Source organism: Dama dama, chromosome 6 (assembly GCF_033118175.1).
Source record: "Dama dama isolate Ldn47 chromosome 6, ASM3311817v1, whole genome shotgun sequence".
In the NCBI taxonomy this organism is placed as follows: domain Eukaryota; kingdom Metazoa; phylum Chordata; class Mammalia; order Artiodactyla; family Cervidae; genus Dama; species Dama dama.
This window is the reverse complement of record NC_083686.1, coordinates 46,768,947-46,913,125: the sequence shown is the minus strand read 5'-3', so window position 1 is coordinate 46,913,125 and position 144,179 is coordinate 46,768,947. Positions and strand designations below refer to the sequence as shown.

General features: G+C 44.5%; 2 protein-coding genes across 2 annotated transcripts; one reads left to right on the top strand and one right to left on the bottom strand.

The window, feature by feature from the left end:
• Positions 1-52,305: 52,305 nt before the first annotated feature.
• On the bottom strand, positions 52,306-120,958 carry USP46 (ubiquitin specific peptidase 46). The gene is made up of 9 exons (XM_061145977.1): positions 120,781-120,958; positions 94,731-94,811; positions 92,088-92,301; positions 90,324-90,553; positions 77,047-77,123; positions 62,411-62,494; positions 60,072-60,269; positions 56,636-56,714; positions 52,306-55,729 (listed from the first exon to the last, which is right to left on the bottom strand). The coding sequence occupies exons 1-9, from the start codon at positions 120,814-120,816 to the stop codon at positions 55,628-55,630; spliced, it is 1,101 nt and encodes a 366-aa protein (XP_061001960.1). The 5' UTR covers positions 120,817-120,958; the 3' UTR covers positions 52,306-55,627.
• Positions 120,959-142,904: 21,946 nt separating this feature from the next.
• LOC133058722 (unconventional myosin-XV-like) lies at positions 142,905-143,745 on the top strand. The gene is made up of 3 exons (XM_061145588.1): positions 142,905-142,909; positions 143,026-143,348; positions 143,605-143,745. The coding sequence occupies exons 1-3, from the start codon at positions 142,905-142,907 to the stop codon at positions 143,673-143,675; spliced, it is 399 nt and encodes a 132-aa protein (XP_061001571.1). The 3' UTR covers positions 143,676-143,745.
• The last annotated feature ends 434 nt before the right edge of the window (positions 143,746-144,179 follow it).

Sequence of the window (144,179 nt, the reverse complement as noted above, 5' to 3'; positions counted from 1 at the left end):
TCCTCTGTCTGCGGGGGTTCTCCAGGCAAGAACACTGGAGTGGGTTGCCATTTCCTTCTCCAGGGGATCTTCCTGACCCAAGGATTGAACCTGCATCTCCTGCTTTGGTAGGTGGATTCTTCACCACTGAGTCTCCAGGGAAGCTCCATCCCTATTATTTGGATTGTATCTAAAACAAAATTTATTAAATTATCCATTGCAAAAAAAATAAATTAAAATACAACAAAGTCAATAAAGATGAATGTATCCAAAATTATCAAACAAAAATTGATATTCTGAAGATAGTTGAGGATAATAAATCTATGAAATGCTATTCCCAACAGTCCTTAGTTCTTAGCTTCCCCCATCCTCAATTTTAAAAAGAAAAACCTACTGATGCAAGCAACAATGTAAATGAATCTCACAGTCAGGCAGAATAGAAGAAAGCAGACACGAAAGAGAAATAGAGTTCCACTCCATTGATAAGAGGTCCATGAAGAGGCAAAGCTATGAATTGTGGTAAAAATCTACCAGTGGTAAACTCCAGTAGAGGGCCAGGTATGCACATGCAAGAGCATGCGGGAACTTTCAGGGGTGCTGCAGAGTTTACATCTGGATCCGAATTGTAGTTACATGAGTGTATATTAAAAATAAAAAGAACCAAGCTTTACACTTAGGGTTGGACGTTTTGTGCACTTTGATGTTCACTTAAGTTTTGTAGCTCAGGGCTTCCCTGGCGGTCAGTGATTAAGATTCTGCACCACGACTGCAGGGGCACGGGTTCCATCCTCGGTCAGGGAACTAAGACCCCACATACTGTACAGCACAGCCAAAAACAAATGTGCCTCAACAGGAAAGAAAATACATAAATTCTAAGTGAAAGAGCAAACGGCGGAAGCAATGATCCTTCTCATTGTTTGTCCTTTCTAGACTATACTTGAAGCCATGATGAAATAAGGGACTAGAAAGCACTGATGCTGTAATAAATTGTGAATAGTTTTAAAAATAATGATGGCATTGATATTCATATGACAAGAAATCCATATATCCTCTTATAGGGGAATGGAAAATGCTGTTCCATTTTCCGTGTTCTGGGGTCTTAATTGTCCTCAAAATCTACTGTTGAGCTTTAACAAACAGACAGCACACTCTCTACCCTTAAAGCATTCTGGAAATCTGTTTGTTCAGGAAAAGTGAAGCAGGGAAACAGCTTTTATCTAATCTGCAAAAGACACACTGCTTTCTATAAAGGACAGAATGAAACTGTTAATGCTATATAGTTACCCTGTGTGCAAGGGTGCCTCTGGAGGGCAATATAGCCACAATCCAAGTACTTCCCACACTTGGCCTCCTGTTTGTTAGGAAAACAGGAAACACCGCTGACATCAAGAAGATAAATCATGGATGGAACGCTGCTCCAGACAGAAGGACAAATAGAAGCAGCCCCCAGTTCCAGCCTGAAGAAGAGAAGAGTGTATTGTATACATTGGGACAAAGTCAGGAGGTGTGAGGTGGTATCTGAAAGCAACATGCAGAAAAGTAGAAATAAACTTGAGCAGATGGAAACTCTTGTGTCTGAAGGACAGCTTGCCTTCATCATTATTCCCTCATGCTGACCTCCCAGAAAATTAGATTTGCATCTGGGAGTAAATGTTCTTAGCCATAATTATTTCTTAATACTATTTAAATACTAATAAGAAAATAATAAGACTTTAAAGAGGAAAAAAAATTGCATGGCAGGACGAAACAGAAAGAACTTTCCAAACATTTCCTGAAGGCCTGGTTCTATGATGAATGGGTTACATGGCCTTGTGTGTGTCCCCCAACTTTTCTGTGCCTCGAGTGTTTGCTGCCCTAAAATTTAGATCAGTCTCTGAAAAAGAAACAATTCACAGTTTGTAAATTCAGTACAAAAGACATTTGACTTTGGATAAATTCATGAAGTTTCTGACTCAGGATGTACCTTTTTTTTTTTTTTTTCTTTCAAATAAAATTGACTTTTCTCCTGTATAGCTCCGCTGAAGATAGTACCACTAACTGCACTTCATGATTCAAGTAGGCCAGGAAGACACTGATACAATCTGCTAGGTTGAGCAAGTTAAAAGTACTCTTTTCATCATAAAACTTTCTGTGTTTTAGCTGGGAACTGGCAGGAAGGCATAAGGTAAAGTGTTTTGGCCACAGATGACCCTGAAGTGGTGCTGGGTGTCAAGGGCCAAAGATCATCAGCTTCAACAAAGCCCATCAGTACGCAGGGGAAGGGCAGATTTGATTCCATTTTCCCTTCTCATGGGCTTCCCTGGTGGTTCAGTAGTGAAGTATCTGTCTGCCAATGCAGGAGACCTGGGTTCAAGCCCTGGGTCAGGAAGATACCCTGGAGGAAGAAGTGGCAACTTCCCGTATTCTTGCCTGTGAAATCTCACGGACAAAGGAGCTCGGTGGGCTATCATCCATGGAGTTGCAAAAGAGTCGGACACAACTTAGCAACTGAACAACAACTATCTTCTAATACTCCTGTAATCTGACACTCCAGTCTTATCTTTTAACCTTTTCCTGCTTCTGGAATTTGTATTTAAAAATCTCAACTGCAGTCACAAAATAGCACTTTAAAAAATATGCTTCCCCCAAACAAGATCCATGGACAGCCAGCATCATTGAGTGGGGCAGTGAGGGATGTGGTCCTTGTGCACACACAGATTCCTGGGCCCAACCCCAGAGCTTCTGATCAGGATCTGTGGATAGGAGGTCGGCAATGTGTGTTTCTAACAAACATCCCTAGTGATTGTAAAACAGTGAATTTGGGAACTGTTTACACAGCTTCACAGCCTGAAGAAAACTGAGGTTTCACTGTTAACATTTTAACAACAGCTAAAAAGAGATAAAGGGTGGAGGGTTAGAAGTTTAAATCATCATAGTTTTGGTGCTATAATATAAGGTATCATTTTTAAAGTGCTTTTTTGTGTGCACAAGGCTCCCCCGGGGTCTTGTTAAAAGGCAGATTCTGACTCAGTGGCTCTAAGGTGGGTCGTGGTCTCTGCGGTTCCCAAGGCTCCCGGGTGATGGCGCTGTTGCTGATTCTTGGACCCTATTTTGAGCAGGAGGGTTATAGAATTTGGAGATCTGCTCTAGAGCTCTGCATCTGTCTCGTAGCTAAGGGATCAGGTCTCTGGCATTCTGTTAACCAATGCATCCTCTTGTCAACTTGTCTGCATCTAGAATGTTATGGTAACTGAGGAACAGCCATTCCAGGTGCTGACAGAACTCCAGAAGCAGTGATTGGGATTTGGGAGTTAATCAGCATTGGCTTCATGTCCCACTTTCACCACCTAGTTCTCGGGTATGAAATTGGGCAGAAAATTTCATAACCTGTGCCTCAGTTTCTTTGTCTGAAAAGAGGGCACACTCCTGATGCTTAACCCTCTGAGTTGTTGGGAGAATCAGATGAGATGAAAAGTAAAAACAGTCTGAGCTATGATGTGCAGCATCAGTATGGATCATCGAGAGCACAGTCTCCAAAGTTCAGGGTTCCAGTTGTGCGACTTTGAATGAGCCCCATAATCTCTCAGGGCTTCAGCTTCTTCACCTATACCATAAACGTGTCACAAGATGTTTTTAAGAGAATTAAGTCAGATACTGTGTAATGTAAGGCATATATCTGTTAGATGCCACTTAAGATCATTGATACATTTCACATGATTTACATATTAATATTATTGTTACATTTTTATTTCACTTGTTTAGTCGCTAAGTCATGTTCAACTCTTTGTGACCCCATGGATTGTAGCCCACCAGCCTCCTTATGGGATTTCCCAGGCAAGAATACTGGAGTGGGTTGCCGTTTCCTCCTCCAGACAATCTTCCTGACCCAGGGATCAAACCCATGTCTCCTGTGTCTCCCGCATTAGCAGGCAGATTCTTTAGCACTGAGCCACCAGGGAAGCCCTTTATTTTATTACTACAAGTATTTTAGTGCATTCTAATTTTTTAAAAAAGAAAATGTGCACTATATTCATTAATCATATTAATAAATCCTTGCTCTTATTGTGACAACCTTCCCTGAGTTTACCCAATGTCTCAACTTGAATAAAACATGAATCTCCTGAAAAAGGCCATTAAGAGAAATTGATGATGGGAATTTGGGCAGAGAGGGTGTTGAACTTAAAGAAGGCCTTATGGGTGGGGCTCTAATCCTATATGATTGGTGTCCTTATAAGAAGAGGGAGGGACACCAGGGGTGTGTACGCAGAGGGACAGCCATGTGAGAGCGTATAGAGAAGACTGCCATCTACAAGCCACGGAAAGAGGCCTCAGAAGTGACCGATCCTGTTGACAGCTTAATCTTGGACTCCCAGACCCCAGAACTGCAAGAAAATAAAATGTTCTGTCTAAGCTGCCCAGTCTGTGGGATTTTGTTATTACAGCCCTAGCAAATGAACACAAGGAAAAGGAAACCCTGCGACAGAAGAAGCTTTTGTCATGAACAAACACACCTCAAAAATATGCTGCTGTTTTTAAGCAGTGCCTCCTACTCTACATAGCTATTGCTATGTTTGGTAAAAGCATTTAATGCACAGCTAACGGTGTCGTTTTCATTCTTTCACACGAGTCTGAGCAGCTCCGTGAAGTGGAGGGAGGAATCCTTGCGGAGCCTCTGGATGAGTTTGGATTCATACTCTGGTCTTCCTTCCTGCAGCAGGTTTGAGGCTGAGCACCCAGACTCAGGTGTCCCTACATAATCTGGCAGGCCTGGGCAACTGGGCACTTTGATGTGTGTACCATGGGCAGAATAGTGGCCCCTCAAAGATGTTCATATCCTAATCTCTGTGAATATGGTAAAAGGGATCGTGCTGCGTGATTAAATTAAGTGCTCAGTTGCTCGGTCATGTCTGACTCTGCGACCTCATGGACTATAGACTGCCAGGCTCCTCTGTCCAGGGAGATTCTCCAGGCAAGAATAATGAAGTGGGTTGCCATGCCCTCCTACAGGGGAATCTTCCCAACCCAGGGATCAAACCCAGGTCTCCTGCATTGCAGGCAGCTTCTTTACTGTCTGAGCCACCAGGAAAGCCCAAGAATACTGGAGTGGGTAGCCTATCCCTTCTCCAGGGTATCTTCCCAACCCAGGAATCAAACTAGGGTCTCTTGCATTGCAGGCAGATTCTTTATCAGCTGAGCTACCAGGGAAGCCCACACATTATGTATATGCTATGTATATTCTATGTTTCTGGTGGTTTAGTCAATAAGTCATGTCCAACTCTATGTATATACGAGCTAAACCTGTCTTACTTGAAGTTACATGGGTAAGTATACGCCTCTGTGTTCTTTGCTACCACAGAGTGGAGCGTATGTGTGCTTGTAGAGTGTGCATGCGCCTGTCTGCCAGTGTGTGTCAGGAAGGTGACGAGAGAAGCAAAAAGACCCAGAAGGCAGAAAGCAGTGATGATTTGGGGAGAACAAGGAGATAATGGGGTGGGAGAGCACGGCCACGGGACTAACAGGAATGGACAAGCTCATCATAGAGGCTTCTTGATATGTTTGGCACATGTGGCTTCCTGTGTTCCTCAGATTCCCTTTCTCTTAAATACACCACATAGAGAAGACGGTACAGTAACCTTTCTGTCTACATCACTGGTCCATCATTGGATTTACTCAGAAAGTCAGTTCATCTTCTAAAGAGCTGGTCTGTAGACCCTAAGGGTTAGGACTCCTGCTCAAAAGAGGTAGAAACCCAGTTTGGACCAACGTCTGGCTTCTCCTGGGCTGTCGGGCACCTTCCCACTGGCCTGCTGAGGGCTGGAACCATAAGGGACTGAGTCTGCATCCATATTCTGCCAGTTTCACCAGTCCAGACCCCAGAGACACTGGGTGAGTGCTATAACCAGAAGGGAGCCATCAGCTGTGTTTGCGTCAAATGTGAGAGCCTTGAAAAAGGTCTGGGGCAGACTCGGCAAGCACAACAGGAGAGTTGCTGGGTCTGTCTCTGAGCTGTTGGTCTGGCTCTCGGCGTGACCAGCACAGCCAGCAAGGCCCCGACACCCCCGTAGACTTGCGGCTCCTGTCTAGCCCAGTAGGAGGCAGCATCGCCCCTCCCATTGTTCAGCCTTGGCGTATCTGCAGGCTGTGATGCCAGGCTTCCGTCTCAGCCGGAACAGGATCGGAAAAATGATTTTATCTTCAGAAAACTGCATCACACCTCAAATGTCAAGACTCTCCAAGAGTAATCTAGATTTTCCTCCTCCTTTTAAGTCTCAAATTTCAAAGCAGAATCATAAAACAGAAGGAGACTTTGGGATTATATCACTTCCAACATTCTGGTTTAAAGATGAAGAAATAGAAAAATTTTAAGACCTAGGAATAAAATACATGACAAGAGGCAAAGAGAAATTCAAATATATATTTTAGTATTTGGTAGCAAGTTGCTAAGTCATCTGAACCAAACATAAAGCAATAAAGGAGAGATTAGATTATCTAAATGAGGTGTCTGTTATCAGTCTTTAAAAGGCAGGACTAAAGTTTTACTAGGAAGGGAAATCACACACACACACACAAAAAAAAACCACCCAAGTAACCTTGAAGAAGAAACACTGGTAAAATGATTTGGACAAGCACTGTGTGCTAGAAATGTAATTTGAGCCACAAAGATTAAGTCATAGACATAATTTTAAGGTGACTGCCAGAATATTTCTGAAAGATAAGAAAAGATGGGTGAAATTAATTTTAATAATACTTTAATATTTAATCCACATAGCCAATATATTATTTTACCATGTAATCAATAAAACATCATGAACGGGAGCTTTTGCATTCCTTTTCTGTACTAAGTCTTTGAAGGGCTGGTGCGATTTTGCACTCAGAGCACCTCTCGGTTCTGACATTTCAAATACTCAGCAGCCACGTGCTGGTGGTTCCTGCCTTGGACTGTGCAGAACTGAACACCAGGTTCATTCTGGGCCTCTCAAAGCGAAGAACTCATCACACAGACACTGTGCTCAACCAGAGCCCTTCTGAGAAATGTTTCACCCAAATATAATGGGTAAAACTCCTTTGATCAAAAGGAGCTTCCTGTAACAAAATAACCTACGTTTGCCTCCACCTCCCCTCCTCAGGTAAAGTCCAGAAGGACACATATCCATCGCCTCCCTGCTGTTCTTAAACAGTGAGCTAGGGTGGACATGGTCAGGTCAATGCCAATGGGGTTGGATAGAAGAGGCTGTCCTGCTCTCCCAGAGGTACCCCACCCTCCACGACCCAGGAGGGGTTCCTACGCTACCAGCAAGCCCGCCGAGAACAAACGTGGTGAAAACGCCAGGGCGACCCCCACAGAACTGTCCTTTCTACGTAGGGGCTGGGGGAGAGGCAGCTGTCATCAGAGTGTTATGAGGACAAGCAGAACACCTCGGGCAGATTGCTCATTCTAGACAACAGCAGCCAAATAAAACAGCTTTCAGGGCTTCCAGACACTTCCATGTACTCAGGAAAGGACAGCTGCTTCAGTCTCAACATCAAAACGGAGGACACTCCAGGCCAACCCGGACACCAGCAAGAAGTGGGTTAAGGGGCCTTCGAGGCGCACCTTCCCAGCAGGGACTGGGGTGCACACCAGTGTGTTTTGGGGGCAGTGAGTGGTTGGTCCTCTGCTCTCCTCAGCAGCCCTTGAGGTTTGTTGCTATTGTTAGCTGGGGCCAGGGTCTGTGCACACCCCTGAACACCACCCTCTCCCGCCCCGGGGGGCTGCCGCTTTTCTGCCCCTTGCAGTGACCTCGGAGGTTGAGGGTTTCTCATTCAACAGTGAGCGGAGCTGCACGCCGACCCTGACTGAGCTTCACCCTCACTGCACTGAAGTCAAATAAGCATCTGCTCTAAAAGGAGGCTGAGTCTTCCCTGTATTTTTGGAGTCCACCCATCCCTAGAAGCCTGTGATAAGGATCTTGGTCGTTCAGAGCCTCTGAGTCTTTTGTTCTAAAAATAATGATTGACAGCCACCGGCTACTAACTCCATTCTGCACTGGGTCACTGTAGGAACTCGTGACGCCCTTTCCGATCGTACTTTCAACCCCATCCTAAGTGCTTTACTTACTGCATCAGTTTCCTGGGGCTGCTGGAACAGCTGGGCAGATTCAGCAAAAGAGATTGGTTTTCTCACAGTTCTGGCAACTAGAAGTCCAGGACCAAGGTGTTGGCAAGCCTGCTTCCTCCTCGGGGTTTTGAGAAAGAGTCAGTTCCATGCCTACCCCAAGCTTCTGCAGGCTTGCTGGAGATCTTCGGTGCTCCTTAGCTTGTAATAGAAGCATTGTCCTGATTTCTGCCTTTATCCTCACATGCCATTCTCCCTGCATATATCTGTGTCTAACTTTCCTGTTTCCTAAGGACACCAGTTATCCTAGATTAGGGCCCACCCTAAGGACCTCATCTTGACTAATTACATCTGCAATGACCCTGTTTGCAAAGAAGGTCGCTCTCTGAGGTATTAGGGCTTAGGACTTCAGCATGTATTATCGGGGGCACAATCCAAGCTCTAACTCATACATTAGCTCATTTAGTCTTCTCCGGAGCCCTCTGAGACATGTTCTTTGATAGTTTCTCCCCATTTTGTAGAGGAGAGCACCGCTGCACAGAGAGAGGAAATGACTTGCTGAGATCACAGAGTCTGCTGAGCGACCTGAGATAAGAACTGTTATTACCGTCTTGAACTTACATTTGAGGAAACAAAAGTACGCAAGGGTCACAGAACGCACCCTGGATTGCAGCTGGTCATTGGGTAGAGCTGAAATGGAACACATTGCTACTTGGCTCCAGTGTCCAAACTGTTGACCCCTCAGCTCTCCAACTTCTCTAAAATGAAAGAAGTCTTCCCAGAATTTAGGAAAGGCTAGTTTATTACCATTTCACACTTTCAAAGCCTGCACAATGTTTTGGCACGGGTGGTTGTATCATATTAGTGCTTGGAAAGGCGTGGTGCAGATACTTTGTATCAGTGGAGCCAGGAGAGCATCAGGAACTGGTAAAGGGACCTAGAAGGTTTGCAAGTGCTTGATCTGAACCACCACAGGCTCTGCCATGGAACTGGGAGAGGATGAACCGGGCCATTCTGGGCTGCTTTGGTTAAAATAAAAGTGGGGCGGGAAGCGAAAGGATTCGGGCTGAGAAGAGCAGAAATCCCATGGATTTCCCCGTATTCTTTCTTCATCACTGGAGGAAAGTGAGTCCCACTTTACTCACTCATGAGAAAATGGGTGAGTCCAGCTTCAGAGCGAAGACTAGTCTCACATTGAGTCAGGTGCAGTGGTTTTGCTCTAAAAAATGTAAATGAAGAGGCACAGAAACTAGGATTTGAGAGTTGTCTCATTAAAGTCACAGTTGGGGTCCACGTGGCCCTCAGGACTTGCTGTTCAACCCCTGCTTGAATTCTGAGAGTAATTTGCTGAATTCCTCTCTCCCAACCAGGCTGTTCATTGTAATTGTTGCTGAATAGCATTTGAGTTGTTTTTTCAATACAGTTGGTATGAGTCTGGTATATGCACGATTCTAACAGATCATCTCCCAGTTTAAAGAAGTTTCCTTTATTTATTTTTTTAAAATGTGATCTCTTCTCTATATCTTTATTACCTATCTACACACATAAATACACCCACACCCCACCACTATACTTATTTCCAAAACGATTCAAAAGTAAATCATGACATTTTATTCCTAGAAACTTCAGCATGTATCTCTTGAGAACAAGAGCATTCTACAAAACCAAAATATCCTACCCAAGAAAAGTCATGTTGGCACAATGTTATAAACCAATATATAGTCTATATTCACAGTCTCTGAATGGCTCCAAGGATGTCCTTCAAAGATTTTTTTTTTTCTTTCCAGTTTGGAAACCCATCAAGATCACTTACTTCATTTGGTCCCACTTAATTTCCTTTGATCTATGACATTTCCCCATCAATCTCCCTATAATAGAAGTGACATTTTTGAAAAGTTCAGGCCAGCTGTCTTGAAGAATGTCTCACAGAGGATGTCCAGCCATAAAACTATGTTCAAAAGTTAATCTAATTTATTCTTTTATTCTGTGTAGTTAATTAAGAAGTTTCCTTTATTTGACTCTTATGAACTAGACATCACACTATGAATAACTATGTATAAAATTAATCAATCTTATTTACACTCTTAGTGTAAAAGCTCCATGAGGGCATTGATGTCATCTGTTTGATTTACTTCTGTATCCTGAGGACCTAGAAAAATGCCTATTAGTGAGTGGCATAAGTACTGATGACAATAATAATAATGAACAAATAGCCATGTATAAATATTTCCTTCCATTTTATACATGTGGAAACTTGCTAAATATACTGTTCTGCATGTTGCTTTTTTTTCTTTAAGCTTATTTATATATACTGCAGGTTGTCAACAGAGAGGCCGGAGGCAGAACTGAAAAGAATTCCAAGCAGAAAAAAGCAACTCTCCATCCATGCATTTGGGTACTTATCCCAGGAAGCAGCCATCACCCAGCATGAATCAAACCCGCTGGGCAGGGCATGCCTGGTATGTGTCAGAGCCCCTCTTTGTTCTGTTTTTAAGTAAGATGATCCACATGGTAACCATTGTGTCTCAGTGCTCAGCATGGAGAATCAGTTAAATTTTTAAATGTCTGTTTTGCCCTGTGGAATCCTTTTATCTTCCTACCAAGCTAAACATGAGTGACTTACACACTTGCTGTTGTTAAGTCACAAAGCCGTGTCCAATTCTTTGCCACCCCATGGACTGCAGCCAGGCTTCCCTGTCCTTCACAATCTCCCAAAGTTTGCCCAAGTTCATGTCCATTGAGTCGGTGATACCATCCAACCTCTGTTACCCTCTTCTCCTTTTGCCTTCAATCTTTCCCAGCATCAGGGTCTATTCCAATGAGTTGGCTCTTTGTATCAGGTGGCCAAAGTATTGGAGCTTCAACTTCAGTATCAGTTCTACCAATGAGTATTCAGTATTGATTTCCTTCAGGATTGACCGGTTTGATCTCCTTGCAGTCCAACAGACTCTCAAGAGTCTTCTCCAACACCACAATTTGAAAGCTTCAGTTCTTTGGCACTCAGCCATTCTTACGGTACAACTTTCACATCTATACATGACTACTGGAAAGACCATAGCTTTGACTATATGGACCTTTGTTGGCAAAGTGATGTCTCTGCTTTTTAATACGCTGTCTAGGTTTATCATAGCTTTCCTTCCAAGAAGAAAGTATCTTCTAATTTCATGGCTACAGTCACCGTCCACAGTGATTTTGAAGCCCTAGAAGAGGAAATGTCACTATTTCCACCTTTTCCCCCAAAATTTACCATGAAGTGATGGGACCAGATGCCATGATCATAGTTTTTTTAATGCTGAATTTTAAGCCAGCTTTTTCACTCTCCTCTTTCATCCTCATCAAGAGGTTATTTAGTTCTTCTTTGCTTTCTGCCATTAGAGTGATATCATCTGCATACCTGAGGTTATTGATATTTCTCCCAGCAATCTTGATTCCAGCTTGTGCTTCATCCAGCCTGCCATTTCAAATGATGTAGTCTGCATATAAGTTAAATAAACATGGTGACAATATACAGCCTTGACGTACTCCTTTCCCAATTTGGAACCAGTCCGTTGTTCCATGTCCAGTTCTAACTGTTGCTTCTTGACCCATGTACAGATTTCTCAGGAGACAGGTAAGATGGTCTGGTGTTCTCATCTCTTTGAAGAATTTTCCACAGTTTGTTGTGGTCCACACAGGCTTCCCTGGTGGCTCAGAGACTAAAGAATCTACCTGCAGTGCGGGAGACCCAGGTTCAATCCCTGGGTTGGGAAGATCCCCTAGAGAAGAAATGGCAACCCACCCCAGGTATTCTTGCCTGGAAAATCCCATGGATGGAGGAGCCGGTAGGTTATAGTCCATGGGGTCTCAAAGAGTCGGACACTACTGAGCGACTTCACTTCACTTCTACACACTCAAAGCTTCACACATTATAGGCACTCAAACGTGTAGGAGGTGAATTAAAGGTTAAGCTCAACTAAAAAATAATTTGTATTAATCTTTTAAGTTAAGGTGATTAAAACAACAGTGAGATACCAATACGCACCTACTAGAAAGGCCGGAACCCAGAGCGCTGACAGTACCAAGTGCTACCGAGGAGGTGGAGCTGCAGAAGGTCTCACGCACGGCCGGTGGGAAGGCAGCGCGTCGCAGCTGCTTCGGAAGACAGCTGGCCTTACAAAACTAGACATACTCTTATCAATCAGGTAATCGTGCTGTTGGTATTTATCCAAAAGAGCTGAAAACGTATGTCCATAAAAGCCTGCACGCAGCTGTTTATAGCAGCTTATTCATGATTGTCAAAACTTGAAAGTCATGAAGACGTCCTTCATTAGGTGAATGGATAAATAAACTGTGGTACATCCAGATAATGGAAATATTGACAGTAAAAGTGTCAGTTGCTCAGTCATGTCTGATTCTTTGCAACCCCATGGGCTGTAGCCCACCAGGCTCCTCTCTCCACGGAATTCTTCAGGCAAGAATACTGGAGTAGGTAGCCATTCCCTTCTCCAGGGGATCTTCCCAACCCAGGGATCAAACCCGGGGTCTCCTGCATTGCAGGCAGACTCTTTATCACCCGAGCCACAGAAATGAGCTATCAAGCCATGAAAAGGCATAGAGGAAACTTATATTCATATTTCTAAGTGAAAGAAGCCACTTTCTGAAATGGTTACATACTATAAGATTCCAACTATATGACATTCTGGAAAAGTCAAAACTATGGAGACAGTACAGTGGTTGCCAGGAGTTGTCCCCACAAGGGGTAAGTCGGGGATGAATAAGCAGAGCACAGAGGAATTCTAGAGCAGTAATAAAACACTTCCATATGATACAGTAATGATGTATATGTGTAATTATATATTTGTCAAAACCCTCAGAATGTATACCTATGGACTTTGGGTGATAATGATGTGTCTGCAGGTTTATCAGTTAAAATAAACATGCTGCTCTGTGGGGAATATAGATGATGGGAGGCTCTGCATTTGTGGGGAATTTATGTACCATCCTCTCACTTCTGCTATGAACTTGAAGTTGCTGTTAAAAAATAAAACTTTTTAAAAAAATCAACACATTAAATGGATCTTTAAATTAGGTAGCCTTTAGAATAATGATGGAGTTTAACACAATAGGCTACTTGTGAAGTCATATAGGTGAATTGTGCGCAGTGCCTACCCACCCATCAACTTCATGACCTCGGGCCACGTTTTTCTCCCTGCATTTAAGTATGTCCCACTTCTGTAAGAATCAGCTAATGCAGGAGCCCCATTCCCGAAGGGCAGTGTCAAAGCTTTCACTTATGACCAAGGACATCTTGGTTGCTTCCTATTGTAGTTTGGGTAACTATGGTATCATTAGAAAGAAAGGGAGATAGAGGCAGAAGTCTTGGAGTCTAGAAGTTGTAACAGCGTGAGATGAATGGGTCTTCAGAGATCAAAGGGGACCACTTAGCAGAGGTCCCCAACCTCTGGGATCTAATGCCTCATGATCTGAGGTGGATCTGATATAATAATAATAGAAATAAAGTGCACAATATATAAATGTATTAATCATGCACTTGAATCATCATGGTCTGTGGAAAAATTGTCTTCCACAAAACTGGTGTCTAGTGCCAAAACGTCGGGAACACTTCCTTATTGGATTTACTCTTATCATAGATTTTCTGCTGAGTATCAGCAGTATCAGTATCAGTCGGAACCTCTGACTTTCTACAGAGGTTCTATAGAAGCGTCATAGGCTTTCTGCAGAGCACTTACACTGCCCCCTGAAATGGTAATGCCTGTTAGTTTATTTATTATTCATCTCTTCCCCATGAATATGTGCTCCATGAGAGCAGGGCTTTCACCTTCCTCATTCACAACTGTATCTCCAGCACCTAAAATCACTTCTGGCCTGTGGTAGGTGCTCAGTGGTTATTCACTGAATACGTGCATAAACAAAGCAAAGTGAAGGTGACTTTCAGCCTCACACCATTCCTGGTGCTTAGGAGCCATTTGTTTTGGAAATCCTTAAGAAATACTTAAGCGAGCTCTTACCATACCAACCAGTCACTGGGAGAGGAACAGCCATTTGGGGTTCAGGGGAAAACTTTCTCTTAAAAGGTAAAGTTACAACCCAACATTAGTGGAGCTTGACTTCGTGTGTCTCTGTACTCTTTAGGCTTTCACTCTCAGTGTTCTTGAGGTCCTTCCATCCACTATCCCAATTCAAAGTCAAACCCATAGTTCAGGCTTTTATTATGGCAGCACCCCACATGTGAATTAGTTATCAACTACTGAGTAAAATAGTACCTCAGAGTTTAATTTGACTTAAACCAATTGTGGTATAATGGAAAATATATATTGGTCTTTATCCCTAGTTCCTGGCACATAGCTTCTAAGACGCTTGTAATTTCTGAAACAATAAGAATGGGTTTTTTTGCTTTGGTTTGGCTTTTTGGACACTTGTAGGATCTTAGTTCCCTGAATAGGGATTGAACTCAGGCTGCACAACAGCAGTGAAAGCGCCAAGTCTGGACCACCGAGGAACTCCCCAAGAGTGTCTTTTATATGCCATTGTGATGACTGGTGGCTGGAGACGCCTAGATGGCTTTAGGATGGGGGCTGATGGCCAAGAAAGTGATGGTTAGAGGGTTGGAAATTTCAGAGTCCCTTGTCCTCACGCCCCCAATCACTTCCTAGTCCCTTCCTGGGCCTTGGGAGAGGAGAGAAGGGCTGGAGGTTGAGTTTGATAACTAATACCCAATGATTTGATCAAGCATCCATATAATGTTATCTTAGTTAAAAACCCTAAACAACAAGAGTCAGAAAGCTTCCGAGTTGGTGAATATATCAAGGTGCTGGGAGGGCATGGAAATCCCACCCCCTTCTTCTAATCTTACTCTGCATATCTCTCCCATCTAGCTCAGATTTTCCAAACAAATGAATAAATGATTTAATCAACTCCAAGCCCTCTAAACTTAGTCCTTTTGGATCTAGTGTTTAGCATAAGAGCTCGTGCTTCTGGCAGCATGACACTTTCTATTGGCTCTCATGTTTTCACTGTGGAGGGGCCCAGACAAATGATCTGGTTTCATCGTGTCTCGAGTCTTAAAATGGGAATTGTAAAATCACCATGAAATTAAATAATTTTAGAACCATGAAGGATGTTCATTATTAAAATTCTCCTGCAGGGCTAGCCTCAGGCAAAATTGTGAAGCAAAGGAAACTTGGCTTTGCTACCTCAATTCTGCAAATCTCCTCAATCCTCTCCCCACCACCTAACATATGCAACATTCAGTTCCATAGACAGGCATGTTTTTTGCAGGGTTTGCTTCTACATACCTTGAGAAAATATCAGTTAAGATCATAATACTATATAACTGCACATTTCAGTAAATTCAGTTAGGCAAATTTTTCTTCTGGCTTTGAAACACATCACTAAATCTCTGTGAACATCTGATGAAGTTGTTGGCTTACAACTACGAGTTGAGGTATGTGGTAATCCTTAACACTAGCAAGGTTCAGTGTGGAGAGATAATCAATGTCTAGACCTCACTGTGTGCATGCATGCTAAACCACCTCGGCTGTGTCTGACTCTGCAATGCCATGGACTGTGGTCTAGCAGGCTCCTCTGTCCATGGGATTCTCCAGGCATGAACACTGGAGTGGGTTGCAACGCCCTCCTCCAGGGGATCTTTCCGACCCAGGGATTGAACCTGCATCTCTTACGTCTCCTGCATTGCTAGGTGAGTTCTTTACCACTGGGGAACCCCTAGATCTCACTAAAGTGCAGCGTGTTCCCACACCCCATTTCAGGCTCACCTGAAGAACACACGCAGTGACAGGAACAGTGGGCAGACTGTACTCATCTGTTCACCCAGCAGATCTCCCCTGAGCCAGGCGCTGATCTGGGTGCCAGGCTACTCTCACTTCTAGGCTTTACTCAAATGTGCTTTCAATGAAGCTTAGCCTGACTGTTATATTTTAAGTTGCAATTTGAATTTCCGATTTTTTGTATCCCTTACTCTGCTCTAGGCTTTCTTGTTATATAACATGTGCTACCTACTAACATACTTTAACATAACAAAATTTTTAAAATTTTATATTGAAGAATGTATGTGTGTTAGTTGCTCAGTCATGTCCAGCTCTTCGTGATCCCATGGACCATAACCCACCAGACTCTTCTGTCCATGGGATTTCCCAGGCCAGAATACTAGAATGGGTTGCCATTTCCTTCTCTGTTATATTGAGGTATAGTTGATTAATGGGCTTCCCTCATGGTTCAGCGGTAAAGAATCCACCTGCTAATGCAGAATACGCGGGTTTGATTCCCGAGTCAGGAAGATCCCCTGGAGAAGGAAATGGCAGCCCACTCCAGTACTCTTGCCTGGTAAGTCCCACGGACAGGGGAGCTGGTGGGCTACAGTCCACGGGGCCACGGAAGAGTCAGACACGACTTAGCAACTGAGCAACAGCTGATGAACAGTGTTCAGGGGCACAGTAAGTGACTCAGTTATACAAACGCATATATGTGTCCTTTTTCAACTTCTTTTCCCACTTAGGGTATAACAGAATATTGAGCAGAGTCTACCTATTTCAGGTGTGCGTGTCCATCCCAGTCTATCCCTCCCTCTCCTCCTTCCCCCCTTATAAGTTACATCTCGATTGAATTTTATTTGTATCTTTCTCCCCAGCCCTGACTCTCAGGGTTCCAGCTACAGAAGGCAGGAATCTTAATCTGTTTTTTTCACTGATACGGGACCTGGCCCATAGTAGGTACTGAATAGTTGGTGAGTGAACAGAACAAGGCCCCCAAGGATACAACAGTGAGTAAAACAGACACAATTCTCTGCCTTCTGCAAATTTACCCCCTGTCCCACTCCCTCCATCTGGGCACAGAGTTGCAATTCACTGGGTTGAGATGATGGATTTAACACAGGGTCCTGACATTTCCATTGTTTCATGCAGATGCCCCAGGCCATCTGTGGCTTCTCTCCAGAGCAGCCTAAGTGCCTTGGCTGCAAAACCTACATCTCCAGGTCATTCCAGAGTCTAACTTCACGTTTGTTCTTTTGAAAATAAAGTTGGCCCTTTAAATGTAAAATGTTCCAGATCCCCAGCCCTGCTTCCTGAACCCTCCACGTGGCAGTATTTCTGGGTTTAGCAAAGAAAACTTGCTTGTTCTTACTCTGATCATTCAAAACAGAGTTACAAAGGGCCTTCCCTGGTGGCACAGTGGATAGGAATCTGCGTGCCAATGCAGGGGACATGAGTTCAATCCCTGGTCCAGGAGGATTCCACATGCCTTGGAGCAACTAAGCCCGTGCGTGCAACTACTGCAGTTGTGTACCTAGAGGCTGTGTTCTGCCACCAGAGAAGCTACCACAACGAGAAGCCCATGCACCACAACTAGAGAGTGGCCCCCACTCTCCGCAACTAGAGAAAGACTGTAAGTGGCAACAGTGACCCAACACAGCCTCCAATACATACAGCGGTGTGTGCACGTCAAAAACACCAGGGTTACAAAGCTGTACATCTTGGTCAATAAAGGTAAGATTACCACTTGCTCCTCTCCAAACCAAGACAATGCTTGTTCCTCTCCCAAAAAGCACATTACAGGCAAGAGCATTCCAGTGATAGTTTAACAAAAAACAGGACATGCCAATAGAAAGACAGCTGGAATTAAAGAAGGGGGCCAGAAAGGCCAGATTAAAGATTCTCAGTGAGCTTGTCAACAACAGGAATGTTTAAAGTCAGGTTTTCATTAAAGTGCATGAAAATGATAACTGGCTTAAGTAACATCAACGACCTTTCAACAGAATCACGTTAGTATATGTGATAGAGATTAGACATGAGGAAGTATTTTTCCAAGTAGAAAGCAAAATGGAAACAAAAAAATTATGTATGGAAACAAATTAGGCAGAAAACCAGAGGGAAAAAGAGAGGATATGAATAGAAGGCAGCTAAGAGGGGCTGTCTCAGGAATTTGAAGGAGTGTTTTGGTGGGAGCAGAAAGGGACATAAAGAAACTTTTGTGGCTTTTGTTTATTTTGCTGAAGAAAGAGAGGCCAGTAGTATCTGGTTCTGCAAACCTGGGACAGAATTACGCCAAACCTGATCCTCTAGAGCTCAGTCCAATAAGGTTTCCCCAGTCACCTGTGTTATTTAGAATTAAACGAAAATTAATGGAAGTGAAATAAATTTAAAATGTAGTTTCCCAGTCACTCTAATCACATTTCAAGGGCTCAATGGCCACACGTGACATGACATATTATTGTTGCTGTCTAGTCACTAAGTCGTGTCTGACTTTTTTGCAACCCCATGGACTCCTCTGTCCTTGGGATTTCCCAGGCAAGAATACTGAATTGGGGTCTTATTTCCTTCTCCAGGGGATCTTCCTGACCCAGGGATTGAACCTGCATCTCCTGCATTGGCAGGCGGATTCTTTACCACTGAGTCAGCGGGGAAACTGACATAACATAGCACAGATATTAACCTTTTCCATCACTCCAGAAAGTTCTACAGAACAACACTGCTATAAAGCTTGACAGGGGAAAAGCAAATACAGGTCAACATCTATGTCGGCTTGATCATTATTCTCTTATCCCCCTAAAGAGAGGCAGACTCATAATGTGATAGCTGACAAGGACCTTGGCAACCTAGATCAAAATTCTTACTGCTCCTAATGCATTTTTTTCTCCTTTAACAAATGAGGCCCAGACAGGTTAGTTTAAACCCTTTATTGAACATATATTTATAAAGATTCCAGAGACACTAAAGTGAATAAAACACAGTCCAAAACTTCCAGATGCTCACACTTAAGTCAGGAGAATAGACGTGAAAGAAACTAATTATGTCAGGATGGTAAATATTATGGTAGAGGTATGTATTAGGCATTGGAACAGATAGGACTTTCTAAATATGGCATGGCAGTATTTTTAGTTCCACATGCCTTTCCAACCCCCTGCCACATCACACATCAAGAGTCAGAATCATCCCCTCCAACCTCGGTGGGCTCGTGACTGCTCTGCCAGATACAGTATGGCAGAAGTGATGCTATGTGACTTCCAAGGCTAGATCATATAAGGACTACAACTCTCTCCTGGTTCTCCCTTCCTCTCTCTCTCTCTCTCTCTCTCTATCCCCCTCTGTACACCTTTTGAGCCCCAAACCACCTTGGAAAAACTTCAGTCACCTTGAAGCTGCAATATGGGGAAACAACCGAGATACAGAAAGAGATGCCCAAGGAACCCCCGCTATTCCATCCTCCATATGATTGATCCCTCCCATCAACCACCAGCCAGGTGAATGAACCAGTCATCAGATGATCCCAGTCCTGCTGTCAAGACTTCCAACTGAGGTAGGGACAAGACACCCTGCCATGCCGTGTACAAATTCCACGGAATCTGGGGACATAATAAACAGTAATTTTCACCACTAAGTTTTGGAGTAGATTGTTACACAGAAACACCAAGTGAAACTCTGGGAGCATGAAATTCTTCACTCCATTTAGGGAAGTCAAATAAGGTTGTCCAGAGCAGCTGATATTTGAGCTCAGTTCTGAAGGAGGAATGCACAAGGAATTCTCTGGATGAACAATAAAGGGATATTCTTCCAGACACAGAATAAATTGTGCAAAATGCTGAAGCCAGAGAGCAAGGCCCAGGCTGCAGACGAGTAACAGGCAGACACAGCTGGAGTGTGGAAACGTGTGGTCGACGTAGGAGCTTCTTTGATTCATTCTCTTATTCATTCACCCACTGAATACACGTGGGCCCCTTGCTTTACTGTATCTGGCAGAGCAGTCATGAGCCCACCGAGGTTGGAGGGGATGATTCTGACTCTTGATGTGTGATGTGGCAGGGGGGGGAAGGCATGTGGAACTAAAAATATTGCCATGCCATATTTAGAAAGTCCTATCTGTTCCAATGCCTAATACATACCTCTACCATAATATATACCATCCTGACATAATTAGTTTCTTTCATGTCTATTCTCCTGACTTAAGTGTGAGCATCTGGAAGTTTTGGACTGTGTTTTATTCACTTTAGTGTCTTTGGAATCTTTATAAATATATGTTCAATAAAGGGTTTACCCAACTCATGTATCAGTGAGGATTGCTTTTGACTGCAAATCCCCACTCCAAGAAATTGGCTTAAATACTAAGGACCTGTTATTTATTTAATGAGAAAATCAGAGGTTGCCAAGGCAGGCAGGTAATATATATATATATCAGGTAATAAGGGGCAGAGCGTGGAAAGACAAGCAATGGTTGCAGGCAGCACGTTGGTTTATTCAGAAACACAATGAGAAACAAACAAGGGGGAAAGAAGGGGAAGCAGAGTGTAGTAATTTCCACATCACACCTTCACAACAGTCACCCCTGCCCACACGCACAAGTGCATAATTGTTCTTTAATTCAATAAGAATAATAGGATATATTAGAAAAATCTGGTGCAGCATAGGAGAAAGATTGGCTGGGATTAGGTCAGAAACAGGAAGAATAGACTTGTCCAAAAAAAAACCCACCTGAAATAGACCTTTCTCCAAAGAAGAAATACAGATGGCAAAGAGGCACGTGAAAAGATGTTCAGCATCACTCATTATTAGAGAAATGCAAATCAAAACTAAATGAGGTATCACCTCACACTGGTCAGACTGGACATCATTATAAGGCTACAGACAGCAAATGCTGGAGAGGGTGTGGAAAAAAGGGAATCCTCCTACACTGTTGGTACGAATGTACATTGGTACAGCCACTGTGGAAAATAGTAAGGAGGCTCCTTAAAAAACTAAAAATAGAGTTACCATGTGATCAGTGGTCCCAACCCTGAGTATATATTTGGGGGAAACCATCATTTGAAAAATTACATGCACCCCCAAATTCATAGCAACACTATTTACAATAGCCAAGACACGGAAGCCACCTAAGTAGACTTCAACAGATGAACGAAACAACAAAACTGTGGCATGTATACACAATGGAATGTTATTCAGCCGTAAAAATGAATGAACTGATGCCATTCGGAACAACAGGGATGGACCTAGAGATTGCCATAGTAAGTCAGATGGAGATTACCATGATAAATCAGACAGAGAAAGACAAATATATATCGCTTATATGTGGAACCTTAAAAAACATGATACAAATGAACTTATTTACAAAGCAGAAACAGACTCGCAAACATAGAAAACAAATTTAAGATTAGCAAAAGGAGAAGGTTGGGAGAGATAAATTAGGAGTTTAGGATTAAAATAGACACATTACTATATATGGAATAGATAGCCAACAAGGACCTACTGTAGGGCAGAGGGAAATATATTCAATATCTTGTATTAACTTATAAGGGAGAAGAATCTGAAAAAGAATGTATATGTGTGTGTGTGTATTTATGATGCATAACTGAATCACTTTCCTATATACCTGAAACTAATATGACATTTTAAATTAACTGTATTTTAATAAAGTTTTTTTAAAAAAAAAAAAACACAAAAAATTCACAATAGTTTTAAAACAAATTGGAAGTCAAGTCTGAAGAACCTACTTCATTATTATATAATCTACAGAAGCATGAAAATTGCTGTCTCTGGAGTTCCTTTCAATTTAAATGTTTTCTATAATCATAGAAATAGAAAGAGGCAGAAGTAAATTTCTTTAGATTCAAAGAACTTCCCAGTGCATTAAAAAGGAACAAAGGAACTTTGTAACAAAGAGTGGCAGAGCCAGAGAAGATGCCCACCCCTTCCCTACCAACAGTCACCTTCCCCCAACACAGGAGGCAAAATGCAAGTCATTTTTCACTGAACTGCCAAACCACATTTTCTCTCTTCCAACTCAGTCCTGGGCTTGATAGATAGTGTTCAAACAAGAAATGGCTCTGAGATATTCTAAAATAATAATTAAGCTGTGTGCATAATTGCTCTAGCCTAACCATCTCTAAGCATTTTTCTGAGGATAAGAAATAGACACGATTACCCCAAGGTTTCTGAATATTGGTGTTCAGAGGGCATATTGAGAGTGTAATTACACTGAAATGCTAGACTAAACACAAAAGTAAACTGGATCATTCTTCTACGAAAAGTTACCTTTCTGCAGAAAAACGAACCTAACTGCTAGGTCTTGCTTTGCTCCCAAATCAGTGTTCAACCAGGAGATTTGAAGACCCTGCAGGGATGGAAAAGAAACACATGTGAGTGTTGGTGTATGGATGGAAGGGAATGGGCACAACTCTTTGCTGAGGGCGGAGGAGGAAGTGGAGGTTTGTGTGTAAGAAGTCAAACTTCCCTTCTAGCTGCCCTTGGCCCTGAGCTGCCCCGGTCAGCGGTAGCTCTGGCTGACTGCAGCACAGTGATGTGGGACCCATGTAAGACAGACTAATAAGCACTGACCCCACCATCCAAGGTTCTTTGTGTCCTGAAGAAGCCACCAGAACCACATTTTGCCCCTCCTATGGGTCCTCAGTCAACCTCTGTGTTCAAGCCATGCCCATCAAAAGAAAGAGCCATCCAGTGGGGGCAGAGTCGTGGCACATGTGAGAAAGTGACCTGTTTGGTTGGGGAATAAGGGAGACGGGAGGTGGGAGTGACTGGGGAATGGTACCTCCTCTCGCCACCCCCACCTCCCATGACCTAACCTCCCACCGCTCTCACACACAGGAGCGGTGATGGTTCATTTTACGGGTCAGCTTGGCTAAGCCACCCTACTCAGATATCTGGTCAAACTTTGTTCCAGATGTGTCTATGAAGGTATTTTTAGATGAGGTTAACATTTAAACCAGTAGCGTTTGAGTAAACAGATTCCCTTCTATAATGTTGGTGGGCCTTGTCCAATCAGTCAAAGGCCTTAATAAAACAAAGATTGACCTCCCTTGAAGAAGAGGAAATTCTGCCGGCAGACCTGTGGATTCAAGCTGCAACTCTTTCCTGGGTCTCCAATTTGCCAACCCACCCTACAGATTTTGATTTTGCCAATCTTCACTACTGACTGCTGTGTGAACCAATTCCTTGCAATAGTCCCTTTTTCTCCCTCTCTCATCTGTCACGCTGGGGAAGCAAGCTGCCCCGTGTGACCAGCTACGGAGAATCCCGCGAAGCAAAGAACCGACGCCTGTGTGCTCAGGCGCTCCAGCCGGGATCTAGTGAGGTTCTGAGACTGGACAACAGCTGTGGGACTTAGATATAATAGGTATTCCGTAGCATGTCAACAGTGACCTGAGTGACCTTAGAAGCAGACCGTCTTGCAACCAAGCCTGCAGTAGCCCCGGCTTGAATGCAACCTCATGAGAGATCCTGAGGGACACCCAAATTTCTGACCCATAGGAACTGAAACACTGGATATTTGTTGTTGCTGATTTTTAGTAAACGAGTCTTTTTTAAGTCTTTATCTGGCCATGTTGGGTCTTTGCTGTGTCATTCAGGATCTCCGTTTGCATTGCACAGACTCTCGTGGCGACACAGGGGCTGCATAGCATGCGGGCTCAGTAGATGCTGTCTGCAGGCTTAGTTGCCCTGAGGCACGGGGGGGGTCTCAGCTTCCTGAGCAGGGATTGAACCTGCATCCCCCGCACTGTGAGGTGGATGCTTAACCACAGGACCACCAGGGAAGTCCCTCAAGAAGTGTTTCTTAAACTGCATTGAATTGAAATAGTTTGGGATATCCAAAAGTTTGTGGGAGTAGGTGGTGCTGGCTGATAGATGGTGGTAAAGCTGAGTGTCAGGAAGAGTGAAAGGGTGAGGGGATTGCTTCTATAATTAGCAAGGGTTTTCCTGGTGGCTCAGTGGTGAATAATCCACCTGCAATGCAGGAGCCACAAGAGACTCGGGTTCAATCCCTGGGTCAGGAAGATCCCCTGGAGGAGCACTTGGCAACCCACTCCAGTGTTCTTGCCTGAAGAATCACCTGGACAGAGGAGCCTGGCAGGTTACAGTCCTTGGGGTCGCAAAGAGTTGGACATGACTGAAGCAACTAAGCATGAAAAATTACTTAACCTACATGATTAGGCTACTCAGAATTTTTAAAAGATACCCAATAAATACAGTCTTATTTATTTCCTATTCCAGGTAAAACAGGAAGCATAGTTTCATTTACTTTTTTAGTATGTTAGTCAGTAAATTTTCATCAGAAAAGACCCTGATGCTGGGAAAGATTGAAGGCAGGAGGAGAAGGGGACGACAGAGGATACAATGGTTGGATGGCATCACCGACTCGATGGACATGAGTTTGAGCAAGCTCAGGAGTTGGTGATGGACAAGGAAGCCTGCAGTGCTGTAGTCCATGGAGTCACAAAGAGTCAGACATGACTGAGCAACTGAACTGAGTCAATAAATTTGCAGACTGTTAGAAGAACTCTCCCAGCACTCCCCCTTTTCTCTGCCACCACCTAGCCCGACTATGTTCTTGCCCTTTGGATTTTAATTTAGAACGATCCCCTCCAGCACGTTAATTTTACTGACATGCATCGTACTCTATATACTTCCTGTATGCCTGTCTGTTTCCCTGAGGGCAGTATACATAATTTACTCATCATTAAATGCCTAGATCTTGGCAGGATGCTGAGCGCATGATAGGCAATTGTTGAATTTAACTATTCTGGCCCAATCCTTTATAAAGCCCGAATATCATTTTATCATGTTTGCTTTACTTGGTGGGAACAAGGTACTTTTTGCCCCACAAGATAGCTTGTTCCTGGCTTAGAACGTTCTAGATTCAGAAAAATGAATCTTCTTCAAAATGGGCTCATGCCTGCCTTCCTGTAACTGCTTCCACCCATTGACCTCAGTTCCCCTGTCCTAAGCTGCATAGAAGCAGCCCAGTGCCTATTCCATCAATCACTCCTTGAGCCTGTGGAGCCACATTCTCCCTTCCCAGACTGGGCACATCACCTCCTCATTAGTCTTTCGATCAAGCATCTGGATACTCATCAATGCATGTGGAGTATGTGTTTTTTTACTGAATACTGTTTTTAGGAAACCAAACAGAAACCAAACTTTGGCCCAAAAAGAAGTAAGACATTTCTCAAAGCCAAGAATTTCTTTTCTTTATGTTACTTTTCTTTAAGTCCACTTTCCAGGGCGCAATAGACGTTCAAACTCAGTTACTTTCGCTATTCCTTTTCTTTTATTGTATAAATGTGAAAAGAGAAGCATGGCTCTCCAAAGTCTTCTCTAATATCACCCCCTCCTCATGCCCACACCCAGCCCTGCGGGAAGGAATGCACTGATCCTTTAGGTATTTCCACAGCCCTTTGTATAAACATATGTAAGGGTCTGATCACAGTGTGTTATAGTGAAGCTTCATGTATGTGTCTATTTCCCCACTAGACCAGCAGTCTCTTGAGGAGGGCAGGATTTTATTTGTTACTGTATTACAACACCTAGGCACATCATAGATATTCAATATGCTGCAAGTAAATACCATGGAGTATCCAAGCTAAAAATACCTTATTGGTACACAGGATTCTTTGTCTCATCCATTTTGAATAAAGAGATAAAGTTCTGCTTTGCTGACCATTTAGGGGCAACAAAAGATGACTGTATCTATATTGTACTGTTCAGATATTTGGAGGCTATCAGAAGGGAGTCCTTAACAGGCTTTTAGAAGAAAAGATATGTATTTTTTTTATGCTTCTATGTAGTAAATTTGCAGAGCACGGACTACACCCTGAATTGAATTTAATGGCATGACACTTCACGGAGGGCACTCTAACTTTCCCAAACACTATATGCCTGGAGACTGCAGGTGATGCCCTCGTCCCTTTAAGGCAACCTGCAAGTGAAACCAGCAATCCAAGCCAAAACCCGCCCTGGGAGTCAACCCTTACAATGAAATTTCTTTTGTTCTTAAAAATTAATTTCTATCATCATTTTAATCTTCTTTAAGGACCTAATGAATTTATAGGTTAGAAATCAATAGCCATGACGACTTTTCAAAGCTGTTACGAAATTGGAAACGTGTGTGTGGCATGGGTGACAGGTCGGGCAGTCTTCGGTTCAAACAGAACCAAAGGTTTCTGGAATTTCACTGAGATGCCCCCAAAGACAGACACTAAATCTACAAAAGTGGAGTCCAGACAAAGATTCCATGGCAACCACTGCTGGGAGATATGGATGTAGTAAGAGAGAAAAGAGTTGGGAGCAACTGATGAGTTTTATCTTATGACTATCACAAAGCTGGTAACTGTCCACTTCCCTTGTGCAGTTGACTTTGGAAGAGTGAGCCGGCCCACCCTTAGCAAGTGTGAGTTTACATTTTGTACACAGCCTCTTTGCTGAACAGTCTTATATCTCTATGCTATTTGTATCAGTCCTCATAAATTAGTTTGGGAACAATGTGAGAAATAGCAGAGACTTTGTGCACGGGGCTTGTCGCCTGGGGGGCTTCTCCGGTTGGACAGTAGGCTATAGATGCCTAATTCTTTACCTGCTCAGGCTAAACACCACTAATTCTTTTTTCTTGGCTGGTCTGGCTTTACCAGAGAGGCATCCTCTGATTTCCTGCCTGGGACAGAGAGGGACATAAGGCCTCTTTTCCAGTCTGCATTGCTTTCAGAGCCCAGTGGTGAAGGAGGACTAGGCAAGAGGGTGGCCACTGTTCAGCTGATGTCCTCTTGTGATTTCCCCCTTGCTGTCCCTTTAGTAAATATTGGTGATGGGGGAAGGACTGTAGACTGAGGGAAGCATGTGTTTTCAACCTACCATGATTCACTGCGATGGTCCTTCCAGCGACGTCAGGGTGGGGTGGACCCCCTATGATTGCATGAGCAGGAACATCAGGTGTGACCTGGAGAACATTCAGCTGAACTTTCTCTGTTGGGAACAGATCTGCTATTCTTCAGGTTTTCTACCTTTCCTCCTAGTATGTTCCTAGGGGATTTAAAGGTCCAACAATGAGAGTCCCAGAAAAGGTCCAGATACTATCTACCATGTAGGTTCTAAGCTACTCCCTATCACTAGGGACTCCACAGTCTTTGGAACCACTGTTAAAAGAGGCTCAGGTACACCCCAGGACCATCCTTGTCCACGTCCTCCAAGGGGATGCTCCAGACTAGATTTCAGGCCCGGGTCCTGCTGGGGATGCCTGGTCTCCTTCTATGTGATTATCAACTCTAGAGTCCTAATTTCCTCAAACAAACTCAAGTGTCCCCAAGCAAAGTCAAGCCCAGGAAACACTGGTAAGTTTGGGCAATATGGGGAGGTTGCCCATGTTGTACCAGGCACTGTTCTACGTACCAGGGATACCAAAGGGAAAAAACCCTTCCCTGGTGGAGCTTATATTCTCGTGGGGATGAAAGAGAGCTTACATTTAAAGGGATTAAGACCAATTTTAGAAAAAACTTACCCACTCATTCTAATTTGGTCAGAAAAATAAATACAAGTGGTGCATGTAGGCTTCTAAATCTTAGGAAACACAGGGTCTTTATGAGCTCAAACAGTGACGATGGTGGGCACAGCGGAGCAGAATGGCAGGTGGGCAGGTCAGCAGCGGGTCTGCAATGTTCCCCGAGCCCCTGCGTGGTCTGGACTGGATGTCCTCTCCCGTCCATTGCTGAGCTGGGGACCTAACATTCTAATTTTTCATGTCTGCACTTTATTGGATACAGAAACACAGGTAAAGTGCTGAACACAATGCTCAAAGGATAAATTCTGATATTACAGCCATTTTAGTGAACTATTCTGCTTTCCACCCCTTGTTCGAGGATGACTCTGTACCCATACGCTCCCAGACACACTCTGCTTATCTGAAACACTGTTCCTCTAAAGCATTTGGATTTATGCTCCAGATAAAATTTCTTATTTAACCCAGAGCAAAAGCATTTGGAAAGCTGAGGTCTACTTTGCCTATTTAGGATGTTAACTTCTTTTGCTGTTTTAATGCAGAAGAGGTTTAGGCAGGTCTGGTAATGGATATTTGCTGATTTGGGGTCATCCAGTATCCATTCACCCTACTTTCACCAACAGGCTCTGCTCTCATTTTCTTGGGAAACCCACGCTCCCTTATTCTTGTACCATGTAGATCAGAGGTACACCACCCCTCACCTTCCCCCAACCCCATGGCCCCCAAAGTACAGGATATGAAACATGTGAGCTCAGCTACACGATTCATGCAAACTCTCTCCAGCAGTGATTGGTCTTGGGTACCCACATATGTTCTAGTCAGAGCCAGGGAAATGCAATGAGATTGTCTATTAATTACTACTAGAATAGAAATCAGTGCTCTTACTTAACAAACTTGAACCTTGACATTGGAAAATCGAGGGCCGCAACCATCTTGAAGGAGGAAAGCACTGAGAATAAAGCTAAAATTGAGGAAATAGAACCAAAAGGGTGAGATAAAATAAGAGAGACAAAGGATATGAAAGGAGGAACTTCCCTAGTGGTACAGAGGTTAAGACTCTGCAATTCCAATGCAGGGGGTGTGGGTTCAACCCTTGGATGGGGAACTAAGATCCTGCATTCCATGCAACACAGCCAAAAAATAAAATAACAATAAGAATGTTTTAAGTTAAAAATAAAGAATATAAAATGAAAGTAGGAAGAGAGATTGGATCCTGTTGACATTCTGTGAGCCCTGGATCAAACTGAGCTGGAGGCTGGAGGTAGATGCATAGATTTTTCAATTATGTCAAGCAATCATCTATTTCTACTTAAATGAATTTGCATTACCTTTACAGTCGTGTGCAAAGGAAAAAGCCTAATTGATAGGCTGGTGCGGCTACCAACACAGAGCAAGAAGGAAAGGATACCTCACTGATGTGACCTGAAGGACACCAGGTCCAGGAGTAGCAGACGTAACAGGAGAGATTTTATTCATGGAAGACTCTCCTGATTATCCTTTGGAACCTGGGATTGCTGAGATCTTGGAAACAGGATACATTGTTTGAGTCAATTAACACTGAGCCTATATGGCTTTACATTTGGAAGTACATGTGAACTGATAGACTGCAACCAGGAAAATAACAAACAAATAGGGAGATTTCCTAAGTCTCTCAGATTCCAGAAAGGAAATGATTCTCACAGGGTTTTAACACATTCCCCCAAAAGATTCCCAGATCGAGGGAAAGAACCCACTTCTCACACTCTGAACCCCCAGAAGCTCTTTCTAATGTGAAGTACAAAGTCAGCCACTGTCTTAGCTCAGGGAACAAAAACAAAACAACATAGACCGGTGGTTTCAACAGTATGTATTTCTCACAGTTCTGAGGCTGGGAAGTCTGAGATCTGGGTGCCAGCCTGGAAAGATTCTGGTGAGAACCCTCTTCCTGACTTGCAGACGGCTGCCTACTTTCTGTATCCCCTCACGGCAGGGAGCGGGGGAGCTCAGTCTCTCCTTCTCCACTTATCAGGGCACTAATCCCACCATGGGGGCTGCACCCTCATGGTCTCATTCAAACCACATTACCTTCCAAAGGCTCCACCTCCTAATACTGTCACCCTGGAGGTTAGGGCTTCAACATGTTAATGGAGGGAGGGCCACAAATGTTCAGTCCATAACCATCATCAAGATGCTGTAGACACTCAGAGGACTCCTGGCTGGTGCAGCCATTTAAATGTCATGCTATTACAAATGCCTTCTGGCTTTTCAGAGGTTGCTGTGGCGATTTTGATAGTTGAGATTCCTGACTCTCAGTTTCCATCTGGTATCCCCAAACCAACGTGCCTCTCGTATGGTGAAGTGGGCTGGTTTCGTTTGCATGTTCTTTCCATTCCAAGTTGGGGCCTGTTTTCTAAAATGGATGCTGCCCCTAGCTGCTGATCATGGTGACCTTCTAAAAGGGCTTAGCCAAAAGAATAAGCCTTGTTCATAAGAAAGACCCTTGCTGAGAAAGCTTAACTTAAACCACATTCCACAAATCACAGCACCCCAGGAGAACTCTCCATTCTAAGAAGATGATTGCACTTTTTGTCTTTAAAGTAGAGCTCAAGCTCCTCTAAATTCTGTCAGGGATTCTCCATGGGATAATGAGATTTAAGACCAGGATGAATACCAGAGTATGTATCCCCAAAGTTTCAAAGAATTACTATTCTTCAAACCCTGTTTTTCATTTTGTTAGAAGATGAAGTTAAAGGGACAGCAAATTACTCATTGGCTTGTCTGTTAATTAAAACAATATGGAGCAAGAATTCCATCTTTGGTCAGCTTGAACAAAGCATTCTCTACCCAGTGGTATACCCTTAAATTGCAGAGTGTGATTTCCATCTGGTCCAAGCCCAAAAGTAAAATAAAACAGAAGTAAACTACACAGACATTCTCATCTTCTCTATTAGAATCCACTCGCTATTGCAATAAATAGCTTAGTAATTTAACATTAGTCCATTTTCTTTCTTGCTTATGCAAAGTTCAACTGGCTATAAGGCAAGCAGTCTAGTGGGGCCACCAACTTACAGCAGAGTCTTGGGACTCTCTGCTCCATGCACACCTCTACCCACCTCCCTCCACACCCCAGCAGTGGATTCCTGCAGTAAACCCCAACAGAGTACCACAGGAGGGTACCCAGGAATGAATCCCAGCAGTGGACCCCAGTAATGTACCCTAGCAGAGGACCCCAGCAACGTACCTCAGTAGTGGACCCCTGCGGTGAACCTCATCAGTGATGCCCAGCAGTGGACCGCAGCAGTGTTCCCCAGTAGTACCCGCAGGAAATCTCCCATCATATAGAATCTCCTACTCATCCTTGTTCCCAGGGAATGTTGCTGTGAACAAAGCCAGAAGCCTGCTGTGCACTGAGAGACCTAGTGACCTTGCTGAGACACCCCAGGGGGCTTCGCTCCTCCCACAAACCTGGACTGCCCACTGTCGCATAGCAGGCCCTGTCTCCCCAGGCCCAGCCCTGGGGAGACAGCGATGAATCAGGTGGAGCTTGTCTCTCCCTCCTCTCATGGAACTTGAAGACTGGTAAGGGAGGTAGTAAACAAGTAATCACCAAATAAAATAAAGTTTAGAGTCACGGTGGTAGTGGTTTAGTCGCCAAGTTGTGTCCAATTATTCTGCAAACCCATGGACTGTATGTAGCCCACCAGTCTCCTCTGTCAATGGGATTCTCCAGACAAGAATACTGGAGTGGGTTGCCATTTCCTTCTCCAGGGGATCGACCCAACCCAGAGATTGAAACTGCATCTCTTGCATTGCAGGTGAATTCGTTACCACTGAGCCAGCGGAGATGCCCAACAGAGTCATATGCAAGGTGAAGGACATGGACAAGAGCCTATAGGAGGGAGATGGCGCCTCACCTGGGCAGGTTTGCTGCAGAAGTGGCATTTGGTGTGCAGATGCTAAGACAAGAGGTCTAAGGAAGAGATGGGACTGCCTTATAAAACCCTCAAAGAGGAAGAAACTCAACATCTGCAAAGACCTGAGAGGCCTGTGTGACTAAGGCACAGCATGCTGGGAGGGCAGGACCCCAGTGAAGCCTGACAATTTCAGTGACTTGTCCCAAGGTCGGACGTCCAGGACATCTGGGGACCAGACTGGCTGAGCTGGATCATGCAGAACATTGTGGCTTTAAGTCATTCATTTCATGGACATTTACTGAGCACCTACTGTGTACCATGCTCTGTTTTAGGCATTGACATAGAGAAGAAAGCAGACTCTTCTCTCAAAGAGTCTGATCTTTGTCCAGAACACTGGAAGCCCTGTGCAAGGATTTTAGGCAGGAGATAACAAAACCTGACTTGTCTTATTGAGAGACTGGGCTACTTGCAGCACAGTGAAGGGCACAGAGGCCGTTCGGGAGGCAGCTTGGCGGTCAGGGTGAGAGTCAGTGGTGGCCGGGCCCAGAGAGCGACAGAGAACAAGGAAGAGCGCGCACATTAGAGAGACCTCTAGAAGGAAATGGTTACAACACTTGGTTACTCATGCAACGTCAGGATGAAGGTGACCACAGTTAACTTCAGGTCCCTGGAGAGAAGCGGTGCCTTCAGAATCACCTAAGAATGAAGAGTTAGTGTGCAATGCAGTGTAAATATTTGGATTCCTAAAACCAAGGACCCTGCCTGCTGTGGGACACCGTAGCTAACCAGAACTCGCCCTTTACTGTGTTTAATTTGGGATAATTAAAAGGTGCGTGTGAGGAGGGGCTGTTAATATTACTGGCAGAACTAGATTGTCTAGGTCCACCCTCTAATTTTTTCAGTTACTGAGAAAAAAAAAAAATTGCTCAGACGTCCTTGATCATCATGAGGGTATTATCACTTTCCTAGAGCTGCCACAGCCAATGACCACAAACACGGGGGCGTAAAGCAGCAGAGACATGTTTGCCAACAGTCACGGAAGCCAGAAGTACGAAAGGAAGCTGTTAGCAGGGTTGGTTGGTCCTTTCTGGAGGCTCTGGGAGGGAATCCTCCCCACCTGCCCCCTTTCAGTTTCCAGTCATTAGCGGCAATCCTTGACCTTCCCTGAGCTGCAGACAGACCACTTCAGCCTCAACCTCGGTCATCACTGGCTTTCCCCTTTATAAGGTCTCTTATTCCTTGGTGGCTCAGATGATAAAGAATCTGCTAGTAATGCGGGAGATCCAGGTTCAATCTCTGGGTGGGGAAGATCCCCTGGAGAAGGGAATGGCAACCCACTCCAGTGTTTTTGCCCGGAGAATCCCATGGACAGAGGAGCCTCATCCATGGGGTCACAAAGAGTCAGACATGACTAACACTTTCTCTTTCTTCTTTCATAAGGACCAGCCATTGGATTTAGGATCCATCCCACTTCCAGGATGATCCCATCTCATGATCCCTAACTTAAGTTTATCTGTTAAGATGCTATTTCCAAATAAGTTTCATCCAGAGTGTTAGGGCTTGAACACAAGTTTGGGGAGATACCCTTCAACCCATTATGAAACCATTCACCTCAAACTGGGACTTAAACCCATATGACTGGAACTTGAACCCAGCCTAAACCCAGACTGGGACTTGAACTCATGCAGACAGGACAGGAACCTGGCCAAAACTCACATTGTTTTTTTAACTGAGATCACACATCTGGTTTCAGAACTTAATGAAGCCCAGGTTCTGAATGTCTCATCACAGGAAGAATTCAGTGAGAGACAAAGTGATTGGTAAGAAATGGACTTATTTAGAGAGAAAGACGCTCCACAGACAAAATGTGGGCCTTTCAAAGATGGTGAGAGTGGCCTTGAAATATCGTATGGTTAGTTTTTATGGGCTGGGAATTTCATAGGCTAATGAGTGGGCTCTGTTTCAGGGAAGAGGGGAGGGCTTCTAGGAACTGGGCCACTGCCCAAAGACTTTGATCTTTGACGGCTGACCTCAGAACTGTCACAGGGCTGGGAGGTGTGTCACTTAGCTTTGTGGTTGTTGTTCAGTCGCTCAGTCATGTCCGACTCTTTGCGACCCCATGGACTGCAGCACGCCAGGCCTCCCTGTCCATCTCCAACTCCCAGAGTTTGCTCAAACTCCTGTACATTGTGTTGATGATGCCATCCAGCCATCCTCTGTCGCCCCCATCTCCTTCTGCTATCAATCTTTCCCAGCACTGGGGTGTTTTTCAATGAGTCAGCTCTTCGCATCAGGCGGCCAAAGTATTAGAGCTTCAGCCTTGTCATTTAGCTTGCTGGTATATTAAATGAGCATATACTGAGCCTCAAGGTCTCAAGTGGAAGTTGACTTTTCCACCATCTTGGACCAATTTGGTTCTAATCAGTTTATGTGGTGTCCTCGGGTTATGTCATTCCTTTAAAGTTTTCACCCTGCCCGTTCCTATATGCAAGACAGAAAAAGAGACACAGGTGTATAGAACAGTCGTTTCCCTCTTGTTTCAATTACAAGAAGATAACCTCATATATTAGGACATATGACTGCAGGAAATAGATTTGAAGAGAGACATTTCTGAGTTTCAAGGATGTGCATAGAAATGCACCAGCTTATCGCATCTCGGCCTTTTGGCTAAGATCAAGTGTAGAAATGCACCAGCTTTCTCTGTGTTGCTAAACATTAATTACCAGAGTCTTTTTTTTTTTTCCTTTCTGAAATGCCTTTACAGGAAAGAGGAGGCTTCCATAGTTCCATCTCACAGTTTATATATAAACAGACAGGACAAAGGATTTGTTTCATCGTGCATGGCCTTGGAGATTTATACAAATTCTTTCAAGCTAAGACTAATTGTGTAGTTTAAAGGTTGGTAATTAATGTGCCAAAGAGTCAGAAAATAACCAGAGATTAAAGAACAGCTGTGGATGAATTAATTGTATCCCCAATCACATGACTGAGAGCTGGAAATGTACCATGAGGAAAAGCAAACAAATGAATTGAAAATGTGAGCCATGTGCGTCAGACTTAAGCTGATCATTTCCAGTCTATTCCCCACCGCACAGAATAATAATAATAACAGCTTACAACGAACATTCACTTTATGCTTGCCAACTACTGCTCGAAGGACTCTACACAAAAGGTCTAACGTGATCCTCACAACAACGCTATGACAATTACTGCCCTTATTTTGCAGAACATTGAGGCAATAAGAAGCTAAGTACTTGCTCAAGGTCACAAAGCCAATAAGAAGTAGAGAGACCAGGATTTGAACTCAGGCAGACATCAAAGCACCTACTCCAAATCAGTACACAATTTTTAAAGTCTTTTTTCAAAGCTATGTAATAACCACTATTACATATATATTTATTTTTCTGCATAAGGCAAAAATGCTGGGTAACACATCCTGCCAGACCCTACCAAACTCCCAAACTTCTAACTATCCACCATCTTCCTACTTTCCAAATGGATAATTTGACTGTCCCAAATGTGTTTCTACAGAAAATGTTAAGTGTGAAACTGTTTCTTAGGGCAAGCAGCGTCTGTTTGCCTATCTAGCCGGTATATAAAGGACTCCACTGGGCAAGGTCACATGAAGGACACACTCCAAGATTAAAAACAAGAAAATGCAGATTGTAGATTTTATTTAAAAAAAGAAAAGATTAGATGTAACCTGTCAATTAATCTAATCTAAACATGCCACAGTATCCAAGAATGCATGCATATAATAATGCTGTTTTTAAAAACACAAGAATATGATAGCAGTTAAGTCAGCAGAACTATTACTTCTGGGGAAGGGGTGGTGGGGACAAGAATGAGGCATATGAAGGGGCTTCTGGATGACTCCTTGAGTTCTGTCTCACCCTGGGTGACGGCTTCAAGGAGTTCCATATGCTCACCATATCCTGCTAAACCATTCATTGGCTTTATGTGGTGTTCCCTGTGTTTTATTTTATCTTAAACAGATTTTTTTTTTTTAATTTAAGCATGTTATTTACAAATACGAAGGTGGCCAGGAGAGATGGCTAGAGCTAGTGAGGCTACTTCCTTTAGGGGTGATGAACACCTATATTTCATCGTAAATCTTTTAATGCTGAGTCTTTTTATTAAAAAATAAACCAATTTTGGGACTTCCCTTGTGGTCCAGTGGGACTCCAAGCTCCCAATGCAGGGGCCTGGGTTCAATCCCTGGTCAGGGAAGTAGATCCATAAGCCACAACTAAAAAAGCTAGTTTCCATGTGCCATAACTAAAAGATCCCACATGCCTAAAGAAATAAATATTTTTTAAAAATAAAAATAAATCAATTTTTAAAATAATATGAGGAAACAATGGAAACAGTGACAGACTTTATTTTGGGGGGCTCCAAAATCACTGCAGATGGTGACTGCAGCCATGAAATTAAAAGACACTTCCTCCTTGGAAGAAAAGCTATGACCAACCTAGACAGCATATTAAAAAGCAGAGACATTCCTTTGCCAACAAAGGTCCATCTAGTCAAAGCTATAGTTTTTCCAGTGGTCATGTATGGATGTGAGAGTCGGGCTATAAAGAAAGCTGAGCACCGAAGAATTGATGCTTTTGAACTGTGGTGTTGGAGAAGACTCTTGAGAGTCCCTTGGACTGCAAGGAGATCCAACCAGTCCGTCCTAAAGGAAATCGGTCCTGAAAATTCAATGGAAGGACTGATGCTGAAGCTGAAAGTCCAATACTTTGGCTACCTGATGCGAAGAACTGACTCACTGGAAAAGACCCTGATGCTGGGAAAGATCAAAGGTGGGAGGAGAAGGGGACGACAGAGGATGAGGTGGTTGGATAGCATCACTGACTTGATGGACATGAGTTTGAGTAAGCCCCAGGAGTTGGTGATGGACAGGGAAGCCTGGTGTGCTGCAGTCCATGGGGTTACAAAGAGTCAGACACGACTGAGCAACTGAGCTGAACTGAACAGAGCACTGGGCCCAGTGCCTAGCTCGAAGGAGGCACTCAGTAAGTGGTGGGAATTCTATTCCTTCTCCCCCACCAAACCATGGGATGGAGAAATATATCCATAGATCCCGAGCACATGTATCCTCTGGCACATGGTATGCACTCAGTAAATATCTACTTATTAAACAAATAAGTGAATATAGGAGTCTCTATATAATTCAGAATCTTTTCAACAGAAGATGCCCAGTAAATCTTTGCCAGTTCTAGCTCCAAGTCAGATAGAAAATGCTACATCATACTAAGGCCTTTGTAATTAGTGTGGGGGAGGTATTGAAGTATGCTTCAATTAAACCATTTCAGAGTACAGCCTTTCTGCCTCCAGAAATAGTTGAATAAAAAAAAATATTAAATTCTAAATGGCAAAGTAACAGGTAATGTAGCACACGGGAGAAGGGGCGTACTTCAGCGTGTGCCAAGGGCATTATGGAACATCCTGCTTTTTGAGTAATACAGTACTAAAGCAATGAAGCAAAGAAAGTGAAAGACAAGTAGCCTTAAAGAGGGAAAACTGTTTTGAACACAAATCACCTTACAGGGACTCCCTTTTCAAGGCGGTGGCAATTCCTCACTCTCTTTTCCTTGGGCAAGCTTCTGGAATGTTCGAAATGATCAACTGTGAGAAGAGTGAGGAAGAGATTTCCACGGTGAGGGTTTAATGGGCTCAAGGAACTAGAGGAAGCCCAGTGTGGCTGGAGAGATGATGAACCTACCCAAAATGAATCACCCACATTTATTTACTCATGAGAAAACCTCAGACGAACCCGGACAGAGGAGTGTTGTGTAAATGACAGGCCTGCACCCTTCAAAAGAGTCTAATGTTACAAAAGACAAAGTAAATATCTGCTGGGGACCAGATCCTGAAAGAAAAAAAGAATGCGATAAAGCACATTTTGGGGACAACTTGTGAATTTTGACTATGGACAGTAAATTAAATAATAGCATTGAATCAATGTCAAATTTCCCAATTTGGTCATTGCACTGTAGTTACTGTGTTAAGAGGATGCTCTTGTTCTTAGAGGATACAGGCTGGAATATTTAGAAGTGAAGGGCCATGATGTCTCCAGTGTACTCTCAAGTGGATCTGCAAAAATAATAATGCAAATAATAATAGTAATAATAATAAGACATACCTATTTAAAGAGAGAAAGCAGATATGGCAAAATATTGCGATCAGTAAATCCAGGGAAAGGGTACACAGGAGCTTATCACTCTATTCTGGCAACTTTTCTGTAGGTTTGCAGTTTTTCAAGGTAAAAAGGTAAAAGTAATTCCTCAGGCCGCTGTACCATGAATGGGCTTTCTGGGCGGCATCATTGGTAAAGAGCTCTCCTGCCAATGCAAGGGGTGCAAGTGACGTGCTTTCTATCCCTGGGTCGGGAAGGTCCCCTGGAGAAGGGAATGGCTGCCCGCTCCAGTATTCCTGCCTGGAGAATTCCATGAACAGGAGCCTGGCAAACTCCAGTCCATAGCGCTGCAAAGAGCTGGACACAGCTGAAGCAACCTAGCAGGCAGGCACCATGAATGGATTACGGGTGTGCGTGCTCAGTCATGTCTGACTCTTTGCAGCCCCATGGACTGTAGCCCGCCAGGCTTCTCTCTCCATGGAATTTTACAGGCAAGAATCCTGGAGTGGTTTGCCATTTCCTACTCCAGGGGAGTCTTCCCAACCCAGGAACAGAACCCGCATCTCTTGTGTCTCCTGCCCTGGCAGGTGAATGCTTTACCTCTGCGCCACCTGGGAAGCCCACGAGTGAATGGACTGGAGGAAGCAGCAAAGAAGGTTGGTCCAGACAAGGCATAAAGGTGGCCTGGACTAGGCTTTTAGCAATGGACATGAAGAGATGCCTATCTGATTGACATACGTCTCGTAGGTGAAGGAATGATATTTACCCGTGACTGTGACAAGCTATATGTCAGCTCCTTTCTAGCTGCCGTATTAGCAAAATATTACCTTTCAACATGTTATAATAATCACTAAAATCACCATATGCATAAATGTATATGTGCTATCATGAATGCAATTATTACAAACTACATATGAATAACTTGTTTCTACTTAGGTAACAAATGCTTATGGGTGAACTGTCACCACAGGCCAGAGTCTGTGATCCAGTAGGTGTGGGGTGAGACTCAGGAAATTATATGAAAAGCTTCTAGATGGTTCTGATGTAGTCAGGTTGGAGAACCATGGCTCCGGAAACCCAAATCCATTCTAGTCTGGGTTTGGATTCTAGCCTTTCACCCTGTTGCCTCTCAGCGTTTTGCAAGAAGCCACCCTCAGGCTAAGTGGATTTATTAATCGCTGTGGCAGGGATGTTCTGACAGACAGACAAGATGATTCAAGCGACCCTGACGTCAAAGCAGGAGGAGATCCTCTCACTCTCATTAAGGACTTTAGCTCAACCATAGCTTCTTAAATTCTCTCTCCAAGTCCTACCTTTCAACTTTTCAATTTATAGACTTTATCTCAAGAATAGTAGAATAAGAATACATTTTGTGGCATTTACAATTTAAGTCATGTGACTTTAGCAACAGTTACAAAATAACCCCAAATCAAGGAAAAACATTTCAGCAAGAAGGCAAGTTTCACAAGTGGAACAGATGGAAATTCTACATGCTGGTGAAAAGTAAACAACATAAAACACACATTATCAACCTTCAAGCTTCTCTCTTGGCTCTCAGACACTTGAAAGAGTTTCAGACACCAGATGAGGATAGACATCGTCTTTTACAATGTAATGATGACTCCTTAGATGGATGGCTCTAGGGTCTACATACATTAAACCTACAGGAAACTATGAAATCTCTAAGTATTCACAAACCAGACTAGTTCTGAAGTTCAGTGTTCATTCCTGTCCAAGATTTCGGTTCAGTTCAGTCGCTCAGTCGTGTCCAACTCTTTGCAACCCCATGAATTGCAGCACGCCAGACCTCCCTGTCCATCACCAATTCCCGGAGTTTACTCAAACTCATCCCATCAAGTCGGTGACGCCATCCAACCATCTCATCCTCTGTTGTCTCCTTCTCCTCCTGCCCCCAATCCTTCCCAGCATCAGGGCCTTTTCCAATGAGTCAACTCTTCACATGAGGTGGCCAAAGTATTGGAGTTTCAGCTTCAGCATCAGTCCTTCCAATGAACACCCAGGACTGATCTCCTTTAGGATGGACTGATTGGATCTCCTTGCAGTCCAAGGGACTCTCAAGAGTCTTCTCCAACACCACAGTTCAAAAGCATCAATTCTTCAGTGTTCAGCTTTCTTTCTAGTCCAACTCTCACACCAATACATGACTGCTGGAAAAACCATAGCTTTGACTAGATGGACCTTTGTTGGCAAAGTAATGTCTCTGCTTTTAAGCATCTTTTAATTTCATGGCTGTAATCACCATCCGCAGTGATTTTGGAGCCCCCCCAAAAAAAGTCTCTCACTGTTTCCACTGTTTCCGCATCCATTTCCCATGAAGTAATGGGACCAGATGCCAAGATCTTAGTTTTCTGAATGTTGAGCCTTAAGCCAACTTTTTCACTCTCCTCTTCACTTTCATCAAGAGGCTCTTTAGTTTCTCTTCACTTTCTGCCATAAGGGTGGTATCGTCTGCATATCTGAGGTTATTGATATTTCTCCTGGCAATCTTGATTCCAGCTTGTGCTTCTTCCAGCCCAGCTTTTCTCATGATATACTCTGCACATAAGTTAAATAAGCAGGGTGACAATATCCAGCCTTGATGTACTCCTTTTCCTATTTGGAACCAGTCTGTTGCTCCATGTCCAGTTCTAACTGTTGCTTCCTGACCTGCATACAGGTTTCTCAAGAAACAGGTCAGATGGTCTGGTATTCCCATCTCTTTCAGAATTTTCCACAGTTTGTTGTGATCCACACAGTTGAAGGCTTTGTTGTAGTCAGTAAAGCAGGAGTAGATGTTTTTCTGGAACTCTCTTGCTTTTTCGATGATCCAACGGATGTTGGCAATTTGATCTCTGGTTCCTCTGCCTTTTCTAAATCCAGCTTGAACATCTGGAAGTTCACAGTTCATGTATTGTTGAAGCCTGGCTTGGAGAATTTTGAGCATTACTTTACTAGCGTGTGAGATGAGTGCAATTGTGCAGTAGTTTGAGCATTCTTTGGCACTGCCTTTCTTTGGGATTGGAATGAAAACTGACCTTTTCCAGTCCAAGATTTAGAGTCCTTCTAATTTCCCCAAGTGCCTCCCTGAACTAATACAACATTTGCACATAGGCACCTAAATCTTCCAAGCCTACAGGTATAAATTCTTCCTGCACTAAGGGGGAAAGTTTTAAGTTTAAATGAAAAATGCTGCTTGCATGAAGATATATGTACAAGATACTTATTGCAAGTTTGCTTATCACAGCAAAAAAGGACCTAAATGTTTTTAAATAAGTTATGGTACGTCCATGTTATAGAACTGCATGCAGTACTTTTTTTTTTTTAAATGAAGCTGGTACATAAAGATCTTCAAGGCTATTAAGCTGGGGGAGAGGGAAGCAAGTTGCAGAATAACATTTTGAAACATTTACATTATTTTTTCTTTTTCTTTTTTTGGACTCACCTTGTGGCATGCACGATCTTCGTTCCCTGAGCAGGGATCAAACCTCCCTCACCCCCTACAGTGGAAACAAGGAGTCTTAACCACTGGACCACCAGGGAAGTCCCACATTTACATTTAAAAATCAAAACTAAATACATATGTGCGTGTTAATATCATCTCTGGCACACAGATGTGTGTTAATGCAAGAGAAGGTCTAGAAGAGTCTTCTATAAACTTTCCTTAGTAGTTATCTCTGGAGAAGGAAATAGGGTTGGGAGAAAGGAGAAACTTTAATTTTTACTCTATTTAACCAGGTCTTGTTGAAATTTTAACTGTAATCATGATTTGTATGTCACTTGTATAACTTTCTAATAATTTATATGTAACTTAAATGTACAATAAAAAAATGGCAGTTGGTCTGCTGGGCCGACCTACAGCAGATGGACAGGAATGAAGAAGCCCTCACCCCTGGCCCCCCGTTCATTATCCCTTTGGGCCCAGGAGTGAACAGTATCTGGGAGTCAGGGACACAGCAAGCTGACTGCCCCGCGCTGAGCCCCATGGCGTGTGCGCCACAAAGGCCTGCAGCCGGCAAGCCCCTCTGCCCTTCTGCAGGGGCAGAAACAGCCCCTGTGGGGACAGCATTGACTTCATTAAATAGCAGCATCAGCCTCCCACTCCCAGGGACCAAACTGTTCCTGAGATACTTACAGAAGTTTGCGCAAAACACAAGGGTGGCAGCTTGACAATCTCGGGTCTCTCTGCTCTCTTTTTTGTTGACTTGCCTCAAACAACATCCACCTATGCTGAGCCTCCCACCTGCCCGAAGGAAAAAGAAGATATCAAACGTTAACTTTAGAACTGGCCATGGCAGAGGCCCAGTATGAGCTGGTGTCTTTCCAGAGGAAAGCTGGTGTCTTTCCAGAGGAAAGGATCACAGAATTAAGCTAGATGGTTTTAGCATCATCTCATTTCTTTCATTAGATTAATCCAGGCAGGGCTTCCCTGGTGATCCTGTGGTTAGGAGTCCCCCTTGCAATGCAGGGGGAACCAGTTCAATCCCTGGTCTGGGGAAAATCCCCTATGTCACCGAGCAACTGAGCCTATGGGCCACGACTACTGAGCCCGAGCTCTAGGGCTTGCAGGTCCCAACTACTGAAGCCCAGGAGCCCTAGAGCCAGTGATCTGAAATAAAAGAAGCCACTACAATGAGAAACTCTGCAATGAGAAAGCCGAGCACCACAGCAGAGGAGATCCCACTTGCCGAAGTGAAAGAAAACCTGTACACAGCAACAAAAACCCAGAACAGTCAAACGTAAATAAATAAAATTATATATATATACATATATATATATAATTAATCCAGGGAACATCATTTATTCTTATTTTAAACATGTGCTTAAGTGGAAGATTTGATGGGTACCATTTTGTCAGGCAGTTCTATTAATAAATTAATAATAACCAAATAACAGCAAATACTTTCCAAACACAGTCCAGCACTGAATGTATTGAATGCACTGAACACATGGGTAGGTACTGTGTTACACGCCTGACATACTTCATCTCATGTAATCCTCACAGTGACATTAGATGTGGGTGTCATTTTCATTATCTGTTTGACAGATGAGGAAATGGAGACTGACGAAGAATACAGAGCTGGTCAGCAGCAGGGCCTATGTCCTGATTTGTGCTCATTTGATTTTAGAGCCTGCAGCTGTGTTATCCAAGGGAAAGATCTATTCTGCAGATGAACAAAAGTTCTAAACTGCCTGATTATTTGTACCTGGAATTCGAACCAGGTAGGTGGAGTGGGAAGATTCTCAGGGTACTCCGGGAGTCCCAGCCTCAGTTTCCTCCTCTCTAGATGGGAATGGTGATGCTAGACCCTGTCTCACAGAGTGGTGAGAACCCAAGGAGGAAAATTCATACAAAGAGCTTAGCTTAGTATCTGGCACATAGCAATTGCTCAATTAATATGTAATCAAAATAACTAATACTTGCAAAAGCATGCCAGTGATCCTGTCAGCTAGGTTAGTTTACCAGCACAGCCAGCAAACGCCTTCGTAGAAAGCATGGTTTGAGCCATGGGATACTGAACGCGGGAGTCTCGATGGAAGGACTAAAGAGGCCACAAGAATTAAGTCCATGTTCCTGATGATTCTCTTTTGAACTGGAACATACCCTCTTGATACCAATGCGGGAGCAGTGGGGGGGAAGGGAGATAGGAATGCGGGGACTGAGGTAGAACAAGCTGGCAGCTGGACCTCCTCTCCATCCTCCCACCAACTGTGCTATCTAAGTGAAACTGAGTTACAGTGAGTTCAACTCTATCTGAAAGTGGTTAAGACCGCTCGCACCACAAAACAAAGCATTGCAACTATACAAGGTGATGGATGTGTTAACTAACCTTACTGTGGTATTTATTTGCAGTACGTACATATGTCCATCATTACATTGTATATCTTAAACATACACAAAGTTATCTGTTAATTATATCTCAATAAAGCAGAAAAAAAATTAGTTCAATGCTCTATCTAAAAGGGGGAAAAGCCATGATGGTGCCCTATTAAAGGCTGAAAGATGTTTGGGTAAGGAAATAAAAGGAGGCCTTACCTTTTTAACATCAGATTGTTGGTTTTCAAACTGTGTTTCGTGGAACCTTGCTTTGGGGGTTCCACAAATGTTTTCATTAAGATTTCACATTTAAAATATAACTTGGTTAAATAATCAACAGATATACCCAAGGGTGTTATAAATCTAATTTAAACTCATTGGAAGACCCGACTGAGATAAATTGGGAGGTTGACTTATTTTTATGAAGACCTCAAAAGTTCTCCCACTGCCTTTCTTTACTGAAAAGAATCTTGGATAATACAAGAAAGTTGTTACAAAACAATAGAAACAAAAGAGGAACTTGCAATAATATATCTGTGTGAACTTGAGTTTCATTAATCCTCTGTGAGCAAAAACAAAATTCAGATACAGACTGAATGCTGAGACCAATAGCAGGTTGTCACTTCCAAAATTTCATGTTCTTCAAGTAGCCATTTTGTTCTCATTAACTTTCAAAATTTTCTTATAAAAGAACCATACACTAGGACTTCCCCGGTGGCTCATCTGTAAAGAATCCGCCTGCCAATGCAAGAGATACAGGTTCAGTCCCTGCGTTGGGAAGATCCCCTGGAGGAGGGAATGGCAACCCACTCCAGTGTTCCTGCCTGGGAAATCCCATGGACAGAGGAGCCTGGTGGGCTACAGTTCATAGGATCACAAAGGAGCTGGACATGACTTAGTTACTAAAGAACTGTACCAATAAAACAACATATAAAATACTATGTACGTATTTACAATAGTAAGGTTTTACGTAACATTTTATTTTTCAAAAAGATTATGGCAGTATTACTAAATGAAAAGTTTGAGAATTTCAGCCTTTGACCAGTTGAACAATGGAACAGGGAAGGTGAGTTCCTTGTATAAAACCCTCTGGATCCTGCTCTACCTTGACTGCTGAGACCAACTCTTTTCTCTTTCCTGCCCAATGCCCTGCAGCTCTGCAGGCACCAGGTAGAGACAGAGATTCAGAAAGACGAAACAGAACCTGTAGTCCTTTTCTGATGCGAAGGTCCACCACATGGAATTGTGACCCTGCTCCGACACCTGGCAACTTCTACCAGCCCCGCCTCCTCATTCTATGTAATTTTGACTTGGAAAACAATGAAGCAAGTCTTGCTAAGATCTCAGGGCTTCTAGTTCTTTTCATGACCATGGAAAGCTTGCATTCTTATCCAGGAACTTCCTTCCTCTCTCTTGCATTCTTCAATTTAATCCATTAATCAGTGAAACCAGCTAATGACACGTCATGAGGAAAAATACCAACAGGAAAAGCCAGAGACAAACAAATGTTGAGACTAACCCCATCTCTTTGGGGAAATTCCAGAAGTAAGGGGTAGATGGAAAAGTGAAAACCTATAACAGAAAGCATGTGATACAGCCATGGGCTTTTTCACTTTTGCACATATGTATGTGAGATCATACATAATCTATAGTAAAGTGCCATTATTTTTGTTATAATTTTCCAAATAAATGTGGTCACCTTCAAACACTACAGCTTCAGTTCCACTATATTTGACATTATTTAGCCACTATACAAAGTAAACTTATTTCAACCATAATGCCTTTGTATCATCAAAAAACTAACAAAAACCTGCATTTATGCGAGGACATTTCAGCTTAGAGGAATAACACATTATTTCAAGTCAGAGGAACAAACAACTAGGTAGATGATCTCTTAGAGGTGGTTGTTCATCTGAGCTTCTCATACATTATCCTCTACCAGTTCAGAGATTCTGAAGAGCTGAAAGTTTGCTAGTTTGGTAACTTTCCAGTATGATCTGAGGATTCTGTCTGAAACAGGAATAGCCATGGTTAACTGGTGAAGCTGAGCTCTAGGTTCATAGAGGTTCAGAAATCTATTCTATTCTGTATCCTACTTTTGTAAGTGTTTAAAATTTCCCATAACAAAGTTTTTAAATGTATCTGCCTTCCTTGAAATCTATTTTAAAATAGATGCTTTCAGCCAGCTTCATCTAACTCTTCCTGTGACAGAAGTCACATGCTAACCAGCCTCGCCTATGAAGATTAACACACATTCTTTCTCCCTGTTCCCTTCCGCTCTGCTTTGCGGTTTTTCTTTATCGAATGTTCTCACACTTCTAACAGTCACTATTCACACTCCTCTTCTTAGACGTCACTAGAGACTTTCCTTCAAATACTTCACTTCCCATATATCCAGAGAAGAGAAAAATACTGAGTCTGATGTAATTAAAGTTCTATTACATATGCTAAAGTTTGGGGCCAGCAGATAGGATTACAAATAAAAGTCTCTACAAGAATAATGTAGGACTGCTCCAAAATGCAAAATAATTTCCCAGAAAATCACAAACCATCAGTTCCCTGTGAGGCCTCACAAGCTTTATCACAAAAATCAATAGCTTGTGAAGAGCTTTAGCCAAAATGTGCATAGTAAAATAAAATTTGGAGAGGACTCTTGAGAGTTCCCTGGGCTCTCAAGGAGAGAGATCAAACCAGTCAATCCTAAAGGAAATCAATCCTGAATATTCATTAGAAGAACTGATGCTGAAACTGAAGCTCCAATACTTTGGTCCCACGATGCAAACAGCTGACTCATTAAAAAAGACCCTCATGCTGGGAAAGATTGAAGGCAGGAGGAGAAGGGGACGACAGAGGACGAGATGGATGGATGGCATCACTAACTCAATGGACATGAGTTTGAGCAAACTCCAGGAGATGGTGAAGGACAGGGAAGCCTGGCGTGCTGCAGTCTACAGGGTGGCAGGGTCAGACACGACCAAGCGACTGAACAACAACAAAAATGAAATAGCATGTTTGCACTCTGGTTGGACTATAAGGAGTAAACTATGCCTTCTCACCTTAGCTGACTTTCTGTGGGCAGCTCTCCTGTCACTTCCCAAAATAAGACAGTAGCTCTTAGATCTTTGATTTAAACCCTTACATCACTTTCTCAAAGATGTCATTCTTTTTCTTTCCTTCCATATTCTTTCTTCCCTTCCTAGTTCATGACATTAGCAATCTAAGTCAGACCGGGAACCAATAGTCCTCTTCTCTCCAGCTTCTGCCTGACTTCATGCTCTTGTTTTCACCCTTCTCTAGCCATGACACTTCAGAGGTGAACAGGACAGTCTCTGTCTTCAAGGAGGTTTCTATCCTCTCTCCTTTGACCCTGCGATCCTGTGTTGCCCCATCTTGCTGAAAGGTAACAGCCTGTTTAACTTGTCTTGGCTTCAAGTCAAGGTAACTGTTGTCAGATTTTAGGTTGGCTTATTTATATTAAAAACCCATGGACAAATAATGTATATAAAATAAAAGCAAGACATGTCCAGCCATTTTTTGAGAAAAGATCAGGAGCTATTTTAGACCATCACCACTAGAGGGCACTAGACCCAGCACAAGTCCTCAATCTCCTGCTACCTGTCTTCATCCCCTCTGCTCTTAGCTCAACCCAACTGTATGCTTCTAAATACAGAGCTCTCTGGCACATACAAGAGATCTGGGAAGAACTGAGACTTGTCTGCTATAGAACACTGGAATTCCTGAAGTAGGTTTTGTACTCTTCCTACAGGTGGAGCTCAGGCCCCATCTTACTGGTTTCAAACCCGGCCCCAAACGGGTTCTGACAGTGAACTCAAGGCTCTAGAGACAGACACAGCTGAACCTGAGGGAGTCTAAGCGTCGGTATTGGGGTGCCAGGAATCCATAAGCAATAAACAAAATTGTCAGTCTTACCATATCCTGCTCATAAGCGTATTAAATACCTCTTCTGCTTTCTCATAGTTTCTACACATCATGGCCTTGTTCTGACTTTATTTACAGGTTAGGAAAAAATGAGGTCCGGATTCATCCAAAGCTACTTCTAAGAACCCTCCTTGGCATCCAGCCCCTCGCCAGCATCCCCTCTGGGTGGGGATCACTGCAGATCAGCGCGGTCTCAGGACACTCCTGACGACCTTGAATTGGCTCTTTCTCCTTTGCAGCCACGAGGTCAGCAGCCGCAGGCTGACACCAGGAAGCAGCTGACCTCTCAGTCCAGCAAGTCCTGACTCCACGCTCTCCAGCCAGACCGCCAGGACTAGAGCTGTGGTTCGCAAGTGTGTTTAAAGCTCAGAGAGACCACACGCTGTGCAGGAAGCATGGGGGACTTCAGTAAGAGGCTGTTAGAACTTAAACAGGATCAGGCTTTGGTTTGGCGATTTGGGGGAGGGCTCAAGGAACAGGGTTTAGCTCTGGACCAGGTACTGTCAGGAAGCGGGGCTAGCCCTTTGCTTGTGTATCTTAACAGATCTCACCCAGGACAGATGGGAGTGGTGCTGACGCCATCACAGGTCCAGCAGCAACAGTGACCGGGATCTGGTCCGGGAGGGAGGTTGGTATTTTGTGGTTTTCAGTGATCTGGTTTTTGTCCATACTTGGGCAAACTTACAAAGTGGTCTTATTTATCATTTCATTTCATCGTGATCACATCATGACCTTGTCTGAGGTTGGTGTCCTGTGAGATTGTTTATGTCTAGGAAACAGCACAGCCCATCTCCAGACAACATCCCAGGCATAATTGTCACTGGCTATCTGGCTACTGGGGCTTTTTTTTTTTTGCTTCACTCAGCTCTTTTTAGTCTTGTGTTTTATGGAAGATGTTGTGGGGATTAGATTGAATGAAATAGTAAAGCACACTACCCCACAACTTCCTATTTAAGTAACTTAGCTCTCATGGGCTTTCTGTTGTCTTGGCAACTGCATCTCTATCTCCCTTGAGGACCTACAGAGAAGGGTCCCTCTGCCAAACACCACTTTAGCACCCCAACCCCGACATTATGACCAACATCTGACTCAGGTGACAAAGTCCTAACACCATCCAAGCGGGAAGCCACAGTCAGGACTTGAACTCGGACCTTCTGCTTCCTGACCCTCTGCCTTTCGCACATGCTACCGTGATGGCACCAGTGAATGCCAGCCCACACTGGAACCTGGATTTGTGATTCCAAGTCCAGCGGGGCTTTCTCACACTGCTACTGAATCAAGTCTGAAGTTTTACTATTAGGGATCAAAGTGAGGATGACAAAAAGGGCATCGAGGCCGTAGGTTGTCTGTCAGCTAGGGGCACTTGTGGGGCTCCCTGGGGTCCCCCTTGACCCTGCAGGGCAAAGGCACAGACCGGGACAGACACTGCAGTGACACCTGAGGTCAGAAGCTATGAAGTCACGTTAGAAGGTAATCATCAGTATGTTCCTATTTTTTTGTTTGGGGTTTTATCTTTAGCAGTCTTTTCTAAGATTTTTTTTTTTTTTACATAGACCATTTTTAAAGCCTTTATTGAATTTGTTACAATATTGCTTCTGTTCCATGTTTTGTTTTGTTTTTTGGCCTCAAGGCACGTGAGGTCTTAGCTCCCCGGCCAGGGATGGATGGAATCTGTACCCCTTGGAAGTCCCTGTAGGTCTCTATCCTTTCCTTCCTCTTTTGTTCTCTTCTCTTGTGGTTTGATGACTATCTGTAGTGTTATTTGGGTTGCTTTTTCATATATCAGTTGTAGTTTGGGGGTTTGCTGTTTCATGAGGTTTCAACAGAGCAGTCTCTCTCTATATACAAACGTTAGGCAGGCCTCAACATTTTCCCCTCCTCTTACCCCCTGAGATTCACCCTCTGCCAACTTACTTACATTCTGTACCAATTCCATTTGAGGGCAGATTCTGCCATGAGCTGCTGCTTCTTAACCTTCCCAGACCCCTCGAGTCTGACACAAAGATCAGGTCAGTCAATGAATGTCCAGGAGGAAGGTTTCTCTCCCTTCTACAATCTTCACCCCTTCTTCTGCTGGAGCCTCATAAGTCCACGTTGGCACTGGCAACATATTTAAGCTAATTTATACTTATTTTTTGTTTTCTGGGCTTTGGGGCAAGAGAGGTGGGAAAACATGCAGAAACAATTTCTTCTCAAAGACAGTTTTCAAATTGTTCTATGGGGTTGGTGGGGGTGCGAGGAGGTCTTATAACCCATCAGGATACATTCTGGTGCCCCTCAGGAGGGGAAGCAGGCAATCTCAACTCAAGACGGCCTCTACAGTGAAGAGACAGCTTTCTGTGGAAGACATGACGGCTCGCTCTCAAATTTTTCTTGTGTTTATTTTCATTTATCTCAGCACAGAATGTTCTCTCAGGCAAGGTCAACCAAGAGACACTCTGAAATACAAATAAAGTTGAGTTGGATCATAGAAGGAGGGCTTGGTTAAATACATAGAAATAGTGGTTTCAACTATTCTTCCTGCCAAGTCAAATCTACATCTCAGTTTTCTTCTCCAAGCTCCCTGACTATGAGGAGGAGGTAAGAAAAGATTTCCACCCACAGCACAAATGCTTAACCTTCCTGTGCAGTTTCTGTCGAATTCCACACCTCCTTGATACAGCCCATATGTTCACTTGAGGGAGGGGGGAAAAAGTGAAAGACACATCGATGTAACTTGTATGATACCCTCAAGGTTGTTAATAAATACTTTATTATGAATCATCACATGGATAATAAGCAGAAAATTAGGGACTTTTTTTTTTTTTTTTTACAAAATCTCATGTCATTTCTGACTTTGGTGTCTCAGAACCAGAATGAAGCTATCTAACATTTGTTGTAAGCTCCTAATGTGCTCTGTTCAAAGCACTATTAAAACAGTGGAATCCAAAAAGGGAGCATAGGTTGAAAGGTCAGTAAAATGGCTTGAAAACTCATGCTGGTTTGATTTGGTAAAGTAGGTTAGGCTCTAATTATTTGGTAGTCACAGAAGGAGATTTTTTAGATAATTTATTCATAAAATCCCATTAAGATTTTCAATATTCTGGCTCTTTTAACATGAGCATTAACAAGCAAAATGCCCGAGTCCATCACTGTAACATAATGGATTTACGCGCTGTTTTAAAAATCCCTACTACAAGGAGCTAAAAGGCAGCAGGTGAGGAGGAAAGTGGGGACTCCAAGAAGGTGACCTGAGGGGAAGAAAGAACTGGCTGCCTCACCCACAGCACCAGCGGTGCCCGTTTGCACCAGAAGACCCAGCCCAATTACCACAATGTGCCAGGCTGTGATGGCTTCCATTGCTCACATTATTTCCACAATTTAAATTTCTCTTCCACAGAACTTTTTTCTCCCCGACGCAGGCCACTAGAAAGGGGACCCTGTCTGCTTCACCTTTTTACCTCCCAGCTCCTGTCCCCTGCTAGCACTTACAGGAGCTAAGTGATGTCGTCACTAAAAACCTCTCCAATCTCCATGCTGCGCTTAGCTGCCCAGTCGTGTCCGGCTCTGAGCCCACCAGGCTCCTCTGTTCACAGCGTTCTCTGGGCAAGGACCCCGGAGTGGGCTGCTATGTCCTCCTCCAGGAGATCTTCCTGACCCGGGGACTGAAGCCATGTCTCCCAAGTCTCCCTCGGGGGAAAAATGATTTAGCAAGCCTTTTCATCTTCACGGGGATACAGGACATGGAAATGGAAGGCTTCATCCTGTTCAAAGAGTTTGAAGTCTCAGTGAATAGGAGGACGGAAATTTGGGGAAACAGGCACTTCTCACGCCCCAGAAACTATATTGTGCTGGTGGCCACAGGCTTATCCCATAAACCTTTTTGGCAGATGGACGAAAGGAGGCCGAGAAAGAAACACACTCTTCCCGAGGTCTTCCACTCCCACGGCCTTGGTGGAGGACGGAGGCGCTTCCCCATCCAGCCTGTCGCAGCTCAGCCAGGTTCACTTGAGCTGCTCTAAGATGGATGGAACCCGGGAGACTTCAAGGCACATTGCTCTGCTCTTGGCCTATGTGGTTTTACTCCCATCACTGGGCCCAGGAAAATGTATTCAGATGACAATCTCCGGTCCACACAGGGACCCCTTGAAGTTAACTGTTGGGGGGAAAAAACCTTAGGCATTTTAACAGCAAGCTTGTGTATCAGCCCCGGGGAGCCACACGCTGAGACCACCAGAAACGGGCCCGCACTGCCCCGCCCCAGGTAGGCAGTGGTGGGACTGCTGCGCCCCCCCGATGGGGTCTATGCAGCTCGGACCCTGCCCAGAAGCCCGTGGCTGCTGCCAGTGCTGGGGGCAGGGGAAAGCCACACCGACTCTCTCCTAGAAACCTGATGCCCACAAGATCAATGAGCTGGAAGCCACTGTCTTATTTTTAGAATGGATCTTTTATTTCATAATCAATAAAGGGCATTTCCTATGCAAAATCTCAGCTAAGCAATTCATTACGCCTAATATACCTACCCTAATTCTCTTTTCCACTGATACTCTCAATTTGCTCTTCCCCAGACCCAGGTTTCTGGATTGTGTTGCTCTTTCTCATTCAAAAAAGTGGTGAGTGACCTCCAGAACCCTAACTTTCTGAACCTCGACAGTAGTGGCAACTTTACTACGATAACCAGAATATCCTCTACAATGCTTCAAAATCAGGCTTGGACTGATTACCTGGACACGAGACTTGCCAATGACTCATATTTTACAAAAAGGATTTTAAATCCATGTGTGTTAACACTACCCAGATATAATTCTCTAGGAAGAGAATTCCTCTTTATTTTTTTGTCAACAACTTTAGAGGCAGGGCATTAAACTGACTGAAGTTTCACAAGATTGACATTATTGCTTAAAGTGCTTGAATTGGTTACATTTTAAAAAAAAGGTACAGATTATTTTAAATAAAAACTAAAAAAAAAAAAATTTTTTTTTAGCAACAAAGTCAAATGTGCCACACAAATGCAGTAACTATTTTGGTTACACAGAAATGGAAGCCAGAAATAAATTAATGTAATACTGGAAAACAAATTTAATTAGGCAGAAACGTAGGAAATAACTTTCCCTGACCCATGCCACTTACACATGAGTGAATCACACTAGCGCTGATAAATGCCTTGACCATATAATAGCAGACGAGGGCAAAACATTTAGTGCACAATATTTTAATACACATGAACATACAAAGTTGATCAAAATGCAATGTTTATAGATAAAATCCATCTTTGTAATAAAGCTACACTCCAATATCTAAAATAAGCCCTAAGCTCCAGTTATAACATAGTTCATTGTTAGGCATGCCCATGAAAATTAAGGGTATCCATGAAAATAAATGCATAGGGACCATTTCTGTCATTTTTTCCCCATTTCATCTGAAATCCAAAATATACCAAGCTATAAAACCAATATGACTGGCTTCCTCGACAAAGCACCACTCTCTTCTGTTTTTGCTCCTTGGCTCTCTTCAAACCAGCTCACTTCGTGTTTCTTCGGAATGGAAAATGCATCAGAATGACAAGACTGGGCGTCAGCATTCTACCAATATTTACTTTTAAACAAATAACATTTTAGCATACTGTATCATAATCTAGATGTTAAACAAGGAAGTAACCAATAAAGCAAACATTCCTTCTCTTCTGAAAGTGGAAAACACTGTAACTTATTTTAAAACACCCAGCAGTTAAAAGAAATACAGCAAGCCTGCCCATTCCTGCCAGAAAAATGAGACACAAAAACCCTGGCCATTTGAGGGACTATTGCTGAGCTTTTGTGCTATCGTTCACCTCAGAATGGTCTCACACGTCCCACACCATCCCTGCTTCACACAACGAATGAGGGATGAAAATAAAGAAGTGTTATGTGCTCTAGTCTTCACGTAAAGTGAAATGACTTGGGAGGATGTAGCTGCCTAGTGTTTCTTTCATTTGTTAAAGAAGAAGGGGGAAGATGATCCCAGATAGTGCTAAAGTTTAAAAAACTGATGGAGTGTTGGTGGATAAGTGTATTTTTACCTCAATTTTCTTTTTCCTGCACCACATGACCATGTTAATGTCTTTGTATTATCTTCAATATTTATGCAAACATTTATCCAGGAATACTGAATTTTAACTGACCTTTTCTACTAAAAGGAATTATTTCAGCTAAATCACTGAGAAAAACTTTTTACTCATCCAAAAAGCCCAAAAAGTACTGAATTTATGACTTAGCACTCAGATAATACTTCTGTAAGGGGCTTGCCTAGTGGTCACCAGTAAAGAAACTGCCTGCCAATGCAGGAGACTCGGGTACGATCAGTGGGTTGGGAAGATCCCTTGGAGAAGGAAACCCACTTCAGTCTTCTTGCTGGAAAAGTCCCATGGACAGAGAAGCCTGGAAGGCTACACTCCATGGGGTCACAAAGTCGGACATGACTTCGCAACTAAACAGCAAATTAGTTCTATAGGTTTTCAACTGAAACTTTTTTCCTAATAAATTAGCTTCAAGAGTTATTACTTAAAAGATAATTTTAACAGTGTTTCTCATGTATCAGTTCCAACTATATTAGGGATCGGCCATCATTTTTTTAAACTTTGCAACCTGCAAATATATGGATTATGTATAGTATAAACAGCTCCCTGTATCAGTCACCTTCAAATGAAAAGCATCTCTTCTTAAAAACAGGATAAAAATTCACCTTCCAGGTAAGCAATTACTGCATAAGTCTTGTGGAGGGAAAAAAGACAAAATATTTATAAATATGAATTTGCCTCTAAACAAGGCAAGGTATATTTTCATCACTTGTATAAAACAATAACGTGAAGATCACCCTGCTTTTGTCTTCTCCAGTGAAAAGTAAAACATTTCACTTCAAGCATGAACAGATGAAGTGTGGCATGCTTATGGAAGTTGTGAGCGATAAACAGTTCAAGATACTTCAAAGATGAAGAAATCCAGTTTTCATCTAGATAAAGTGCTATGCTCTTCTTAATTGTTGCAAAATGGCCAGTAACATTTTCAATCTCAATTTTAGTTCACATTATGCCAAAAGTTTGCGTGTTCCTTCGCTGATGTATTAGGTAACAAAATAACAGGTTCACAGTATATTATAGTGTATGGAAGTCGGCACTCTTCCCACAGGAAGCTGAGATCTACAACTCATAGATTTGTAGGAAACCAAAAACCTGCTCAACAGCAAAACAGCATATCGAACCTTTTAATAAAAGGCATCGATACTCAAATGATTTAATAAATACACATACAACAAAAGTGAAAAAAAAAAAAAAAAAGTAAAACTATGGTGAGATGAGGTTCTTCCAAAAAACTCCGTCTTGTCAAACATCCTGGGAGCCTGAGCCAAAGAAAGGCTGCCACTTTGTTCATTCCACCACCTGCCCACTGACACTTCCTCTGACCCACCTGCATCCCCAGCTAACTCCAGGATCTCCTCCGGAGAAGGTTCCATGGTAGCCCTGGGCTTGCCAGGACCTGAAATGCTGAAATATGAACTGTTGTACAGTGTGGCTGATGGGAGGACAGGTGCAGCGCCTTTGTTCTTCCTGGGAAAGGACGTTGTTGGTGCTGCCTGGCTAAGGAGAGCTGGGTCGGTGGCAGTCCCCGGGGGTCTCAGCCCTACCGCCTCGGACCACGGAACACCAGCGGGGTTGCAAAGATACCCTGGAAAGCTTAGCAGCGCCGGATAAAGGAGAGATACAACTCACAGGACAGAAGAGCATCACTAAAAACAAAGAGCACAGAGCTATTTTCCTGAAACTTGGTTTTGGTAGAAAGAGAAGAAAAGCAACTTTCCACTGTGCACAAAACTTCCTCCTCTCGGCTTTGCCTGCCCTGAGCTTCACGCCTCCTCAGCCCCTGGAATTGTAATGGCCGGGTGGGCACAGCCCTGCGCATCCTCAAACAGCTTCTCTTCACCCTGTTCCACCCGGAAGATGAATTCAGTTTCGAGGTTACTCACTTTTAAAACATTTTCACTCGAACAAACTTAAAGCTATAGTTGCCGCTCTAAAAGGTAAGCATCTACCCCATTCTTCTGTCCTTCTGTCAGAAAAGAGGCAGAGAAGCTAAAAATGGGGAGCAATGTTTCCAGGGACAAGTTAAAGGAATGCATTGAAAGGAGACCCCGGAAGCCATTTAGGAAGATTAGCAAAGACCCCAAATAGACTGTCGATGTTTGTAAGAAATGGCATTCTAATTCAGCCAGACAGTGGCACAGCATGTACCTGATCCTAAAATTAGCAAATGTTACTCATCTAAACCTTACTACAATCTGATTGCAGTTAACTCTACCTCAGACTAACATAAAACCACAAGTAGTGCTGCTTGTAGAAAAACGAAGGGGAAGAGAGTCACGCAGCCAGACCACCGAGACGGAGCGATGCCGTTCGCTGGCGGTCCGCTGGAGAGGAGGGACGTCTGCAGAGAAACCAGGTCCGAGTGCATTTTCCCTCACTCGAGTTAGTTCCACAGTCCTGTAAGTTATTCTCTTGACTGATAGAATAAAATATATCCAGATTCTGAATTTTTTGATATATCTGATGTCAGGCCATAGAATTCTTCAATAGCTTGGGCATCTATTTTCTGCAAGAAAAAGAGAAATGAAACAACACAGTGGTTTAACATGATTACTGGGAGAAGGAAAGAAGGGCTAGTGGGATGTACAAGAAAATGTAAGCAACACCGTCATAAAATTGGGAACTTTCCCATGGCTGATTCATATCAATGTATGACAAAACCCACTGGAAAAAAAAAAAAAAAAAAAAAAATTTGGGAACTTTCAACAGCAAATGGGTAACTCCACAGACCTGACCGAGAGAGCATGACGACACACTGCAAATCCCTGGGGAAGAACGCCACCCTTTCGACTATTAGCAACCACAGGACTTCTGTCTTTCCAGCAGTAAGCTGTGGGAGCTCTTGGGAATAAGCATAATTCATTCAGGCCATCAAAGCTTACTCCCTTTGGTGCTACCTTAAGTGGCTGAAACAGACCATGTCTTTGAGTGTGGAAGTCTCTCCGGCTAGTGTTCCTTTGCAACAAAACCAATATATGGACTATTCTGGTGTCATATAAAGAATTCTAGGTTGAACAGAGTGAAAAAAAAATTTAAATAATAATATCAGAAAATTTTGGTATAATAAAAGGATTTTAATACAACTTTGAAGTTTATTATTTGGTCCCACTGTGGGCTTTAGTCTCTGTAGGAAAGAGGACTTCCGTGTAAACATGACTTACAATGGTAAGGAGGTCCCATGTCTGTGGTCGATCAGTTAACAAAAACACAGTATTGATGAGTCCATGATCACACCCCTTCTCCCCTTCCAGAGAGGGTAGGGAGCAGCAGAATGTAGTTCTAAGAGAAATGTAAGCTGTTTTCAAGTCAGATGACAGGAATACAGGCCTATTTTAGAAAATGTCCACATGCTCACATCCCAAAACATGGTCTCTGCCCCACCTCCCTCGGATATAATCATCTGCATACCAACCTCTACAATGTCGTCGTCAAACAAAAGCCAGAAGCCATGACTTTTCACGATAGTAATATAATGCCCACGATTAGGACCACTGGAAAAGAACAAACAGAAGAATGTTAGTAAGTTAACATTTACTTCTTTATGAAGCTCTACGTAGCTCTTTATATGCAATGACTTTTGGGGGGGGGGAGAAAAAAACAACTATCACTCGGACAGAGAACTTGGAATAGGTCATGTCCACATCCACATGTCTTTGGCCACAACTCACAGAGAGACACCTGGGTGCTGACTGTGCTGGGCTTAAGGGAAGATGAATAAAGCCTCTGTCTTGGAAGGATTCGCAATCCACTGGGGAAAACAGACATTCAAATTCAACAAATATTAACACATAATTACTGTACACCCACTGTGTTCCATCTAGGTCCATTCAGGCAGCTAGGCAAAAAAAAAAAAAAAAAGCAGTGAATGGGGGCTTCCCTGGTGGTCCAGGGACTCCGTGCCCCCAGTGCAGAGGCCTGGGTTTGAGTCCTGGTCAGGGAACTAGATCCCAGGTGCCAAACGGAGTTCGCAGGACATGCAGCATGGTGCAGCTAAGACCACGCGGTGCAGCCAAATAAATAACTAAGTATTAAGGTGGAGAAAAGCCTCTCCTCTTCTGCTTAAACCAACAAAACAAGCAGTGAATGAAACAAAGTCCTGCCTTTCCTGAGGTGAGGGTTGGAGTGGTAATAAACTAAAACACAAATGTATTTCCAGTGGTGATACATGCTGAAGAATATAGCAGGGCAACGGGTTGGTAAGCGATAGAGGGAAGGTGCTACAGTGATGACACGAAATGTGAGCAGAGGAAATTTCCCTGAAGGAAAGGAGTGTGTGTGTGTGTGTGTGTGTGTGTGAGAGAGAGAGAGAGAGAGAGAGAGAGACAGACAAGCCATGAGACCACATGATGGAAGTTTCAGGAATGGAGGACAGCAAGTGCAAGGCCTAGGGGATGGGCAGGGGTGGGAACAGTGCGATCAGGGAACAGCAAGGAAGCCAGAGCCAAGTGAGGCGCGGTGGAGGAGGGTCAGGAATGGGCCACTGCGGTTAAGATTATGGACTTCACTGTGAATGAGCTGGGAAGACACTCGGGAACTTTGAGGAGTGATGTGACCTGATTCAAGTTTTAGAAAGATATTAAACCAAAATGTATAATAAGAAGTAGGAAAACAAAAAGGTACATTATTACACACCGCAGGAAAAAGTAGACCGAACAACCAAACAGCTTCTCCTATGAAGTCAGATTTGCACAATTGAGGGAGTTTTTAGCTCTCACTCTAGAGCTTTGTTTTCGCAATGCATCATCAAAGTTGGAAAGCTGAATCTGTCTTAGTCTGCCTTTTCTTTGCCACACTGCACAGCATGCGGGATGTCAGTTCCCCAGCCAAGGATTGAACCCACATCCCATGCATTTGAAGTGCAGGGCCTTAACCACTGGGCCACCAGGGCAGTCCCTTTAGCTTGCTTTCTTTAAATAAAAGATGCCCCAGAGGATTGTTCTCACCTTTCTCCAGCCACTCTCTCCCCTCCCCCTGAGCTCCAGCCCACGGGCCACCTCCGTTTTCACACACACCAGCATTCTCAGCTTGGGTCTCTGTACCGGCTGCAGCTCTGCCTGAAAGGGTCCTCACTCATGTCTGCATTCTTGCTTCTTTTTACTCCTTGGGCGGGCTTCAGCTCAAATGTCATCTCAGGAGAGAAACCTTTGCTGACCACCTTCCCTAAAGGGGCGCCTCCCACTGCTCTGTCATCGCCCTGGTCCTCACCCCTGTGTGTGCTCAGTCGCGTCTGACCGTGTGTGACCCCACTGACTGTAGCCGCCAGGTCCTCTGGTCACGGCGATTCTCCACGCAAGAATGCTGGAGTAGGCTGCCACTTCCCAGTATATACATAGAGTCGGACAGGACTTATTGACTAAACCACCAGGAACATAGAATATACACAGCATATACATAATATATGGGATTCCCTGGTAGCTCAGCTGGTAAAGAATCTGCCTGCAATGCAAGAGACCCTCGTTCAATCCATGGGCCAGAAAGATACCCTGCAGAAGGGATAGGCTACCCACTCCAGAATTCTTGGGCTTCCTTGGTGGCTTAGATGGTAAACAATCTGTCTGCAATGAGGGAGACCTGGGTTTGATCCCTGGGTTGGGAAGATCCCCTGGAGCAGGGCATGGTTAAATCAAAGAATACTGTTAAAGACCCCTTAGAATGAATAAATAAATAGAAAATAGATGTATGTGTATGTGTGCTCAGTCACTCAGTTGTGTCCACCCCTTTGGGACCCCATGGACTATAGCCTGCCAGGCTCCTCTGTCCATGGAATTCTCCAGGCAAGAATACTGGAGTGGGTTGCCATTACCTCCTCCGGGGGATCTTCCCAACCCTTAGGTTCTTTAAAATAATTAGCAGTTAGAAGTATTCTTCAGGAGGAAATAGAAAGGTGGCTTGTAACTGACCAACAAATACAACTTTCTGAGAACATAAGACAATAACCTGTGACGTGTGGCTCTGCATGGGACAAAACAGGGCTGCTTCAGGCGGGTTACAGTTTCAGACTCCATCCAACCAGCAGAGGAGAGGGAATCGCTCCACCCCTCCCCGTGGGACCACGCACCCTCTTGGTAATGGTCTGTTTACTGCCACCCCATCCAGGTGGGTGGAGAGGAAAAGACACCTGCTGTGTGACAGGCCCCCATCTGAAACCTACAAGGGCGACAGCAATGTCGGTCCCAGGGAGGGGGTGCAACCCACCCCGGCTGAGCAAATGATAGCAACAGGTGAATTTTCAGTAGTTCTCAAGACTTACACCAAATTATACAATAAAAAGTATTTCCTCAAGACTTCCAGAAAAAACACTTTGCTTCTCCAAATCTAGGGGACTTCTCTCCACTCTTTTTTTTTTTTTTGATTATGTACTTATTATAGAATACAGGGGAAAGGCTTAAAACTGCCCAAAGAACACTTGAGAATACATTTTAATTATTCAAATGCCAAAAAAGTATTAAATTCCATCCACTGCTTCCAGTTTTTATTTAGGTATCTTAAAACACTTTTGCGATCATGCTATATGCGTAACCTGGTTTTTCAAAAATTAAAATTGCAGCACATTTACTTTTCCATGTGATTTCAAATTCCTTGTATCTAATAGAGATTTATTATTTCCCTTATGAGAGAACATTTAAACTACTATTATGCATTAATTTTATCTTTATTTTTAAATTTATTATTTTACTTTATGTAAGTTTAGAGATTCATTCTGAGGTGATAAACTGGAGCTTAGAAGAAATTCCCCAAAGCACCATCACCACTGAGTCTCACATCCCAGCCCCGCCCCTGAAGGACACGGCAGAGTCCACGTGGCCCAAGGACCGCGCCCCCTCAACGCGTTCCTTGCCCGCCCTCACCTGCCGCAGTGTACCACCACCGCGACCAGGTCGTACATGCGGTCCAGGTTGACTGCATCGCTGGAGGTGTTGAAGAGCCGGAGTTCCAGCGGGAAGACCACTCGGTAAGAGAGCTTGGTGTACCTGTGGAGTTGCTCCATGTACTTGAACCGCTTGAGGTGCAGGGCCAGAATCATGGGCAGCTTTTTGACCCTCATCCTAAAAAAAACCATGGAGTAGAAAATCAGTGGTACCCAATCCCTGTGAGTGGGACCGATTAAACCACCGCCTGCGCAAATGGAGAGCAGGAGGGGGTCCAGCAAACTTCAAACCAGCGAACATCCAATCCACCTGCCAGAATAGAAGGATGCTCGCTTAAACAGAGTTGACTTGTACAGACTCGCCTAACTGGAGCCGAATAAGCAGAGAAAAGGGCAGTGGGGCCAGGATGTGGGGGGTGGGGTCATCTGTTTGGTCAAAGGAGACATCCCAGCACTTACGTATCCATAAAAACATGATGCACAATTGCTCTACATCATTGCCCTCTGCCTCCCAGGGAGAACGATATTTGGATAATCCCTCAACTCTGAGATAATGGAGAGGAGGGGTCAGTTTTTGAGAAAAGCAGGCTGGGGAGAGGACAAGCAGAGGGTGGATTCTGTACATACAGGTTCTGAGAGCCGACAGACAGGCACGCCTCAGATACCCACCGCCAACTGGTTACCATCAGATAACCAGGCGTGCTGGGCCCATTCTCTCTCCTTACTCCTGGGCTCCTAGGCAAGTCATTTCCCTTTTTTGGCTCTCAGGTTCCTCACTTATAAATTCAGAGATTGATTGGCTTAGGGCTATATTTCTCAAAATAGGCTCGTGAGAGCACCGGAGATGTTAGTGGATGCCGGGTTTCCGAGGCCAAGCCAGGATGCTGCTCTCCCTTCCGTTCCTAAGTTCCTCCTCGCACATCCAATACCAAAGGCTTTGAGAAATCCTGCAGAAAAGGACTGTCTTTTGTTTGAAGCAGCAGTTCTGCAACTTACACGAACATGAAAAGCTCTTTTTTCAACTAGATGACCATTAAGATTCTTCAGCAAGAAGTCACAAAGACAACAGTTTATGGAGGTAACTCTGCTAGAAGAGGATTTTCTGGTTACCTTCAAGGACACCCTCTTTGAAGGTCCTGAATTATTGTAAATGCTGTTCGACGTGTGCATATTTTCCATGAATTATTGTTTGTAAAGGACAAATTCAATAGAATATTATTTAGAAATCTATTGAAAAAAATCCTGTTCATAAAAGTAAGCAAAACCACACTATCAGCAGAAACATAAGATTTATGGGGATCCCTATTATTTTTCAGGAACACAGCATTTTAATGTATAAAACTTCCAGGGTTGAATAGAATATGCCTTCATGCTCCACTAGAAGACCTAAGATGGCCTGAGGCAGACTTAGTTTAGATTATATGGATGGGGACAGAGATAAGCTCCCCAACCACTAATGAATGTTAATTCCCATCTGCCACCGCAATGACTAACCTTTCTCCAGTTCTGAGGCACCAAAGAAAGATGTGCATGTCTGGGGTGGAAGGACTGGGAGGCTGGTAAGAGAAACTCGTTCAGCTTCAGCTCTAGACCCCTCATGGTTTTAGATGGTAGGAATGGGCATCTGTGAGTTATCCTGAATATGCCACAAACCATGGGCAGGGTAAGCTTAACTCATGGTAAAGCTTCACAGGATAGTGAAAATGTCAATTTCTTGGCTTCTGGGGACAGAACACAGGGAAGGACTGGTTATTCCACATTGTTCAAGAGCTGTAACTGGCCAGTGCTGGTAAAAAGATGGGCAAGCTTGGGTCTTGTATCAACTCTGAATATGATAACGTTCTTATTACCCATCCATAGACTAATGTGATTGATTTCCTCATGATTCCTTATTAAATGATTAGTATTACTTGCCTCTTCTACCTTCTAAATAAGCAGTTCCAACATTAGGCAATACTAACAGTACTACTGGGTGACCACTAGGTGTTATGTACCATGCCGAGTCCTTTTTTATAGTTCACCTGTAATCCTAAGAGGACAGCGATCACACTCGCTCACCACCTGTTTACCCAACATGAGTATCTGGCCACTGAATGAATGAATGAACAAACAAACAGATGAACACGTGATCAGGTGAATGAGCAAGTTCCCCAGGTACGCACTCTTATCCTGTTTTCAGTGAAGAAGGTAGCTGACTTCTCCAAAGCTACTTGGCTATGAGCCCTAGGAACTGGGATCCAGAAATCAGCTCTGCCAGGCTCCACGGTCTGGTCCCTTCTGAGGACAGGAAGCCACCCCCCGGGCTGGACCCTTACGCACCTCTTCTGGGCCTCCTGCTTGCTGCAGCAAGTTTCACAATAATACTTCTGTTCACTACACAGTGTTTCTGTGTTGCTGAAATCTCTGCAGAGGAAAATAGTTTCAACTTAAAAGAAGTCCAAAATGTACTCAGTTTACCACGTCCTAAACTCTCTGTTACCTGTAGGGTGGTTTCTTTTTTTTTTTGTAGGGTGGTTTTTAAGTGAATGTGGGGAAAGAAGTCATGAGAAAAGATCCTTACTGGGAGCAAGTGCTATGATGATTAGAGTGTGTTCACTGGGCCGGGTTATGATTTCACCATGAGAGATTTTCAAGTAAGCTTTATATAATGGGACACAGATAGATCCAAATTAGGGTTTCCAACTGATTCAGGAAAAAAAAAAAAAAAAACCTCAAGACTTTTAAGAGACAGTACCTGAAAACTGGAGATAAAAATTACAATAGAAAAACACTAACTATAGTAAAAGCCAACCATTACAGTGAAAGTCAAGTCCAAAAAACCAGCACACAAAATGCCAGGAGACATTACTACATGGTTAATGAAAAACGATCTGTCTCAGGTGGTCTACATTTTCAAAGAGCACGGAAGATAATAAAATTTAAATCGTATTCAATGGCCCTTCTATTGAACTCAGAGAGTCTCAAATTATCAGGAGATGACTACCAACCCCTGCTCCCCACCTCCCCACATGCTGGAAGAAAAGAACTCCCGACTGCCTCCTCTTGAGAACAAACGCCATTGGGATGCTACATCTGTATTCACCTCATCATAAGACTTTACTGTACTACTGATGATAGCTTTCATTTTTTAAAATGTCATGGCTTTTCATTCTTCTCTGCTCATCAAGATTCTACTTAACATTCCTGGGGTACTGCCTCAAGGACTGAATAGAACATCCAGAATATCCTAACACCCTGGAGTCTTGAAAAAGGCCGTGACATTTCCTTATTCACAGGGAGTGTCCTAGCACTCGACTGACCAGCTTTTACCAAACAGAAAAAGTTATTTACATGGTATTACTAACTCAACCACTTAAATAGAGCCTATCAAGAGAATACATAGATTATTCACTCATTAGATTCCCCAGCGGCTACCGACCATCCCCTGGACTGGGTGCTGGGGATCCACAGGGAACGCGTGCCATCATAGCACACAGCTTACCAGGGACACACGCAAGGAGCCATTTATAACACTCAGTGTTCGGTGCAGCTTAAACATACATCATTTCCTACTACTGACTCCCCTGCCTAAAGCTCTTCGATAGTTTCTTGGTGAATTCAGGAATAAAATCCAAATTTCTTTTTTAACTTCTTAAAAAATTTATTTGACTGTGTCGGGTCTTAAGTTGCAGCAGGTGGGATCTAGTTCCCAGGCCGGGGATCGAACCCGGCTCCCCTGCATTGGGAGCTCCGAGCCTTAGCCACTGGACCACCAAGGAAGTCCCTAAAATCCAAATTTCTTGCTGTGCCAACAGACGGTCTGCTCTCCTGACCGTCTCCTGCCTCCCCGCGTCCTTCACCCGGCTCCAGTCCCCGGCTGGCCGTCTCTGCAGCGCCAGGGGGCACGCCCCCCCTGCGCCGGGGCACTTGCTAGTGCCATTCTTCTCTGCACAGATAGCTCTCCTTCCAGACGCTCCCAGCGCTGGCCCTGCTCATTGTTCAGAGCTCAGCTTCAACGTCACCTCGTTGGAGAGGACGTCCCCTCCTCTGCTGCTGTCCTGTCTCCCTCTGCACACTCATCACCATCTGAAACACCCTCCGACCTGCGTGTGGATGGCAGTGGCCCCGAGTCACACCCGCTGCCAGAGCCCCACACCGAGATCGCCTGACACACAGCGGCGCTCCACGCGGTGCCTGGCTGAACGGGAGAGATGCACGTGTATCAGGTCCCCGGCGAGGCACGGAGGACGGAGACACGGACCTGAACGGGGGCAGTTCAGCATGCTTCCCCAGGGGGTGATATCTGAGTCAGACGCCCAGAAAGGGAAAGTGAGCCAAGGGATTGAGAGTCCAGGACTCCAGACAGGGTGAAGGCCGCGGCCGAGAGGCATGAACACAGGTACAGAGCGCGCTTCCTAGAAGCCGTGTGGACCCTGCGGCCCTCGTCTCTGTGGGCTTGACAGCATCAGGTGGTGCTTCCTGGACCATGTCTGGCAGCACTTGGGAGGAAGGACTGGAGGGGGTCGAAAAGCAAAAACATGGTTTAGAAGGCAAGTATATTCAACCCTCAGACTCCAAGTGCCTGATACCTGATACAGACTCAAACTCAGCTGAATGAATACTGCTCAGCTCTTCATGGAGTAACTGTTGTGAAATCTCTTCTTAGTCTGCACAGGATTTACTGGGATAGAAGAGAGCAACCAAGAAGGGGCAGTGAGTCTGGGTGAGGGTGGAGAGTCATAGTTCTGGAATGTCTACCACAGACAAACCTCTCCTCTATCCTACTAGAGAATCAGAGTAAGTCAGGCAACAACACTGTAAATAAGGTACACTCCAACAAAAGTTAATTTAAAAAAAGAAGACCTCAGGCAAGTACAACAAATAAGAAATTACACACTTTCTACTCACCCTAATTTCTCAATAAAAAATGTTTTTGTAGATCCACAAAGGTAAAAACATAGCAGAAGTTGGTACTTAAAGATCCGATTCACCATCCTGCCCAGCCCTAGATGATTGGAAGCTTGTTGCCACAGGAGAGGCAGGACAAAGCCTTCAGAACATCTGTGAGTCAAGAACTGGAAAATGCGGCTAAGTTAGAAAGAAGGAGTGGCCCCAGCAGGAAACTGAGGCACAGCGGATCTGTCAGATGATGCTGTACAGTTGTTGGAACAAAAGAGGGCAACACATGTTGAGGAAACTTCTCAATGAGGAAATCAAAGAGGAGAGGAGAAAGGTCTTTTAGACACTCAGGATAAATTACATCAAAGCACAGACGAGAGGTTATTGGGAAAGCACATAACTCTGTATTTCTAGAAAAAGAGTCAAAGAAACACTTTTTAAAACTATACTTTGGGAGCAAGTCTAATATGAAACACATACCTTCATAAGGACTATAAAGCCTAATGGAAATGTACACAAGAAAACTTGAAAGAAATGGAGAACGACTATGTCTCCAGGTGAGATGGCTACAGGTTGTTAAGAATAGCTATCGTGACCAAAGTAATGTCTATGTTTGAGAGATAACATTTTTTATTTAAATCTTAACCTTTCACTCAACACATTAGCTCAAAAATTGATTAAAAAAAATTCTCAAGCTAGGGAGGCTTCTCGATAATGTCATGTTATGATGCACATTTATAAAATAGTGGCACAAGAAGAACAAAAACAAAACAAACAACAACAAAATAAACAGCGCCATGCAGAAAGGAGCCGGGGTTCACTCACATGGCGCGCCACGCAGAAAGGAGCCGGGGTTCACTCACATGGCTGCGCCACGCAGAAAGGAGCCGGGGTACACTCACACGGCCGCGCCACGCAGAAAGGAGCTGGGGTACACTCACATGGCCGCGCCACGCAGAAAGGAGCTGGGGTTCACTCACATGGCCGCACCATGCAGAAAGGAGCTGGGGTTCACTCACACGGCCGCGCCAACAGAAAGGACCTGGGGTTCACTCACATGGCCACGCCACGCAGAAAGGACCTGGGGTACACTCACATGGCCGCGCCACGCAGAAAGGAGCTGGGGTACACTCACATGGCCGCGCCACGCAGAAAGGACCTGGGGTTCACTCACACGGCCGCGCCATGCAGAAAGGACCTGGGGTTCACTCACACGGCCGCGCCATGCAGAAAGGAGCCGGGGTTCACTCACATGGCCGCGCCACACAGAAAGGAGCTGGGGTTCACTGACACGGCCGCGCCATGCAGAAAGGACCTGGGGTTCACTCACATGGCCGCGCCACACAGAAAGGAGCTGGGGTTCACTCACACGGCCGCACCACACAGAAAGGAGCTGGGGTTCACTCACATGGCCGCGCCACACAGAAAGGAGCTGGGGTTCACTGACACGGCCGCGCCATGCAGAAAGGACCTGGGGTTCACTCACATGGCCGCGCCACACAGAAAGGAGCTGGGGTTCACTCACACGGCCGCACCACACAGAAAGGAGCTGGGGTTCACTCACATGGCCGCACCATGCAGAAAGGAGCTGGGGTACACTCACATGGCCGCGCCACGCAGAAAGGAGCTGGGGTTCACTCACATGGCCGCGCCACGCAGAAAGGACCTGGGGTTCACTCACATGGCCGCGCCACACAGAAAGGAGCTGGGGTTCGCTCACACGGCCGTGCCACGCAGAAAGGAGCTGGGGTTCACTCACACGGCCGTGCCACGCAGAAAGGACCTGGGGTTCACTCACACGGCCGCGCCACGCAGAAAGGAGCTGGGGTACACTCACATGGCCGCGCCACGCAGAAAGGAGCTGGGGTACACTCACACGGCCGCGCCATGCAGAAAGGACCTGGGGTTCACTCACATGGCCGCGCCACGCAGAAAGGAGCTGGGGTTCACTCACACGGCCGCGCCACGCAGAAAGGAGCTGGGGTTCACTCACACGGCCGCACCATGCAGAAAGGACCTGGCGTTCACTCACACGGCCGCGCCACGCAGAAAGGACCTGGGGTACACTCACACGGCCGCACCATGCAGAAAGGACCTGGGGTACACTCACACGGCCGCACCATGCAGAAAGGAGCTGGGGTTCACTCACACGGCCGCGCCACGCAGAAAGGACCTGGGGTTCACTCACACGGCCGCGCCACGCAGAAAGGACCTGGGGTACACTCACACGGCCGCACATTGCAGAAAGGAGCTGGGGTTCACTCACACGGCCGCGCCACGCAGAAAGGACCTGGGGTTCACTCACATGGCCGCACCACGCAGAAAGGAGCTGGGGTTCACTCACATGGCCGCGCCACGCAGAAAGGAGCTGGGGTTCACTCACATGGCCGCGCCACGCAGAAAGGAGCTGGGGTTCACTCACATGGCCGCGCCACGCAGAAAGGACCTGGGGTTCACTCACACGGCCGCGCCACGCAGAAAGGAGCTGGGGTTCACTCACACGGCCGCACCACGCAGAAAGGAGCTGGGGTACCCTCACACGGCCGCGCCATGCAGAAAGGACCTGGGGTACACTCACACGGCCGCGCCATGCAGAAAGGAGCTGGGGTTCACTCACACGGCCGCACCATGCAGAAAGGAGCTGGGGTTCACTCACACGGCCGCGCCACGCAGAAAGGACCTGGGGTTCACTCACACGGCCGCACCATGCAGAAAGGAGCTGGGGTTCACTCACACGGCCGCGCCACGCAGAAAGGACCTGGGGTACACTCACACGGCCGCACCATGCAGAAAGGAGCTGGGGTTCACTCACACGGCCGCGCCACGCAGAAAGGACCTGGGGTTCACTCACACGGCCGCACCATGCAGAAAGGAGCTGGCATTCACTCACACAGCCGCGCCACGCAGAAAGGACCTGGGGTTCACTCACACGGCCGCGCCACGCAGAAAGGAGCTGGGGTTCACTCACATGGCCGCGCCATGCAGAAAGGACCTGGAGTTCACTCACACGGCCGCACCACGCAGAAAGGACCTGGGGTTCACTCACATGGCCGCGCCACACAGAAAGGAGCTGGGGTTCACTCACACGGCCGCGCCATGCAGAAAGGAGCTGGGGTTCACTCACATGGCCGCACCACGCAGAAAGGACCTGGGGTACACTCACACGGCCGCACCATGCAGAAAGGAGCTGGGGTTCACTCACACGGCCGCGCCACGCAGAAAGGACCTGGGGTTCACTCACATGGCCGCGCCATGCAGAAAGGACCTGGGGTTCACTCACACGGCCGCACCACGCAGAAAGGACCTGGGGTTCACTCACATGGCCGCGCCACACAGAAAGGAGCTGGGGTTCACTCACACGGCCGCGCCATGCAGAAAGGAGCTGGGGTTCACTCACACGGCCGCGCCACGCAGAAAGGACCTGGGGTTCACTCACATGGCCGCGCCATGCAGAAAGGACCTGGGGTTCACTCACACGGCCGCACCATGCAGAAAGGACCTGGGGTTCACTCACATGGCCGCGCCACACAGAAAGGAGATGGGGTTCACTCACACGGCCGCGCCATGCAGAAAGGAGCTGGGGTACACTCACATGGCCGCGCCACGCAGAAAGGAGCTGGGGTTCACTCACATGGCCGCGCCACGTAGAAAGGAGCTGGGGTTCACCCACACGGCCGCGCCACGCAGAAAGGAGCTGGGGTTCACTCACATGGCCACGCCATGCAGAAAGGAGTTGGGGTTCACTCACATGGCCGCGCCACACAGAAAGGACCTGGGGTTCACTCACATGGCCGCGCCATGCAGAAAGGACCTGGGGTTCACTCACACGGCCGCGCCATGCAGAAAGGACCTGGGGTTCACTCACATGGCCGCGCCACGCAGAAAGGAGCTGGGGTTCACTCACATGGCCGCGCCATGCAGAAAGGAGCTGGGGTTCACTCACATGGCCGCGCCACGCAGAAAGGACCTGGGGTTCACTCACATGGCCGCGCCACGCAGAAAGGACCTGGGGTTCACTCACATGGCCGCGCCACGCAGAAAGGACCTGGGGTTCACTCACATGGCCGCGCCACGCAGAAAGGACCTGGAGTTCACTCACATGGCCGCGCCACGCAGAAAGGACCTGGGGTTCACTCACATGGCCGCGCCACACAGAAAGGAGCTGGGGTTCACTCACATGGCCGCGCCATGCAGAAAGGAGCTGGGGTTCACTCACACGGCCGCGCCACGCAGAAAGGACCTGGGGTTCACTCACATGGCCACACCACGCAGAAAGGAGCTGGGGTTCACTCACACGGCCGCGCCACGCAGAAAGGACCTGGGGTTCACTCACACGGCCGCGCCACGCAGAAAGGACCTGGAGTTCACTCACATGGCCGTGCCACACAGAAAGGAGCTGGGGTTCACTCACATGGCCGCGCCACACAGAAAGGAGCTGGGGTTCACTCATATGGCCGCGCCACGCAGAAAGGAGCTGGGGTACACTCACATGGCCGCGCCATGCAGAAAGGAGCTGGGGTTCACTCACACGGCCGCGCCATGCAGAAAGGAGCTGGGGTTCACTCACACGGCCGCGCCACGCAGAAAGGAGCTGGGGTTCACTCACACGGCCACGCCACGCAGAAAGGAGTTGGGGTTCACCCACAAGGCCGCGCCACGCAGAAAGGAGCTGGGGTTCACTCACACGGCCACGCCACGCAGAAAGGAGCTGGGGTTCACTCACACGGCCGCGCCACGCAGAAAGGAGCTGGGGTTCACTCACACGGCCGCGCCATGCAGAAAGGACCTGGCGTTGACTCACACGGCCGCGCCACGCAGAAAGGACCTGGGGTTCACTCACATGGCCGCGCCACGCAGAAAGGAGCTGGGGTTCACCCACACGGCCGCGCCACGCAGAAAGGAGCTGGGGTTCACTCACACGGCCGCGCCACGCAGAAAGGAGCTGGGGTTCACCCACACGGCCGCGCCACGCAGAAAGGAGCTGGGGTTCACTCACACGTCCGCGCCATGCAGAAAGGAGCTGGGGTTCACTCACATGGCCGCGCCACACAGAAAGGACCTGGGGTTCACTCACACGGCCGCGCCACACAGAAAGGAGCTGGGGTTCACTCACACGGCCGCGCCACGCAGAAAGGAGCTGGGGTTCACTCACACGGCCGCGCCACACAGAAAGGACCTGGGGTTCACTCACATGGCCGCGCCACGCAGAAAGGACCTGGGGTTCACTCACATGGCCACACCATGCAGAAAGGACCTGGGGTTCACTCACACGGCCGCGCCACGCAGAAAGGAGCTGGGGTACACTCACATGGCCGCGCCATGCAGAAAGGACCTGGGGTTCACTCACACGGCCGCGCCACGCAGAAAGGAGCTGGGGTACACTCACACGGCTGCGCCATGCAGAAAGGAAGTGGGGTTCACTGACATGGCCGCACCATGCAGAAAGGAGCTGGGGTACACTCACACGGCCGCGCCACACAGAAAGGAGCCAGGGTTCACTCACATGGCGCGCCATGCAGAAAGGAGCTGGGGTTCACTCACACGGCCGCGCCACACAGAAAGGAGCCAGGGTTCACTCACATGGCGCGCCATGCAGAAAGGAGCTGGGGTTCACTCACACGGCCGCGCCACACAGAAAGGAGCTGGGGTTCACTCACACGGCCGCGCCATGCAGAAAGGAGCTGGGGTTCACTCACATGGCCGCGCCACGCAGAAAGGAGCTGGGGTTCACTCACACGGCCGCACCACATAGAAAGGAGCCGGGGTTCACTCACACGGCCGCGCCATGCAGAAAGGACCTGGGGTTCACTCACATGGCCACACCACGCAGAAAGGAGCTGGGGTACACTCACACGGCCGCGCCACACAGAAAGGAGCTGGGGTACACTCACATGGCCGCGCCACGCAGAAAGGACCTGGGGTTCACTCACATGGCCACACCACGCAGAAAGGAGCTGGGGTTCACTCACACGGCCGCGCCACGCAGAAAGGAGCTGGGGTACACTCACATGGCCGCACCACGCAGAAAGGACCTGGGGTTCACTCACATGGCCGCACCATGCAGAAAGGAGCTGGGGTACACTCACATGGCCGCACCACGCAGAAAGGACCTGGGGTTCACTCACACGGCCGCACCACACAGAAAGGACCTGGGGTTCACTCACACGGCCGCGCCATGCAGAAAGGACCTGGGGTTCACTCACACGGCTGCGCCATGCAGAAAGGAGCTGGGGTTCACTCACACGGCCGCGCCACGCAGAAAGGAGCTGGGGTTCACTCACATGGCCGCGCCACGCAGAAAGGAGCTGGGGTTCACTCACATGGCCGCGCCATGCAGAAAGGAGCTGGGGTTCACTCACACGGCCGCGCCACGCAGAAAGGAGCTGGGGTACACTCACATGGCCGCGCCATGCAGAAAGGACCTGGGGTTCACTCACACGGCCGCGCCACGCAGAAAGGACCTGGGGTTCACTCACACGGCCGCGCCATGCAGAAAGGACCTGGGGTTCACTCACACGGCCGCGCCATGCAGAAAGGAGCTGGGGTTCACTCACATGGCCGCGCCACATAGAAAGGAGCTGGGGTTCACTCACACGGACACGCCACGCAGAAAGGAGCTGGGGTTCACTCACATGGCCGCGCCATGCAGAAAGGACCTGGGGTACACTCACATGGCCGCGCCACGCAGAAAGGACCTGGGGTTCACTCACATGGCCGCGCCACGCAGAAAGGAGCTGGGGTTCACTCACATGGCCGCGCCATGCAGAAAGGAGCTGGGGTTCACTCACACGGCCGCGCCACGCAGAAAGGAGCTGGGGTTCACTCACATGGCCGCACCACGCAGAAAGGAGCTGGGGTACACTCACACGGCCGCGCCATGCAGAAAGGAGCTGGGGTTCACTCACACGGCCGCGCCACGCAGAAAGGAGCTGGGGTTCACTCACATGGCCGCGCCACGCAGAAAGGACCTGGGGTTCACTCACACGGCCGCGCCATGCAGAAAGGAGCTGGGGTTCACTCACATGGCCGCGCCATGCAGAAAGGAGCTGGGGTTCACTCACACGGCCGCGCCACGCAGAAAGGAGCTGGGGTTCACTCACATGGCCGCACCACGCAGAAAGGAGCTGGGGTACACTCACACGGCCGCGCCACGCAGAAAGGAGCTGGGGTTCACTCACATGGCCGCACCATGCAGAAAGGAGCTGGGGTTCACTCACATGGCCGCACCACGTAGAAAGGAGCTGGGGTTCACTCACATGGCCACGCCATGCAGAAAGGAGCTGGGGTTCACTCACACGGCCGCACCACGCAGAAAGGACCTGGGGTTCACTCACACGGCCGCGCCACGCAGAAAGGAGCTGGGGTTCACTCACATGGCCGCGCCATGCAGAAAGGAGCTGGGGTTCACTGACACGGCCGCGCCACGTAGAAAGGAGCTGGGGTTCACTCACACGGCCGCGCCATGCAGAAAGGACCTGGGGTTCACTCACACGGCCGCGCCATGCAGAAAGGAGCTGGGGTTCACTCACACGGCCGCACCATGCAGAAAGGAGCTGGGGTACACTCACACGGCCGCGCCATGCAGAAAGGAGCTGGGGTTCACTCACACGGCCGCGCCATGCAGAAAGGAGCTGGGGTTCACTCACACGGCCGCGCCACACAGAAAGGAGCTGGGGTACACTCACATGGCTGCTTTGCCTGCAGCTCCAGGCTCTGCCTGGCAGTTGAGGGGGTCTACACACACCTGTAACCCACCTTCCATGGCATATAAGCTAGGAAGCTTTGTTCTAGAGTCTACAGCCGTGGTTCACTCCGCTGCTCATCAGAATCACCAGGGGAGCTTTCAAAACAATCTCAATCCCCCATCACTCTGTTCCAAGCCAAGTTACATGAGAACGTCTCCAAGAACTAGAGGCACCATTGTTCTTAAAGCTCTGTGGGCTGACAGCCACTGTCCCCAGTGCTTCGCAAATATGACATGTTCATACATGTGTGGGAGTCACCTGGAAAGCGTGTCCAAGTGCAGGCTCTGACTCGAGCACTCATTCTTGAAGGAGACCAGAGCTTCTGCCCTACCAATGACCCAGGTAATGTCCATGGCACTAGCCCGCAGACCCCTGCTTGAGCAGCAAAGATCTAGGGCGGTGGTTCTCAAACTCTGGCAGTATCACAACCATCTGGAAAATTAAGGAACAGTAGATGCCCAGGCTCACAGAAGTTAAATATCACCTAGGCCTCCACTTTTACCAACTTCCCCAGATGATTCTGATATGCACCAAAGTTTGAAAACTACTGACTCAAGTGTTAAAAGGTTAAAGAAAAGAAATCCACAAGAAAGACGTGTCAGATATTAGCAAATACCATGTATCAGAAATAGCCAAAACTAAGACACAAGTCAGATAAACAGAGACACTGACAGATAAGCATATGGCAACAGACTTGTGATAGAGATGCATATAAACTTGGCACAGAGAAGTTTCCAAAATGAAAAGACATTTTTTTAAAAAGGAAGAGTAACTTTAAAATAGAGCTTTGGGAGAACTAAAAAAGGCTGACCTCCCTAGCCCTGGCAGAATGGGCATTTTTAATAAGAGGAGGACAGAGGAAGGGGAGAGTGGTGTCAGAGCATGGAGCACTTTGAGGAGAAAGGTATGTTTCTGTGTGGGAGCCCCTGGGAGGGACTAAGGCCCTGAAGTGAAAGACAAAAAATGCCCAGAAGGTCAGGGGGGCAAGATAAACACGCATTTTAAGTTTTTGCCTGCAGCCATCCCTGAACTTTTCAAAAAAAAAGAAATTTCTCAGTATCCTCCTATGATGCAGATGGCTCGCTCTGCCTGCCTAAGACACAGTGCTGAGATGTGAAATGTTAGAAGTATAGCTCAGCTACAATACGGCTTTAATGGCTTCTCTAGACCTGTTTCCTGAATTGACCACTATTGATATCATCATTTCTCTGGGACAAAAGTTCACTGAAAACACGTCGTAATTGATCACCTTCTGGAAGAAGGTGGCAGAGATCTTACATTTAAATCCTACAATTTTAGCTTGATTTTTAACTTTTCTCAATATCAAAATAAATGATATCACACCAGAAGAGATATGCAGGCATGATGTTAAAGAAGAAAACTCAATTCTAGTTTGAAAAACAAATCCTCAAGAACGCAAACCACATTAAGCCATGAAAGGGGCCAAAAAAGATCATCATCATTCCTTCTCTTCTGTCTCAAATAGAACAAGCTAACGGACCAGCTGGCATCATTTATTCCTGGGACTCTCTCCTGCGCTCTGCTCCTCTGGGAGAGGCTGGGAGGCCGCCACCCCCACCCCAGAATGCTCAGTGGTGAGCAGCCACGGCTGGCAGGCTCCTCTCTGCTGGGGAGGTGAGCTCTGAGGCATCGATGAAGGCAGGGCCAGGTAAGTCAGCCAGCGTCTATCTTCAGGATGATGTACTAAGGGGGAAGGGCAGGCCCTTCAGGAATATCAGCCTGGACAATCAGATGAGAATCTGATGTTGTTTAAAATGTATTCTGAGGCTATTCTGTACCTATCCATCCCCGCTTTAAGGCCTCCAAATGTCTCTAGCCTGCCTTCATCAGGTATGCATTGCCAATGGATATATTTCCTCCAGAAAAAAAAGTAGGGGGACTTAGTTCTGGGTTACATTTGTCTATAAAAAGGCTCCCCGATGGTCTCAAAAGGCTGGTCTCTGCCAGCTGCCTTCTTGAACAGCCCATGAATTTCTCAGAAGGGAGGGGAAGCAGTCAGCCTCCTAGCTCCCCTTCTCCAAGTAGAAGGGGCAGGTAATATCCTTTCTTCTGTTCCCTCATCTATGACCAGCTCTGGCATAACTTTATAGCTTTTTTGACTCCTTATGATCACAAAACCCTGAGGAAATCAAAACTGGCTTCTTTTCACAGGAATATAAAAAGCCGATGCCAAAAACAGAACCAGTAAGAAGGAAAAAAAAAAAAAGCTATCCTGGCCTGCAAAATGCTTTGCAAACAGAGACCATAATGTGTCCTGGAGACCTGGACCCAAGGCATCTGGAGACAAGGGATGAAATGCCAGACCAGCAGGAGGTGCTGAGGTAACTTGGTGGGAACAGGGAAGGCTCAGTCTCCTGGGAATTCGAGAGTAACCAGCCCCCAGCTCACACAATACATGACACCCAGACAAACCGGGATGCTCTGCCAGGTTGGAGCTGGTGCCTCTGCCACGAAAAATGACTTTCTAATAGTCGATGGCCACAGCAAGTCCCTTTAATCTAAAGAGTTCTGAGTAACCTGAACTCCTGATAGAACAATTCTGTCACACGATGCCCACTGATAAAGATCAACAGGGCCTGAAAGACAAAGACAAACGCCATGTGGTATCACTAACGTCTGGAATCTTAAATGTGACACAAACGAACTTATTTACGAAACACTCATAGACACAGAGAATAACAGGCTTGTGGTTGCTGCGGGGTGTGGGCAGGGGTGGAGGGTTGGGAGTTTGGGGTCAGCAGATGCATCCATTATATACAGAATGGATGAATAAGCTCCTACTATACAGCACAGGGAACTGTATTCAATATCCTGTGACAAAGCAAGAAAGAATGCATATATATGTATAACTGGGTCACCCTGCGGTACAGCAGAGATTACCACACTGCAAATCAACTACACTTAAATAGAATACATGTTTAAAATAGATAAATAAAACCAACAGTGCCCTGAGCTGATGAGGCCTCCTAAGCAATGGGAAGGGCCACCCAGACCACCTGGTCTGTCCTGGCACCCCCAATACCAGGCACTCTCTAGACACATTTAATGTCCTTCAAAGCACTGATTCCTGTCTGTGCATTCCCACTAGACGGTCAGCGCCATGAGATACACACCTGATGCTCAGCCTTGACCTCCAGTGTCCAGAAGAGCAGGGCTGATTGTAAGTTAAAACGAGGAGAAAGCAACGGGGACAGGACAGTGAATTGTGTCTCCACAGAGTATTAAAAAGCAGAGTCATCACTTTGCCAACAAAGGTCCGTATAGTCAAAGCTATAGTTTTTCCAGTAGTCATATACGATGTTAAGAGTTAGACCATAAAGAAGGCTGAGTGCCGAAGAATCAATGCTTTCGGCATCGATTGTGGTGTTGGGAAGATGCTTGAGAGTCCTTTGGACTGCAAGATCATCCAACCAGTCACTCCTAAAGGAAATCAACCATAGATATTCACTGGAAGGACTGATGCTGAAGCTCTAATACTCTGGCCACCTGATGCAAAGAGTCGACTCATTGGAAAAGGCCCTGATGCTGGCAAAGATTGAGGGCAGGAGAAGGGGGCAACAGAAGATGAGATGATTATACAGCACCACCGACTCAAGGACATAATTTGAACAAACTATGGGAGATAGCTGAAGGACAGGGAAGCCAGGCGTGCTCCAGTCTATGGGGTCACAAAGAATCAGACACAACTTAGCAACTGAACAGCAACAAACCAACTCTGAGCATGTTTTCAACCACAAGTCAAAACACAGTATCTGCAGGAACCCTGGATGTGTGTTACTTACACTCAGGGAAACTTACCTCCCCCAACCCTAATTAGGAGGAAGCCTTCTTCCAAGAATGAGCTCTACACAATGCTGCAAGATGGAGGAAAGGCAATGCCCTCATCGGTTCTCAGTTCAAAGGCGCATAATTTTTAAAATCAAAGACTAGATTAGGTTAGAAAAAGAAAGGAATGGTAGGCATCCGTAGCATTTTTCAACTTAATTGTGTGACTGTGATGGGGTGTGTCTGTGTGTGTGGAGAGGCAGATGAGGGCCCAAAGCACACATCTGTATTAAAGATTAAAACCTTATTTTTTAAACTTAATGACTAATGACTTCCACTTGATCCCCTCGCTCCTCAGCAGGACTCTTCTCTAGACAACATATACTTATTTCTAATCTCTCTCGGGAAAGAAGAAATAGAAAATAATAGGATTACACTGGTTTAACAGAAAGGAAGATTATCTCCTGAAGAAATACAGGAAATTTTCCTCCATGACTTACTAGCCTCATCAAAAACTCAGACCACAGTCAGAATTCATGAGGTTACCTTAGACAGTGGGTAATAGACGTGTTCTGCTCCACATCAACAGACAGGTCAAGAAAATCTTCATCTTTGCTGCTAACCTGAGCGAAAAAGGAAAAACCATTAGGCATAAAGTACATAACAGACAAGCAGGTGTAATTCTGAATACTTGCAGGGGACCAAAACCCGTAACTGCAGTTAAAGGCTGGTGTGACTTTGTATATTCACTGGCAACGGGTTAACCTTGAAAACAATCCCAAACAAGAGAAAACTCTAAATTCTTAGTTTAGCCTTACCTGTATCCCAGCTTTGACTTAGGCTTTCCACAATTATAACTCAACCAGATTTCTCTTCCTGACCTTTCCTTTCCCCCACTGTTTCAAAGCAAGAAATATCAGACAGGTATCCTCACAGCTCAGCCTGGCAGAATGGTTAACAATGGAAATAGAAAAATGACAAGAGCCTTATAAACGTACTGCTCAGATGACTGCCCTCCATTAAGCTGTCTGCACTTCTGCCAGTGCCCTGAAATCACTCCCTTCCTCTGGTGCCTCCTCATTCAAACTGCATGTGGGGCCGGGGAGCTGAAAGTGCTATGGGCCGGAGGGTCACCCACCTGCACACACAGCTGTCCTCTGGCCCAGCAAGTGCCCTTCTGCAGAACGCCCGCTGCTGTCTGGGGTACCACCCAGACCTGGAGCTTAGGCTGCTTTGCTTGCTAAGTCACTTCAGTCATGTCTGACTCTTTGTGATCCCATGGACTGGAACCTGCCAGGCTCCTCTGTCCTAACCTTCCAGGTGAGAATACTGGAGTGGGTTGCCATGCCTTCCTCCAGAGGATCTTCCCGACCCAGGGACTGAACCCATATCTCCTATGTCTCCTGTGCTGGCCAAGTCGATCATCAGTCCTGACTGTTTCTCAGCCTGCACAGCTAACACCACACCACTTCTGGGTCTGTACTTAACGAAGTTCACCAGCTAGCCTAGCATTTCACCGTCTTGGAGTAGGAGGGGCAAACTAGCCCAGCAGCAACTTTAAGATGCCCGGTCACCTGACAGCAGACAAAAATAATACGCCTATAAATGTAACAACTATCCTAGGAGCCAGTACTCCAACATTCAGAGATGTGGACACAATCCTTCCTACTTTTATTAGCACACTGAAGAATGGGTGCTGACAGTTGCCCAGCTCCATATCCTGTCTCTGCTACTCACAGTGGGCGACTTTAGGCGGCTCTGTACCTCAGTTTCCTCATCTGTAAAGTGGGACCAGTAAGAGTATCTATTTCATAAGGTTGTTATGAGAATGAAATAAACTAATACCTGTAAAGTGCTTTAAGAAGTCAGTACTCAACAAATCCCGGAGGGGCAAAATATTTTAAATGGCCTAAAATGGTCAAAAAGTTGGGAATGGGTTACTACATTGGGGACATAATATTACGTGAATTACGGGACGCCCCTCCTGCACTTCCGCCATCACCATGAGAAAGGTAACCCCGCTGGCCCAGTGACTGCTGCCCAGTGACTGCTCCCCCGAGGAAGATGCGAGCCCAGAGAGGACAGTGGTTCTCACGAAGGTGTCCTGGCCAAGCCCAGACTACAGCTCAACCCCCACCAGCCTGTGGATACATGTGTGAGACAGCTGAGATGCAGGCGCACAGGTTTGGGCAAGGCCAGCTGGATCAGGAAACTCCCCACCCTCCCAAGGTTGCAGAATCATAGTGAAAAAAAAATCAGAGTTGATTTAAGCCTCAGAGTTTTGGGGAAGTCTGTAACAAAGCAACAAATAACCAACAGCACTGCCTAACATGACAGGCATTCGTCCTTTCATTGCACTTGGCAGATAGTGTGTTTTTTATAATTTGAAGATTTGTGGCAGCTGTGTGTCAAGCAAGTCTATCGGTAACAGTACTTGCTCACTTCCTGTCTCTGTGTCACATTTTGGTAATTTTTGCAACATTAAAAATTTTTTCATTATTATTATGTCTTATGGTGATCTGAAATCAGTGATCTTTGATGTTAGTACTATGGCTTACTGAAGGTTCAAATGATGATTAACATTTTTTAGATTTAAGTGTTTTTTAATTAAGGTATATACATTTTTTAGATGCAATGCTATTGTACACTTAAAAGACTACAATAGAGTGTAAAAATAACTTTCACATGCACTGGGAAACCAAAAAATTTGTGTGACTTGCCTCTTTGTAATATTGTAAAATAATTGCCGTGGTCTGGAACCAAACTCGTAATACCTCCAAGGTATGTCTGTATATACTTTTTATTTTTATTCATTTATTGTCAGCTTCCCCCTTACTAAAATGAAAGTTTGAAAGCCTGGCTTCAGTGATGACTAAGATCCTGTCTTCTAGCACTCCTCCAGAACACTACAAACTCAGATAAAGCAATGGAGAAGAAAGAAGACAGGCAGATGGGTGGTCCACACTTGGAGGAGAAAGAGCTGCAAAGAATGAATTCATGGTTTCACAGCCTTTAGCTGAGGATTCATGGGGGGAAAATACAATCTTTCTGGTTTAGGAGTCAGAAAAACCAACCTGGGAAACCGTGTCCATTGGGAAGGGAAAAAATCTGAGGAGGTATTCCCAATTCCGTCTGCCTGCACTTCTGGCTGACCCCCGAGCCAGGCTCACGCAGAGCACACTCTCAGCACCATGGCTGGAGACAAGAGGGCTGGCCCAAGGGTCAGGCTCCTGCCTGCGAGACAGGGTCTGCAGCTTGAGTCCAGCCAACACAGCTACCTGCTGAAACTAAAGCAACTCCCTGGATAAAAACAGCAGAACCCAGAGACTCTCAAACTTAGCATTCTCAGTGTCCTAGATACGATCCAAACTTATGAGAAGAATCAGGAAATGGAAAATATCCTTAAATAAAAGGAAATAACTGAGACCAATCCTGGGATGCCCCAGATGTTGGAAGTTTCAAGAAACAATGATTCTAAAGAAGCTATTGGAACTATCTTCAATAAAGTGAAATATAATATATTCACAGTGAACCAAAACATAAGACAGCAGAGAAATAGAAACAAAAAAAGAATCAAATGGAAATTCCAGAACTAAAAAATTAATACACTGTCGGAATTAACAGAGATCTGGAGAGAGATCAGTGGATTTGAAGACAGAACAATGGAAATTATCCAATGAGAATAATAAAGGAAGAAAAAAGATTGAAATAAAAATTAATAGATAGTCAATAAACCTGTTAGAAAGTATCATAAACTAATGGGAGTCCCAGAAGGGGAGGAGAGAGGATAGGGCAGAAAAACTATTTGAAAAATAATGGCTGAACATTCCCTAAATTCAGTGAGAGACATACATTTATAGCTTGAAGATACTCAATAAGAATCAAACAGGATAAATACAAAGAAGGCCAGCCAAGGTCAAACTGTTGAAAGCCAAAGGTGAAAAAGCAAATCTTAAAGACATGCAGAGAGAAATGACGCGTTACAGGGAGTTCTAAGGATGATCTAGTGATTGGAATTCTAGTGATCTAATGATTGGAATTCTAGTGATCTAGTGATTGGAATTCCGGGCTTTCATGACTGTGGCCTGGGTTCAAATCCTGGTTGGGGAATGGAGATCCCACTATAAACAATTTTTTTTTTCCCCCCCAAAATGACACATTATCAGAGAATGATTTCACTAGAAGCTGGTCTCTCATCAAAAATTCAAGGGCCAGAAGACACTGAACTTCTTTAGTGTGCTAAAGGAAAAACTATCAGAACAGAATTCCTGTATCTGATTAATATATCCTTCAAGAAGGAAGACAAAAAAATGAACAGAATTCATTATTAACAGAACTGCACCACAAGAGAGGTTAAAGGAAATTCTTTAAACCAAAAGGAAAAGTTACCAGATGGAAATCCAGATCGTCAAGAAAAAATGAAAAGCATCAAAAATGGGAATTGTGATTTGTCTTGTGGGGGTTATAATATGTGTAAATGTAATACATATAATTACAGCATAAAAGACAAGGAAGGTTGGGGTGGAAGGAATAGGCACCTACACACTTATAAGTTAACTATGTTTTACGCGAAATGTAACGTTAGTATTAGGTTGGCGCAAAAGTAATTGCGGTTTTGCAATGTTGATATTTGCCACCTGATAATGGAATACATTTTAAATAAATGTGGTTATGTTATATATCTTTTTTTTTGTTATACATCATTTTAAAACACATTTCTCACTTTGTTTTTTGCTAATAATTTATTACTTGCTCTTCATTTTATATTTATTTTAGACAATGGAAATGACATTAGACAAAAAGCAAATTCAAGAGATTTTCTTATTTGAGTTCAAAATGGGTCATAAAGCAGCAGAGATTAACTTCCAACATCAACACGGAACAGCTAAGGGGCGTACAGTGCAGTGGTGGGTCAAGAAGTTTTGCAAAGGAGACGAGAGCCTTGAAGACAAGCAGTGCAGTGACCAATCATTGGAAACTGAGAGACATCATCGAAGCTGATCCTCTTACAATTACAGAAGTTGCCAAAGAACTCAGCGTTGATCAGTTCTACGGCTGTTCGGCATTTGAAGCAAATTGGAAAGGTGAATAAGCTTGATAAGTGAACGTTTCATGTGTTAGTCACTCGGTCATACCTGACTCTCTGCGACCCCATGGACTGTAGCCTGCCAGGCTCCTCTGTCCAAGGGATTCTCCAGGCAAGAACAGTGGAGTGGGTTGCCATTCCCTCCTCCAGGGGATCTTCCTGACCCACGAATCGAACCTGGGTCTCCTGCACTGCAGCTGATTCTTTACCATCTCAGCCACCAGGGAAGCCCTGAGTGCCTCATGAGATGACTGCAAATCAAAAAAAATTGTCGTTTTCAAGTGTCATCTTTTCTTATTCTACGCAACTACAACGAACCATTTCTTGATTGGATTGTGACACTGGACAAAAAGAGGATTTTATACAATAACTGGCTGGACTGAGGAGAAGCTCCAGAGCACTCCCAAAGCCAAGCCTGCACCAAAAAAAGTCGTGGTCACTGTTTGGTGGTCTGCTGACTGGTCCACTACAGCTCTCTGAGCCCCAGTGAACCATCACACCTGAGAAGCGTGCTCAGCAAATCGATGAGATGAACTGACCACTGCAGCACCTGCAGCCAGCACCGGTCAGCAGGAAGGGCCCGACTTCCCCACGACAACGCCCGACCGCACATCGCACAGCCAACACGCCGAAAGCTGAACGGACTGGGCTACAAAGGCGTGCCTCACCCGCCACATTCACCTGACTTCTTGCCAATCGACTACCACTTCTTCAAGCATCTCCACCACGTTTGCAGGGAAAACACTCCCACAACCAGCAGGAGGCAGAAAATGCTTTCCAAGAGTTCGTCAAATCCCAAAGCACGGACTTTTATGCTAAAGGAATAAACAAACTTATTTCTCATTGGCAAAAATGTGTTGATTGTAATGGCTCCTATTTTGATTAATAAAAATATGTTTGAGCCTAGTTATAATTACTTAAAATTCATGGTCCAAAACTGCAATTACATTTGCACCAACCTAATAACTTTAAGTGGACTGTGAAAAGTATACTATACTCTCCAAAGATACACTAAGAGAAAAATTAAAATGGAATTATTAAATATAATACATATATATACATGCACAAATAATCCAAAAAGGGGAAAGAAAAAAAAAATCATAGGAGGAGGAATAGAGCTCAGGAGGAAAAATAGAAAATAATTAAATGGAGCATCAAACCCAACCATGTTAATAATTAAACACTTTTTTCAAGTGAAAGTTTTAAGTTGGATTTTTTTTTTAAAAGCAAGACCAGTTATATACTGTCCACAAGAGCTATACTTTAAAAATAAAGAAACAGATAAGCTAAAAATAAATGGGTAGAAAAGATATACTACATAAACAGTTAACATGCATATATAGTGGGCTACTTAATATAAGAAAATAAGTTTTAGACAAAATTATAAGTAAAAAAGCTATTTCCTAATAATTGGGTCAATTTACTAGAAAAACATAATTAAAAATATGGAAGTCCTTCATAGAAGTGTGAAAGTGAAAGTGAAAGTTGCTCAGTCGTGTCCGAGTCTTTGCAACCCCAAAAACTATACACTCCTTGGAATTCTCCAGGCCAGAATACTGGAGTGGGTAGCCTTTCCCTTCTCCAGGGAATCTTCCCAACTCAGGGGTCGAACCCAGGTCTCCTACATTGCAGATTCTTTACCAGCTGGGCCACCAGGGAAGCCTAAGAATACTGGAGTGAGTAGCTTATCCCTTCTCCAGGGGATCTTCCTGACCCAGCAATAAACCGGGGTCTCCTGCATTGCAGGCGGGTTCTTTACCAGCTGAGCTACTAGGGAAGCCCTAGTTCCTTGTAGCAAAGTCTCAAAAATATATGAAGCTGGAACACTTCACCAAGAAAAAAAAAAAGAATGAACCACTTACTATAACACAGATGAACTACAAAAATGTTATGTAAGTGAAAGAAATCAGACAACAAAGACCGCATTTGTATGATTCTAATTATATGAAGTGTTCAAAAAAGGTAAATATCTAAAGACAGAAGTTGATATAATCCCACAAGATGATATTACATTCCCATTCTTGATGCTGCTCAATACAAAGGATCTTATTGGTGTGATAGAAATGTTTTAAAACTGGATTATGGTCATAGTTGCACAATCCAGCAAATCACCAAAAAAAAAATATATATATATCTTTTTTGCACTGAATAGATAAATTTTATGGTACATAAACTGTACTTCAACAAATTTGTTTTTAAAAAGTAAAAAAAATTCATGAAGCAAAAACTGACAGGATTAGAGGGAGAAATAAGACAATCCCACATTATGGTTAGATATTTTAACATTCCTTTCTCAACAAATTACATAAAACCAGGGTTGGCGGGGGGAGGGGAGGAGTTAAGAAAAACACAGACAATCTGAATAACTCTACCAATTGCCATGACTTACTGATGATTATAGAATATTATACCCAATCACTACAAAATACAAATCATTTTCGACTCAATGGTTCTTAACAAGGGAAATTTTGCCTTTCGGGGAATATTTGGCCATGTCTAGAGACATCTTTTTCCGAAGCGACTGAACTGAATTGAGCTGAGTGACATCTTTGCTGTCACATCTTTGGGGGTGCTATCAGCATCCAGTAGGTGGAAGCCAGGGATGCAGCTAACCATGCTCAGAGCAGGGATGCAGCTAACCATGCTCAGAGCAGTACCCCACAACCAAGAAACACCGGATCCAGACGGTTAACAGTTCTAGGGTTGAGACACCCTGTTTTCAAGTACATTTACCAAGACAGACATTGTGTTAGGATCCAAAACATGTTACAATACATTTTAAAAGACTGAAATCATACAGAATATATTCCTTAACCAAAACAGAATGAAATTGGAAAACATTAAGAAACCTGGGAAAACACCACGTGTTTGAAAATTAAACAACATACTTCTAAGTAATACATGAGTAAAAGGAAAAAAAGACACAAGAGAAATTAGAAACTATTTTGAGCTACTGACAAAGAAAACATATCCGGATTTGAGAGATGCAACCAGCATTGGTTGCATGCTAAAAGGAAAAAGTAACCAGTGCTAAAAGGAAAAAGTATAGCTTTAAATGTGTACGTTAGTAAATAAAAGAGCAGGTACTGTCTTTTCTGTTTGCTTTAACTGCTATATCTCTAGTACTAAAATAATTTCCTTTATTTAATAGATTAATATTAATATTCACTAAATAAATGAATACATAACTGAACAAAAGGCTGAACAAATGAAAAGATATCTAAATGCCAACAGTGGCATCTGGGTGGCAGAATTATGGATGATTTACTGTTTATACATTCTTGTGCCTGATTTTTAAAAACATAATTCATGGGTATTATTTTTAATCAGTAAAACTTTTTAAAAACTCAAAATGCCCTTCTTTGAGAGATAATAAAAGGATTCTAGCCAACTGAAATTCACACATAATTTAGATAGTTCTACTAAAGTTCTTGTGCTTAAAGGGGGATAAAAACAAAGAAACACTGTCTCCCGTTAAATGCAAATCTTTTCCTCTACTTAATTATTCTAGGGAGAGGGAAGAAAGGTACAAATCTAATTAAAGGACTGGAGAAAGTAACTTTCTCAATTCCCAGTGCAAACTGCTTCCAGAATTAAGAGTGAACAAGTGCTGCTCAGGTGGGTTAGCCAGGCCAGGGATGTCAAAACACGGCACTAACTCTTCCACGTGGATTTTCCTCTCTCCCTCTCCCTGTCTCAGACTGACACAATCAAAAGCAGTGAGTGATCAAGCAATTTCCCCCTTTTCTCTCTTCCCAGGAAACTGCCAGAAAATAAAACCATTTTCTTCCCACACAGTAGAATCTCATTCCGGTCTAAGTGAAAACACAGCTTGTCTCCAAGGAAACATATATATCGCTAAGACTCCAATACTCTCAGTAGGTACAGGCTACATCTTATTCTCCTTTCTTCCCTCCTCATTCTGGGCATGGACTTCCTCAGCAACTAATTTTAAAAGACTGGAAGAGATCCTACTTGCTTTTCTTTTTAATTACAAATTAATAGAACAAATTAATATACAGGGCATACATAAAAAATCACGAGCTTTGCTAAGTTCCTGAGTAATTAAAATCCTACTCAAGTGTGCTTCTAAATTCCCAACAGCCTTTGCTGGGCTTAGCAAGCAAAGGTGACCAGGTGGCAGCTCCATGCTGTTCTGCTAGTAACTGAAAACTGGCTCAGAGGCGATGCCAAGGAGGTGGGCTCAGGAAAAGTGGCAATGACAGCCCCCCTGAATCCCAGGAACCCAGAGCCATTACTCAGCGACCACGTGCCCACCCCCCACTGCTCCTCTGTACAGGGCTCAGAAGCTCTACGGAATCCATTTTAACCTTGGCAAACAAAGCAAGAAGGAGCCTAAAATTGGTACTTAATAAAGCAGCTCTTCAGACAAACTTTTGGCTCTAGCAACAGATATAAATGCGTTAAAGCCACTGAGAAGCTATGAAAACCACAAATTTGCAAAGCAAAAACTCGGATTAAACAGAAAGGGGAGAAAATTAACAACAACAAAATTAAGCTCCAACGGGTACAGCAAATCTTGTGATCCGAGCAGAGGATAACCGAGGGAGCGCTGGGGCTAGACTGGCAAATCCCATGCCTCAATTCTAAAGTACCTTGGTCAAGGTCATCTGGAAAATTCGGCACAGGATGAGCCCCTTAAAATTGTCTCCCCAGTTCTACTGCAGAATGAAAACCGGCTGTTCTCCATACTTTTCCCTTGACATCTGCACTGCAATCCCAGGCAACATTTACAAAGGGTGAGACCCAGAAAAAGACAAAAATCATTGTTGTCTGAAACCATGAAGACTGGCACAAAAGGTTTTTGCACAATTGGAGGAACTACCAGCTGAGGCCGCCCAAATAGCGAGGCTCCCCCAGGGGCCAATTTGCTGCTCCAGATCCAGTGCAGTTTAATCCCACTGTGAGCACTCACTAATGGCCTTGGCAATTCTGCCGGAAGCACTCTGAAAAGGCTGCTTGCCCTGGGCAGAGGTCAGTACTCAAATGGAGCCCTGTATCTCTCACCCTGGGAAGGAAAACTTAAGGTCTTTTACACTAAGTTCTCAACATTCTACAATAACAACAATGAAAAAGCCTGCAGACTATGTATTTTCTTAGAAAGTAGATGGCTTTCTAACAATCAGAGCTTTCTAAAAATGGAAGGTGTCGCCAGGGGAGATTGGGTTCCCTATCGCTGGACAGAATCCAGCAGATGCTGGTGACCAACTGGCTAGGACGTTACTGGAGGGACTTGGACACAGGGCGAGAAAGGATTAGGTGACTCCTAGGATCCCAACCAGTTAAAGTCTCTAAGAAAATGGAGGTGATTATCCAAGTAACTCCAGAGGGGGGGAAAAAAACAACTCTTGCCACAAATCTAATTATTACTATACAACACAGGAAGCCCAGTCTGGCGCTCTATGATGTAGAGGGGTGGGATGGGAGAGGGATGGGAGGCTCAAGAAGGAGGAGAGATATATATAATTATGACTGATTCACATTGTTGTAGGGCAAAGCAATTATCCTCCATTTAAATAATAAATTAAAAAATAAAATTGTGGTGGGGGAAAAAGATTCAGGTTTTTCAAAGCGCACCATCCTCCACAAAGACACAGTCTCATTGTTTTCCGCAAATGAAGTATAAATGGTTGGAATGATTGGAATCCCACTGAAATAAACACTATGGTATGATACGAAAGTTTTGGAGGAATCTTTGGGCACAGGCTTCTGATCCACAATAACCCTCCATGAACTAACAGGCTCAGTAATAGCTTCTGCAATACAGTTGTCTGGGGGTGCAATCTTTGTATTTGCTGGGATTAACTGACTTGTTCTTAGACAAAAAAAGAAATTACAAATGTGACTGAGCCTATCTGAGCCTTTCTGAAAATCCATGCAGAGAATCACAAGATAGATTTAGTAACTGTGTTCATTTCAAAGATAACCAAAAGGATTAGGCCAGCCGTACAATCTGGGGAAGGTTACCTGACTAAATGAAGAGATGTGATGACCCATTGTTCTGATTCCTGTATCAAAGCTCACAGAACACTCTGTCCTCCTTCACAGAATTTTGCAATCATAATTACAAAACTCATTATTCATTTTGTTATGTCTATCATTCATGCTCAAACTTCGAGAAAGGCAAAGGTCTCACTGCATCCTCAGTGTCTATATCTTTACCTAGTACATGTGAAAAAGACAAAAAGGTATTTATTGAATAAAAGGATACTTGTCTATACAGCCACTACATTACCAAAGTGAAGATATCTGAGAATAGTGGGTATAGACAAGAATGTGGAGAAATGAGAATACTTATACACCAGGTGGGAATTCGATATTTTCAAAGGAATTTAATGATAAGCACACCTAATGCCCTAACAAATTTACTTCTGTGCATATATCCTAAAGAAACTAAATTTATGTATACTAGATTATATGTTAGAATGTTCATTGCTCATAGTTGCCCCAAATTGAAAACAACTAAATATCCGTCAGCAGTAAAATGGATTCATGAATTGTGATCTTTTCAGGCAATAATTAATTCAATAGAAAGCAAATATTAAGAAGTAAATCTCAAATAAATAGCTTGTATCATAAAAATTAATAGAGTTGTATAAATACTAACATAGGACAATGAGAATGAATGAACTAAAACACCATGTAACAACAACAATAAATCTCACAAGGGTTAGTGAGGAAAAAAAATAGGATGCAAAAGAACACATATTGTATGATTTCATTCATATAGGGATCTAAAACAAGGCAAACTGAACTATATGTTTTAAGGATGTAAAGGTAAGTTCTGAGTTCTACCAAACATTCAAAATGTATACAAACTCTCCCAAAGAAAATATGGACTATGTATGGATCATGTTTGGATCCAGATTTGAATTAACTAGCTGTTTAAAAAAAAAAAAAAAAAGACATAGAGAAACTTGAACACTGAGTGAATAACGATCTAAAGGAATCATTTTTAGGTGTGATAATGGTATTGTACTAATGTTTTTAAAAAAATTTTTTTTTCTTACCTTTTATTATCTTTCAGAGATTTATAGCAAAGTAATGAAGAAATGAGAAATGATGTTACCTGGGACATCCTTAAAAACAGACTGGTTCAGTGAAGGGGGATATGACAGGAAAGATGATCAAGACGCGTCAGTGTGCTAACAATCATTGACCCCAAGTAATACACATATGAATTTATTACACATTCTACTTCTATATTCCATTGAATTTTAATGGAATATAAAATATAAAGGAACAGAAGGAAAAAGGGAGGGAGGAGAGATCTCTAGATAGATCAATATGTGTAGAAAATGTTTTGGCAGGATATATCTCAAAATGTTAAAATGTTTAAGTGGTTATCTCTGGGCTAACATGATCACAATTTTTAGAAAATGTTACAAATTTATCATCTCTAGTGGAGATTTACTGGTAACTTTTAGTCTCTTTTTGCTTAGCTATGTTTTCTAATTATTTCTACAATGAACGTATCAGAATGCTTCAAAACTTGTTTAAAAAGATAGAAGACTGCCAAAAAAGAAAAAGCCTCCCGCTTAAGTTCACATTTCTTAACTATTTCTGGGTCCTAGTCCCCTTGCAGAATCTGCTGAAAGTCATTCTCTCCCCTAGAAATGCACAATCCTTCAGAATTTTTCATAGTGTTAAACTTTGAGACCCCAAATGAGCCCATACTCTCTATATTGTTAGTAGTTAAAATAATAAATAATAAAAGCTGATTTTTACTGCATACTTGGCTGGTATGTGCCAAGCATAGTCTTTAAGTGCTTTCCAAGAGTTAACTTGTTTAATCCTCCCAGCAACCCTGGGGCTTCCCTGGTAGCTCAGTCGGTAGACAATCTGCGTGCAGGGCAGGAGACCTAGGTTCGAGTCCAGGGTTGGGACGATCCCCTGGAAAAGGAAATGGCAACCTGCTCTAGTGTTCTTGCCTGGAAAATCCTATGGACAGAGGAGCCTGGTGGGCTACAGTTCATGGGGTCACAAGAGTCGGACACGACTTTGCACCTAAACCAACAACCAGCAACCCTAGGAGATAAGCAGTCTCATCACCTCCAGTTTACAGATGAGGTCCCACAGCTCCAAACCTGGCAGCCTGGCCCTAGAGTTGGGCTTTATCTACCACATCATGAGGCCACTCACAGAGTTAAATCAAACATACGAAGCCAACGTGACCTCGTGAATCACCCTCCGGAAAACGTCTTCAAATTCAACACTAAGTGCCCACCGTGTGCCAGACTCCAGGCCCTGCAACACCGCTGCCAGAGATTCATCCCAGACACCCAGCTAACTGCTGGAGGATCAGAAGTCAGGCCTGTCTTCTGAGTTCAAGTTCACCGTAGCACAGCCGATTCCCTTTATGCCAAGGAAATGGTCTAAGTCACACGTGACTTCCTCGTGGCCCAAATCTTTTCAAGCTAACTGGCAGAAGTCCAATTCAATAGTTCAACCTTTAGACCCTCAAATTAGCCCATGCTGCATAGCGATCTAAGTTTTTGAGATTTTTCCCTCATCACTCTACTTCCACTGGCTGAGATATCTTAGATGGAGACAAGCTTCCAAAGTTTGCATCTGAGGCTCACACATATAAACAGAGCAATTTATGTACCAGGCAGAGAACTGCTGGGTGCTAAGATGTCACACTGCCCTCATGCACAACACAGCTCACGCACAAATATGCACAAGCAAGTTACATGAACGCCCTCGTGACGCTTACAGTTTCACAGTTCAAGCATCGAGTTTCATTGGTGAGCGTTCCCTGAAAAATCTCATGGACCCAGGTGAGTTCTGGTTTATTATTCTCCGCAGGTTCATTCATGTTGCCATTTTTTAACTTTCCATTTTGTTTCTCCTGTTTCTTCTCTTCCTGCAGGATGTCCGCAATAGTGTTTAGCAAATAATTTAAAAATTCGTGGGCGTCCTGCTGCATGTAGTTATCAAAGAGATCTGGAAAGGAGAGGGTTGTTATTTCAGTCTCTGGCTCTTGAAAAGCAAAGGAAATGCTTAATTTTACAAACCACGTTTCAATTTTTATATCGAAAGAGTGGACATGTATGGGATATATTCACCTCTATCTTGCAACTTCAATGGATAAGTTTTTTAAAATATTTTTTGTTCACTTCTACTTTTTACCACCAAGAACTAAATTTTCCCAATCTCCCTCTGTAAAGTCATCATATATATATACAGCTACAAACATTTGTATTTGCTCTACAAAAAAAGAAAAGAACAGGAAATACTTGAGCTCCTTGATAAAATATCAATATTTAATATAATATGACCACCAATGATCAATTATTCACTTTGTAATCTATCCAGAGTGACGGGGTCTCTTCCCAAAGACCATATTAAACTCTGAACCAGCCTGGAAGCAGCTTAAATGAAACACATAAGGGAGACGAGAGATATATACGAGAATGTATCTATCTGATAGCATTCTGAAACCAGATACAGAAGATTCCAGCAGCCCCACTGCTGCTCCCTGCCATAAGGACAAACAATCAAGAGATGAATGCAGCTGTGAAACTTCATTATTAATCATGTTCACAAGGGAGACTTGGGAGGGTTCTGCTTCCTTCTCAGATTATTTTTATTCTGGTCTGTATAAACTACAACTTCAAAAGACAGCAATCAAATTAAATGAGACTTTATAAAACAAACATCTTATTAACTGTGCAAGTCTGTTGCAACACGGCTGAAATCTAGGCTAAACACAAGTTGCCATATCAAATATTTCTATAGTCATAAATTCACCCATGCAAAACTTCTGGTATAACCTCGTCTCTACCACCACGTCTCCCAAAAAAAACCAGATACAGGAAAAAAAAGGAAGAAAATCAAGTGACAGCAGGACATTTTTATTATAGAAAAATATCAATTTGATATCCTTCAACTCTTTTAGACATATAAAAATCCGGGGTATTATTTTTAAAACAGCAGAGGCTCTAATTAGATAGTGTGCATTTAGTTTAATCACTTATGACAAGTTTATAAGACAGTACTATTTTATTCAATTATTTCATCAACCTATTTATTCCAGTCAGTGTCCTGCCTTGGGCAATTTTTACTCTTATAATGATCCTACCCAAAAAAAAGTCCTCCTAATGTGGAGCAAATAAAAATATCATTCCATTTTGAAATGATAAATTACCTTTTTTTTTTTTTTTGGCCATGTGGCATGTGGGATCTTAATTCCCTGGCCAGAGATTGAACCCACACCCCCTGCATTGGCAGCGTGGAGTATTAACCACTGAACCACTAAGGAAGTTCCAATCAGAATTTTTAAGTATTTTTTTTTTATCCAATTTTGCTTTATATACTGGGTGGAAAAGAAGAAATATCTTTTATTTAAAACCAGATATTTGAGTAATTGGCCATACTATTTTTCCATTAAAAAAAAGGGGGGGGGGGATTCATTTTGAGGTTACACAGACCTGTTGATTCTCCTTAACTGAAACACATTCGTCTCCATGCTACTCACCATTTTCTTTTCTCAGCCTCGAAATGAACTTCTTTGGTGGGATCACGCCGACCTTCTTCTTCTGTGTGGCGATGCTGTGGAAAAGATCTGCCAGGCATGTCAACAAGTTCTCTTTCTTTTTTTGCTGGGCCTTGTATGCCAGCACATTCTCCCGGAACGGCCGGCAGAAGTACAGGGCCTGAAGAACGGAGTTACAGTAGCATGTGTTTCCGAACTGCCAAAGGACAAGAAGGGCGATTTAAATCAGGGTTCTCTGGGCCAGCGAGGAGAGGGAGGGGCCGCCCTTATGTGAACTGGCCCAGATCCCGTGTCATGGTCTGCGTGCCATGGTAGACCAGTAAGCCACGCAGAACACCAGTGACTATCTGATCACCAGGGAAATGAATGCTAGTATACACAAGCTGGAGAGCTCGCTAGGCTATAAAAGTCTCTGTAAAATGATAAGGAGCACTCAGCCTTGGTTTTTAAAAATCTAATGAGACTTTCTGGTGCTTAAAGAGAGAGTGAAGAAGAAAAAAAAATTAACATGATATGGAGACATAGAAAAGCAGCTGGCGACACAAAAGATGTCACACTGCAACATATCAAAGCTCCTATGACAGGGAAAATAAAAACCCCAATCAGAAAGAAATCCAGCTACTAGGAGCCACTTGCTCAGCTGAAACAGCCTTAACCGAGTGGGGACTTGTTTTAAGTTTCTCTCTTTCAAGGGTCTGGCACTCCTCCACAGGCTTCAGACCAATTGCCTCACTTTCTCCATAGCAATCTTGTTTCTGCTGAAATAGCCACTGTCTCAATACAATACCACATAGGTCCTGGTCTCCTGCCATCATAGTAGGACCCACGGAGTAACACTTTGCACTTCTCAAAAGCCACGGTTATGATTTAAAGAGGCAAAAAGTCATCATCTCACTGGTTTTCAACTGACTGGATAACCAATTCTATGGGAGAACATATAGCTGAGACGTTCATTTTAGAATTTCTCATACGTGCTAAAATAGAGAGGAAAACCATCTAAGGCAATTAGAAGATTAATAGCAGATTAGAAAATGCTGTGTAAGATTAAAATAGAACACAAACATCTTCTCAAGCCTGGTTGTTGGCTGTGTTTCATCTGCCCAAGAGTGAGGCAGATGCATGGCCATCCTTAACGTGACATTTCTTTATATGCTAAGATAGAACACTTCCTATTTTTATACATTTTAATCTACTTTGACACAATTATGTGATGAGACAAACCCCTTTTTAAAGAGAAGCTGTAACTTTCATGAACTACCATTTGAAGTGAACATGTACAAAACTATTAACAGGTTTAGAACTTACAACGCTTCCACAGACTAGGAGATGGCTTTAGTTCTTTACTCCTCCATAGTCTGCATCTGTCTTTTCCCTGGCCAAGGTAGGATTCCCGTAACTTGAATAAACTACCCTCATAGAGCTTAAGCAAGAGGCCTTTGCACAATGCCTAAAAAGTTGCATTAAAATTATAAGTCAGTATTCCATCAACACAGTGCCCTATATTCCAGTACTTTAGCCTTCTCCTTCCATTCCTTTCTTTACTCAGTGCCTCACCTTTAGCCAGACACCCTTTAGTAACACTTGGTCCCTGGACCAGTGAACAACTCCTGGGAAAGAAAAGGAACTAACATGTACCGAGTGTCACTGTGTGCCTCGGCCTCACGTCAGGACCTTCAATAGGAGCTCTCATGGATCCTTCACTATAAGCCAAAGGGTAGAAACCACTGTGATCCATTTCACAAAGGGCGAAATGGAAGCTCAGAGAGGGGAAGGGACTTGCCCAAGATCACACAGCTGGGGAACAGCACAGGCAGACCTTGGATTAGGTCTGTCCTACTTCAGAGACAATGTCCACTCTGTTATTCCACAAGCGGCATTCACTCAGAACACTCCCAGTAGAAATTATGACCTATGACACCTGAGTTCTGACAGACCATGCTCAGAGCAGTTGTTCCAGAAAACCTGGTGCTTTTGAGGGAACAGCTGATGTTATTGAAATCCTCCACCCCAGAGCGAAAGGATCAGCTAGAGAAGAAAGCTCATGAGGGTGGAGGGTAATATTGCCTTACTACCCGGCCATCATGAACTTATCCAGGACACACAGCCTGACAAGTCTGGCTGTATACAAGGGGACCGTTGCTGAGCACAAGTGAAATGAGGCCAAGGGATTTAGAGATAGACTGGCCCCAGTCTCCCCCCACTTCCCACTGATGCTTCAAATACCAAATTATGCCATGAAGCACCCGCTGGTGCTGAGCTGGTAACCCTTTCAACACTCTGGCTGAGCTGACGAGCCAACTCAGATGGTAAGGGAGGACCACAAAAGCAGGTCTTGCTACAAAGACTGATAACATCGCTCTGAAGGTTAGTGTGCAAAGGAAATCCTTTAAGGCATGAGGGAAAAATGAGACTCTGACCTAATAATGCACTAATTAAACCGCCTCTTCTGGGGCAACTCATGCTTCCAAAAACTGGACTAAATATCCCCCACTCGGGTATTTGCCACCTATGGTAACCAAGGAGTATGAACGATTATTTAAAACTTGGTAATGATGAAAATGGCAGTGACATTGCTTCAAGAATGCTAAAACACCTGACTAAAACAGTACGTTTCAAAATACTTACGTTGACCAATCCGAAGTAGTGTTCATTGATCGGAAACTGCTCTGGACCAATGTCTTTTTCCAGAGCAGAGGCATTGGTGCCCTAAAAGAGAAAAACAGCAAAAGTTCTGTTGCGTGTAAAACAGACAAGAAAGCAAAAGGCTACTTGAGAGAGCCCGCTATTGAGACCAACATTTCCCCTAGTGGCCACGGAGTCTGGAGGTGGTCACGCTGAAAACAGGTATTGGAAGTAAACCGTAGATGAGGTTATGAGGTCAGCCTGTTCCTCTCCTCACCCAACTTCATCATCCCTCAAACCTGTTCTACCCAGTTTCAATGACCTTCCATTAGGAAAGGAGGTTTAGGACAGGTACCGAGCCTACCACTCAGAACTTCCAAATAAAATGTTCTAAGCTCAGATTCCTAGAGTAGCTTTTACACTACTCAGTGGTGTATAGAATCGTACCACCAATTTCAAAGTCAATGGTGTGTGTCTGATAAAGATTTATCTCTGTGCACCCACCACATGCCAGGCACTATTCTAGGCTCTGACAACAGAACAGTGGACAAAGACAGTCTGAAAGAAAAAGCAAGTACAACGGACAGCACATCAGAATGCGATGAGTGCTGTGGAGAAAAGCAAAGCCGGAAACGAGGGCAGGGGCTCCAGGGAGCGGGGAGGAGGGCAGGCACGGGGTGGGGAGGAGTGAAGGACGGATAGCTGCAGCTTTAAATAGGGTGGGCAGGGAAGGCCTTACTGAGAAAGTAAAATGTCCAAGGACATATAAATACTGGAGACATAGAATTTAAAACCTAACTGTTCTCAAGTGTGTCAAATCGTAAGCCATGCATACTCAAGTTCAACACTCCAACATGAGGATAATAAGTTACTGGATACTCCCACCATGTGCCAGGGACTGCACTATTTATTCTCACAACATTCCCATCTGGTAAATTGTTGTTCAGTCGCTCAGTCGTGTCCAGCTGTTTGCAACTCCATAGACTGCATACAAGGCTCCTTCACTATCTCCTGCAGTTGGCTCAAACTCATGTCCACTGAGTCAGTGATGCTATCCAACCATCTCATCCTCTGCCGCCCGCTTCTCCTCCTGCCTTCAGTCTTTCCCAGCATCAGGTCTTCCCAGGATCCAGTGAGTCAGCTCTTCACATCAGGTGGCCAACGTATTGGAGCTTCAGCATCAGGTAAGTACTTACTATTATAATCCCCATTTAAAAGTTAGGAACTTAAGGCTTTGAATGGTTGAGAATCTGTCCAAGAACCACAGTCAATAAGTGGCAGAGCTTAGACTTGAACCCTGAAGTCAGACTTGGGATTTCACAGTCTTAACCAAATACTATGCAGAGCAATCCTACTGAATAAAGCCATTTCTTGAGCCCTGCTAAGCCCTGAGGCCTGGCAATACCTCACTGATGATCATTTTCCCCCAAGGCCTGGATACTGGGATTAGGAAAAGTGACCAAAGTTCAGTCCAACCAGGTGAGTAATCTGGGGGTGGGGAGGACCAGGCCCCATGGTTACCTACAGCTCTACATCATTCTATGCTCCTCAAATCCTCGGGCTATCACAGAAGACCTATAGCTCACAGACTCTCAAAGATCTGGGAGACAGGCATTTTAAAAAGAGACTCTTAGGCTTTATAAAAAATAAATCTGCTGCTGCTACTTATTCTGGATTCATATAATTAGAATCTCCTATCACAGAAAGAAATGGCCAAAAGGCAGGCTAAGAACCTGTCAAGATGGTCATGTGTCAACAAGCAAGCAATAAATGCAGAACAACTCAATTCTGAGCAAACAGAATCTCAGCAGAAATAGTACATTCCATCCTTTTATCATAATATCCTTTGTTTCCACTTGTCCATTATACTGTTCCACCAATCTAAAGTCCCTTACTCGTCACCGGAGACTTAACATTCAGTGGCTATTTGTGTGCACAACAGTTTCACTATCTTTTAATGGTGAGGGGTCCGGCTGGGGGGTAGGGAGCACTTCGTTGCCTTCACAATGATATGATTCCATATACAGGCTCAATTCTTAAAATAATACTTCATTAAAGCAGGATTTCATGGAATTGAAAAAAAATCACTAATATTTTCCAATAAAGCTACATCTCGATCATAAATCGATGTAAACAATGTGCATTAAATACACGCGCGGCCATTTCTGAAGCAACGTTAGGACATGTGGCTTAGTGCCCCGGAGGAGTGTCAGATATAAAAGCAGGACACATGGAGACAGATCTCACTAAATCTTTCTCTATGAGGCAGCCATTTACTCAACCCATGACTTCTGCTATTTGGGAATTCTTGAATGGAGTCTGCTTTTTTCTATCTATCTTAACACTTTCCCACCGAAGAGAGAGCTGGTGCGGGTGGGGGGCAGTGCTGGTGGTGACTCAGGCTGACCACAGTGACTGGGGGCTGGGGCAGGGGGTCGTGGTGGTGCTTGAGAGGACACCCTGGACAAGGGGCAGCGGGCGAGGAGGCGCCCACAGCACAGCTCAGGAAGAGGGAAGGAGCTAACAGGGTCTTCATGAAACCTGAGACCCACACTTCCCGGCCACGCCGCAGGTCAGGCCTGCTCATGCTCTCGCAGGAGGTCTGGAAGGCTCAGGAGGGAGATCTGATACCCTGGGCTGCTTCCAGATCACTGCAATGTCACCCTTTTGTCAGAACAGCTACCCTCAGGCTTCCCTGGTGGCCCGCTGGCTAAGAATCTGCCTGCCAATGGAGGGGACATGAGTTCAATCTCTGATCTAGGAAGATCCCACGTGCCATGGAGCAACCAAGCCTGTGCCTGCAACTACTGAGTCCGTGCACCCTGCAGCCCATGTGCCGCAACTACTGAAGCCCGCAGGTCCCAGAACCCACACTCTGCAACAAGAGAAGCCACCGCAATGAGAAGCCCATGCACTAAACTCGCGAGCAGCCCCTGCTCGCTGCAACTAGCGAAAGCCTGTGGAAATAAATACATAATTTTTTAAAATCTGCCCTCTGCAGCCCATGCCTCCCAGCATTGTACAAACCCCTTCCTTTCTCCTCATCTTGCCTAAACCCCATCCCCCAGCGACCTACCTTGACACCCCGTCTCCTGCCATCATGCTGGGTGGTTTTGGGATCCACGTGAAAGCACCTTCCCACACCTGCTCTCTCAGTGTTGGCGTCCTCTTCTGCAGCTGCCTTTTATTCCACTCCACTCCAGCTACCCACTCCCAAAGACACAGCCTGGATCTGGTCACCACCCTAAACCCAGGCAGGCTGGGCTCTGCCTGCTGGCTCATCCCATTACAGCCACACAGAGACTCGCCGGAACCCCTCACCCCTCTCCTTTCTCATCCAGCTTAGAGTCCATGGATCATGATTTCAATGGCGCTCATAAACACCCCCATACCCGTCCTTTGCTTACACTACTTGGCAAAAAGTCAACCCAGAGGGGACCAAACTATCCACCTTCTCTGAACCCGGACAGATGAGCAACATTAGAGGGGAGAAGTCACACCCCAAGCTGACTGCACTCAACTGAACTCACCAAATTCAGGCCAACTCTCAACATGCCTACATTCCAATAGCGTTTCTCTAACACGCTCATTCTCCACTCCACAGTGACTATTTCCAGCCTTCTCCAAGCTCCTCAAAACTCTTACACTCCTTTGCCCCTCTCACTGGCCTCCTACTCAACAGCAAAAATAACAAAATAAATCCAGCAGAGAGGAACTTTCTTAATTACACACTCCGAAATCTTCAAACCTACATGCCTCCCTGTCAATGATGGAGATCTCACTCTCGTTCAAGGTCAATTGCTCCTGCACTATTAGATCCTTCCCTGCTGAACTGAACATGCCTACATGTCTCACATGTGAAAATACACACACACATCTTCTTCCCACATCTATTTCCCCAGTCCCCATCCTTTCTCACCTTCTTTTCACAGCTAAACTACTTTAAACAACTGTCTATTCTGAAACATTTGCAAATGAATCATGATTTCTAAGAGTTGTTTCAAATAATCCAATGGGAAGAAGTGGGAGGTGGGGGGTGGGGATAAAACTCTGCTGTTGAAGCTGAGCATGGGTAAGTGGGGCTTATTATACCATCCTGTTTATACTTTTACATATATTATGGGCAGGGTAATGGTCTCCCAAAGATGCCCATGTCCTCACTCCCAGAACTTGTGATGACATCACATTACATGGCATAGGGAAATTTAGATTGCAGAAGGATTGATTTGCTAATCAGCTGGCCAAAAATAGGGGGATTGTCCTGGACCATCCAGTTGGGTGCCACGTAATCACAAGTATTCTTAAAAGTGGGAGACAGAGCAGGACAACCGATGAAAGCGATACGATGTGTAAGTCATGCTCTGCTGACTTTGTAGGCGGAGGAAGGGGCCAGGAGCCAGAGAACCGAGCAGCCTCTCGAAGCTTAAAAGGCAAGGAAGCAGTTTCCACTCGAGCCGCCAGGAAAAACACAGCACTGTACTGCCTTCATTTTAGCTCAGCGAAACCCAGCTCAGACTTCTGACCTCGAGGCTATAAGATAATAAATTTGTGCTGTTTAAGCCACTTAAGGTCATGGTAACTTGTTACAGCAGCAAGAGGAAACTCATACACTGTGTTTGAAGTTTTCCATAACACGTGTTGAGACCTGTCTCTGTTTTCTCACCTCGCCACCTCTCCTCAAAATAGCCCCTTCTGGATGCTACCCTGATCCACACGGTCAACTCTGGGCGGTGCACACAGCTGCTAGCTTTCCCCAGCCACTGTCTGAGGGCTCCCTCCCTCCCTCCATGCCTGTCTGTGGAGGGTCCAGATAATAACCAGGCTTTAATCAGCAGCTATGTGCCAAACACCTCAAACTCTTCACCACCTTGATCGCTGAGAGTTCACTTCTGAGCTCATTCAGGTAGGATGAATACACACTTCCACTTGCTTGTCTCACAGACCCTCAAAATCATTCTACCCCAAGTCCTAGCTTTCATTTCTCCTTCCCCCCAAATCCACTCTTTTCCTGGTGTTTCCCCACTTCGTCCATGACAAGGCCACCTTCATTCCAGCTCCTTCTACAAACCTCAGGGCCAGGTCCAACATCCCGCTCCCCACTCATTCATCACAGTGTACTGACTGATTCCCTCTCCTTAAATCGCTCAAGTCCATTGGCTTCTCTTTAACCTCCAGCCACCAGTGAGACCAAGCCACCCCATTTCTCATCTGAATTTAAACAGCCTCCTAAATGGCATCCAACACCCACCTTGCTGGCCTTAACCCCACCGTCAACATGGCAACAAAACTGTTCTTTTTAAATAGAAATCTGGGGCTCCCCTGGTGGGCTCACCGGTAAAGAATCCATGGTCTGGTAAGATCCCAAAACCCAATAAGCTCACGTACCACAACTACTGAGTCTGTGTTCTAGAGCCTGGCAGCTGCCACTACCGAATGCGCGTGCCACTCCTGAAGCCTCCGCACCCAGAGCCCGTGCTCCACGAGAGGCCACTGCAACGAGAAGCCCGCACTCCGCAACTAGAGAAAAGCCCTCGCAGCAACGATGGCCCAGCACAGCCAAAAATAAATAAATAAAATTATTTTTTAAAGCTTTTAAAAATAAAATACACATCTGCTTTGAAATTCTCCAGTAACTTCCAGCGCTGTCTCCAGGGTCACCCCCCGGCCACACATTCTCTCATACACTTGGCCCACTAGGACAGCCTTTGTCCTGTTCCTCAAATCCTCAAGTTCCCTCCCATCCATCACCTGAATGCTCTTCCCCTGCTTCTCCACCCAGCTGTACCCTAACATCCTTCTCAGGGAATTCCTCACCAGCCACCCCTAGACTCAGGGAGTCTCTGTGATTGACAAAATAACGGTACCTTATTGTGTGGACCAAATCAGGATGCCCACACCCTAGTCCGCAGAACTGGTGAATATGTTAACTGATGTGGCAAAAGAGACTTTGCAGATATGACTGATTTAAGAAGCTTGAGATGGGGGGATTATCCTGGATGGTCTGAGTGGGCCCAGTGTCATCAAGGGTCCTCATGAGGAGAAGGCAAGAGTATCATCGTCAGCGAGGAGACATGATGACACGTGCAGAGTTGAGAGAGAGAGACCTGAAGATGCTATGCTGCTGGCCTTGAAGACGGAATGCACCATGAGCCAAGGAACACAGACAGGCCCTAGACAATGGAAAGAGCTCTCCTAGAATGCCTGGAAGCTGTGCAGCCCTGCCAACACCTTGATTTGAGGACTTCTGACCTCCAGAGCTCCAAGGGAATAAACTCTTGTCATTTTCAGCTGCTAAGGGACGTCCCTGGTGGTCCAGTTGTTAAGACTCTGCGCTTCTACTGCAGGGGGCACTGGCTGGATCCCTGGTTGGGGAATTCAGATCCCACATGCCACACAGCATGGCCAAAAAGAAAAAAAAGCTGCTAAATTTGTGGTACTATTTTACTGTGGCAACAAAAAACTGACATACCCTCCTCCCCAACAACCTCCACCCTCCACTCATAGCATACTATCTCCCTTACAGTATTTATGACAATTTTTATTTGCATGATTATTAATATCTGTCTAATCCCCTAAACTACATGTCTCATGGGAGCAAAGACTATGTTTAACCTATTTAATCCTGCAAGTACAGTACTAAGTGAATAGCACAGGGCAGGCCCAGTCGTGCTGGGTGGGTAAATGGATGGATGGATGAATGGATGGATGGTTGGATGGATGCGTGGATGGGAATGGTCAGGGTGTGTGAATTGCTTCCATATCCATGATCATTTGGACGTGGGTGTGTGCACTCTCCAGATCTATTGTTCAGTGAGGCCTAAGTGGTACCCTCAACCACTTCCCCATTTTCCCTGCCCTTTTATAAATACATATCCTAGGAATTCGTTCCCATGGATACAGAATGTTACTAATATTGACCCTTGGAACCAAACTCTTGCTTCACCATTTTCCATTGGTAACATGAATTTTTATGCAATCTTAACAGATTTTGGAGTTCTCTATGTTAAATGTAGATCTCTATACAATAAAAGGATATAGACATCATGGGGAATGTTTCATGAGATGATGATGACAGATACTTAAATATCAATTAGACAGTGTAAATCAAAGCTTTAAATGAGCATGTCCTTCAGCCCTGCAATTTGTTCCACATCTATACTTACACAGGTAGAAAAGATACAGAGCCTGTATCCAGGCCCCAAATGATCCAGGCCTGGCTTAAAACAAGATGGAAGTTTCTTTCTCTCTTTCACGTAAGTGTTCACAGGGAGGAAGCAGTGCAGGTCTGAAATGGCAGCTCTTCAGGGCCACGGACACAGGCTCCTTTTAACTTGTTGCTTTGTCATCCTCAAGAGTCTATCTTGGGAAGCAAGATGGCCACTCCAGCCCCCTATCATCAAACCTGCGCCAGGGGCAGACAGACGAGGAGGAGAGAGATTTCTCCTTCCCTTCCAAGAAAGTCCCTGAGAGTCACACACATCATGTTTTCTCAGGATCCTGATGGCCAGAACATCTCCCAGCCACGCAGCCACACCTAGCTGCCAGGGGAACTTGGCAAACGTGCTCCTGAGCAGCGATGAGCCGCCAAAATCAGAAATGGAAAAAGGATACTGCAATAACAGTCAGCATGCAATGGTCCTCCCTGGCAAGGTTTGTAACAGAAAAAAGTTAGAAATAATTTAGCATTAGTCATTCAGTCGTGTCCGACTATTTGTGACTTCATGGACTGTAACCTGCCAGGCTCCTCAGTCTAGGGAATTCTTCAAGAAAGAATACTAGAGTAGGTAGCCATTTCCTTCTCCAAGAAATAATTTAACTGGTTAAATAAATACAGTAATAAATAAGACAGAATACCATGTAGCTACTTAAAAACAGCAAAGCTACTCCACAGGTATGGCTGTGATAATTTGTCCAAGATACAACAATAAATAAAAACACGTGAGTGAGCCAACGTGTGTACAGAACAATTGCTGGAAATGTCCTCCATCCAAGCAGCAGAGACTGAGCCTCTTGGTCCGCAGCGCAACTACACACCTGAGTGACATTAAGGGGCAGGGCGGCCAGAGCCAGCCTTCGACCTCTATGCTTTAATGGAAATTCCAGAAAGAACACTTAAGAAATTATTAACACTTGTCACCAGTGTCTAGGAGAAGGGCTTGCAGATGACAAGCCCACCAAGGGGCTTTTTGTTTTTTCAACTGTGACATCTATGCTTTAGTGGAAATTCCAGAAAGAACACTTAAGAAATTATTAACACTTGTCACCAGTGTCTAGGAGAAGGGCTTGCAGATGACAGGCCCACCAAGGGGCTTTTTGTTTTTTTCAACTGTTCCAATTTTTAACTATGAGCATGTATTATCTTTGTCATAAAAAATGTAATGAAAGTTAGCAAACTAATATCCTGCAGACCAGTTATTGAAGGCCCACAGCACACACCTCACAGCTGCATTTGGCCATTGTTCCCCCCAGGATGAATTTCCTTTTGATTTGGGGCACGTCCTCTCTCTTGGCCTTTGTTTCCTGGGTTAGAAGTGGGGTTGCTCACATTCAGCCTGCCTGTGGCTCAGGGTGGCGGAGGAAACCAAGCAAAACGAGCAACGTTATCAGCACTCAGTAAATGGCAAGATACACCCTAAACCCAAGCCTGCACTTTGATCACTGCGCCCAGCACAACGACACAAAGGCAAACGGGGCGCTGAGAATAACTGACCAGATGCTGAACGAAAACTGATCCACAGCAGTAAATGACAGGGTCTGCGGGCATAACAGACAGAGTTTTCATTTACATCGGTGAGAAACGTGGTAACCTTTGAAAACAATGCACCGCACTTTATTAAAAATAGAATCTGGGCTGGGACAAGTTCCAACGAGAAGACTCTAATGCTAGCTCTTCACAGCATGTCTGAAAGCAGTTGTGTGGCTACCACGGGGTGCGACAGAAACACAGAGGCAACAACAGCTCAGGAAGAATGAATCATAAACGCATGAGATGTATAAAGAAAGGCAATTCTTCTAAAGCAATTTTAAAAGCAGCTTATAGGAAAACAAGTTAGAATGCCTTCCCTCGGGGGAGGGGGATGAAGACAGATTCTTGCCCAGGAGGATGTAATCAGAACAATGGCACTGCAAGATCTAGACAAGTCAATGAAGGATTTCCCTTGTTGGTCCAGTGGCTAAGATTCTGCGCTCCCAATGCAGGGGGCCCAGATTCGATCCCTGGTTGGGAACTAGATCCCTCAAGCTGCAGCTAAGATCCCACATGCCACAACTAAGACCAGAAGCAGCCAAATAAAAGTTAAAAAAACAAAAAAAAAGATAAGAACACTGTATATTATGCAGGAGCCTAAACCGAAAATAGGAACCAGGAAGGGGCCTTGAAGATCAGCTAGACCATTACACAGATCAAAAAAACCAACACCTAAGATCATAGACATAAACCTGCTTGCTCAAGATCACCCCAAGGCAGCCTACTCTTCTGCATCCTAAGGCCTGCGGGATCTCCTTCCAGCCTGTACAAAGTGCAGAAAGGCCCCAAACAACACTTAAGAAGTCTAAGTACACAGAGAGTAAGTCGTGATTATAAACCATGAATTAAAATACACAGCAGGAGAGGTGAATGTTGTTGCTAAAATGACCTTTTAAAGTCGACATTCAAAAAAGGGCTATTTTACTTAACAAGCGTGTTTCAAAGTACGAAAGTACTTTGAGGATGAATTCTCAAAAGGACTAGAATTCCCAGACTTCTGATAACAAAAGGTCTTTCGTAGAGCCTTAAGGAGAAAGTGAAGCAAAAATGAAGTGATGTTTTATTTTCTTCTGGAAGGAAGCTCTTGATGGAGTGAGTTTCTTCCCCCCCCCCCCCGCCACCCCTGCAAATTGACAAAGATATTAAAATTTGTTGCTTATAAGGAAAGATTTTTAAAAAGGAATGGCAATACTTCGATTAAAATTACAAATGAGAAATAAAAATAAATAAAGTGATGCAACTCAAGATCTCAGGAGTCAGGAGCCACCTGCCAGAATTCACGGATGGTTAAGGAGGCATTACAGTCATTGGCTTCCAAACATAATTAGTAATAATGATAGATAACACAAAAAATAACACTGTGTCCAGTCACTGCTCTGAGGACTTAAGGTATATTTTACTCATTTTAATCTTCACAATAACTCTGTGAGGTGGATATCATTACTGTTTCCATTTTAAAGATAAGAAAATTGAGGTCCAGAGGGAGTAAATAACTTCACCCAAGATCACACAGATAATAAATACTGGAATTAGGTTTTAATTCACACCATCTGGCTCCAGAGTGTAGGCTCCCAAGCACTATACCACACTGACTCTCAAGGTCGTAGGGTCCCCTCAGAGCCCCAGAACCATAAGAATAATAAACTGAGAAAAGAGAAGAGGTCAGAGTTAAGAGATCTAAACCCGTACCTCTGAGGCACCACTCCAAATATTCTAGAATGAGGAATGCAGGCGTCCTTCTCTGTAAAATCACCACAGAATACTGCAACCAGTTTAAATATATAAAACTGAGGTTGAAAATCAGGAGAAACCTGAGATGTAATCAAGAGGTAATAATTTTTTTTTTTCCAAAATAGTTTCAGGCTGTGAATTTTTATCCAGACAAATATAATAGTAAAAGAAAATATTACTGTTTAAAATAGGAGAAAGCAAAAATAAGATCAAAAAGTAGAAATGACTTCTAAGGAGTAAACCATTTTATATCTAATAACGGAATAATGTGCATTCTTACTTCCCTAACATGGATAGATACTGACAATTAAAAAAAGAAGAGAGAAAGGGCCCACCGGAAGGATTTAGAATAAAATGTGTTAATATATTAATACAGCTCATCTCTCAGTGCTGGGACTATTTGGGAGGGGTGAGTGGGGAGAAATGGTGTGAATTATGTATCAGGGGAAAAACTGTCCTTTTTTCCTTAGTCAAAGCAAGGGGCACAGCCTTGCCAGGCCTCTAGAGAAACAGAAATGCAGATTGCAATTCTGTGCCTCTTGGCTCAGAACTAGCGCAGCCGTTCTCCGGCCCCTCAGAGCCGTCCCCTCCACCCCAGTCCCCACCACCGCCTCCTCAGCATTTGGCTTTAACATCACCTCTTCAAAGCTATCTTCTCTGACCCTTCCCTCTCACAGAATCCTGTGTCTCTCTCATACAACTAATCACAATCTGTAATAACATGTTTGTTTGTGGCTGATGTCTTTAACGTCTGTCTTCCCACTGGACCACAGATTGGCAAATGACAGTCCCTGGGCCAGATGTGGCCCACTAACTGTTTTTGTAAATAAAGTTTTATTGGAACACAGCTGTGATCACTCATTTACTCACTGTAGCTACTTTCACAACAGGACAGCAGAGCTGAGTAGCTGCAACAGAGACACTGTGGCCCACAAAGCCTGAATATTTACGATCGAGCCCTTTCCCAACAACCCTGCCAAGTCCTACACTGGACCGTAAAGTCTGTGAGGACAGGACTGCGTCTGACTGGTCTACCAGGACCCTACAGAACATCTGGCATGCACAAGGCACTCACTAAATGTGCCGACTGAACCAACCGGGTAAACGGGTAATGAGCAGTGTGTGCCGCTTGCGGTTCAGAGAATCCCACGTCTCTGTGCTCTTCAACGCCACTGTCTACTAACCAAGGCCACTCCACTTACTGTCCCCTTCCACTCCGCCAGCAAGGACAGAGCCAGGACTCAACCCCAGGCCACTCGGCTCCAGAGCCTGGGCTCCTGACCTCCAGGCAGGGAGAATGATCTACCCATTCAGACTTTGAGTGATCCCTCAGCTGCAGGTGGAGGGCCTGGGCAGAGGGCCACGACTGGTTCTGACCGTGTCCTCGTTGGCCGCTGGCCCTCACACATCCCCTCACCACCAGTGCACTCTGCCCATCCGTCCTCCTCCGAGAACAGACACCTCGCCTGGTCCCACAGAGCAATACCGGCTCTCTCTCCAGACAAGGCGCTCACTCGGACTCACTACCTCCATTTCACAGGTAAGGGAAATGAAGTTAAGGGAGGCTCAGTAAATTGCCAAGGTCAAGTGTTAGTATGAGGCAGAGGTCAGCTGCAAACCCACAACCTCATTTACCATCACAATGCCAACTCCCGGTTCAACAGCGCTCCTCCACCTCCAGACAGACTCCCACAAGGAAAAGGGCTTTCACTAGAAGGCAGTGACGGGCATTTTCATCCTGCACCGGGAGAACACGTCATTTTCCATGCCTTTCTGGGGTGGGAGAAACAATGCTGGAAAAAACCTCAGTGTGACTTCACCTAAGAACCATAACACAGAAGCAAAAATGCCTGTAATTGAAGACGACGACCCTGGGATACATCATGCTCCCAAGTCGTCATAGGAAGGACAGTAAAGAGCAGTGGGAGACTCTGACCTGTGAAACAATTCTTCTCGTGGCTAGAGACAGCACAACAAAGTCCTCAGGCAAAGGCAAAATTTCAACTCAAAAGCAGAGCAAAGAAAGCTGGGACTGGGTCTGTCTTCCAGCAGAATGGGAAAGAGAAAATACTTATCCAGTCCCTGGATTCAGTGAGCTAGCAGCAAGAACCTCGTTTTCTTTTTTTTTTTTTTTGCTTTATTATTATTTTAAATTTATTTTTACCTTGAGGATAGCTGCTTTACAATGTTGTACTGGTTTCTGCCATACATCAAGACGAATCAGCCATAGGGATACACATGTCCCCTCCTTCTTGGACATCCTTCCCATCCTCCACCCCATCCCACCCCTCCAGCCTGTCACGGAGCACGGGATTGAGGTCCCCGCGCCACACAGCAAATTCCCACTGGCTGTCTGTTTCACATATGGTAATGTACATGTTTCAGTGCTCCTCCCTCAATCCATCCCACCCTCTCCTTCCCCGGCTGTGTCCACCAGTCTGTGCTCTGCGTCTCTATCGCCGCCCTGCAAGGAGGCTCAGCAGTGGTTTTTCTGACTCCACGCGCACGCGTTAGTGAGATGCGTGTCTCTCCGCCTCCAGGCGCACGCGTTAGTAAGATGCGTGTTTCTCTGACTTACTGCGCCTGTATAACTGGCTCTAGGTCACCCCGCTGACTAGAACCAACTCAAATCCATCCCTTTTTACGGAGCGATATTCCATTGTTCAAATGTACAACGTACTCATCTGTCGATGGACAGCTAGCTTGCTTCCATGTGCTGGCTGTTGTAAATATTGCTGCAATGAACACTGAGGCACATGTGTCTTTTAGAATTGTGGAAGAACCTCATTCTAAATCCAATGTTCTACAAAGGCACCAAGCTGCCTCCTTGACCATCAGGTGGCACAGGAATCCTGGTCAAAGAGGCCAACTCTGCAAAGTTAAGTAATAGGGTGACTTCAAGTACTTCCCTCACTCTCTCTAGCACAAGCTCAAGGTCTTTAAAACCAGTACCCCCGCCTGACAGCAGGGAATCCCTGCCCTTGGATCAGAGCTATTTTAGTCAAGTGCACTGGAAACACCCTGTAATGTACTCATTATGAAACATAAAATAGAAAATTCTGAGGACTCCCCCCCCCATTCCCAAACACTGCTGCAATGGGAGAAAGCAGAGGGAACAAGGAGGTCTTCCCAGCAGCATTCCTCAAAGTATTATTAACCCTCTGCCAGAAGCAAAGTTCAGAAACTGAAAACATGTATAATGATCGCACAGAGTAATTTTCTATCTGATGAGTTTAGTAACAACAACAATGACAAAAAAAAAAAACACCCTAGAGTTGGTGTTTTACATATCTTGGGGTTTTTATTCCATTTTGCAATTAATTTTTTATTGTGGTTTAAAAAATATCAGTCTGTGACAGATGAAAATAAAAATAAAACTGGTCCTTCCCTACAGACTTTGAAAATAATTGCCAACAGCAAAACAGTTGAGTGAAAATTGAGCTTGTTTTCTGAAATGTGTGAATAGCTGCTCAAGCTCACTCTTAATATGAGAGATGCAAACTAAAAATATACTAAGACACCATTTTCCCCCTATTGGCAAAGATCAAAAGGTTTTTGGATAGCACCCTACTTTGGCAAGGGTGGGGCAGCAACAGTCGTACACATTGATAGTGGAGGGCAATTTGGAAAAACTCATCCAAGTTGCAAATGCAGATCCACTGCAGGGAAGTCAGCTGACAGATACACCCCCATACACACAAAATGACGCAGGGACAAAGTTGTTCCCTGCAGCCTTGTTTGTAAAAAGGCATGGAAAACTACCTCCATGCCCATCAGTGGGGGCTGGTTAAGTGAATTCAACACGTTCAGGCAACTGAACACTCTGCAGCCATAAAAAGAGAATGAGGATGCTCTTCACGTAGCAGCACAGACCCAACTCCAAGATACAAAAAGCAAAGGGCAGGTCCAGACTGTTCAGTATATGCTACAAGCACTATTTGTGTTTTTAAAAACTAGGAGAGAGATAAAAACATTCTTGCTTGTATATGCATAAGAAAACATCACTGAATACAAGAGGAAGAAATGGCAAATACTGATGGATGCCACAGACAAGAATCCGAAGGTGGATATAATTGCAACACAGTATATCCTTTTGTACAGTCTGAAAATTTTTTCTACCAGTAACTTATACTCCCTTTTCAATAACTTTATTTCAAAACTTTTTTAAAAAAGAAAGAAACTGAGCTTAGCCACTTCACATGTTTTTGTTAAGAATGCCTCACTGCACACCAGATAACACAAAAGGGTATGTTTGTTGGCTTATCAGATGGCTGAAAATCGTTTACTGCATCACATACCCTCGTTACTAGGAAAGGGAAAACACTGCATCCTGACTGATGATTATAAAAGCTTTGCCACATACCAGCAGCCCCGTGTCTTCCAAAATCTCAGTCGGAAATCACAGATTCTTCCTCCTTTTGTCCGCTCCATGCACTTCCCCTGCCCAAGCTTGCCTCTAACTAGAAGCCCCAGTGAGTTTACAGCAAGTCTGCTCATCTCCTCCTTTACTGCTACTCACCAGGAGGAATGGCTCTTAGCATCTGACAGACCCAGACACCTAACTCACCTGCTCAGCATCACAAAAGCTACAAAGTGGCAGGATCAGGATTGGAACTCGGGACCTTGGATCCCAAGTTCAGAGCTCTTCCCACTACATCCTGTGGACTCCTTTGCTAGTGGGAAGGAGGGGGCACTAGAAGAAACAGCAATAAAATTAAATGGCCAGGTTCTGGGCTAAGCACTAGACATAAATGACGCCACTTACGCCCCCAATGCCCCAGGGAGGGAGGTGCTCTCATGACCCACATGCCGTGGATGAGAAGCAGAGTCTCTTGAGAGGGCGGAGCATTGAGAGCTCTCACACCCAACCAACCAGATCCGCTCCACGCGCTGACCTGTCTCCGGAGGAAGCTCACCAGCCCACAACCTGCAAACCAGTTTAACAGTGTTATTCCAAGAGCCAGTGACATGAAACACCATAAGGAACTTCTTCTCTGAGCCAATGTCTCCCAAACCACAGACCATGAATGCCCAAGGAAGGAGAAATAATCTTAGATGGCACAAATATGAACATTTTTTTAACTCTAGCAATTATGCTTGATATGTATTTAAAAAGCATATAACTAGCTCATCAAACCCATTACTTCACAGATGTCTTAGCACAGAATGAGACTGAATTAAAAGAAGCTGAACAGATTTAAGGACAACTGCTAAATAAATAAGTTCAGGTGGTTCACAGATAAAATGAAAACCATGAAGGAAAACAAATTGACGTTTGAGAATCACGGGTCTAAGGAAGTGGATCCAATCCACCGTTTTTATCTAGAGGAAGAGAAACTCAGGAATACCCCAGCACACACTACACACGAGTTCTGAATGGTGCTTTATTTGTATTTATTTCATTTCCATCTGCCCTCCACTGTCCACACCACCCAGCCTCTCTTAGATGGACGAGGCAGGACCCCTGTTACCAAAGCATCTTGAAACCTTCTATCAAGGTTTGACCCTGAATAGCTCTGATTACACATACAGTAGATCAATTAATACCAGATAATTGTTTTGAGCGTGCCCTCTCTCACTAACCTGGTGAACAAACTGGAGAGCTGACTGGGAAAGATCTGTGACCTCTCTCTAGCCCCTGTCACCCCAGAAACAGTGAGAAGGAACCCCACTTCCCCAGCACCTGCAGTCAGAACCAAATCATCTAGTGAACTTTGCCTCTGCTCTTGCCCAGCCTCTTTGTCCAGTCCTATCTTTCCCCGAAAGCCCACTAAATGTAGATGGCAGGCCAGAGTTACAAGATCCCACTGGCTCCTGCGATGTCAACAGCTCTGTGCTTTGATCAAACTAAAGAAAATGTTCATTCACTAAAAGAGAATTATGAAAAGTAGTATGTGTGAGGGCACCATGGTTAAAAATGCTTCCATAAGCAAGATATCCTTTGATTCTCAACAACAACAAAAAGCTGTGAGGAGGGTATTGCATCATGTCTTTTTGTGTTGTAAAGAGATGGGGGAACAGGCTCTGAGATTTACCAAGCAGGATTTCAAACTCAAACTGCTCCACTTTAGAGTTGTATGGGGGGGAAAAAAATGTGTTCCTTTTCTTCCTAGGGTCTTAAGTGTGCTCCCCAAACCAGGAGCATCTGATCACAAGAGAGGGCCCCAGAAAGGCAAAATGTCAGCCCGCTCCTGACATACTGGATCAGAATCTGCATTTTAAACAAGCTCCCCAGGTAATTTCCAGGGACAAGACAACCTGAGCAGCACTGCTTTGCTGCAAGGCAATCCTCCCATTCTCCCATGCGGCAGCTCTTCATTCATTTATCCAATAGTTATTTTTTGTGCGTCTACTACACTGTGCGGAATGCTGGGAAATCCGAAGTGAATAACATAAACACAGGTCCTGCCCTCACGGGTTGCCAGTCTAACGCAGTGGTTTTTCCACCTTGGGTGCTCACCAGAATGAAAGGTAGCACTAAACAACCAGAAAAAGCAGGTGCCTAAATCCCATCCCAGACCCACCTACGTCTCTATACAGTCAGAAACCGAGACTGAAGCCCTAGATGCTGCTTATCGGAAAAGCTCCAATTCATGCACCTACCTTGGAGAATAAATTGACAATATCTAGGAAAGCTGTGGGCAAGCGTATCCTAAGAGCAGCCTTTTCACTTCCAGGACTACATCCTAGAGAAATGGAAGCCTGTGTGCAAAGAAGACAGGAACAAGAATAGTCACTGCAGCAATGCTTCCAGACAGAAATCTGGGAAACTATTCCACTGTCCCTAAGTAAGGGAATGAACAAGTAAACCATGGTTAGATCAAAGAACACTGTTAAGGAGCCCTCAGGATGAATAAACAGAAAATAGATGCATGGGTATGTGTGCTCAGTTGCTCAGTGGTGTCCAACTCTTTGAGACCCCATGGACTGTAGCCTTCCAGGCTCCTCTGTCCGTGGAATTTTCCAAGCAAGAATACTGGAGTGGGTTGTCATTTCCTACTACAGTGGATTTTCCCAACCCAGGGATCAAACCCGCATCTCCTATGTCTCCTGTACGTGTCAATATATTCTCAAATATAACTGCTGAGTGGAAAGAGATAGTTCCAAAAGGCTACATAATTTTATACACACTCATATATGGATTCATAAATATGAAGTATAAAGACATGCATGGCAAACACACACAATCTTCAGGAAAATGGCTAGTTCTAGGAGGAGTGGAGAGGAAAGAGAAAACAGTGGTTAGTGGTTTTTTTCTAAGGTACTTAGTAGATCTGAAAAAAGATCTTAACCAAATACAACTAAAGTTTAAGTCTGCTAAATCTGAAGGTTAGAGTTTGGGTATCTAATATACATTAAATTACATTCTTTTTTCCATACATTTTTGGATGCTAATGTGTTGTGAGTTAATTTCTTTAAAATTCTTTCAAATGCTTCACAGGGGGTGTAATATATAGTCAGGGTTGGGAATCCCTGTTCTAAGAACATGAAGCAATACAACGCTAGGTGTTCAATATCAGGAAATACATCTATAGAATGGCAATGATCTACAGCTCTTGAAGTTAAATTACTTCCTTAAATAATTTTATATAGATTTAAAAAAAAAAAACTTTCATGTGGCAGATAGTTTCTATAAGCTATATATATTTTTTCAGGAGGCAAAGGTAAGTATTACCCAAAGAAAGCAATATTTCTCAAACTGTGATCCTCAGTTCACCTGCAATACAAGGAAGAGGGAGTGAGAAGGGGAGGGAATATTTATTAAAATGCAGATTGCAGGTTTCCTGCCTTAGACCTACTTAATCAAAATTTCTGAGGACAGAAACCCAGAGGCTGAATTTTGAATAAAAGAATGCACCCATGGGTGCAACTGTACACCGAAAAACCACTCAAGTATATTTTTTTAAGTTACTATTACTCAAAATTTTAAAAACATATGTGTCTGGTATGTCTGGTATAAGGTGACATGCTTCATACTCTGAAAATTAAGGTGCAGGGAATGTTTCCTAAATGCTTGAGATCATAATTCCACAAGTATATGCAAGCAGATCCTGATGAAAACTGGTTTCCCACACAGCGTATCTAACCCTGAAGGACAAAGAAACATATTTCAGGAAGGAGAACGTAACTTCACATTGCCTTTCTAAATAAAAGAACTTCAAAAAGTAACTGGGTAAACAGGAAAGCTCCACAGGTCCAGCCTTGCTGCTTTTCTCACGGGAAGAGGCCCCGACACCAGAGCCAGATTCAATTAAACAGAAATGGTTAGCACAGTAAGAGATGCCAAATTTCGTCTCTTAGGACCATCTTCTCCATTCTATAGTCCTTTTGCTACAAGTTTTCCATATCTTGTTAACACCTCCTTAGTCTCATCTTCCATTCCATCCTTCTCTTTCTTGACTTTTCCTTTGGTCTCCCCCATGTTCCCCTTCATTTTCCATTTCCCTGTGTGCAAACAAAACCAACACCACAGTCCTGACTTTCAAGCCCTGGAAAACCTCTCTGGAGCCCCTGGGTTAAAACAATACAGTTCAGGGAACCCCCTGGAGATCCAGGGGTGAGGACTCGGCACCTCCACAATCAGAGGTCTGGGTCATCCCTGGTGACGGAACTGAGATCCCACATAGGCAGCCAAAAAAGAAACAAACCCACAGCACAGAGTGTGTGTGCATGGTGGGGGGAGGTAAATTAAGAGTTTGGGATTAACATATACACACTATTGCATATAAAATAGATCACCAAGAACCTACTGCATACAACACAGGGAACTATACTCAATATCTTATAATAACCTATAATGGAAAAGAATCTAAAAAACTTGCGTGTGTGTGTGTGTGTGTGTGTGCGTGTGTGTGTGTGTGTGTGTGTGCCGAGTACGTGCTCAGTTGCTCAGTCCTGTCTGACTCTTTGTAACCCCATGGACTGTAGCCTGCCAGGCTCCTCTGTCTATGGAATTTTCCTGGCAAAAATACTGGAGTGGATTGCCACTTCCTCCTCCAGGAGATTTCCCCACCCAGAGACTGAACCTGCATCTCCTGGTCTCGTGCACCGTCAATGGGTACTTTACCACTGAGCCATCTGGGAATCCCTATAAAAAAGAATAATGTGTGTGTGTGTGTGTGTGTGTGTGTGTGTATACACACACATATGTATAACTGAAACTAACATAACATTGTAAATCAACTATATTTCAATAAGAAATTTTTGAAAATAAAATTTAAAAAAACAGCACAACGAACACATGAAAAGATGTTTGGCCTCATTAGAAAATAAGAAATTGCACATTTTAAACCACAATGATATCATTTCACACCCATCAGAATGGCAAAACTTTAAGTCTAACAATTTTGAGTGTCTGCAAGCACATGAAGCAACTGAAACTCCCAAACCTGCCTGCTGGAATGTAGATTGGTACAACTGCTTTGGAGAGAAATCAGGTCACATATTAGAGTCAAAGATGCCCACTCCCTTTGACCCACAGTTTCCCTTCTAGGTAAGTATACCACAGAGAAAAACTAAACAGATGCACAGGGAGACAAGTTCCAAACGGTCATGACACACAGACAAAATTCTAAAACTAACAAGAAAAATGAATAAATATAACACATCTGTGTGACTATTATACAGTAGTTAAAAACAACCTAGATTACATGCTTGCATTGATAAATCTCAAAATCATAACTTAAAAGCAATTTTGAAGTTGTTCAGTATTACAAGAGCATGTTTAAAACGTGAGGAAGCAATACAATATCTAGTGTATGAATACCCACATATCTAGGAAAGGTGTAAAAACACATGATAAACACCAAATTCAGAAGAGTGGTCACTGTCTGGTAGGAAGGGAATGGGGAAATGCTCACTCGTATTTGTAATATTTTATTTCTTCACAGGGTGTAGATACTGAGTGGTCATATTATTCTGCATGCTTGAAATTTATTAGCACCTAGAACGACAGTCTCATGTCTGAGCTACCTGAAAGCATTTGAAGGTTCTGAGAGCAGAATCAGAACTTGATGGGGAGAAGGAAAGTTGGACCTATGAATGGAAAGCTGAAACAACCAATAGGGTTCCCCCCTCCCTCTTCAGACTATCCATGGCAAAAACTCATTCTCAGAATTGTGGTAAAATTCCATGCAGAGGACTTGTGACACCCCCAAAATTCTAGGCCACAATCCCAGAACTGACACATTCTAAACAGCCTTCAGTGCTGACACAGAATTTATTTGCCTGAAGACACTTTTTTCCTGGTTCATTTTTGGGTGGCCTTTTCTTTTAAAAGATCAGCAAAGCCTTTCAAACCCTTAGACTGGCATTGTGTTTCACCACAAATGAAGGTTTATTATAAGAAACTGCATTAAAATATTTAGGCCATTAAAGTTAACTAGACTCAAAGTTAACTTTAACAACTCTCCCAGTAGGTTTGCTTTGGGCTGGCTCCGGGGGGTAGGCCAGAGATAAAACCACCGAGAGATACCTTTCTGATGATACCAAAGAATTCAATACCATCATAAAACTTCAATTCATTAAAACTAACTAGATAGACTAGGCCCAGTGTAGGGTGAAAAAAGACATATGAACTTTCTTGTTTAGAGAAATTTAGAGAGTTTTCTCTTAATTGCTCAAGAGAATAAAAACTGAAAATTACTTTGTTACTACCCAAACACACCAAAATTCCACATTACTGAAAAATAAATAGGTTTTATTGTTTGGGTGAACTGGAACACACGAAGCTGATATCCAGAAGAGGGTATCACAATCTTTAGTGAAAGTGTAGTCGCTCAGTCATGTCCGACTCTTTGCACCCTCATGAACTGTAGCCTACCAGGCTCCTCCATCCATGGGATTTTCCAGGCAAGAAAACTGGAATGGGTTGCCATTTCCTTCTCCAGGAGATCTTCCCGACCCAGGGATTGAACCTGGGTCTCCTGCATTGTAGGCAGATGCTTTACCGTCTGAGCCACCAGAGAAGATTTAATTCTAACTAAATACCGGCTTTCAGCTTTGTTTTCCCGTATGATTCCAAGAAAAACAGAGAAGAATCTGTAAACCTAATTGTCACGTCCTGACCCAACACAAACTCCTTCATGTTAGACCTAAGAGGCCAGAAGAACAGAATGTTTTTTTAAACATTAACCCAGCCCACCTCAGGCTGCAATTTCTAAATCTGACGATTATCAGTGTAGAGGCTCACACGTGACCTTAACCTCTCCTAGCTGATGCATTAACTCAACTTAGAGTCTCCAATTATCTTTGACAAAAATGGGGAGGAGAAACAGTAACAAGAGGGAGAGGCACAGTCCTCTCTTCTCTCAAATTTTGAGGTTTACATACTTTTAAATAATTTTCAAAAAACGTTTTCAACTATTGTAAAAATGCCTGCCTCAAATAAGTAATTGACTTTCCAATATAAAATGTCTCTATAAATGTCCTCCAGCTTTATTACAAATTTCTAGTGATTTTACTTTCCCTTCATATTGAGGTGACTTCTGTTTAAAAGAAGTCAAGTCTGGCACTCACAGGGGTGCGCAATAACATCCTGGGGTTGTTCAATGGATGCTAAAATGGTAATATCTGGTAAATTCAACACAGTTTCAAACAAAGTAGTTAAGTACTCAAGGAAAGAATCTAAGAACTACTACTAAGAAGTTTCTGACAACCAAATACATATATATACACATTAGTTCTGCAAGTTGAGAAAGAAACTATGGTCCCAAGAAACACAACAATTTGTTCGATGGCACCATTAGACTCAGGCTTAGCTGGAGACACACCAAATAGCATAGATTTCAGTCCTAAGTTCTAAGCTCCTCTGACTACAATCATAGAAAATAAAAGAATCAAACTTGAGTCAAATGCAAATTATATTAAAGAAACATCCTGCTGTGATCATCAGTTTACTGTACTGCTTCTGAGATTTTGCTCAATCTTTACCCGTGTGGATATCACACTGTATTGAGATAGTTACATCTTTACCAATGTTATACCCACAAGATAAGAAACCATTGAGTTCCTTGGGGACAGCGATTCACCTCACTCAATAACACACCTGCACATAATATGTGCCAACACTAACACAGAAATCCTCAGCAGATGGCCATTTTCAGGAACAAAACGTAATCTATTTGACACAAGGCATTTCCTCCGTGGAATATTTTACAGCACTATTCACAAACGAAATTAAGATTTGATGATTTAGGCCAATCTGCACCCGGACAAGTCACATTTCTAGAGGGCACATTTGGTTTCTACTAACAAACGCTTCCTCTTTAGAAAATTCCTCAGGCTTTTCAAACAGAAAATCTACCCCCCAAAAACCTTTCACTTACAGAACTTAAATCCATTAGCCTGGCCAAAATCAGAAGACTATCAACAAGGGACATTTCCTCATGCTTGGTAGCAGCTAATACATTTTAAAAATTACAACATACCAGCCAAACAAGCTTTACTATCTCTGAACCAGACACGCTGTATAGCTAAGGTGACAAGCCCTCAACAAGCTGATCAAGAATCACTATGGCAGGAATTCACACGAAGTGAAATTAAGACAAATGGGAACTCGCATTAAACTGCCAATGGATAATAAAACCTCGGGGGTAGAAGACAAGTAGAGGGATGTGAGTATTTTCCACGACCCCTATATCTAAAACTGGCACAAGAAGTGTAGGGAAAAGAGGTGTTTATTTTCTCAATCACACAAGGATTTGCAACAAGGTTTTTCCTGCTCTTCTGGGTCCTTTCCTGTCTGCTGGATAAAACACATCCAGACTCCAGACTAGGTCCTGGTTCACACAAGCCTTATCTAGAAGGATGTACCTTCTATCACTGTTTCTGTGACACACATCAGCCTGTTTAAAATATGCCAGATGATCTGCTTTAAAAAAAGAAAAAAGACCAACTGTCACTTCTTACTACAACTCCATTAAGTTGGGACTGGGAAGGATCAGTTAGAGCCCCAGAGAGAAAAGAAGCGGTGAGAAGAGACCCACAGAAGACCTACCTGGAAACAATTCATCATTGAGTGAAGAATCTAAAGGGAGGTCCAATGAAACTGTATATGTCTGAACAAGTGAAAAGACAGCAGTCTCCTCATCACCGAGCCTCCTCTGTGGGAAGCAAGACTGGGAGGGACCAGGGCACCTGAGCAGCCTTATATAAGGGGCGGGGTTAAGGACTCCCACCCCAGTCTCCCTGTATGGGCTTGGTTTGCATAAACAAGCATTTATCTTAGCAGCTGCTTCCATCAGGTCCAAGAAGACATTGTCCTTTAAACAACTGAAGGTGACATAATAATGAGAAAGATGAAGCTGATCATCAACACCTGACACTCAGTAAGCACTTGCTCCATAGTAGGCTCAGTAACTCCTTTAATACAACAGTCCCATGAGTAGGAACCATTATCATCCCCTTCTTGCAGACAAGGAAAGCAGGAGACAGAGCGACTGATTCCGGGACAAAAAGCTAGTATATGCTCGAACCAAAACCCTGAACCCAGGAAGTCTGACTTTAGAGCCCAAACTCTTCAAATTCCTTACTCTAGGGTCCATATCGGAACCCCTTACACAGGGTCCATATCGGAATTACAACTCCCGAGTTGTGAATTAATGGTTCCTCAACTCACTTGAGTAATGATCCTAAGTTTGGGGCCTTTTTAAGAACTTCACATGAGGCGTCAACTCGCCACGGCCCACTCCTCTTATGTCTGCCCTGAAGCTTGCCTCTCTGGCTGAGTTTTGTTGGAAACAGGTTGTGACATTCTGCTCAGGTGTGCCAAGAAGGCCCAGCTGCACTGAGGGCAGAAAAGAAGAAAAGCTGGGGGCTGGTTTCACCTCGGCACACGCTAGCTCTCCAGTTTCCAGCCTGCTCCAATACAGAGAGGAGTCACCACACACAAGCGGGACGGGAACAGCACCACGGACGGCTTCGCTGCCCTGTAAGCCCGCAGCCGCCCCAGCAGGCATGAAAGAGAGTGTTAGAGCTGCTCTGGTTTCTCAGCTCCCCTTAGGAGCTGGTCTTCGCAGACAGAGAAACCGAGAAGCAAGGCATCACCTTTTCCCTGCACCAAGCAACACTAATGCCACTCGACAGGAGGGAGCAGGGGACCTGTCTCCGCGTGGAGAAGGAAGAGAGGAAATGGAGACCCGCCAGGAGCCACCCGCCACGTCTAACTGGTCCCTCGCCAGTGTCTTTGCAGCTGTCGCTCGGGAAGGCCCAGCTTTTGCTCTGCCCACCACAGCAGTAGCCACGTCCAGCAGCGCTGAAAACTGAAGCCAGCGCCAGTGGGTCTTGATTCCATCCCTGAGTAACACATGGCTCCTTAATGCTCCTTTCCCACGTGTTAATCTTGCAGGAGAATGTGGGACAGAAGATTTAAAAAGCTGGGTGATGGGGGAAGGGTAGCCAGATCACCTTACTCCCAGTCTTCTCAATCAAGCCTCCTCAGATTCCCTTTGGCGGCCTGTGTCTTTAGCTTGAGAGAGGTTTCCCCAAACTGGCATTAAAAGAGCATGTGTACCATCCAGCTGGAGGGAGGGGAGACGGGATGGGGGCGGGGCGGGGGTGGTCCTTGGACAGTCAAGGCAAAGCACACACCCTCTTGCACCCTCTCGTGCACAGAAAGGCAGTGCCTCACGCCAGGGGGCAAGCCGTGCTCCCTAAGGCTCTGACAAGTGGAGGTATCAGCAGGCGGCACCCTGGGGACCCTAGGGCTGGAGGCTGTTCCTGCAGAAGCTGAGAAGGAAGGCAAAGCAATGGGAGAAATACAAGAGAAAGTGATCACGATGCCATGGGCCCCGTCCTCACCGGAGCCCAGCAATGTCCTCTTGCTGCGTCCACGCCCACCGGTCCACACTTGGGTCTACAGTGAATCAGGCAGGATGACCCTGGAGACCTCCTCCACGCCCCCAGCCGGCTCCCATCCTCAGGACCTTTAAATGTCACTGCCTTATGACCTTGTCCCCCTTTCACAGATGGGGAAACTGAGGCATCCACAACAAATGACCGTGCTTTCCCAAACCAGGTAGAAGTTCACTTCCCTAACCACAATTTTGCACTTTTTTTTAACATCTCTATCACATTTCAGATTTCTCCAGACACACCGATTGCCTCTGCAAAGTGAATCTTAAATACAGTTCAAAAGAGTGAACTCAGAAATGAGATAAGGGCGGTCAGGGAGAGCGGCAGGGCTTTATCTTCGGCAAGAACACGGTGGGCGTCCCCCCACCCACCCCAGCTTCTCCTCCAACCTGGTCCCCCGGGACGTCCGGGTTCCTACCCCCTCCCCCCAAGACGCTCCACCGCAACCCGAGGGCGGAGGCGCAGCGGCGCAGGGACGCGCGGGCGGGCTCCCGGGTCCCGGGGCCGAGAAGGGGGCGGGGGGCTCTGGGCCCCTCCCCCGGCAGCTCTCGGGGCCGCGACCGGCCCGCCCAGCCCGGGGGCCGGGAACTTCTGGCGGCGCCGCGCGGCCCCCGCCGCCCCCACCCCCACCGGCCGCTCGCCCGGCGTGCAGCTCGGGTTTCCCTTTCTTCGCCTCCCCGCGCCTGGGGCGCGACCCTCGAGGCGGCGGCGGCGACCACTCACCATATTACAGATGGAGGCGATGTTTCGGACAGTCATTAGTCTAAAGGTTACAGCGATCCCGCACCGCCATCTTTACAAGGGGAAAACAGCACCGGCCATGGTGGAGCGCTCGCGGGGAGGCCGGGCGCGGCGGCGGCGGCGGCGCGGAGGCGGCCTGGGGTCCGGCTTTCAGTTTGGCTGGGAGAAGGGAGGCCGGGAGGGAGGAGAGGAGGCGGGGAAGGCGGGAGGCGGGCGGGAGGGCGGAGGGGCGGGGAGTGGCGGAGCGAGGGAGCCTGGGCCGCGGCCGGCGGCGCCGGGAGGAGGGGCGGCCCAAACGCCGCGTGCAGCCCGCGCGCCCCGAGCGCTCGCGCCGCGCTCCGGCCCCGGCCCGGCCCGGGTCCCCGCGGCTCCTCCTCCCGCCTCCGCCGGCCGCCCCGGCTCGGCTTTTCTCTTTTCTCTCTCTCGGCGTCCCGCTTCACTCCGAACGGGCTGGAGAGCGCGGCCAGGCCCTGGCTCGCGCAGCTGCCGGCGGCCTCCTCCGCCCAGCCCCGGCCCGCGGCGCCGCCGGGGAAGCGAGGACCGAGCCCGCGCTGGGTGTCGGCCGGCGGAAGGTGCAGCGCGCGGGCTGGGGACTCGGGGCCGCTTTCTCTCTTCACTTGTTCTTTCCGGCCGCGCGGCCCGCAGCAGCCCCGCGTTTTCACGTTCGGGCGAGTGGAGGAGGCAAGGGGCAGGGGTGACTACGTCCAACTTTTCGTTTCTCCCCGGGTTTCCAGCTAGATGGCAACGGCGGGGACCCACGAAGTAAACGGGGTCAGGACACGGGAGTGCCGAGAGCCCTTGGCCAGCCGGGTCGAGGGGACGGGAGCCTGGGCCGAGGCGCGCTCGGGCAGTGGGGGACTGTAGCAGGTACACAGGGGAAGTCTCGGGTCTGGGCAAGGACTAGGGACGGTCCAGGGAGTGATGGAATCTGGAAAGAATGAAAAACAAACTTTTCCGCGTCTTCTAGAAAAACCTACTTCTCTCGGGGCCACCCAACTTCTTTAGGTTTGGAAGGTCATTGTATTGGCTTATACACACTTCCTGCACACACAGTCGTGGTTTTTGAAAGCGCGAATCTACACCATTTAGTGGTTCTGTTCTGTGAAGTGGAGGAGCCCATTTCCGAAGGTGTGAAACAGTTCTCATACAAAGTTGGCAGTTTTATGCTTTCAACAGAGAAGTCGTACGAGGGAAACGCCTGACAATTCTTAAACCCATATATTTAATGACATCGAATTAGAGAAATTAATATAATTGAAGATAGCTTTTATCTAACCTAGAGGAACATACTGAGAAAATAGCTCGATTCCTGTCCTCCATTATCTATTTAGTGTTATGCTCTTTAATAGTTGAAGACCACTGATTGTTAATGTCCTTAGAACCTGGGATGGAAATAAGACAACGGAGACCAAAAGTTTCTTTGGGGGTTATCTTGGCTCTGGATATTCAATGGATTTCCAGACATCAATTCCGGCTTAAGTTATTCTGCCTACATCTTATTTCCAAACAGATCCTGATAATGATGGTAGCTCACTTTGACTTTTTACCATTGTCAGTCATGATGCTCTTTACTACATTCATGATCTTGGCCACCACCAAAACCTTCAGATAATAGATACTGTTATAATCGCCTTTTGTAGGTCAGTTAAAAAAAAAACAAAAACTTAGGATACCAAGCATCCTACCTCCATCATGTTACCCATAGGTTACACCTGAAGCTGGTGTGCTAATCTGGCTGAGCACCTTGAAGACAAGACAGCAAAACACCCAACTTATGGCCAGTTAGGGTAACTGACACCTGGGTGTATGTGCCTGCTTGGTGGCTCAGTCACATCCCACTCTTTTGGGACCCCATGGACTGTAGCCCTCCAAGCTCCTCTGTCCATGGGATTCTCCAAGTAAGAATATTGGAGTGGGTTGCCATTTCTTCCTCCAGAGGATCTTCCCCACCCAGGGATTGAACCCGCATCTTTTGCATTTCCTGCATTGGCAGGCAGATTCTTTACCACTGTGCCACCTGAGAAGCCCACAACTGAAACCTGTAAAGGTTTCAAATATACTTGAGGAAAGTCATAGAACAAGTTCAGGAACAACCTCAAGGCTAGAACTCAGGCCTTAAGACTCAAATTTCACAGACATTCCACTATAAAAGCATTAATCTAGAACCTTAAATAATATGGAAATTTTATACCATAATAGAGTTCAGAATTTCTGCCATTATAGCATAATGGATGGCAAAGTCCCCAGGATTGAAAATGTCACTGACACAGTAAAAATTGAACATCGTTGGATTACTGAGTGCTATGTCAGCAAGGCATCCTTTGCATGAACAGCCTATAGGCTAAAACCCAAGTGTTCAATATAGACAAACATTCAGATTGAAACTCAGCGAATTACAAACACAACAAATCAATTGAACACAGCAGATCTTGTCAGACTCATGAATAATTAAATATATTTTTATACTACTACGAGGTTGGTATTCACAGGCCTCAATCGGAAAGGGCATTAGTTGAAGAATTGTAACTTCAGTCTCTCAGTGGGAAACATTGTTTGGAGGTGATAAGATGCAAAGTAATGAAAATGCTGACAAGCTAATGAGAATTTTTAGAAGTGTTTCACATACAGAGGCCAGCTGATATGAAGGTATAAAGTAAAATCTGGGCAAAGTACACAAGTGGACAGTTGGGACATAGGCTAGCACTAAGCAGATGAAGAAACATGATTCAGGCCAGGCCCATGACGGCACCGCATGGCCCAGCCACAGTGATGGGCTCAGCTAGGAGGATGTGATACAAGCTGAGTCGATGAGAGTTGACCCCGGGCCTTTGGGGAAAGAAGTGTTCCCCTTTAGTTTGCTGAGCTGATATGATAGTGTCTAGAGCTTCTGTCTTTCCACTGCTTGCATGAAGAAAAATAAAGCTGAGAAATGTAAAACAACATCTTCTGTCCTGCTGCTGCCAAATCTATATCCTGGCCTCTTCAGCAACTTGGGGTGGTAATGTCCTTGTTTTCTTTGGTAGTTCAAATTGAGTGACTGCTGCTCACGACTGAAACAATTCTAAAACGTCATTGTCTCCCTGTTCCCAAAATTCATTAGGTTCATTCTGAATTTACGATTTCCCTTTTCCTCTGTTCTCTTCCCACTATGTGGGTTTCTCCAGTCTTTCTCCTCCGTGATGCTGCCCAAGATTGCTTCCCGCCACCACCAGTGAAGTATATCCAGATGGTTCTTGCCCTTCTGTTGTTTTCGGTTTTGTGTCCTTGCCCTCCTGCTTCCCCTCTGTGCTTAGTTACCATTATGCAGCCCCCAGATGACCTGAGACGAGATGGGATGCCTTTGTCACACGCTCTCGCGGCACCATCCCTCTTCCCTTCATGGCCCTGATATTTGTGAATTGCTTATGCCACCCAGCACACAACATGGAGACAGAGTGGGTGGTTAAAAGGGGGAGTCCTGGATCCAGACTCTGGACTTCGGCAAATGTCTTAACTTATGCCAAAATTCCTGGGTCCATAAAAAGAGAAGGCCCTTCAAAGAGTGTGATTGTGTTAGTCTATGTAGAGTGCAAAACTATGGCTGATGTGCATTATAAGTGATTGCTGCTATTTTTATGCATGTGAGTGTTTAATATCTGTTTCTCATCTCACATTAAATGTGAAGTGAGAGGTCTGTTTTTGCTTACCATTTTACACCTAAGACACAGTGCCTTGTCCGAAAGAGCAGCCAAGAAATCAGATATTAAATATTTGGGCAATTGCCTCTCTCCAGGTGGCCTGGAAGCTCCTGGGGGGAAGGTACCTTGTCTTTTGTATTAAAAAATATCTCATCTGGTCTCAGGCACTGTGCCTGGCACATTCATTCCTCTCCCTTTCCCCTCATTGCTGAATAGGTTATTGCAGCTCATTTGAGATGCAAAGACTAGTAAACGTTTGGCTGTCAGGGGGAAAACATTTTCCTGGTTGTAGACTTCAGTTTAAAACCAGACTGGCTTCTGAGGGTTATGTTTCAGCTCTGTGAGGAACTTTATGACAGTCTTCTCCCGTTTACATCATGTACACGGCAGATACTGAAGACATGCTTTGCACCAGATGCTGTGTGCGGTACCCACGGCCCTGAAGTAGGAGGAGGCAGTCTCAGCGCTCTGCTGTGCTGTTTCTAGCGTGGTCGCTGGCATCACTGCGGATGTCTTCACTACTTTTTGCATGCAGTTAATACAAAATACGGATAAGCTAACTTTGGAGTAAATTCCTACAATGAGAAAAGTACCTCTAAAACCATGAATGTGTTTATGGGTGGTTAAGATTCCCTAAGTCTTTGGAACAATTGACTTATTTTGAAGTGCCTATTGAAATGCCATTGAAGGACTTTTAAACTGGGCTCGAACATAATTAGATTTGTATTTGCTAATACATTTTGATTAACTGAAAGGAGAGATGACTAGAGCTGGCTACTGTGTGGGGAAAGAGGGTTGACAGCAAAAGTGCTCTAGAGGAGGCCTGTTAGAAATCTGTGGAGAGAGATTCCCAGAGCTACTGGGAGCCTGGGTTTAGGTAAGGAACAGCAATGGAAAGGGGAGAAGCAGACAGACTGAAGACGTTTTTGGAGGTTGTCTGGGATGAGGGACAAAGATGAGTCAAAAATAAAACCCAGGTTTCTGACTAGGATGAAAAGGAATGTCATTTTTTTTACAATAGAGGATGCTGAAGGAGAAGGTGCAGGTGTAGGTGGTTGAGAAGAAATGAACTTGATTTCAGAGGCTTAGAGATAACCATGAAACAACCTGAAAGATTATGTCAGGTACCAATCTGGGGCTCAGAAGAGATGTCTGGGCTGGAGATAAGTCTAATTGACACAGAGAAAATAACAGAAAGCATGTGGTTATGGATGAAATTGCATAGAAAGAGTTTTGCCAAGGAGTGTTGACTGAGAATAAACGAAAAGCTGGGAAGAGCTCCACCAGGAAGGGATCCGGTGGAGCAAGGAGGAGCCAGAGAAAACTAACACAGCGCTTCTAAAGTGGTAGAAGAGAAACAAAGGTGTAACATGCAGATACCAGAGTACTTCAGGATGGGAGGGGGTGGTCAAAAGTATCAAACACAGCTTAGATATCACAGGCGATTAATAACTGTTCAATTCTTGAGCAAAACTTGAAGATGCATTTAATCCTCTTGACAGTCCTGTGGAGGAAAGCACTGTTATGGTCCCCGTTTTAGAGAAGAAAAAACCAGGACTGAAAGGGTTTAAGTAACTTGCTCAGATTCAGTTAAGCACCAGAACCTATTACTGAAAAGTTCTTTGAATTATATCAAAGGCAGTTTGCATGGAACAGTTAGGATATTGGATATTGGATTATTCGTATTAGATTAATAAGAGTGAGATGAGAAAACAGACTAAAGGTGTTTGGCTTTCAAGAGAAGAAGAGATAAATAGATAATTAAAGAGTTCAAAGTTGTGAAGTGGGTCTCTGCCAGGTTTGCAAGGACCTCCTTTAAATCATATCACTCTCCCTCTGTGCCTCCAGGCCTGCAGCCTCACAGCTCCCCCCACCCTCAGCTGATTATTCTGCCTTCCATTTCAAGTCCACTCACTCCTCAAAACTTAATTCAAAGCTTACTTCCAGAGGAAGTCTGCTCAGTCTCACCTTTCTTGGTAGGTTTTTATCAGAGGTCACTTTTGACGTTTCTTTAGAAACCTGAAATGCCTGACACATGCTATGTGCACACAGGAAGCTCTCAGATAATTAACAGGTAATTAATTTTTTACCTACAACACTTGGCTCCCTTGATCAGAACCATTTTGCTCACCATCCTGCTTTCCTGGTGGTTTTCTCTTTCCTTCAAGTTCTGATCTGAATTATACAGAATTTAGCCAGGGAAGGCAGGGTTTAGAAGGTAAGTGCATGATGACAAAGTTGAAGCAAATGAGCTTCCCTCATTTAGAAATGAGACTTCTAAAGAAATTTGATCATAAAATAAGGAGAGATCTCAGCAGTAAGGAAGGCAAGGGAATCAATGGGAGGGTTTAGTCATTTTATTTTTTTTTTTTACCATAATTATTAGTACATTTGTCATCAAGATGTGAGGAGCCAGTGAACCTACAAGTGATGGTTATTAGAAGAGTAGGAGTCAGGTCGAGCGGATTCCCAGGTGGTCCGTGGTGAAGAATCCGCCTGCCAATGCAAGAGATGCGGGTTTGATCCCTGACTCAGAAACATCCCTTGGAGGAGGGCACGGCAACCCCTTCCAGTATTCTTGCTTGGAGAACCCAATGGACAGGGGAGCCTGACAGGCTGCAGTCCATAGAGTCGCAGAGAGTCAGACATGACTGAGCACCTCACTCAGTCAGGTTGAGGGCCTGAGAGCTTTGGAAAGGAGGAAGTCCATCCATTAGACTGAAGAGATTAACAGGAGACGGCCTCCACTGTCTTAGGAGACAGGAATAGAAGCCCCATTGCCCCCAAGGGGTTTTGACTGCTTTCTTTACTGCCATGGCCCTCAGAACAGTAAGGCTCTTAGAAGGCTCAATTAATATTTGTTGAAAGCGTGATTGAAAAAAAAACAAGGGTGATTGAAAGGATAAGATTAGAAGAACTCCAAGTATAAATTCTAATGTAAGCGAATTTGTTGTTCCAATAGCCTAATCAGATTTAGAACAGGCTTTCTTTGGGGGCACTTGCATTCCTTCCATGTCCATAAACACTACAATAGAGGAAAGACGTGTGCCTCCTCACCAGATGATACCCGTGGGTGGGCTCCCCGCCCACGTCTGATCACTTGCTTAGCTTTAGCAACCTCCTGACAGCCGCTGCCACCCGGTGGAGGGGCAGGGATTCACAAGTGACCCCTGGAAGGAGACTTCCCGCAGGCAGCAGCGCTTTAAAGTCTCCTTTGTTGGTGGAGGAAATGGCAACCCACTCCAGTATTCTTGCCTGGAGAATCCCATGGACAGAGGAGCCTGGCGGGCTATAGTCCATGGGGTCTCAAAGAGTTGGACACAACTTATAGACTAAACAACAACAATCATTCAACTTCACCAAATTGACATTTATAGTACTACAAACACACACAACTGAGTGGAATACACATTCTTTTCTGGTGGGTGTGGAGCATTTACCAAGATAGGTCAGATGCTGGGCATAAAGCAAGTCTTAGTAAATATCAAAGTATTTGATCATACAGAAATCTCTGACTACAGTGGAATTAAATTAGAAATAAAAAGATATCTGGAAAATCATCAGTTATTTAGAAATAGACATAAACTCCTGAATAATCCTTTGAAAGAGAGGGCATAAGGGAAACATTTCCAACTGGCTAACACAATATATTAAAAGTTGAAGGATACAGCAATTTTAATACTGCTACATATAATCATATAAGCTCTGAATGCTTATATAATGAAAGAAGAATGGTTTAAAATCAATCACCTAAGCTTCCATGTTAAAGTATTAGGAGAAAAAAAGAGAGCAAATTAGAACCAGATTAACAGGAATGAAGGAAATGATAAAGATAAGATCAGAAACCAGCGAAATACAAAATGAACAAACAACAGAGCAAGATCAGTAATACCAAAGGCTGATTCTTTAAAAGATCAATAAAATTGAAAAAATTCTGTTTGAACAACTGATAAAGTAATACTGATAAAAGTGAAAGCAAATACAAATGACTAACTCAGGAATTAAGAGGAACATTAGTCTTGATTCTACAGTTATTAAAAAAATAATAAGGGAATACTATAAGTTTATATCCTTAAGTATAGCAATTTAACTGATGTGGAAAAATTCCTAGAAAGACACAACTTGCCAAAACAGACGCACAAAGAAACAAATGTAAATAGCTCAAAATATGTCTAATTAGTTTAATTCATAATAAAATCTTCACTCAAAGAAAATTCCATGAAAGATGGCCTTCCTAGGAAATTCTATGAAATAGTTAAGACAGAAATAAAAGCAATTTTCTACAAACTCTGTCCAAAAACGAGAGGCCAGTCTAACCCTGATTCCCAAAACAGATAAGAACATTATCCTGACCACAGACTAATATCGCTCCTGAACAGACATCAATATCCTTAACAAAATGTTAGCAAATTGAATTCAGAAAAACATATATCAATAAAAATGATAAAATATCATGACACAGGGAGGGTTTTTTAAAAAATAAAAAAATAAAAATAAAGTCTCCTGTGTGATCATGCCCTTCCAGAAAACTGGCAGCCATGTGCTTCGTTGAAAGCAAGATTGACGTGAACTCTCTTACTGTATAACTTTGTCTCCAGTGAATGTTTAGGGTTCTAGCATTTCTTCTCAGAAAAAGGGGTCAGCAATTTAAAAAGAAATTTTAAAAAAGAAAGAAACTAGGGTTAGCCAGATGAAGGGTGCTATCGATAAGGCCACGTGAGCAGATCGTCCTCCTGGTGGCTGTGGTGCTGTGTGCCCTGAAAAGCACTGTACGCATGCCGGTCATCACCTACCATTGCCAGTGGTCCAGAGAGGCTGTGAGCAGCCGACAGCTTGGGACGCTCCACACGCTCATGGACAGGCCTTTCACGGTCTCCATGAGCTAAGTCATGTCTGACTTGTGACTGCATGGACTGTAGCCTGCCAGGCTCCTCTGCTCACGGGGTTTCCCAGGCAAGAGTACTGGAATGGGTTGCCATATCCTCCAGGGCATCTTCCTGACCCAGGGATTGAACCCGGGTCTCCTACATTGCAGACAGATTTTTCTTTTTTTTTTTTTAACCAACTGAGCTATGAGGGAAGCTCATTAAGTGAATTCAAATGTTTCAAGAGTACAAATTGATTCAAATGATTACTGAACGATTTCTGCTGTTTTTGGTGGAATTCTGGTTCAATTGAAACAACGATACTGTGGATGTTTCCATTTTAAGCGCACTATATTCCTTGCTGTTTAGACTTTATTTTTAAATAAAAAGGACAATTTAAGATAACTAGCTTCTTCAGCCATTTAGTTGAAGTCACTTATAATAAGTTTCAGCTATTATTGATTTCTATAGGTTATAACAACTTTTAAAAAGAGCTGTTGATATTATGTCTAAGAAGAGAGCATGAGACTTTTCTATGTTTTTAATATTTTAAATTAAAGCACACATTCAGAACTTCTAATTTTTAATTAAAACATACATACAGGCATAAATCTTAAGTGAATTGTCACAAAACAGGCACACCTGTACAACCACCACCCAAGTGAAGAAATAGAACATAACCCGCATTCCTAAAGTCCTCGCCCATGCTTCTTCCAACCTCTCTCCCCCCTCAAACCCCTACACTGACTTCTAAATCAATAGCTTAGTTTCGCCTGGGTTTTCTGTTTGTGTGTGTTTATCTAAATAAAACCATGCAGTGTGTAACTCTTTTTTGTGTGGCTTCTTTTGCTCAGTATTACAAGATTCAGCCATGTTGCTCAGAAAATCTGTAGTTTGTTAGCTTTTGTTGCTATATAGAATTCTGTTGTATGAAGATATCACAGTTTATATAAGAATTCAACACTGATGGATATTTGGTTGGCTTCCAGCTTAAAGGTATTACCAAAAAATGCTTCTATGAATGTTCTTGTATGTATGTGTCCTTTGGTGAACATGCACACACATTTCTGTTGGATATACATCTAGGTATAAGTTGCTAGGTCATAGGGTAGGCATGTTTTCAACTTGGGATGATAATGCCAAACTGGTTTTTAAAGGGGTCATACTAACTTACACTCACCTGTTGCTTCACATGCTGCTGCTAAGCCACTTCAGTTGTGTCCGGCTCTGTGCAATTCCATATACGGCAGCCCACCAGGCTCCACCGTCCCTGGGATTCTCCAGGCAAGAACACTGGAGTGGGTTGCCATGTCCTTCTCCAATGCATGAAAGTGAAAAGGGAAAGTGAAGTCGCTCAGTTGTGTCCAACTCTTCGAGACCCCATGGACCGCAGCCTACCAGGCTCCTCCGTCCATGGGATTTTCTGGGCAATAGTACTGGAGTGGGGTGCCATTGCCTTCTCCGGTTGCTTCACATGGCTCAGTGGTAAAGAATACACCTGCAGTGAAGGAGACACAGGAGATGCAGTTTCAATTCCTGGGTTGGGAAGATCCCATGGAGAAGGAAATGGCAACCCACTCCAGTATTCTTGCCTGGAGAATTCCACGGACAGAGGAGCCTGGTGGGTTACAGCCCATGAGGGTCACAAAGAGCTGAACACGACTGAAATGGCTTAGTACATCAAGCTTTTTAACTTTCGCCTTTTGGTGAGTATGCCATATATGACTTAATAAAGTGAAATAAGGTGAAGTCACTCAGTCGTGTCCAACTCTTTGCAGCCTATCAGGCTCCTCCATCCTTGGGTTTTTTCCAGGCAAGTGTACTGGAGTGGGTTGCCATTTCCTTCTCCATATAACTTAATAATGCTTATTAAATATTTTTGGTACTGAGTCCACATCACCCTATTTCACTGTAAGTCCATCTCAGCAAGGTCCATATCCCAACTAATATAAAAGGAATAACATAGACATGTGACAAGTACATGTGAATCATCTAGCAAGAAAACGATCCATTCACTCTCCTCAAAATAAAACAAGACAGAGAAATGAATAGTCAATGCCTATAAGCAGTAACAGAAAACAACCAGCTTTTTAAAAAGTGAAGTGTAAGTTGTAGAATAATTGAATATTACAGTTACGTTAATCTAATTCAACCACCTTGGAGCCAGGAGAGATTAAATGATTAAGACCCATACCAGTTGCAGACAGAGCAAGAACTAGAATTCTAGTCCCTACATCCCTGGTCTTTTATAGGGTACCCAAAATTTTACTCAATGTACTTTCTTAAGTCTAAAATTTCACTTTGAACTCAATTTCCTAGAGTTCAGATTAATTTTGTAAGTGCACTTAGTTAACCATGAAAGAACACTCTGTCCACATGTTGTAATTATATAGCCATGCTTTCTCTGACTAATTAGAAGACAACTCAACACTGAAATCCAATCCCAACAGAACATGCCATCTGGCTATCACTCTTCAGAAAGACAAAAGCAGTCTATCTAAATTCTCACTACTATCTTCACCAGCAAGTCAAGACTAAGAGTTTTATAGAACAATCCATGTAAATACTCTGCTATCTTCCTCTGAGGACTCAAGGGGGGTTGAGGACTAGCTCCGAAATGTGGTGGCTTTCTTGTAAGAAGATTTCACCACTGACCCACAATCAGTAGATTGTAAACCTCAAGTTATGGCTCTGCACTGATCCTTGTACATTCATCCAGAACTTCTAGATGACAAATGGCACACAATTGCAAATGTCTAGCCTTTCTCTACTGACCAAAATATAGCTAATTTATCCCTACGAAGTTCATGGTTTGAGTTTCTGCTTCCCTTGTGGCTCAGCTGGTAAAGAATCTGCCTGCAAGGTGGGAGACCTGTGTTTGATCTCTGGCTTGGGAAGATCCCCTAGAAAAGGGAAAGGCTACCCACTCCAGTATTCTGGCCTGGAGAATTCCTTGGACTCTATAGTCCATGGGGTTGCAAAGAGTTGGACACAACTGAGCGACTTTCACTTCACTAACAGCATCAGCAAACCATCTACAGACCAACTTTCACCATCTCGGTCTGGGAAATATAAGTTCTCTATTTCACTGTGGTGTTAATTTAAGGTACTGTATCTCTTAAATCAATCCCAAATAAAATCAACCCTGAGTATTTGTTGGAAGGACTGATGCTGAAGCTGAAGCTCCAATAGTTTGGTTACCTGATGCAAAGCACCAACTCATTGAAGAAGACCCTGATGCTGGGAAAGATTGGAGGCAACAGGAGAAGCAGGTAGCAGAGGATGAGATGGTTGGATGGCATCATGGACTCAATGGAGATTAATTTGAGCAGACTCTGGGGGATAGTGAACAGGGAGCCTGGCATGCTGCAGTCCGTGTGATTGCAAAGAGTTGGACATGACTTAGTGACTGAACAACAACAGTCTCTTAAATCAAAGCCACCAAGCAATAGCCCACTGGTGTGTTTAGTTTAACCACTGTGGTGTTTAGAAGCTGTTTGAATTAATGACAACCTTTGAAATCTAGAGAGTTCACATAAAAATGTAGATGATAAGCCTCTCTTGAAATACCAAAAGCTCGAGCCAGTCAGAGCTCTTGTTGACTGGGGTGGCTTTGTTCAGTGGGGACATATCTCCCTGATTCACCAGCCTCCTATCCAGGCCTCTTCACTCCTTTATGCTGCCTTCCTTTCATAGCACTTGAACTGACTCCTGCCCTAATCAAATAACATCAAGGCCAGGTTTCTGCCTGGAACTCAATGCCAAGGCGTTCATTGGCAGCAACTTGAAGAATCTCAATACAAGCTGCGTATAATTCCAGTCCCCTGTAGGGCCTTCTGGATCCCCCAGCACTGTCCTTTGCCGTGCCCTTCTCTGGGCTGCGTGTTGGCATAACGCAGGGCTTCACTGGCACACAGTGGGGTTGCGTTCATTCAGGGAGAGCTGGGACTGCCATTATGCCCCAGCAACCTAATTCTCATTTTTTTTTTTTCCTTTTCAAGTACATGGGCAGAAAAAGTGCTGAGTGATGCAGTTTAGCATTCTCCAATCTGCCGAAACTTCAATTGGCAAGATCTGTGAGTTTGGCTCCTCTTCTCTGCGCCTGCATTTTATCCCTGTGGGTCAGTGCATTCAACAGTGATACTTAAAATTCAATAAATAAAGGCAAATGAAATTACAGAAACGGATCATCACTTCTGTGGAAAACCAACTAAATAAATGTTTCACTCAAAATGTCAAGCATCTGGGGACTTTAATAAAATGTTGAAAGTGTATCCCCTGGAGGAGATGAGCAATTCAAAAGTAGGACACGTGAGAACGGTGCTACATGATCCTCCAAATACCAAAGACAGTCCATGCCTTAACGGATGCAGAGCCATGTTACTTGATGCGATGACACATATCATGCAGTGATAGTCTCTGGGGCCTAGTGGACAGCAGCTGTGGGGGATCTGAGGCTTTGGATGTGAACAACACACTGGTCCAAGCAAATCACAGGAGACGTTAGTTCAATGTCACGTCGAGGCACGTTGTACAGAATTTATTGTTGTGGAAGTTTTCCAGAGTTCTAAGAACAATGTGTAGTCAGAACCTAGATTGTCTCCATCCAGGTAGAGCACTGTAAGGGGTCCAGGACCATTTGCATCAAAGACCAGGCAGGATTCTAATGCTTTTCAGCCCAAAATGTTAGCCAGATGCTTCCTCTGTTTAATATGAAATGATCCATGTGCATAAACATTATGTTTACAAAATATCTACCAAGTATTGAAATATAAGGTAGAATTGTTTTTTTTTCTTTCATTACACGGGCACCCCACTTATATTTATTCAACACTCTGCAAACACTTATTGAACACCTAGTGTGTGCCAACCACTTTTCTAGACCCTTGAAATAGTTGGGAAAATGAAGTTCACTGCTCTAATATGGCCTGCATTCTAGCAGGTGGAGTCAGACAATGGGCATAATAAATAAGTTGATGATTGCCATGTAAAGAAAAAGTAGTAGAACAGAGTAATTTGGCAGGTTGCCATGTTACAAGGCTAGAAGATTGGCCTCATGGAGAAGGTGACATCTGATCAGAAACTCAAAAGAGATAAGGTCACTGTACAGTACTACTCTTGTCTGTTGGGCCCTTTTAAATAAAAATATATATATTTATTTTATTTATTTGACTTTCATTGCAGCATGCAGGATCTTTTAGCCTTGGCATGTGAACCCTTAGCTGTGGTATGTGGCATCTAGTTCCCTGACCAGGGGGTCGAACCTGGGCCCCCTGCATTGGGAGCGCAGAGTCTTAGGCATTGGACCACCAGGGATGTTGAAGGAGTTAGTGTATCCACCTTCTCTTTTCTTGAATTATCAGTGGTCACTGATCTTGTGACCTTATTTTGAAGTAATTGCTCAGGTGTGTACCCACCGGGTGCTTTCTTCCCGAGCTCTGATGAGGTTGTTCCATAAAGCTATCCATCCCATAGCTGCTTTAGGAATCCTTAGAGAGGCTTGTTAGGAATGCAGATTCCAGGGTTCTCCTCCTTGGAGAGGAGGTCTTGGTAGGCACCAGGAATTTACAAATTAGGCAGTGCCCCAGGGGATTCTGATGTATGTGGTCTGTGGCCATACTTTGAGAAACTCTGGCTCAAAAGACTGATGCTAGTATTTCATTATTCCATTTCCAGCATCAGTTTTAGAAACATACTTTTGATGAGTGTAAAACATATAAAAATCCTGAATTCATGAAAACATAAAACCTTCCTGTAATTCTTGAGGTTGTATAATATTACTCTGAAATTTGAGGTGGGGGGTGTGCAAAGAAAAAAGGTTTATCCTGCCTTACCCATATGACCTGTTTTGGGGAGTAATCAAATAGTATTTGAAGAAAACTTGTTCTTTCTAGAAGTCCAGCTAATAAAAGCAGAAGGAATGATTTTTTAAAAAATTTCTAATAATTCCGATATTTTATAGCTCTGAATAAAGAAAGAGCTTAAGGAATGAGCATGAGTGGAAGCCAAAGCCATTCAGGGAAACAGCGCGTGCGTGCTCAGTCATGTCCGACGCCTTGCAACCCTATGGGTGTGGGATTTCCCACCGAGAATACTGGAGTGGGTTGCCATTTCCTCCTCCAGGGGATCTTTCCAACCCAGGGATTGAAGCCACCTCTCCTGCATCTCCTGCATTGGCAGGTAGATTCTTTATCACTGAGACACCTGGGATTAACGAGAGACTAGTCAGTGAAAGGGCAATGACTAAGGATGGCGTCCTGCAGCACTGGATGGGTTGGCATTCCCTTCTCCAACCTCAGCCCACTAATAAAGTGTCAAAAATGGGACAAGTGTGCCATCATGGGCCTTTTGGCATGATGCACCAGAGTGCTAAGGTTTTCTCATCCCAAAATTCAGCTTGAAACTCATCCAGCTAGTTTATAGAAAATAAGGTAAATAAAGAAAACAAGCTAAACAAAGATAAACACACTAAATGACACAAAGGAAAACCAAAAGACAAATCCAGAATGTGGGCCATTTTAATAGAAAAAGTTACCCAGTTTCTACAGCAAATCAGTGATCAGGTAAAGAAGGAGGATCATTAAATAAAAGAGACTTAAAGACATAGCCAAATGCTACGTGTGGATCTTGTTTGGATTCTGATGGGAAAAAACCAACTGTAAAAAGAGAGTTTTGAGACAATAGGGGAAGTCTGAACATGGACCTGGTATTAGATGATAAAAAAATTATTAAGTATGATAATGGAAAATAGTTATGTTTTAAAATGCATTTATCAATCTAGAAATGCTTACTACAATTTTAATGGGTGAAATGACAAAGTCTGGAATTTCCTTGAAAATGAGTGAAAATAAAGGTGGGTGGGCAGATGAAATGAGTTTGGCAAAATGTTACTAATTGCTGAAGACTGGTGCTGAGTATGTGAAGCTTCTCTTTATGTGGGGGTATGCTTGAAATTTTCCATAATAAAAAGTTTTTTAAAATAGTGTTGAGCATTTATAGGGGAGTTACCAGTAAAAGGCAAAGTTTAATTTGTGACTAATGATAATCTCAATGTCTTGACTCATTACCCTGGCTTCAGGGAGTCAAGACATTGAGATTATCATTAGTGACAAACTAAACTTTCCCTTTTACTGGTAACTCCCCTATAAATGCCCAAAACTAAGTTTTCATATCCTGAAATCCTTTTTTTTTTCCATCTCTCTCTCACAGCCCAGAAGAGCACGTGGCTCTTCTCCCGTGTTGCTCTCTTCTGTAATAATGAGATGTGCAGGGTAAATGGAGCTCTGATGGCCCCTTTGGCTGCTTGAGAACCAGTAAGACCCTGCTAACCTCACTCATCTATTAAATGAAAGAAAATCCTTGTCATTGAATTAAGGGAAAACCACTCTTCATACTCAGGAGTTTGGGGTGTTTAAAATGCAATATTTACATAGTGAAAAAGATCATGAAAAAGTGTTGAAGCACATATGGTTGTATATGGCTATAGCCTATTTCTAGAGGAAAAGGGGAGCTCTCTTAGAATATTTACGATCTACTTTGGCTTTGGTCACCTAAGAGAAAATGGCTTCAGATTAAGAATTAAAATTTCCCGCATCAGAAGTACTCTAATTAATCAGGCTGAGTGCATTTGTAAATGTTGAGGTCGATACTGTAAAGATCTGTGGAGTAATTTAATTCTTAGAGGCTATTTAACTTCCACTGTGTTTAAAACTAAATTTGGCTACTTCACTTACTCCAGGGTGGCTAATTAACATACACAACTCAATTCTCCTGGCCATCACTCCTGCAAATGTCTAAATCCAACCCAGAAGACATCATCCAGGGTATTCACTTAGGCTCTTTCTAGTAACTCTATAGTAATATTTCCAACTTTATTTTTAAAAGTCTTAGTGAATAATCTCCCAGTTGCTGTTATGACTTTTGTTTTATGTCAAAATTTTATTAAATTTTTAATTAAAAATTTTTATATTTATATTAAAATCAAGATTTAGGGACACCTAGCAGAACTTCTCAAGCATATTCTGGGAGTACTTGCATAAGAATCAACTGGTGGGTTAAAAAAAATGCAGTTTCCTGGGCCCCTCACCAGACTACGTCAGACTCTCTGCTGATGGGCCTGGAATTCTGCACTTTAGCAAGTATGTCAGGTAGTTCTTTCACACATTAAAGTCTGACAAACAAGTTTTCAAGAATGTGAGTTTCTCTCAGGTTTTTGAGAAAAACAGGAAAAAGACACCCAGCAGAAGGAAGCAATCAGCCAACACGTGGAACATACCACAGCATGACTAACCTGTCCACCAGCTAATAAACAGGTGAAAATTTAGTAAGTCCAATCAGTGGAATATGACTCAGCCATAAAAGAATAAAGTCCACCAATGCATAGCACTGCTCTTGTTTGTTCCACTTTGAAAACATTACACTAAAAGAAGCCGGAAACAAAAGACCACATCTTGATTCACCCCATTTATGTGAAATGTCCAGAATTAGGCAAATCCATAGAGACAGAAAGTAAACTAGCGGTTGCCGGAGGACATGGGAAGGAGGGGCAGGGAGTGACTGTCAGCGGGTCAGTCTCTCTTTAGAGTGATGAAAATGTTCTGGAATTAGACAATGATGATGACTGTACAACTCTAAAAATTACTGAATCGCACACTTTAAAAAGGTGAGTTTTATGGCATCTGAATTATACCTCCAAAGTTAGAAAGTTAGTGTTAGTCACTCAGTCATGTCCAACTCTTTGTGACGCCAAGGATTGTAGCTGTAGCTGGCCAGGCTCCTTTGTCCATGGAATTCTCCAGGCAAGAATACTGGAGTGGGTTGCCATTCCCTTCTCCAGGGCATCTTTGCCAACCAGGGATCGAACTGAGGTCTCCTGCACTGTGGGCAAATTCTTTACCGTCTGAGCCACCAGGGAAGCCCAATATCTCCAAAACTGTTACTTAAAAAGCTAAAGACATTGGAACAACAATAACAAAAAAAGGAGGGCATTTTTTTTCCAGACTAAAAGAGCATTAAACTTTGAAGACATAACTAAATATAAGTAAACCTGTTTGAATCTCGATTCAAATAAACTGTAAAATAGACATTTTTAGACAAGGGGAGATGTTGAATATGAACTTGGAATTATTGTTTATTTTCTTAGCAACCATATTGGCATTGTTTTCAGGTACAATTATGTCTTTTGAGGTTAATACTGAAATACTGAGGACAGAAATGACATAATATCTGGAGTTTTCTTTCAAATACTTCAAGATAAAAGGGAGATAAATAGAAGAAGTATGCAAAATAAATGATAGTTTTGGTTGACAGTTGTCACCTGGAAGATAAGTATACAGGGACTTGAATTCTCTTCCTTCTATATTTGGAAATTTTTATGATAATATTTAAGGATGAAGGAACTCAGGGCTTCTTGATGATTTTGATTCCCAAAATTTCAGTTGTACCTGCAGTGTTAGAGTGAGACTGAAAGGCAAATATTAGAGGCAGATTCTTAACTTTTTAGCTTTTCAACAGGAAAAGGTCAGAGGGAGAATTGAGAATAATTCCATATACTCAGAGAAATTAATGGACTCACTGAAAAGGAATTGAGCTCAAAGTTCTTTGGTTCTTTTTTAAAAAAGAGAAAAGCCATTCTAATTCTTTCCTCAAAAGCCACTTTAAGTTCTCAGGGGATGAAATTCTTGTTAAATAAATATTTAGTTGATATTTACTCTAAACAATGAATTGACTTCAGATCAAAATAAATTTGTACTTTGATGTGCTGTTCTGGACTTAAGATTTTATTGTTGATAAATGCTAGAGAGGGTGTGGAGAAAAGGGAACCCTCTTACACTGTTGGTGGGAATGCAAACTAGTGCAGCCACTATGGAGAACAGTGTGGAGATTCCTTAAAAAACAGCAATCCTACTGCTGGGCATACACATCGAGGAAACCAGGATTGAAAGAGACACATGTACCCCAATGTTCATTGCAGCACTGTTTATAATAGCTAGGATACAGAAGCAACCTAGATGTCCATCGGCAGACGAATGGATAAGGAAGTTGTGGTACATATACACAATAGAATATTACTCAGCTATAAAGAATGCATTTGAGTCAGTTCCAATGAGGTGGATGAAACTGGAACCTATTATACAGAGTGAAGTAAGTCAGAAAGAGAAACACCAATTCAATATATTAACAAATATATATGGAATCTAGAAAGATGGTAACGATGACCTTATATGCAAGACAGCAAAAGAGACACAGATGTAAAGAACAGACTTAAACTTTGTGGGAGAAGGCAAGGGTGGGACGATTTGAGAGAACAGCATTGAAACAGGTGTATTACCATATGTAAAATAGATGACCAGGGCAAGTTCCATGCATGTAAGCAGGGCACTCAAAGCCGGTGCTCTGGGACAACCCGGAGGGATGGGGCGGGGAGGGAGGTGGGAGGGGTGTTCAGGATGAGGGGGACACATGTACACCCGTGGCTGATTCGTGTCAATGTATGGCAAAAACCACCACAATATTGTAAAGTAATTAGCCTCCTATTAAAATAAATAATTTTTTAATGTAAAAAAATTTTTAAAAGATTTTATTGTTGAGAACTTCCTAATTCTATAATGTTGTCTTAAAATTTTAGTTGTCTTAAAAATCTACTACTGTACACACATACAACTTAATGATGAATCTTTGATCAGGGGATTAACCCAAATTACTACATCTTTCTTTCAGATCATACTATCTGTATCACTGATTTCAGTGTTATAGAGTGTGGCCTATTTGCTTCATAATCAGGTACAATTTTGTTCTCAGATGCATGTGGCCTGATGACCCTCCTATCACATGATAATTAGGACTTGGAAGAAAATAATTATTTTAAGTAAGTTTAAGCATGTCAAATCACCTTGACTAGGAAACTGTCTGCCCGGGGGTCAAAAATCTTGAACACGTGAATTATATTTTTTTAGGTTTTTTGATACTGAGGAAGTTGGTTGCAGTGCCCTCTTTATGAAGATCCACAGAGGAAACTTCCTTCAGGAATCTTTGTGCTTCTCTTGAGTGTCTGATTTGTTTCCATTTTCTGGTTTTTGAATTGACTGTTAGGCAGCTCAGAGCAAAATTTTTGGCCTTTTTCCAGCAAGTGAACAGAGCGTCATGGGTTATAGTTTCTGTACCGGCCCCAGACTTTATCTTAATTTCCCTGCAATCCAATTTTCTCACTGTGTTTTTAAAACAGAATTGTAATATATTCTTGTAAACTATATTCAAATTCTTCTTGGGCTAAAATGAGATATAAAACAATGAATAAACAAATGAATGAACAACAATAAATTATTTTTAAAATTGCAAATAAATATCAATACAAGCACAAAAAATTACAAAGAAATATATTACAGGTCATTTTCAAGTTGCTGGTTAAATCCATTTTACTTTTTTCTTCATTTATTTTTATTAGTTGGAGGCTAATTACTTTACAATACTGTAGTGGTTTTTGTCATACATTGACATGAATCAGCCATGGATTTACATGTATTCCCCATCCCGATCCCCCCTCCCACCTCCCTCTCCACCCGATTCCTCTGGGTCTTCCCCCATTTTACTTTTAACATGTACCACATCTTTCTTTATACATGAATGTCTCTTTTCTAACATCAACTGTGAGCTTTACCACACAAATATAATGAAGAGACTAGGGAGGTTTCAGGTTTATTATAACTTTTCAACACTGAAGGGGGAAAAGTAGATTAAAAAAGGTCTGAGGAAGATACTGTGATTTATGCCTTTCTGTGCAAGACAGTATAAAAGAAGAGCATGTGATATATATTCCATCCCAAAGAGAGTGGAGAAAGCAGATCACTTCCCAGCAGTTTTTTTGTCCAGAGGACTTGAGGGCTGCTTAGAAAGTGCAGGCAGTTGGCCATTTTTAGAAAGTGCAATTGGCCAATACAGGAGACATGAGACACAGTTTCAATCCCTGGGTCAGGAAGATCCCCTGGAGGAGAGCACAGCAATCCACTTAAGTCAGTATTCTTGCTTGGAGGGTCCCCAGGACAGAGGAGGCTGGTGGGCTGCAGCCCACAGGGCTGAAGGGACGGACACGACTGAAGCGACTTAGCACTCACTCGGTCACACAACAGCCTACTGTGTAGCACAGGGCACTCCACTCAATATTCTCTATGGACCTATGTGGGAAAAGAATCCAAGAAAGAGCCAATATATGTACATAGATAACCGATCCACTTTGGTATACGACAGAATCTAACACAGCACTGTGAATCAACTATACTCCAATAAAAATTTGATAAAAAACAAAATGCTTGAACAGTTTTTCATTTGCTCTCAGCATAAAACACAAAGTCTGCCGGGGCTCCTGCATGGTGTGGCCCCGCGCTTTTCTCAGGCCACTCTGCTCCTACGTCCTTAAGTTCTATTTGCACTTCAGGGTCCTTAACAGGTCAGTTCAGCTGAGTCGCTCAGTCGTGTCCAACTCTTTGCGACCCCATGAACCTCAGCACGCCAGGCCTCCCTGTCCATCACCAACTCCCGGAATCCACCCAAACCCATGTCCATTGAGTCGGTGATGCCATCTAACCATATCATCCTCTGCTGTCCCCTTCTCCAGCCTTCAATCTTTCCCAACATCAGGGTGTTTTCAAATGAGTCAGCTCTTCGCATCAGGTGGCCAAAATATTGGAGTTTCAGCTTCAACATCAGTCCTTCCAATGAACAGGTCAAGCACTTTCCGTTCTATCTCAGGACTCTATCACAGGCTGTTCTCTGTGCCTGCAGACCCCCAGCTCCACTGGAGATGCATACCTTGGTCAGCCATTCAAATCTAGGCCATTTGTTTTCCTTCCCACCCACTGCACCCACCTGGGGAGAGTAACGCAGTGTGGTGTTTTGAGAGGCTCTGTCGTTAAGGCAATGGCACCCCACTCCAGCACTCTTGCCTGGAAAATCCCATGGGCAGAGGAGCCTGGTGGGCTGCAGTCCATGGGGTCCTGAAGAGTCGGACAGGACAGAGCGACTTCAATTTCACTTTTCGCTTTCATGCTTTGGAGAAGGAAATGGCAGCCCATTCCAGTATTCTTGCCTGGAGAATCCCAGGGACGGTGGAGCCTGGTGGGCTGCCGCCTTTGGGGTCGCACAGAGTCGGACACAACTGAAGTGACTTAGCAGCAGCAGCAGCCTTCAAAACGCATTCAAATCCCAGATCCACCACTTGTTTGCTGCTCTGTGACTTTGGAAAGTTACTGGACTTGTCTGGGTTTCCCCACCTATAATGTGGGGATGATTAAAAATATTTTGAGAATTAAATTTAACAGATGATAAAACTGTAATAGAAGTTCTCATTTTAGCATATACTCCAATTTTAATCCAGTTAATTGTTTGCCAAGTTTGAGACCTGTCACCTAGAAGAGGTTTATAGCTCTTTGCCCACCCGCCCCCACTCACCACCAACACCCTCCCCTTTCACGCCCACGCCCACGCCCCACCCCAATTTACTTATTGAACACTGTGAATGAGTGAACAGGGAGCATGAAGAAAGGCTGGTCCTCCAGCTTTAGGAGGGACCATGCAGTGAGCTTGTTCAAGTGGCTCTGGCCTCTAAGTGTACAGTTTTGCAGGACACAAACAGAACAAGCGTAGCTACGGGAAGGGGAATCTCGGGGTTGGCCAGAGCCTTCTAAGGGCAGTCCAAGGGAAGGCGCTTGGCCGAGAGAACCAGATCCACGCGCACCGAGGCCTAGGAAGGCGCCAAGACTCCTAAAGCATCTGAGTAGAACGCTCAGCGGAGGCCTGCCTAGTGCTCCCGCCACTGAAGGACCTGCAGTAACCGGACTAGCCGGAGACCGCAGCCCGGCCCGCCCCGCCCACGTCCTGAGGATTCCCGGGATTGGCTACCCGGCCTGGACCCGACCGTCCCGCCCCGGATACCCTGCTTGCGCCCCGCCCCGCCCCGCTCGCATTGTCTCGGCGCGGCACGCGCGCCCCGGCCTCAGTCTTGCCGAATTGGGTGGTGAGTGTGGGTCGGTGCGGTGGGGAGGGCACCCGGCTGGGCTCGCCCCTCGTCCCCTCGAGCTTTGCCCGCCCGGAGCGCCACTGCTCTCGGCGGCCAGAACGCAGGGGTAGAGCAGCCCTCGGCGGCCTGGGAGGGGCGGGCGGCCGTGCCCGTCCCGGGGCCGCGCGAGGCACACTGCGCCGCGCCGAGTCGCCCGGAGGCTTCCAGGCTGGCCGACCCGGCGCGGTTACAAGTTTGCGCTTTGCTTCCCCAGGGTGCAGCCGCGGCTACTTTGTGGCGGGGGTCGGGCCCCACCCAGACTGCGGCGGCTACAGCGGATCTTGAACCAACCGTGGGCCTGGGGAGTTGATCTCCAGCGACTGCCGGCTGCAGCGGCCTGAGTACTAACCACAGGTATGACCCTTGAAGGAGTCCTCGGGCCTAGAAAAAGAATATAATGGCCTGAGCCAAGCACTTCCCCCGCTGTCCGGACCTTCCCACCCCCTGCTCAGTTGCAAAAGGCATCTCAGCTAAAGATTAACCCAAAACGCCCCGCCTGACTAATACTTCCCCTATCACTTCCGCAACCCACCCCCCTACCCAAATACGCAGCCTCCCTGACCCTTGGCGTGCTCAGCGTGGTCGTTAGGCCTGTTGTCGCCCCTCCTTGCCTGAATAAAGATAACCTGTCTTCGTTGAGGTCGTCTTCCTTTCTTCTTTGCCTCCTCCCGAACTATTCCTTTTCATTTTTTGGTGCTGAAACCCCGGAAAGGGCGAGGCACTCGTGTCTTCTCTTCTCTCTCTCTCTCTTTCCTCTCTCTCTCTCTCTCTCTGACGACCTCCGGAACA

Excerpts from the sequence above, each read along its gene's own strand:
- USP46 (XM_061145977.1), bottom strand. The coding sequence starts at position 120,816 with ATGACTGTCCGAAACATCGCCTCCATCTGTAATATG. Across the intron at positions 94,812-120,780 it reads TCGCCTCCATCTGTAATATG|GGCACCAATGCCTCTGCTCT; the intron begins GTGAGTGGTCGC and ends TTTCTCTTTTAG. Across the intron at positions 60,270-62,410 it reads AAGCAGGAGGCCCAGAAGAG|GATGAGGGTCAAAAAGCTGC; the intron begins GTGCGTAAGGGT and ends GGTTTTTTTTAG.
- LOC133058722 (XM_061145588.1), top strand. Across the intron at positions 143,349-143,604 it reads CAGTCTTGCCGAATTGGGTG|GGTGCAGCCGCGGCTACTTT; the intron begins GTGAGTGTGGGT and ends TTGCTTCCCCAG.